The 144,179-nt window shown below is 43.7% G+C and overlaps 1 protein-coding gene and 1 long non-coding RNA gene across 2 annotated transcripts; one reads left to right on the top strand and one right to left on the bottom strand.

The window, feature by feature from the left end:
- Positions 1 to 6,590: 6,590 nt before the first annotated feature.
- On the bottom strand, positions 6,591 to 52,551 carry prrg4 (proline rich Gla (G-carboxyglutamic acid) 4 (transmembrane)). The gene is made up of 7 exons (XM_073049829.1): positions 52,437 to 52,551; positions 46,210 to 46,334; positions 32,111 to 32,274; positions 31,226 to 31,274; positions 28,478 to 28,601; positions 11,191 to 11,316; positions 6,591 to 9,388 (listed from the first exon to the last, which is right to left on the bottom strand). Exons 2-7 carry the CDS (start codon positions 46,331 to 46,333, stop codon positions 9,370 to 9,372), a joined length of 606 nt encoding a protein of 201 aa, XP_072905930.1. The 5' UTR covers position 46,334; positions 52,437 to 52,551; the 3' UTR covers positions 6,591 to 9,369.
- A 34-nt stretch (positions 52,552 to 52,585) lies between these two features.
- On the top strand, positions 52,586 to 93,801 carry LOC140729719 (uncharacterized). The gene is made up of 4 exons (XR_012099402.1): positions 52,586 to 53,103; positions 72,492 to 72,673; positions 75,455 to 75,588; positions 93,544 to 93,801. It is a non-coding gene; the product is annotated as an uncharacterized lncRNA (long non-coding RNA).
- Positions 93,802 to 144,179: the final 50,378 nt, after the last annotated feature.

Raw genomic sequence — 144,179 nt, forward strand, 5'->3', positions numbered from 1 at the left:
AAAACTGCCAAGCTTCTGGACGCTGCGACCTCACCTATGGCTCCAGCAAGCAGAAGCCCAATTCCACATTCGGCAGATAACCTCGGATGCCACATGTTACTACTACGTGGTGAGCTCCCTCGATTAGGAGACAGCCGCCCAGGTTGAGGAGTTCATACAGTCGCCCCCGGAGGACAGCAAATACACAGAATTCAAAGCCCTACTCATAAGGACTTTCGGACTCTCATGGCGCGAGCGAGCTGCCCGCTTACTGCACCTGGATGGTTTGGGGGACAGGCCACCGTCGACTTTGATGAACGAGATGCTGTCCCTGGCTGGAGGTCACAAGCCCTGCCTCATATTTGAGCAGGCGTTCCTGGAGCAGCTGCCCGAGGACATACGCCTGCTGCTGTCCGACGCGGATTTCAGCGACCCCCGGAAGGTGGCGGCCCAGGCGGACGTGCTGTGGAAAGCCAAGAAGGACAGTGGGGCATCCGTCGCACAGATCACCAGGCCACGTGCCCAACAGCAGACCAGACCAGGCCCGGCTGCAGAGCCCGCTAACCCCAGAGGCAGGGGTGAGGAGACCAACGAACAATGGTGCTTCTACCACCAGCGGTGGGGCGCAGAAGCCCGCTGCTGTAGCCCGCCCTGCAAGTTCCCAGGAAACATCAGGGCCAACCGCGGCTGATAGCTACGGCGGCTGGCCGGCCATCGGGATAGCCTCCTGTATGTCTGGGACAAGCAGTCGGGACGCTGCTTTTTGGTCGACACCGGAGCCGAGATCAGCGTCTTACCTCCGACGAGTTGCGACACCCGCAACAGAGAACCGGGTCCCACCCTGAGGGCTGCGAACGGCAGCACAGTAAGGACCATCGGCACCCGTACGGTGTGGCTACAGTTCGGCTCCAGCCAGTTCCCGTGGGACTTCACACTGGCCGCCGTAGCCCAACCGCTCCTGGGAGCGGATTTTTTGCGAGCTCACAGCCTACTGGTCGACCTGCCAAGGAAGAGACTGGTCCACGCCAAGACCTTTCAAACGTTTTCCCTGGGTGAAGCCCAGTTGCCAGCCCCACACCTAGACTCCATCACCCTGTCCGACAACGACTTCACCAGAGTCCTGGCGGATTTCCCATCAGTTCTGGCACCGCAGTTCACGGCGTACAGCACCACATCCCGACACAAGGACCACACCTCCACGCCCGTGCTCGAAAGCTTCACCCGGACAAGCTCCCACTGGCGAAGGAGGAGTTCAAGAGGATGGAGGAATTGGGGATCATACGGCGGTCCAACAGCCCATGGGCCTCCCCCCTGCACATGGTGCCCAAAGCAACAGGGGGCTGGAAACCATGCGGTGACTACCGCAGGCTGAACGAGGCTACAACGCCGGACCGCTACCCTGTGCCGCACATTCAGGACTTTGCAGCAAACCTGCATGGTGCACGGATCTTCTCCAAGGTAGACTTCGTCCGGGGCTACCATCAAATCCCGATGCATCTGGACGACGTCCCCAAAACGGCTCTCATCACCCCGTTCAGCCTTTTCGAGTTCCTCCGCATGCCGTTCGGCCTGAAGAATGCCGCACAGACGTTCCAACGGTTAATGGACGCGGTGGGACGTGACCTGGACTTCGCATTCATCTATTTGGATGACATCCTCATAGCCAGCAGCAGTCGTCAGGAGCATCTGTCCCACCTCTGTCAACTCTACACCCGACTGAGTGAATACGGTCTAACAATCAACCCGGCCAAATGCCAGTTTGGGCTCGACACCATCAACTTCCTGGGCCACAGGATTACTAAAGATGGGGCAACCCCTCTGCCCACCAAGGTAGACGCGGTCTGCCATTTCCCCTGACCCAACACAATCAAAGGCCTCCAGGAATTCGTAGGTATGGTGAATTTCTACCACCGCTTCCTCCCTTCAGCTGCCCGAATCATGTGCCCCCTGTTTGCCCTGATGTCGGGTAAGGGCAAGTACATTACCTGGGACGAGGAGTCCGCCGCCGCTTTCGTTAAAACCAAAGAAGCCTTGGCAAATGCCACGATGCTAGTGCACCCCAGAACGGACGTCCCTACCGCCCTCACAGTGGACGCATCCAACACGGCAGTCGGTGGGGTACTGGAGCAACTCATCGCGGGTCGCTGGCAACCCCTGGCGTTTTTCAGCAAACACCTACGACCACCCGAGCTCAAATACAGTGCTTTCGACCGGGAACTGTTGGCGCTATACCTGGCAATCCGGCATTTCAGGTACTTCTTAGAAGGTAGGCCCTTCACCGCGTTCACGGACCACAAACCTCTTACCTTTACGTTCACAAAGGTGTCCGATCCCTGGTCGTCCCGCCAGCAGCGCCATCTGTCCTACATCTCTGAATACACAACGGATGTCCGGCATATCTCGGGAAAGGACAATGTCGTGGCGGACGCCCTCTCCCACCCTAACATCCAAGCCCTGTCCCGGGGGTACTATGAAGCACTGACGGAGGCGCAGCAGGCAAGGAGATCCCTAGTTACAGAACCGCAGTCTCCGGTTTGCAGCTCCAGGACCTCCCCGTAGGCCCAGGTGAGAGGACCCTACTCTGTGACGTCGCCACCGGCCAGCCCCGTCCCGTCGTCCCGGCAAACTGGCGGCACCGCGTTTTTGACTCCATTCATAACTTAGTGCACCCCTCCATCAGGACAACTGTCCGGCTGGTAGCCAACCGGTTCGTTTGGCATGGACTCCGCAAGCAGGTCAGTGAATGGGCCAGAACGTGCATGCACTGCCAGACGGCCAAGGTGCAGCGACACACCAAGGCCCCGCCGCAGCAGTTCCACCCCATCCGCCAGCGTTTCAACCACATTCATGTGGATATCGTGGGCCCCCTGCCAGTGTCGCGAGGAGCCCGGCTCCTCCTCACTATCGTAGACCAGTTCACAAGATGGCCAGAGGCGATCCCGCTCACCGACACCACCTCCGAATCTTGCGCCCGAGCACTGATTGCAACCTGGGTATCTCGCTTTGGTGTACCGGCCCACATTACCTCTGACAGAGGCGCCCAGTTCACCTCCAGCCTGTGGTCAGCTATGGCCAGCCTTTTGGGGACACAGCTGCACCACACCACTGCCTACCACCCACAGTCGAACGGACTGGTGGAGCGTTTCCACCGTCACCTGAAGACGGCTCTCATGGTCCGCCTCAAAGGGCCTAACTGGGTGGATGAGCTTCCCTGGGTCCTGCTCGAAATCCGCATGGCGCCCAAAGAGGATCTGTACACCTCGTTGGCCGAGTTGGTGTACGGCGCACCCCTGGTTGTCCCAGGAGAGTACATACCAGCCCCAAGGGGGCAAGAGGAAGAACCCGCATCAGTCCTGGGCAGACTATGCTCGGTAACCTGGCCCGCATACCCACTTCGCAGCATGGGCAGCACCCGACCTGCGTACCCAAAGACCTGCTAAACTGTAAGTTCATTTTTGTACGACGGGGCAGACATCGGGCACTGCTACAGCGGCCCTACGAGGGGCCGTTTACGGTGATCAGAAATGACGGGTCCACATTCATGCTGGACATTGGGGGAAAGAGGAGGTTTTCACAGTGGACGGAATCAAACCGGCCCATGTGGACTTGGCGCAGTCGGTCGAGATTCAGGCACTGCGGCGCAGAGGCAGACCTCCCAAACAGAGTCTGACCCAGACTGTGGACATTGGGGGGTGTATCGCCGGTTCTGGGGGGGGTTATGTGGTGACCCACTTCCCAGCGCACTCGAACCGGCTCACAAAGTGGCACGCGCTGGCATTGAGGCCGGTCCCAAAGAGGGCGCCAAGCCTTCTTCACCAGCAAGGGGAAAAGCCCGTGCGCGGGACGGGACTGTGAATATGCGTTCCCTACAGCATTCCCGCCCGGGGAGGGCAGGAACAGGAAGGCTTTAAAGCGAGGCCGCGAAGTTTGAATAAACCTCTTTGCAACTGCAGCTCACCGACTGCGTGTCGTTATTTCAGCGCTGCGTGTAGCACACCGCTACAATATGTTAATAATTTAGATGATGGTTTTGATGGCTTTGTCGCAAATTTTGCAGATGATACGAAGATAGGTGGAGGGGCAGGTAGCTCTGAGGAAGTAGAGAGGCTACAGAAGGACTCAGACAGATTAGGAGAATGGACAAAGAAATGACAGGTGGATACAGTGAAGGGAAGCATATATTCATGCACTTTGGTAGAAGTGAAAGGGTTGACTATTTTCTAAATGGAGATAAAATACAAAAAGCAGAGGTGCAAAAGGACTTGGAGTCCTTGTGCAGGATTCTCTGAAGGTTAATTTGCAGGTTGAGTCAGTGGTGAGGAAGGCAAATACAATGTTAGCATTCATTTCAAGAGGACTTGAATATAAAAGCAAGGACGTAATTTTGAAACTTCATAAAGCACTGGTGAGGCCTCACTTGGAGTATTGTGAGCAGGTCTGGGCCCCTGATCTTAGAAAGGATGTGTGAAACTGGAGAGGGTTGAAAGGAGGTTCATTAAAATGATTCCAGGATTGAATGGGTTGTCATATAAAGAGCGTTTGATGGCTCTGGGTCTGGATTCACTAGAATTCAGAAGAGGGGTGACCTCATTGAAACCTATCGAATGATGAAAGGCTGTGATAGAGTGGATGTGGAGGGGATGTTTCCAGAGGACATAGCCTCAGAATAGAGGGGCATCCTTTCAGAGTGGAGATGAGGAGGAATTTCTTGATCTAGAGAGTGATGAATCAGTGGAACTCTTTGATGCAGGCAGCTGTGGAGACAAAGTATTTATGTATATTTAAGGCAGAGGTTGATAGATTTTTGATTGTTCAGGGCATGAAGGGATTACAGGAAGAAGGCAGGAGATTGGGGCCAAGAGGAAAATTGGATCCTATATCATACAGTCTTATGGTTTCTGGCATCTCCAAGCCTGAATACTTGAAACCACAGTGAGAAAAACTGTCCTGGATTGTCTTATTCCTCTTTTTTTTGCCAACTATCAGTGACAAAAATCACTGCTTTTTGAAGAGAAAACTGATGCTACTTGAAAACTGTTACTGTGCAGTGTATAACAGCCATTCAAACACGAGTCTTGATGTAGTTAGAAATTGTTTGGCAACTGTCTCCTGTCCCAATTGAGTGGCATAGTGTCCCAAACAAATGAAGGGAATCCTTGCTATTTTCCCGATTTGTACTTGTTCTTTAAGAGTTGGCCCAATTAAGCGGCTGTCCGATTAATCGATGGCCCGATTGACCAGAATCTACTGTATTTAGTAATGGGAGCCAAAGACAGTGTGGTCATTCTTCAGTATTATTAAGAGGAAGAAATTATGACTCATCCTTCAGAATGCCACCAAGCAAACACAAACAACAGTGTGAGGTGGTGGAGAGATTAAGGTTGGACTAAGAAAATGCACATTGGGTTAAAAATACAAGTGCACCTCAGGTAGTACAAAAAGTGCACTAACCAAGCACATTGCCAAAACTGCTCTAGCAATTTTTACAACATTTTGCTTTGTACATTCCCATTTTATTTCCTTACCTGCACATTTGGTCCCACTACGCAAGTACAATTACGAAGAAAGAATGGCATCTTCTTTAGAAGTTTGCAAATATTCAGCACAACATCTTAACCTTAGGCAACTGCTATAGTGTGTAGTGGAGAGTATACTGACTGGCTGCATCACATCCTGGTAAGGAAACACCAATGCCCTTGAACGGAAACTCCTATGAACAGTAACAGATACAGCATAGTCCATCATGGGTAAAGCCCTCCCAACCATTGAGAACATCTACATGACATGCTATCACGGGAAAGCAGCATCCATCATCAGGGACCCCCTCCTTCCAGAACATGGTCTCTTCTCAAAGCTGCCATTAGGTAGAAGGTACAGAAGCCTCAGGACTCACATCAACACATTCAAAAACAGTTATTACCCTTTTACCATCAGGTTCTTGAAACAAAGGGCTTATATACACACTGTACTGCTACTGCAAAGCCAACAAATTTCAAACAACAAGTCTTAGGTGGTGTGTGTATATATCACACACACACACACACACACACACACACACACACACACACACACACACACACACACACACACACACACACACACACACACACACACACACACACACACACACACACACACAATATATATAGCTGGGATATCCAAGACTTTTGCACAATACTGTAGTGATTTTTTATGTATTGCACTGTACTGCTGCAAAAAAAAATCATGGCCTATGTGAGTGATGATAAACCTGATTTTGGTATGGGTCTCTATTGTGGACTGAGAGTGGGAGAGGGAAAGGGGAAGGGAGAGGGGAGGGAGCAGGAAGCACTAGAGTGACATTCTGTACTGATCAATAAACCAATTGTTTGTAACCAAATGACCTTGCCTGGTGTCTCAGGGCTGGGTGTGTCTGCACCCATATAAACCCCCCCCCCCCCCAACCCTGGCACTCCTTCTCTGCCACCTATCCCACATCCCTCCCGCGGCACACCTGCCTCGCCATTCCCAACATCCTTTGCTCCTGCCAGTTTTACAAACTTGCTCTCCATTTGTAGAATTTCTACAGAATAATTGCATTTGTAAAAATTACAAGTACTGACTGCAGACCATTTTTTTGACAAAAATGGTTTTATTTAGAATCAAAACATTTTACAAATAGTTATCGACCTATTGGTGCAAATATATAAGCCATTGAATTAAACAGAAAGTGGAGACAGAGATTGCTCAAGCAGTCCATGTTTAGAATCTCAAATGTTGATTAATTGAAGGCAAAACTCTGGAAGCTGATTTCCTGAATAATAAAGCCAAACTCGTCAGAGATTATATGAAACAGAGGAACAAGAAACTGAAGCAAAATAGGAAAAATGTTTAATTTCTGTAAGGGGAACATTAATTTTTGTTAAAGGCAAGAGAAATTTGGAAAGTTCTGGTGTCAGCAGTTCCAGAGGGAGAGTGATTTGCCTCAAAATTTCTGAAGTCTTAAACAAAATCTAAATGTCAATTGCAATTGATGACAAACTCCAAAATAAACTTGGCAAATTCAGTAAAATAACATTATAATCATAGTTAAGTAAAGCCGTCTGTATTTCACAATAATTAAGGACTTACAGCACACAAAAAGCATGACTACACAGAGACTATGTATGTTATTCACAGTACGGTTTCATAACCCTATAGGGCATGAAAGAATTACCAGAATACCCTCCCTGGAATTTTGCACAGAGTAATTCATGTGTGAAAAGAAATGTAAGCAGGCCTAATTAGGGATGTGCGAGGTCTTCAAGTAAAATACTTCATCTCTTCCAGTCAGATATTGTGACCTGCACACCTTCAAGCTAATCTCCTTAAATGTAGGCACCCAAATCTTGAGGTAACTCACTAAAGTGATTTTATTTCCCTTCATGCTTTGTACGGGAAAATGATTTCCTGAGTCAACATTTTCAAGTTCAATTAGTCAGAACATTAGCAATTAATACTCAGAATACTAAAAGTGACAAGGCAGGTATTTTATGATCCAATTATCCCATTTACTGAAAGTGCTGTCCATCAAGGTACAGTTCCTCAAGTTCCATTCATATCATGAGCTTATCCAAGTGGTATTTTTCAGCAACAAGACTTTCTGAACAGTGCTAACAGATCGTACATTTGCAATGCCGTCTCATCAACTCAAATGAAACTTATAGTTGCAGTCTCTAAAATGTAATTAGGAGATGGAACTTTAAACTCTTGTTTGTATCACAAAAGTACAGAGAGTGACAGAAACACCAGCCTGACAGATGATATACATACTTGGAATGAGCCTGGAATGTTCCCGGTCTGAACTCAATTATGTGAATGGATGAATTTGATAAATAGTTTCCCAAAAGACCTACAGTACAGTTGAGTTGCTCTCATATTAAAATGGTACAGATTTCTTTAAAGAGGAAATAAAAGAAGTTGGTCTAATTCAGGGTTGATAAACCATCATCTGAACTTGCTCAAATTCAAATATGCTCCTGTCCATCAATGGTGGTAATAAGTGTTCTTGGATATGGAGGTCCAAATATTTGAAATGTACACCTTTCCCTCACTTCTAAAATTTATATGTGTTCCACAGCAAATGGAGCAATCCAAGCATAGAATACAATGTCAATTTAGTATTCTTATTGTGTAACTTAATTATCAAAAATTATTTTTCATGACTAGATCCTTCTCCATAATCCTTCATCAAAACCTGTGATTCATCTTGAATTGGTACATAAGGCAAAGCCCAGAGCAAAGGCGTTCTTTAGACCAAATATAACATTCTGACATTACAGGGACAAAAAATATTAAAACTATAACCAATCCATTTGGTGTCATAATACAGTATTGAATTCATGGGATAAAATCTCATTAAATTCATGGGATGAAATTTGGTATCATAATCTCATTGCATTCGTGGGATGAAATCTCATTAAATTCGTGGGATGAAATTTCATTGCATTCTTGGGATGAAATTTGGTATCATAATCTCATAGTATTCATGGGATGAAAGTAACAAGTTCTGGACACTGGCTAATATGATAGGGCAGTTTCCGATCGTGGTCAACAGCTAATGTTTCAGCTCAGTGCTGGCAGTGGATTTGCTTCAAATTCAGGCTGAAACACTGGAAAGACCATCTGAATTACAATGGAAACTGCAAGCTCAGAGCTGACTGGTATGAAGAATGCAGATCCGAGTTTTGATTATGGGAGCCACACTTGAAGACCCGCACTCAATGAAAGAGACAGTTAATAAAATGATCTATTAGGTAATTAGGCCTTGAAATTCCAGGGTCAGCACATTTTTTAGTGTGAAGCAGCTTCTGAAGACAGTATTTTTTGAGTCTGACAATGATTTGGCTGACTGAGCTGCTAGACTAACATGGAATAGTAGACGATTTTTGTGAGGAAAATATACTTATTATTGATGCAGGAGAAACATTACAGAAGACACATGCTTAAGTATTCAGCTGTACTTAATTCTAACCCAATATAAATATTTTCAATTTTCCAATCATCCCTGGAGCTGAAAATCCTGCAGCTTGGAAGAAATGAGACAAACTTCTGCCAAAAAAGACATTAGTTTGCAGATTTAAAGTCCGCATTAGTTAAAATGTTATTCCTTCATATAATAGAGTAAGAAAGTGTTTGAAAAAGGCTAAACTATGAAAATAAACCAACATTTCTGTATCATTTCTGGAGAATTTTACATCCACATAGTTACATACAAATATCACATATTCAAATACAAAGAGTAATTAATTTAATTTTTATAGTGCATATGTCTATATTAAAATACACTTAATATAAATGTTCACTATTAATGCCAATTTTTTAAAAAATCCATACTAATTTGTCCATTCATCTTCTGTAGCGATGGGATTTTCAGGAACCAGAAAATGACCTGTATAAACAATATATTTCAGGAAAAAAAGTTACTAAGAAATCTGTTATAAAATGAATAATCCTCACTGTGTGATGATGGACTAGTATCCTAACTCCTCCCTGTATCTCAGCTCCTGCAATTACATCCTACTAGAATGTGACTCCCAATTATATGATGCAATCTTCAATACTCCACTGAATAACAAAACTCACAGCCAAGTAACAATCATGCAGCCCATTAATCTGTGCCAGTATTTGAACTTCATATCATCCACCATATAGTATCTCATCCTCCCTTGTATTTATTTAACTTCTCCCCGAATGCATCTTTGCTTTTGACATCAACTGCTACTTGCGGTGCTGTGCTGTATATCTTAAGCATTTGTTAATAAAGAAATTGATCCTGAATTATGGTAGGCAATGCAAAGACGATTTACTAAATTGGTTCCTGGGGTGAAGGGGGTTGACATATCAAGGAAGACAGAACAGATGTGTATGCTCACTGGAATATAGAAAAAAATGTGAGGGAGTCCAGGACCAGGGCCCACAGCCTCGGAATAGGACATCCCTTTAGAACCGAGATGAGGAAGAATTTCTTTAGCCAGAGTGTGGTGAATCTGTGGAATTCATTGCCACACACAGCTGTGGATGCCAGGTCAAAGGGTATATTTAAAGCAGAGGTTGATAGGTTCTTGATTAGTCGAAGTGTCAAAGGTTATGGGGAGAAGGCAGGAGGATGGGGTTGAGAGAGATAATGAATCAACCATGATGGAATGGCAGAGCAGTCTTGATGGGCCAAATGGCCTTCTCTGCTCCTATGTCTTATGATCTCTTATAAAATTAGGGTGGATTTCATTGAAATATGATTTCAAGTGGGATGTTTCTCTTGGTTGTGATTTCAAGAATTAGGGGACTTGGTTTCAGGAAAAAGAGTCATCCAATTCAAGAAAGATGAGGAGGAACAACTTCTCTGAAGGTGAGTATCTTTGGAAATCTCTTATCAGAGAGACGTGGGGTGCAAATATTGAATGTATTAAAGAGATAGATTGCCAGACATTTAAACTGCAAGGGGGTCAAGGAGTACAGGGGAAGGATGGGGACAAAAGATTGAGGTTAAAATTGGACAAGCTCCGGTCCTACTGATTGGCAGAGAAGACTCGAGCAGCTGACTCCTGGTGCCTTGGCTTGAGGAACAGACAGAGTTTATTAGATCTTGGTTAATCTCCACAACAGAACCTCTGAGAGAGAGTAGCACTCCATCATTCCTGCACTGGAGTTCAGTCTGAAATGTTGGCCTCAAGACACTATCAGAAAGTGAATCTGGAACCTTGTGATTCAGAGGTGAGAATGCAACATATTCAATGAAACCTGAGCTTTATTTCCATCTCTCTACAAATTAAACCCAGTGCCTAGTTTGCTTATTTTATGGATCTGTAAGTTTCAAGTTATAATGACTTTTTCACACATCTGCATTAACCCAAAGCAATTTAAAGCCAATGAATTGTGAATTGTGAAGATTTTTCTGTGCAATGTTCAACATCTGCTAAACTAATGCAATAACCACTTAGTTCCTCTAAAAGACAGCAATTGTGCTACCTACTTGGGCGGTGAATCTGTGGAATTCATTGCCACAGACAGCTGTAGAGGCCAAGTCATTGGGTATATTTAAAGTGAACGTTGATAGGTTCTTGATTAGTGAAAGTGGCAAAGGTTTTAGGGAGAAGGAGTTTGAGAGGGATCGTAAATCAGCCATGATGGAATGGCAGAGCAGACTCAATGGGCTGAATGGCCTAATTCTGTTCCTATGTCTTAAGATCTTACCCTTGGTAGGGAGGAGGAGGAGCATCATGTTGTCCAGTTGCCATAAGTGCTTGCTCATAAGATGGCAGAAATGACTTTGTGGTCCCAGGAGTGGACACAAGATAAATTGTGTTTTCTTCAGTCCTCCTGATGAAATAAAGCCATTAACAAACGTAACTAAACATTTTCATTAGCCACAATTTTCGTAACAGTACAAAGTTAAACAGAATTGGTGGGCTAGGATAAACATACGGATCATTAGGCTCCATTAACTACAATGAAATAAATTTAAATTTAACAGCTTGGCTTAAATAAGTACCTGTGCAAATTACACTGCATACACGCAGAATTCTCATAAAACTACTGCAGTTGTATATAAAGTGGATCAGTTGATAAAACTCACTAAATATCTCCACTTTGTGGCAAATTATATATAGTGGTTTTTTTTCACAATTGTGTGGTTTCCCTACTTCAGTCAACCGACTGGAATCATGAGCGATTATTTTGCCTCTGTGTAGTAGTCCACTTTCACTACGGAACAACAAGAATATCCATGTTCAACTTCACGAACCTCCATGCTGGAAATTTAAATGATGAATTAAATGTAGAAAGAGGTGAAATCTACAACACTGCACTTCCAGTTGTCAAGACATTAGACTGTCTTACCATAAATGTGCATCTCACACTTTATGTCAATCTGTCAATTTTCAGGCCTTGCCACTCAGAAACTTGTGCTAATTATTATTTTGTGACTGTATGCGCTGGACTGTAACTACGAGAGGTGATTGACAAGTTCGTGGCCTAAGGTAAGAGTCAATTTTAGAAAACCTAGCACATTTATTTTTCAACATAGTCCCCTCCAACATTTACACACTTAGTCCAGCGGTCGTGGAGCATACGGATCCCTTCTTTGTAGAAGTGGTCCACAGCAGGGGTGATTGATAAGTTCATGGCCTAAAGTAGGAGATGAATTATTAACTTCAAACTTTCTGCATTATCACTCAAAGAAATGAACTGCACGTGCATGTAACGAGATCTGTATAACTCATCTCCTTCTACCTTAGGCTACAAACTTATCAATCACACCGATGAGTTATTAACTTCAAACTTTCTCCATAATCACTCAAAGAGTTGAACTGCATATGCATGTAACGAGAGCTGTATAACTCCTCACAGAGATATTGGCAAAAGTGATTAAGTTTTAAGCATTTATATTTTAGTCTAGGGGGAGGGAGCCTGAATGGAGGAAAGAGAATTACTTTAGAAGGGGATCCAGAGCATGGGACCCTGCCAGCAGAAAGCAAAGCAGCCAAACAGTAGAAAGGTTAAAATCAAGATAAGCCGATAGTGTTGTAAGCAGTTAGACAGGACCAGAGAGGGGTTTGCAGAGAAACATATACTGTAAATTATATAATTGATGCTTAATTGAGAGGCAAGGTAGGTTATTAAATACATCAGTAGTGGCAGCAGCAAGTGTTTAGAGTGGCAATTGAGAAGAACATTTTGTCTTAGATGGTGTCAAGCTTCCTAAGAATTATTGGAGAGTATTCCAATGTGCTGCCAACATTTACATTGATGATGCAGTGAGTTACTGGAGTCTTGAGTTACTCAATACAGGATACCAAACATCTGACCTTCCTTGCTCTTGAGGCTACTGTATTTACACAACTAGACCAGTTTCTGGCAATGATGGCTAAATAAGCAAACAATGGGGAACAGACAATGGAGAAATGAGCAGGGAGTTGGTCAGATTCAAGACTGTGTGGTGTGGATGCTTCTTATCATAAATCAGTGAGTGTCTGAATGTTATCTAGGATTTTCTTCACTTGAGCACAAAATGTTTCATTGTCATACAGTACAACCACAATGAAACATTAGAAGAACTGGAATGATTTTTAATTCTTTGGGGAAAACCTAGATTGTGAATGGAACTATGCAGACAAAAGCTCTTTTCTTCATGTTAGTCAAATTTTTAAAAGCAAGTTAACAGCAATAACTTTATTAGAATGGAACATCTAAAATATGAGAGCTTTTTCCAGATCAAAAAAGAAATTATTTTCTCCCAATGAAAATAATTCTTTCAATTTGCTATGAAATTTAAATTCTGGTCTTAACACACAGAACATGTACTGGGTGACCAGTTTATCAGGTACAGGGGTGGAACCTGGTGTGGTCTTCAGTTGTAGTACATCAAGGTTCGATGTGTTGTACATTCAGAGATGCTCTGTAACACGTGGTTATTTGAGTCACTGTCAGTTTGAACCACCCTACCATTCTCTGTATATATCTCCTTTGAACTTTGCCCCCCTCATCGTGAGTGCACATCCTCTGGCATTTCCACCCTGGGAAGAAAATTCCGACTATCCACTGTTTCTATGGATCTCATCATTTTATAAACTTCCATCAGGTGTTTTCTCAGCCTTTGATACTGCAGAGAAAGCCACCCAAGTTTTATCCAACCTCTCCTTATGGCTCATACAAAATAAATATGATTAAAGCTACAAATTCTTTATAAAGACATATGATGTTTTTTTCCCTCTGAAATCAATCTGTGGTGATTTATCTCAGCGAAGGTAGACAATTTCCTTCAACAACCTGGACATTAAATCCCACAGTCAGGCTTCCATCCAGTGAGTCTAATTGGAACTCTTCCATGCATATAACCTTTGTGTGGACGAGAGGGACTACAGTAGACTACAGAGTTGGCCACTGGGCAATGTTCCCTCTATTTCTTTCACAGCTGCTCACACCAACCATTGTTCTGAGCAGTAAATCTTTTTTACACAATCTGAAAATTGCATGGTACTTTAAATGTTTTTGTAATATGCATGCAAAATAATTTATTGAAATTTTTGAATGATTACTTACCAAAAAAAGTCAAATATAGTATTTTTCACATCAAATACAACACAAGTAGATGATGTCAGGCAGTCAAAACAACTTATAGGCACAATGGCAAAAGCAAAATGTTTTGACTAGATGGCATCGGTGTTCGGTGGACTGGTGGTTTATTTACAACGAACTATCGACTTCCATTCTGTGTTTATTGTTACAGTTCGTAACAGAGTTGCAACTTGAAATACTAACAATATAAATACATTGAAGGTCTATGTTTCAAAGTAAAGATAGTGGTACACTTATTATTTAGAAAAGATATAGATTATATTCATTAACACATACTTAATTAGCATAATTTCAAAATTATACACTAACATATAAAAGAACATTCGACCTGTGTGGCAAAAAGGTTACGTGCACGGAAGCACTGCAGTTACTGTGTGGCAATGTGTGGCTTAGAGGGAACAGTGCCGTTGAGGGGTGTTGCATAGAACTATTACTCATCACTCCAATATCCAGAGGCAGTCACAGCAGGTGATGAGAAAATAAATTATGATTCATATTCTCAATACCTCCCCCGAGTTGACTTTGAGCTATAAACATCAATACATCTGAATATCTGGCAGAGAAATTTGGCTCTGTCACTTAGTATGTTGGCAGTTCCAACCCATTTAGCATTGAAATGCAATTTTGCATACAAGCACCTCAGACAAAAAGTCCAATGACTTATTCAGTGACTTCTTTCAAGTTGAGTAAAAGTTGGGCTTTAAGTCAGCTGGAAGAGAGCTGCTCTTTATAAACCTGTTCATTATAAATTGGTGACATCGCACTGAAAAAATAAGCATTCCAGCAACTAAGTCAAAGTTCAGAACTTATTAATTTGTAGATGATCTGTTACTGATTCAATTGACATTTGCTTTGTAATAAATGGATTGTGCTCAGCTTTAAGATTTTCTGAGCAAAGGTTGGCTTTACTTGTGACATCAAAACACGATGAAATGTGTCATTTGCAAACAGCCCACAAGTGCTGCCACCCCTCTGGCACCAACTTCCCCAAAATTTACTAACCCTAATCCAAGCGTGCCCACAACTCATCAGCTCTAATCCAGGCGAACATCTTTGAAATGTGGGAGCAAACTGGAGCACCCTGAGGAAAACCCAGGCAATCATGGGGAGAACGTACAAACTCCTCACAGCCACCGGCGGGAACTGGACCCCTAACAGTGATTCCAGATGCCCTCATTTCTCCAACTAATTTTTAAAAGAGTGAAGCTGGTTTGAATAATTAAAATCTTTCCAGGAGGTGAAAAGGATTTTAGAGAGCTGAAGAGAAAGGTGGGTGTGCATGTGTAAAAGGAGCAAGCAGAATACAGAGAAAAGGGAGAATATTAACTCAGATGATGTAGATCTGTAGAGCAAAAAAATCCAATGAGCAGGAATCTTTACAGATTACTTATGGAGTTAGCAGTGGAGCAGAAATGGCAAACATTTCAAGAGGGCATGGATGAACTACAATTGTTTATCTTTTGTGCCAATTTAATGTGTAAAGGTCTGTCGCCACAGATGCTGCCTGACCTGCTGAGTATTCCCAGTATTTTCATCTTTTATTTCAGATTTTCAGCATCTGCACGTTAAAATTGGCACAAAATTAAAACGGGAAAGGTAGTTCAATCAACAATGTAAACTAGGGATAGTATTTGGATTATTATGCAGCTTGGCCTGCAAAGAAAAGTTAATTTGAGGAAGTGGAGACGCAAGTTATTGCAGTTGCTGGAATCTAAAGAAACACACAAGGTGCTGGACTCTGTGGGTCAGGCAGCATCTATGGAAGGAAGTAGACAGTTGGATTTTGGGTTGGGACCCTTCATCTGGAGCGAAAGGCAGAGGGAAGGTAGCCTGTATTAGGAGGTGGAGGGAAAGTTGCAATGGCTGGGTCTCAGGCATTGTCTGGCTCTGTGGCTCAGAAGGGGAGGGGGGAGAAGAGGAGTGTAGCAGTGATAGGTGATTCCATAATTAGAGGAGCAGAAAGCAGATACCGTGGATGTGAAGGAGACACCCAGATGGTACGTGACACCCGAGGATGTCTCAGATCAGGTCTATGGTATTCTAAAGGAGGCGGGTGAACAGCCAGAAGTCGTGGTACATATTGTGCCAACAACACAGGTACAAAAAGGGAGAGCAAATGAAAGGAGTTAGGCAGAAAGCTGAAAAGCAGGACCTCCAGGTTAGTAATCTTTGGACTACTACCTGTGCCACGTTCCAGTGAGAGTAAGAATAGGATGATTTGGCAGATGAATTGGTGCAGGGGGACAGGGTTTCAGATTTCAAAGTTCAAAGGTTCATTTGTTATCAAAATATACAACTTTGAAATTCATCTTCCCTGGGTAGCCATGAAACCAAGAAAGAAAAGAAAGGCAGCACGACCATCAACCCCCAAATCCCCCCTCCCTACACAAAAAACAAACAAAATGGAACAGGCACATCAACCCCCAAATCCCCCCTCCCTGCACAAAAAAACAAACAAAATGGAACAGGCACACCAACCCCCAAATCCCCCCTCCCTGCACAAAAAACAAAACGGAACAGCCACACCAACCCCCAAATCCCCCCTCCCAGCACAAAAAAGGATCACTGCAATCTCTTCAGGGGAAGGTATGATGTGTACAAAAAGGTCATGTTACTTCTGAACATGACCGAGGACCAATATCCTTGCAGGCAGGTTTGCTAGAGCTGTGCTGAAGGATTTAAACTAATTCGGCAAAGGGGATGGGAAACTGGAGACAGAGTGTTGAGGATGGGGTAGTTTTTTTAACGACTAGATGCACTGTGTAGCGAGACTGTGAGAAAGGACAGGCAGATAAGACAAAATTGCAATCAGTGGGATGAGTTAAAGTGTAATAGGAGGTCCAAAATCAAAAATGGTTAAGGATACAGGACTGAAGGTGTTACATCTGAAGGCACACAGTATCTGGAACAAGGTACAGTAGATGATCCTGTAGCACAGTTAGAACTTGGCAGGTATGACGTTGTGGGCATCCCTGAGTCATGGCTGAAAGAACATCATAACTGTGAGTTTAACATCTAAGGATACACATTGTATCAAAAGGGCAGGCAGGTAGGCAGAGGGGATGACTCTACTGGAAAAAAAAATGAAATCAGAAAGAAGTGACATAGGATCGAAAGATGTATAATCCTTGTGGGTAGAGTTAAGAAACTGCAAGGGTAAAAAGACCCTGGTGGAAGTTACTGTATCTACAACAGGCCTCTGAAGAGAAGCCAGGATGCAGACTACAAGATACAATGAGATACAGAAAAGGCATGCAAAAAGGGCAATATTGCAATAATCATGGGGGATTTCAATGTGCATACAGACTGGGAAAATCTGGTTGGTGCTGGATCCCAAGAGAGCAGCTTGTAGTTGAGCCCATTAGGGGAACTAAAATTCTAGATTGGGTGTTATGTAATGACAAATTGGATTAGGGAGCTTAAGGTAAAGGAACCCTTAGGAGACAGTGATTATCATATGATAGAGTTCACCCTGCAGTTTGAGAAGGAGAAGATAAAATCGGATGTATAAGTCTTATAGCAGAGTAGAAGGAATTAAAGAGGCATGATAGAAAGTCTGGCCAAAGTTAATTGGAAGGGAACACTAGCAGGGATGATGGCAGTTATGGCTGGCATTTCTTGGGAAAATTCAGAAGGCACAGGAAAGATACATTCCAGAGATAAAGAAGTATTCTAAAGGGAGGATGAGGCAACCGAGGCTGACAAGAGGGCCATTTCTGGTTGGCTGCCAATGACTATGATTATGCAGAAAGTTTGAAGTTAATAACTCATCAGGGGTGATTGAGAAGTTCATGGCCTAAGATAGAAGATGAGTTATTAACTTGAAACTTTCTGCATAATCACTCAAAGAGTTGAACTGCATGTGTATGTAACGAGAGCTGTATAACTCCTCTCCTTCTACCTTAGACCACAAACTTATCATTCACCCATCTGTGGACACTTTCTGGAGGTCCAAGATCTGTATGCTCCACGACCGCTGGACTTAATGTGTAAATGTAGGAGGGGATTATGTTGAAAAATAAATGTGCTAGGTTTTCTAAAATTGATTCCCTTTACCTTAGGCCATGAACTTATCAATCACCCCTTGTACAACCTGAAATTCTTGTTCCTTGCAGACATCCACAAAAACAGAATGGTGCCCCAATGAATGAGTGACAGTAAAAACGTTAGAACCCAAGAGCACCCCCTACTTCCCCCTCCCACACACAAGGAACAGCAAAGCATCAACCCTTCCCCACTTCCTTCAGCAAAAAGCATCAGCACCCTCCACCCACCAAGCAATAGCAAAGCCCCCAAGGAAGACCATGATCTACAGTACAAAAAACCTTGACCCGACAATTTGACATATCACAGGCTCTCTCGCTCCCTAATAAAGGAACAGCGAGGCGTCACACAGTGAGAGGGGAGACTAACAAGACAAAAAAAACACTCACGAGGAAATCTGCAGATGCTGGAAATTCAAGCAACACACACAAAATGCTGGTAGAACACAGCAGGTCAGGCAGCATCTATAGGGAGAAGCGCTGTCGACGTTTCAGGCCGAAGGGGTCCTGACGAAGGGTCTCGGCCCAAAATGTCGACAGCGCTTCTCCCTATAGATGCTGCCTGACTTGTTGCGTTCCACCAAAAAAAACACTCGCCAATTTACGATGTTAAAGTCTGCCACGTCGCTTTTTTTTAAACAAATTCTCTGACTCAAGAATCGGCAACAAACTCTCCCCCACTGAGGGTGGGGGGGAGAGAGAGACCTGAGTACAGAGGCCTCTGACAGCTGATCACGACTTCTCTTTCTTTGCAGTCCTGATGAAGGATGTCAGACCAAAACGTCAACTGTTTACTCTTTTCCATAGATGCTTTTATCTGCTGTGTGTGCGTGTCACTCTTCCAGTTTTCCTCGCTCCATTAGTACCGCCTAACCTGTTGGCCATGACCCACAGTCCTACTACTGGCCACACAAAGCACAAACAAAGCAACTTAATCACCACATAATTGCCTCTATTAACCCAAGTGAAGACCTGGTTTCATGCTGTCACAGATTTTCCTTTTGTTCTCTCACCCCTCCCCCTCTCTGCAACTTAAAACTAACTTTGTTTTCTCTTGCCCTGTTCTGACAATGGAACTGCCTGGACCTGCAGTCTTTAAACTGGTTTATTGTTGTCACACGTATGCAGGTGAAAAACATTTGCATGCCATCCATACAGACCCTTTCATCACATCAGCGCATTGAAGTCGTACAAGGGAGAATGCAAAGTATTACAGTTACCGAGAAAGTGTTGTGAAAGTAGGTGATAAGGTGCAAGGCTAGAGGTCCCAGTTTGAAACGTCAACTCTGCCTTATCTGCTGAGTATGTGTTACTCTGGATTTCCCCTCCAAGAGGACCACAACCTTGTCATGGTTTGGAGGTGTGCGTGCCTATGCTGGCTGGATTCAGGGCTTTTATACTTTGGCTCTCAGTAGAAAATCAGAATTTTCTACAGCTAAACTGTTCAGTGTTTCGAACCAGCCAACCAGAACACAACGACTCACCAATGTCCATTCAGACCCCGGAGGAGCAGATAAGCTGGCATTTTGAGGAGACAGGTCAAAGGGTAGAGGCCAGGTTTAAGAACCCTGACTGGTAAAACAAAACTGTTACGGAAACAGCAGTGAAGAATCCTTCTACATCTGTGTGCAGTGATATTCCTGAGTCTTCACCCGGGACTTGCATGACTGGCAGGAGTGAAAACCGAGAGGAAGCCACTGACACGATGAAGGAAGCCCTGAGCACTGTCGGAGATGGAGGACATTTATTGCTGCCCGAAACGCCAGTGGCATAACAGGTAGTAAGTACATACTCTAGATTTCCAGCAGCTGCAGAACCTCTTCTGGTGCCAGTAATCTCAGTATCTGGATAGTGAAGCATACATTTCCAACAGACCTCCTTTGAAGCTAGCCAATCAGAATCTTCTACTACTAAACTGTTCACAGTGTTTTGAACCAGCCAACTAGATCACAACATCTAACCAATATCCATTCGGACCCCGGAGGAGTAGATAAGCTGGCATTTTGAGGAGACAACACCCACAGATGTGCACTGATGGCTTCTTGATTGGGAGATGAAACATCTGCAAATATTTTTCAAGCTCGGCAATCAACCAAACTTCCAAATAGCCAACCCGAGCCACCGATATTCCGCAATATATCCAACAATCTACCTAAACTAGTAACACACAAGTATACTTCTTCTCGTCAGTACTGAGTACACCATTTAAACAATCACAGTCTAGGTTCGAAAAAGTATGTGAACCTCTGGGGCAATGCCTTTGTTAGTTGGAGTCAGGGGTTCCAATCAATGAGTTGAGATTGGAGGTGTGGAGTGTAGAGGTGCCCCGCCCTATAAAAAAGACTCTCAAAGTTAGATTACTTAGAGCCTGCTCTTCTCAAGAAAGCTCTATTTATGTGCACCATGCCTCATTCAAAACAACATTCAGAGGGCCTTAGAAGAAGAATTATAGAGATGCGTGAAGCTGGAAAAGGCTATAAAAGTATTTCTAAAGACCTGAGTGTTCATCAGTCCACAGTAAGAGAAATTATCTACAATTGGAGGAAATTCAGTATTGTTGCTACTCTCCCTAGGAGTGTGCATCCTGCAAAGATCACACCAAGAGCACTTAATGAAATACAGCCGCTGTCGTGCCTTCTTTGTAACAGCATGGACATGTTGGGCCCAGGATAGATCCTCACAGATGTTGACACTCAGGAACCACTTTCTCCTGAAATCCCCCCATCTTTTCAGACTTCACCATCACACAGCTCCATTGAGTCAAATGAGCTCCAGTCTGTTCAGTTTTACTGGCTAATTTCTGGTCAATAATGAGAAATGCTATTTATCTGTTTTTAAGCCTGAACCATGTTTGCTCAGTCAAAAAGATACGATGACAAAAGAAATGTCCTGTGACCAGTTTTTCTTTTCTGCAAGGTAGAGTCTGGGTGGTGATCTCATTGGAGAAGTATGCACGATGATGAATGAGAGGTAAAAGGCTGGAACAGTAAATTACTGTGCACAGAAAGCACCGGGGCAGAATGAGAGAACACAGGCCTTTCTCACAGTCAAAATCCTTTTAAACATCAGCAGGGAAATTGGCCAGAGAAACTTTGAACACCCAGCAATTTACAACTCCTGAATCTGTAAGTAATTGATCTGACGCGCTTCAGGTCTTGCAGCAATTTTTCTGCTCTTCTTTGCAAAAAAAAATCAGCTCTATCTGGATCAAATATCTAGGATCAAGTTGGTCAGTGCCCTTGAGAAGGTCCTAATAAGTCATTTTCTTGAACCACTGCACTCCTTCTGATAAACGTACTCCCTCAGAGCTTTTGAGGAGGGAGAGCCAAGATTTAGAAGAAGGGACAACAAAATATCCGTGATATATTTCCACGTCAGAATGGTGTGCACCTTGGAGAAGAATGGAACGTGTATTCCCACTAGGGGGTGGCAGGACGGAGATACGTTTCTACCAAAGGAGGAGTGAAACTAATGAATACCTTGCCACCACCGAGGTCTTATCACGAGGACAGTGAGCTGGGCGCTACACGCATTTTTGAATTGTTAACTTATTTGCGGTAATATTTTAGTTTATGTGCTGTGTTTTGTGGGTGCACTGTGGTCCGGAGGAAGGGTTTTTGTTTGGTTGGATATATGTGCAGTCAGATGACATGAACTTCCAGCACAAGATCCATATCCCTCCATTCCTTAGGTATTCTAATTTATGATACCTACTTCCGCCACTCTCCTCTGCAGCTTGTTTCCTGTATCTACCACTCTCTGCACAGAAAACCCACACCTCACGTCTCCTTCAATGTTTACCCCACTCATCTTAAACGCACACCCTCCAGTATTTGATTGTTGTTTGTGGGGAAGAAGTTCCTGACTGACTCATGATGTTATGTCTTCCTGCAGCTTCTGCGCTCCAGAGAAAACAACCCAAGTTTGTCCAAGGGAGAAGACAGTCCACGGAAAAGAGTAACACTTGGCGTTGCAGGCTGTGACTCTCCGTCAGGAGTTTCTTTACTCTTTTCCAGGCTGCCTGACCTGCTGAGTTCCTCCAGCGTTTTGTGTGTGTTGTTTCGGATTTACAGCATCTGCAGATTACCTTGTGTTTTGAACATCCTAGTAAGTCACTTCTGCACCCGATCCAAAGCCTCCACATCCCTCCTATAATGAAAGGAGCTGCACACAGTAATGCGAAGGGGACGGTATTCTTTTCTTCCTGAGTTTGACACGGTGATAAAGATCACGGGCTTAGATGTTGTCAGGGTGGTGCAGACCAGTGACGGCGGTGCATCTTGTCGATGGTACTGCTGCCATTGTGTGCCAGCGGCAGAAGCAATTGCAGTTTAAGGTGGTGAATTTGGTACCAGGGAGAAGAAACTGCAAATGCTGGAATCTAAAACAGAAATAGAAGTGCTGGAAGAACTCAGCCAGGAGGACAGCACCTGTGGAAAGGGAAACCAGTCACTATATCAAAATGATCAAACTCAGCCCTCCCCAGAGTTGGGGGGAAAGTAGAAGGATTATAGTTTTCAAGGACCAGCTTCTTCTCTTCTCCCACCTGATCTCTGAACAGTCCATGAACCCTTGGACACATTCATTAGCATTCATCAGGACCAGTACATTTTGGCCCAACCAACCGGCTGCCCCGATGAGACGAAATTTCATGGCAATAATTAAAAAGGTATAAATAAAAACTACTGTTTAACTGAGTAATAAGTTATGTACAATCTTTAAATGAAATGCAGAACAAATTAGAACACTACTGATACTACTACAGTATTATCAAAATGTGTATTAGTTCCTAATAGTTATCGACAGAGGAATTAATCCAGCATATGCTGCCATGATGGGTGTCGAGGGAGGGGCATCTCACTCACCTTTGGCCCCCACCGGGCACTCAGCGCTCACCTGAGGCTCCAAGTTGCTGCTGGCATGCGACAGCGGCCACGCCTCGGTACACTGCTTCAACAGGTGGGCTCAACCAGGTGAGGGCAGCCGGTAGGTCTCATACCCTGGTGAGATAGGGACGTACCCGTCCTAGTGTGTGCAGTCAGCTCTGGTGGACTGGCCGCATGAGGTTAACGATGAGCTCTGATGGCCAAGGAGGCAGTTCTGCAATGCTTTGTGGAGAGTGAAGGGCATGATGGGGCAGAGAAGTCATGGTCACCCACGGCAACTATGGTAGACCCCGGTCTGTGATGAATACTCTTACGACCAAACCTGGAATTCTAAGGTTGAGAGAGTGGAACTGTCCCGGTGTAATGGCTTTTCCACATTAAAAACTCACTGTACAGGTTTCACCGTCATCGTCAGAAATGACAAACAACCAACATCCTGCCGTATTCTTTTGACTGACTGTAAATGAACAAAATTAGCACAGATACCTAGTGCAGATAATGGACTGTCTTCACACAGTGCTTCCGCCAACTGCATCCTCCAAATCTTCATTTTCATTGCAACATTTAAGATGATTGTCGATGCCTTCAAATTCTTCATTGTTGTAGTGAAATAATTTCATTTTCACTCCCAGCCATTTCTGGCAATTCCAAGCTTGAATGCTTGAAACCACAGTCAGCAAAACAATTCTAAATTGTCTTACTGCTTATTTCTTGCCAACTACCAGTGACAAAAGTCACTGCTTTTTGAAGACAAACACACACAGTTAACACTATTTAAAAACGGTTTGCTCTAAGCATGGTGTAGTGTCTAACAGCCACACAAGTTCACACAACTGATGCTAGTTGGAAGCTGTTCAGCAAGTCTCATGTCCCAATTAAGTGCATAGTGTCCCAAATAATCATAGGGAATCCTGGCTATTTTCTTAATTAGTTTTTGTTCCTTTAGAATTGTCCACATAAACGGCCAACACACACAAAATGCTGGTGAAACGCAGCAGTTCAGGCAGCATCTATAGGAAGAAGCACAGTCAATGTTTCGGGCCGAAACCCTTCGTCAGGACTGAAAGAAAAGATAATAAGAGATTTGAAAGTAGGAAGGGGAGGGGGAGATCCAAAATGATAGAAGACAGGAGGGGGAGGGGTGAAGCTAAGAGCTGGAAAGGTGATTGGCAAAAGGGATACAGAGCTGGAGAAGGGAAAGGATCATAGGATGGGAGGCCTCGGGAGAAAGAAAGGGGGAGGGGAGCACCAGAGGGAGATGGAGAGCAGGCAAAGAGTGATTGTGAGAGGGGCAGAGAGAGAAAAAAAGGGGGGAATAAATAAGTAAATAAGGGATGGGGTAAGAAGGGGAGGAGGGGCATTAACAGAAGCTAGAGAAATCAATGTTCATGCCATCAGGTTGGAGGCTATCCAGATGGAATATAAGGTGTTGTTCCTCCAACCTGAGTGTGGCTTCATCTTGACAGTAGAGGAGGCCATGGATAGACATATCAGATTGGGAATGGGACGTGGAATTAAAATGTGTGGCCACTGGGAGATCCTGCTTTCTCTGGCGGACAGCACCACCTACGCTCAGGTTTCACGACATACGTCAGTGATTCTGAATACATAGTGAAAATCAAAACAAAGCTTGCAGATGGCAGAAATCTGAAATAAAATCTACCGTAGATTCCGGATTTTAAGCCGCTACTTTTTTCCCACATTTTGAACAGCTTTGAACTTTGCGGCCAATAATCCGATGCGGCTAATGCAAGGTTTTTTTCATGCCGCCTCGTAAACATTTTGCCTCGTAACAGTAGACCAATAAAATTGATGAGTAGTTCACAGAGGTCCAATGAAATTGTACGATAAATCAAGCGCACTTTCACAATTAAATTATTGTAAATCAGTCATTTGTACTCACCCTCATCAACATGGAAAACACTCGAAGCATTGTGCTACCTACCCTCTTAGTTTAAACTATATTTGTTTTCTGTACTACATCGCGGGATGCTATGACGACACACCCGGTTTCGCGGCGTCTTGTGGGAAAATGCCGTTTGCGATGAAACGGAAAGGAGGGGGTCGAGCGGCGGAGCGGCTTTGGATCCGAGCGAACTCTGCTTTTAAGTTAAAGGTATCAATAACTTTTCCTGGTAGGCTGCAGTATATATATTTTTTACCAGTCGTTAGGAGATATTGGAATATTGTTCAGTAAAGAAGTATACGCAACGTATATTTAAAAGTAGCCGCGTACGGGCACGGTTCGAAAAAAAGCATTTGCAATATGTATTTGTTTTTGTTACCATATGGATTTAATTAAAAGTTAAAAAAATCCTCACGTGTAATATCTTTCTGTGTAAATATCTCATATTACAACGTGGGACACCTGCGGCCGAAAATCCGGTGCGGCCTAAAATCCGGTGCGGCCTTTACATTTAAAAAAATGATTTTATTTCTAAAATTAGTGCCAGCGGCTAAAAATCAGGTGCGCTCTGTAGTCCGGAATCTACGGTAGATTCAGTTTGTTGACGTCCCAGTTTTTCTCAGATGCAACTGAAGTGCCATCTAGTGGACAAATGGGGTAAAGCAACACAAACCATTACTTATTTTCCCAGCAACACACACAAAATGCTGGTAGAACACAGCAGGCCAGGCAGCATCTATAGCGAGAAGCACTGTCGACATTTCGGGCCGAGACCCTTTTCCCCTTGTATTTTTCTTCAGTTATTCCCCCCCACCACTGAAGTTTTTTAAAAAATACTTCTGAAGTGGTTCACATTTGAACTGTTGAAACTGTTTTACTGATCAGTGTACTGTGCACTTTTGTCCTACCTGTTGGTATGTGAGTAGACCCTGGTGCTACCAGCTCACGCATCACTGTCAGTGCCCTGCCATGGCATAGCTGCTCTGTATCTTCAACACTGCCACCACCTGAGGTCTCTGCCCACCTCTACTTTAACCTCTTTGATCATCACTGGCAAAAGTACCTTCGACCCCCTCCCCCCAAGGTCGCAAGCTCAGGAAAATCCAACCCCCCCAGTTTCTTTCAATCTTCTTCTCCTTCAGGAAAGCTCGTGGAGTCATAGAGCACAGAAACAGGCACCTTAGCCCACCATGTCAATATCCCAGAATGCTTCTGACCCACAACTATCAAACAAAACGTGACACAGCATGGTAGCGTAGCCGTTAGCATAACGCTATTACAGTGTTAGCAACACAGGTTCAATTCCTGCTGCTGCCTGTAAAGAGACAGTACGTTCTCCCCGTGATCACGTGGGTTTCCTCTGGGTGCTCTGGTTTCCTCCCACAATCCAAAGATGTACGGTTAGTAGGTTAATTGTTCACACAGGTGTGTAGGACGGCACAGCAGTGTAGTGGTTAGCACAATGCTTTACAGACCTGGGTTCAATTCCTGCCGCCGTCTGTAAGCGGTCTGAATGTTCTTCTCATGATTGCGTGGGTTTCCTCCAGGTGCTCCGGTTTTCTCCCACAGTCCAAATTTAATTGGATTAGGCTAGGGTTAAATTGGCGGCTGCTGGCCAGCATGGCTCGAACGCTGGAAGGACCTACTCTGAGCTCTCAATCAATCAATCAAGGTCTTGTCAGGCCAGAATGGCCTGTTGCTGTGCTTAGCTGAAATTTTAAAATAAAAATCTGATATTGATCCATTTAATAGTCAAATCCCAAGGTATGAAACATTGGTTGGGCCACAGCTGGAGTTCTGGGTATTAATCATCAGTATTAATCCCACTTGGTGATTGAAATGCTTATTTGGATCCTTGTTAGATGTGAGTGGCTGCCTCCATCACTCATGTAAGAAATGCAAACCAGATCCCAACCACCCTCTGAGTGAAACAGGTTTTCCCCAGCAAATCTCTAAATCCTTTACCCTTTACCCCAAATCTATGCCCTCCCGGATCCGGACACCTCCTCTATGGAGAAGTGTTTGCTACGATCTGTGCCCCTCAATCAGATTCTCCTTCTGAATTAGAATTGGGTTTAATATCATGAAATTTGTTGTTAGGCGGCAGCAGTGCATTGCAATACATGATTATAAAAAGTATATATATATATTTAAAATGTTAAGTTAAATGAATAGTGCAAATAGAGGAAAAAAAGTTCATGGGTTCATTGTCCATTCAGAAATCTGCTGGTGGAGGGGAAGAAGCTGTTCCTGAATCGTTGAGTGTGTGTCTTCAGGCTCCTGTACCTCCTACCTGATGGAAGCAATGAGGAGAGGGCATGTTCTTAGTGATGGGGGTCCTTAATGATGGATGCTGCCTTTTTGAGGCATCAGTCCACCCTGGGTATTTAGGGGGGGGGGGGTCTGGAGCCCATGATGGAGCTGGCTGAACAACATTCCCTGCCTCAATGCAAACTTGTTCAGTCTCTCTCCCTAAATGAAACACTCCATTGCAGGCAACGTCTCCTCGACACCATCTCCCATTCTTTCTACCGTGTGCCGGACAGCAGTGTGCACAGAACTCCAGCTCCAATGTCTTACACTCGAGCTTTTGACCATCTCATTAAGAAGATCAGAATCAGATGTTTAGTTTTCTTTAAATTGAGAGATACGGCACAGTAACGTCCCTTCCAGCCCAATGAGACTGCACCACTCAATTACACCCATGTGACCAATTAACCCACTAACCTGTATGTCTTTGGAACGTGGGAGGAAACCAGGGCACCCGGAGGAAACCCAGGCAGCCATGTGGAAATCATTCAAGCTCCTTACAGTCAGCAGCAGGAATTGAACCTGGGCTGCTGACTCTGTAATAGCGTTACACTACTATGCCGCCCCACGTTCTGTTGCTCAGAAGCACTCTGGGATAATTAACTTGAAAAGATTATATAAACAAAAGTTACTGTTCTTGCCATTCAATGAAAAGCAGGTAAGAGACACTTTATCACCTTTGCTCTGCGTGGTTGGTCTTCTTGCCTCACTCTAGGCTGTAAGCCGCCACATTTACTTTCCATGTATTACCACTTCAGTTGGTAGAGAGTTCGATGTCCAGTTAGGAGCAAGCTGGACAACTGCACACCCTAGTGTGTAGAACAGGGGTGGCATCATAGAGCACCAGTGGCCAGAGATCAGGGATTAATTCCCACCACTGTCTGTAAGGAGTCTGTACTTTCTCCCCACGACCATGTGGGTTTCCTCCAGGTTCTCTGCTTTCCTCTCACATTCCAAAGCTGTACAGGTGGGGTAAGTGAGTTGTGGGCTGCCCAGTACACTCCTTGGACTATGTTGGTCGTTGATACAAAACAACGGGTCTCACAGTATGTTTCGATGTACAGTACATGTGACAAATAAAGCTAATCTTTCAGTTAATAATTTATGCATAATTCTTAACTCACATTTCAGATTCGATTCAAACTTCAAAGAGTAAATCCAAGCACGAATCCCAAGGTGATTCCAAGGTGAAACATGTTCTGAAATTTCCCAAAAGCTCTGCCAACATCCGTACACACCAAAGGCAATGATTAACTCACCGTGTCCTATTTCGACGTTTGGATCTGTGCTTGCAACAACACCACAGGATCAATCCCAATGCAATTAAACATAGCACAGTGCCAAAGAAAGCTGTCAGGATTGTCGTAACATCAGATGTAGTTCCTGAAGAGAGAAAGTGAAGAGAGATGATCAAAGTTACCCAGCAATTTTTGTTTTACTTTAGATTCCCAGCTCCTGCAGTTCTCTTCCGACTTTCAAATAAACTTCCAAAAGTATTCTGCCCTTAAAGTGATCTGTCTTTGATCAACATAGTTCCAAAATTGAAATTTTTCATTCTAACTTATTTAAACTCTTCCCTTATTGCCCCTTGTAACTTGCTCTAAGGTAAAACTGAATTGAATTGACTTTATTACTTACGTCCTTCATATTCATGAGGAGTAAAAATCTTTACATCATGTCTCCAGATAAATGTACAATCATAGGAATTTATAATAAATAGTACGTACAACAATATAACATAGACATACAGTTGTGTCAGCATGAATTAATCAGTCTGGAGGCCTGGTGGAAGAAGCTGTCCCGGAGCCTGTTGGTCCTGACTTTTACGCTGCGGTACCATTTCCCAGATGGCAGCAGCTGGAACAGTTTGTGGTTGGGGTGACTTGGGTCCCCAATGATCCTCCAGGCCCTTTTTACGCACCTGTCTCTGTAAATGTCCTGAATAGTGGGAAATTTACATCTACAGATGCGCTGGGCTGTCCGCACCACTCTCTAATGGAACTATCAAACTGCCGCACTTGCGATAAATAAAAGAAAAAAAAAAGAAAAGTTGTTTGGTCATTGAGTGGAATCCGGTTAAAAATCCTTCGGGTAGGCGCATTCAATCCCTTTCAAGTGGGGAAGCTGCACGTGTTCAAAGAAGAACAAGAACTCCGACTTAAAGTACCTATATGTCACCATAGACAACCTTGTGATTCATTTTCTTGCAGGCATTTACAGGAAAATAAAGAAATACAATAGAATTTATGCAAAACTATGCCAAACGAAGACTGGCAAATAGCCAATGTGCAAAGGACAAGGCAGGGCAGTGGTTGACGCAACGCTTTACTGCACCAGAGACACAACTTCAATTCCCGCGGCTGTCTGTAAGGCGTTTGTACGTTCTCCCCGTGACCGTGTGGGTTTCCTCCACGTGCTCCAGTTTCCTCCCACAGTCCAGTTGGTAGGTTAATTGATCATTATAAATTGCTCTGTGATTAGGCAAATAAGGTCTTGCTCCCAGAGCAGGTGAGTTTAAAATTACTGAACAAAGATCTGAGGTGAAAGTGATGAGAATCGGAGGGTAAGGAAGGTTCCCACATGAAGGCTGGTAGCTACATGGAATGAGTTACCAGAGGAAGCTTAAAGACATTTGGACCAGTACAGCGGGATGTAATGGTGGTGGGGTGGAGATACATCTCTACCAGAGGAAGTGTAAGGTGCTACTCCCTCTGCTGACCTAATCTATAATGCTTATTTATAATCTATAAATCTCTATAATGTTGCTCTTCAGTCACCTACGCTCCTGGGAAAGAGCCCCAGCCCACCTGATCTCTCTTTATAACTCAAGCCTCCAATCCCAGTAACATCCTTGTGAAACTTCTCTGTATCCTTTACAGCTTCCATCGGGAAGAAGGATCAGGAGCCTCAGGACTCACACCACCAGCTTCAGAAACAGCTGTTACCCCCTGACCATTGGGCTCCTGAACCTAAGGGATAACTTCACTCAAATTCGCTTGCCCCATCATTGAAATGTTTGCACAACCAATGGACTCACTTTCGAGGACTCTTCATCTTGTGTTCTCGGTATCAGTGGAATGACGGGCTGGATTGCCGGGAACCTTACCATCAATCTGCGGGACACGTCACTCACGGTCTTAGACTATATACGTGTTTGTTTTTTTATGTGACTGTTCTTTCTGCTCGCTATTTTGAATACACTGTGTATGTTTAGCACTATCCATATATGGTTGAATGATAACTAAACTTGATTTGATTGATTTGTTTCTTGTTTATTTTTTATTATTATTTCTTATTTTGTATTTGCACAGTTTGTTGTCTTCTGCAGTCTGGTTGAATGCCCTGTTTGGGCAGTCTCATTAATTCTGTTATGGTTGCCATTCTATAGATTTATTGAGTATGCCCACAAGAAAATGAATCTCGGGGTTGTATATGATGACATATATGTTTGCAGTAATAAATTTACTGTGAACTTTAATGAAATCTTTCCTAGAGCTAGGTGACCAGAACTGAGCACGATACTGCAAATGAGAAGATCTGCAGATGCTGGAAATCCAACGCAACACACACGACATGCTGGAGGCCAAGGAATACGCAATCGATATTTTGGGGCGAGACCCTTCATCAGGACTCAAGATATTCCAAATGTAGTTTCAGCAATGCCTTATACAGTTTTAACATAACGTCCTTACTCTTGTACTAAAATCATGAAACTCCCTATCCAACAAAGCTGTATCTTTCACATGAATCACTTTTGAAAACCAAGGTGTCTGTGAGGTGACTTCCCAAAGGTAATACATGCCAGTGATGCCCTGGAGTTGAATGGCCTAACAAACGATAAACATTGGTAATAACAAATACACAAAAAAATCTGCAGATGCTGGAAGTCCAGAGCAACCAACACACACACACGCACACACACGCACACACACGCAGACCAGCAGACCAGGCATTCCTCCAGCATTTTGTGTGTGTTGACCATTAGCAATAATACAAGTATTTCTTACCTGACTTAGCGTAAGGGCCATTTGTTGAGTATGCTTTCCAAAAGTTAAGCTAAAATTAAAAAAAAAAGAGATAAAACTATTTCCTTTCCCTAGGTAATAAGACATATAATTTCAAATTACAACTTAAATCAATCTTCAAACCTAGAAGCATCGGAATTTGCATCATTTTAAACAACCATACATAAAGATTAAGGAAGTTCAGATATAATATACATTCATTTTTGAGTTAGAATGATCAATAATCAGGAGCTTTGGATGTGGAGAAGATGCTTCCTATAAGGAGAGGCTAGGACCAGAGGGCACAGCCTCAGAATACAAGGGTGGCCCTTCAGAACAGAGATGGGGAGGATTTTTTTTAGTCAGAGGGTGGTGAATCTGAAATTCATTGCCACGGATGGCTGTAGAAGCCAAGCTATTGGGCATATTTAAAGCGGAGGATGATAGGTTGTTGATAGGGTGTCAAAGGTTACGGGGAGAAGGCAGGAGAATGATGATGAGAGGGGTAGTACATCAGTCATGATTGGATGGTGGAGCAGGCACATTGGGCCAAATGGCGTAATTCTGCTCCGATGTCTTATGGTTGTAAGGTCTTTGAAGAAAGCTCTCATCTTCAGTCAGTGGAGATACATTAAGGACAAGACTCTATCTGAAAGTGAGAGGTAGATTGCTGATGTTTCTGTATAGGTTCTCTTCCTGAGACACAATCAGAGCATCAGGGAACAGACAGCAACATGCACTGTCTGATATGAGAGAGACTAAATTTCACTATGTTAACAATTTTTAAAATAAATTTTGAAAGTAGTATCAGTTATTAAACACCATTCCTTTTTTGAATTGCATGGATTATCAGTGTCATTCAAGTATAGTAAGAAAGAAAAACTCAACTGTTTTCTTGTCATCTTCAAAAACCTCTCGCGCCTCTTCAAAGTTACATATTTCTTCGTTACACTCTCTCTCAAGATTTCCTTTGGTGAATATCTCAAAGTCCCACTGATTGTATAGGAGACGCCGTCCCAGAAAACTGAGGGCCACATCTCCCTTTATTAAAGCTGTAAGCCGTGAACAAGTACACAAATATAAACACAACAAGCAAATAAACAACAATTAGTCAGCTCCATCACGGGCACTAGCCTCTGTAGTATCCATAACACCTTCAAGGAGTGGTTCCTCAAAAAGGTGGGGGTCCTTAAAAATCATTAAGAGGATGCCCTCTTCTCATTGTTACCATCAGGGAGGAGGTACCGAAGCCTGAAGACACACACTCAATGATTCAGGAAGAGCTTCCCCTTCGCCATCCAATTTTTGAATGGACATTGAACACATGAACACAACCTCACTACTTTTTAATTTGTTTTTGCACCACTTACTTAATTTAGCTATTTAATATACATATATATATTAAATATATGTAATTCTGTTTTTTCTCTCTGTTATCATGTGTTACATTGTACTGCTGCTGCAAAATTAACAAATTTCATGACATATGCTGATGATATTAAACCTGATTCTGACACTATCTTATAAACTGACTGTAGATGACAGTGTTTGGCTGACTCTATCCATGGAGTATTTAATTAGGAGACCAATCCATTGGCATCCTCAAACCAAACCGTGGCTGCTCTTCCAACTATACACATCCTCTTTTGGGAATCCATTCTAACCTCAATAATTATAACCATATAACCTCAATAATTATCTCACATGTATCATAAACACACAAAATTCTGCAGATGCTGGAAATCCAGAGCAACACACACAAAATGCTGGAGGAACTTAGAGGTCAGGTAGCATCTATGGAGAGTAATAAACAGTCAACATTTTGCCCCAAAACATCTATTTCTCTAACTTCTGGTAATTTGTCTGCCCTCTCCCTTTTCTCTTTTCCCATTCCGACCCCCCCTCTTACACTTCTCTCTTCTCCTCACCTGCTCATCACCTCCCTCTGGTGCCCCTCCTCCTTCCGTCTCTATGGTTAACTCTTCTCTCTTATCAGATTCCCTCTGCTAAAGCCCTCTTTCACCTATCCCTTCCCAGCCTCTCACCACACCGCCTTCTCTCCCACTCACCTACTTCCCCCTCTCCTGGTTCACCTTCTAACTTGCCCTCCTCCCCTTGCCCCCAAACTTCTTATTCTGGCTTCTTCCCCGCACCCCCCCCCCCACCCCGCTTTCCAGTCCTGATGAGTGTTGTGGACTGAAACATCGGCTGTTTATTCCCCTCCACAGATGCTGCCTGATGATTTCCTCCAGCATTTTCTGTCTGTTACTCCCAAGTGTTTCAATCATCACTGCCAGAGCACACTCACTGGTCGTTCCAGCATTTAATGCTCATGTCCCTAGAAAAAAGATTAGTGAAATTACCCATTTAAAACTAAAAAAAGGATTTAAAAATCAAAGCAAAAAATTTAAAACTTGAAGTTAAAATTAAATTTAAAACTAAATTAAAATTAAAAAGATTGAAGTAAAAGATTTGAAAATAAGATTAGTGAAATTACCCGTTTACAAAAGATTATTGCAATTACCCATTTAAAGTTTATAAAAATTAAAAATTAATGTTGAATTAAAAGTTAGTTAAACTGAAAGAAAATAAAATTGAATTTAAAATTAAAATTAAAAAGATTAAAGTAAAAAAATTCAAAAATAAGATTAGTGAAGTTACCTATTTACAAAAGATTGTTGAAACTACCCATTTAAAGTTTAAAGAAATTAAGAAATTAAAGTTAAAAAACTAAAAGTTAAAATTAAAAAGATTAAAGATTACTTAAAGATCTGAAAATAAGATTAGTGAAGTTACCCATTTACAAAAAGATTAGTGAAATTACCCATTTAAAGTTTTAAAGATAATGGAGGAACTGAAAACGTTGATGAAAGTAAATCGTTCAGGTTGATTAGAAAACAGAATACAAACTAACATTAGTAGTTTGGACCAGAATTTATGGGCAGGAAACAGTTACCCTTCACTTGTATATTGCTGATCATCAAAGGCTGAGTTTCAGTGGGAACTGCCACTTCCCACTGAAAGTGGCTCATCTTAATTATCCTTTGTCATTGAACCCATAATGGGATTGTGTTACAGAGTTCAATAATAAATATCTAAATATGTAGTTCCAAAATAAAAACAAAGGATGCTGAAAGAGAAGTTATGGTTTAGAACAGGGTTTCCCAACCTTTTTTTTAATGCCACTAACGGGTTCATGGAGCCCAGTTTGGGAAGCCTTGGTTTGAGTTATAAGGACAAGTTTAATTTGGAGGTTCAGCATTCAGCTTTTCATTGAGGGGAAAGTTGGTATTCAAAGGGCTGAGGGAAGACGTAAAGACACTTTTCATCTACAAGGCTCAGAAAAAGAATTAGAATTAGATTTATTATCAGTGACTTATACGACGTGGAATGTTGTTTTGCAGCAGCAGCACAGTGCAGAGACATAGAACTTACAAAAATAGATATACAGCACAAAAATAATAATGTGGCTCAGAAATCTGGGGACAGAGGGGAAGAAGCCGTTTCTGAATCACTGAGTGTGGCTACCTCCTCCATGATGATAGTCGTGAAAAGAGGGCATCTCCTGGGTGGTGAGGGTCCCTACTGATAGATGTGTTGGCAGATGCCCCCGATGGTGGGGGACTTTGCGTCTGTGATGTTTAGCCTGCTGTGGGAGCAGCACGGTGATGTATCTAGTAGAGTTCAGCTCCTTCTACTCAGTTCAGCAATCCTGACACTGGGTGCTGTCTGCGAGGAGGGTGCGAGCTCCTGCGACTCTGTGGGTGCTCCAGTTTCCAGCCACATCCCAAAAATGTGAGAGTCAGTAGATTAACTAGCCACTATAAGTCGCTTGTTGTACACTGGTAAGTGGTAAGATCTGAGGGGAGTTGATGAGTTTATTGGAGGGAATAAATCCAGTATTAGTGTAGGCTCTGGTAGATGGCCAGCACGGAGTCAGTGGGCTGAAAGGACTGTGGCAATGCTGTATCTCTCTCTATGACTCTTGCATTTCAGAAGGGATAAGAGACTGACACATACTGAGAGACAGGAACCGATACACTAATGGTTTATTGTGGTTCCCAGAAATGCCTTTAAGTGTCAGTAGGGATGCGGTTCAAACCTGATTTTAGACTCATACAGGCCCTTCAGCCCAAATGGTCCATGCTAACCAAGAAATCCATCTAAGCCAATCCCACTTGCCTCACATACCTTAAACCAGGGGTTCCCAACCGTTTTTATGCTTTGGACCCCTGCCATTAACTAAGGAATCAGTAGACCCCAAGTTGGAAACATTTGCTCTAAACATTTCCTGTCTATTTTGTATGTCAAAACAAGATGATCTGAGTCCATTCTCTCAACTGAAACTCCCACCAACTCTCCAAAGATTTAGATTACAGTCTCATTGCCCTCTATGTTACAGCACCATGATCAGTAAGCTTCAAGCAAACTTCATAGCGCTCTTGTCTCGCAGTCCAAAGGCTGTTGATTCAAATCCCATTCCCGTGACTTAAGCACATCATTAGAGTTACGTGGTAAATAATTAAAATTACTGCACTAAATTCCAAGGACATGTGTTCAAATCCATTATGTACTGTGCCTTCATTGATTCTGCACCAAAGATACTATTGGCCTCTGGAAAGTGACTGATGCCACAAGACACTGGAGCAGAATTAGACCATTCAGCCCATCGAGTCTGTGCTGCCATTCCATCATGACTGATTTACTATCCCTCTCAACCCCATTCACCTGTCTTTTCCCCAGAACCTTTGATACCCTGACTATCTACCTCCACTTTAGATATACCCAATGACTTGGCCTCCACAGCTGTCTGTGGCAATGAATTCCACAGATTCACCACCCTCTGGATAAAGAAATTCCTCTCATCTCTGCTGTAAAGGGAAGTACTTGAATTCTGAGACTGTGCCCTCTGGTCCCAGACTGCCCCGTTACAGGAAACATCCTTTCCACATCCGCTCTATCTCGGCCTAAGTCAAAGTCATATCGGTTAGAAGGTTAATTGGTCATTGCAAATTGTCCCATGTGTTAAATCGGGAGTTACTGGGGGTGCAGCTGAAAGGAGTGGAGGGGTCTGTTCTGCCCTGCATCTCTAAATAAATAAAATAAATAGGAACATGTGGTCTAGACACATTTCAGCAAGCTTTGATGATTTATTTTTGTTTCCTAATCCTTTTTAGCAAAAATATTGCCTCTCCTCAACCCCCAGTGTGATTTGCAGGAGTGTTCTGGCCAAAATGTGTCCCTCGATCAGCATCATCAAACCAACATTTCTCATCACCATTAGTGATACTTTGCTGCCTGTGTGCCTGCTGACTTCTATATTTTCCAAAGTTCATCAGTTATAGGGTCATAGGTTTAACAGTTACAATTCATTTACAGTAATTCATTAGCTGTAAAATATATTGCCAGATTTCATGAGGCTGTGAAAAGCACCATTTCACTACAAATCTACTTTTCCCTTCCAGTGCCATGGAAACTGAATGGCTTTGCAAAATATTGACCTGGAAATAGTGGCCTAGATCTCTTAGATTGTCTATCGTTAATGTTTATGAACTTTTTATTTATCTATGTATTTCTTTATCGTGATACAGCACAGAGTGATCCTTCTGCCCTTCAAAACACCAACCAGAAACCCCGATTTAATCCGAGCCTAATCACAGGACAATTTACAATGACCAATTAACCTACCAACCGGTATGTCTTTGGACTGTGGGAGGAAACCGGAGCACCCGGAGGAAACCCACGCGGTCATGGGGAAAACGTACAAACTCTTTCCAGGTGACAAACACCTTATAATTTCTTTATTAACATGGAAATTAAGATTACCACACAAGTCTGCAATACCTATTTAGTACTTTGATAATCATAAAACACACCTATTCTCTGTGGAAAAATTCTTTGGAATCAGATCACAGCCGAAACAAAACCTAATGAAAGATGAAAGATCCAGTCCTGATTAGAATAGATTCAACTTTATTGTCATTGTGCCGAGTACAGATACAAAGCCAATGAAATGCATTTAACATCTAACCAGAAATGCAAGGAATAGTGTTATTTACAAAATAACTGTGAATAAAAGGCGCTACAGCACACAAATATAAAAGTACTGAGACAGTACAATATGGGTGCAATACTGCTTAGCGCTGTGATGTGAGGTTCAGCTGGGTCACAGCCTCAGGGAAGAAGCTCTTCCTCTGCCTGCTGGTGTGGAAGCGGAGGCTCCTGTAGTGCCTACCGGATGGGAGGAGAGTAAAAAGTCCATGGTTAGGGTGAGATGCATCCTTGATAATGTTTTTCATCCTGCCCAGGCAGTGTTTATGGTAGATGCTCTCAATGGTGGGCAATTGGGTGCCGATAATCCACTGGGCAGTTTACACCACACGCTGGAGAGCTTTGCGGTCCAATACGGGGCAATTGCCATACCACACTGAGATGCAGTTGGTGAGTATGCTCCCAATGGTACAGCGGTAAAAGTCCATCAGTATCCTGGGACAGAGGCGAGCTTTCTTGATGCTCCGCAGGAAATAAAAGTGCCATTGCGCCCTTTTGATCAGGATGGAGGAGTTCAGGGACCAGGTGAGATCCTCGGACATGTGGACACCAAGGAATTTGAAACTTGATACATGTTTCACTACAGCTCCATTGATATAGATGGGGACATGAGTGTGGCTCCTAGCATGCCTGAAGTCCACAATGATCTCCTTGGTCTTCGGGACAAGGGTCTTGTCCCGAAACATCAAATATTTGTTCATTTCCATAGATGCTGCCTGACCTGTTGAGTTCCTCCACCATTTTGTGTGTTGCTCTAGATTTCCAACATCTGCAATATCTCTTGTGTTTAGATTCTGCAGACACTGGAAATCTAGAGCAACACAAAATGGTGGAAGAGCAAACACGAGGAAATCTGCAGATGCTGGAAATTCAAACAACACACACAAAATGCTGGTGGAACACAGCAGGCCAGGCAGCATCTATAGGGAGAAGCGCTGTCGACGTTTCGGGCCGAGACCCTTTGTCAGGACTAACTGAAAGGAGAGATAGTAAGAGATTTGAAAGTAGTGGGGGGAGGGGAAAATGCGAAATGATAGAAGACCAGAGGGGGTGGGATGAAGCTAAGAGCTGGAAAGGTGATTGGCGAAAGTGATACAGAGCTGGAGAAGGGAAAGGATCATGGGACGGGAGGCCTCGGGAGAAAGAAAGGGGGAGGGGGGAGCACCAGAAGGAGATGGAGAACAGGCAGAGTGATGGGCAGAGAGAGAGAACAAAACAAACAACTAAATATGTCAGGGATGGGGTAAGAAGGGGAGGAGGGGCATTAATGGAAGTTAGAGAAGTCAATGTTCATGCCATCAGGTTGGAGGCTACCCTGCCGGTATATAAGGTGTTGTTCCTCCAACCTGAGTTTGGATTCATTTTGACAATAGAGGAGGCCATGGATAGACATATCAGAATGAGAATGGGACGTGGAATTAAAATGTGTGGCCACTGGGAGATCCTGCTTTCTCTGGTGGACCAAGCGTAGGTGTTCAGCGAAACGGTCTCCCAGTCTGCGTCAGGTCTCACCAATATATAAAAGGCCACACCGGGAGCACCGGACGCAGTATACCACACCAGCCGACTCACAGGTGAAGTGTCGCCTCACCTGGAAGGACTGTCTGGGGCCCTGAATGGTGGTGAGGGAGGAAGTGTAAGGGCAGGTGTAGCACTTGTTTCGCTTACAAAGGTAAGTGTCAGGAAGGAGATTGGTGGGAAGGGATGGGGGGGGGGAAGAGTGGACAAGGGAGTCGCGTAGAGATCCCTGTGGAAAGCAGAAAGGGGGGGGGGAGGGAAAGATGTACTTGGTAATGGGATCCCGTTGGAGGTGGTGGAAGTTACAGAGAATTATACGTTGGACCTGGAGGCTGGTGGTGTAGTAGGTGAGGACAAGGGGAACCCTATCCCGAGTGGGGTGGTGGGCGGATGGGGTGAGGACAGATGTGCGGGAAATGGGAGAAATGAGCTTGACAGCAGAGTTGATGGTGGAAGAAGGGAAGCCCCTTTGTTTAAAAAAGGGAGACATCTCCTTCGTCCTGGAATGAAAAGCCTCATCCTGAGAGCAGATGCGGCGGAGACAGAGGAATTGTGAGAAGGGGATAGCCTTTTTGCAAGAGACAGGGTGGGAAGAGGAATAGAATTGTGAGAAGGGGAATGGAAGGGGAATTGTAAGAAATAGTGGAGGAACTCAGCATGTCAGGCAACATCTATGGAGATGAATAATTCATTTATATAGATGCTGCCTGACCTATGAAGTTCTTCTGGTATGTTGTGTGGTTTGCTCAGAATGAAACAGAGTGACTACAAAAAAAACCTTGAAAGCAAACTAGGCCTCAGACAAGTGTGAGGGGTGCACTTTGGAAGGACAAACCAGGATTTACACAGAGCTCTGAGCTGTGCTGTGGAACAACAGGACCTGGGAATACAGATCCATAATTCCTTGAAAGTGGCATCGGAGGTAGACAGGGTCAGAAACAGAGTTTTTGGCATATTGGCCTTCATAATCAGGACACGAGAGGTGTTGGGATGATATGTTGAAGTTGTATAAGATATTGATGAGGCTGAACTTGAGTATTATGTTCATTTCTGGTTACCCACCTACAAGAAAGATATCAGGAAGCTTTAAAAAAAAAAATCCAGGGAAATTTTACAAGGATGTTGCCGGAACTTGAGGACCTGAATTATCTGTAAAGGTTGAATAGGCTAGGACTTTATAACCTAGAATGTAGGAAAATGAGGAGAGATCTTATAGAACTATACAAAACTATGAGGGATATAGATAGGGTGAGACTAGAACTAGAGGTAATTGATTTAGGGTAAAAGATGAAATGTTCAAGGGGATTCTGAGGGGGAACTTCTTCACTCAGAGGGTGGTTCGAGTGTTGCACGTGCTGCCAGCGAAAGTGGCAGATGTAGGATCAATTGTAGCATTTAAGGGAAACTGGATAGGTACATGGTTGAGATGGCTAAGGGGGCCTTTGATCCAGGAGCAGGTAGATGAAAGTGGACAGAAGATCAGGTTGGCATGGTCTAGATGGGCTGAATGGCGTGTTTCTGTGCTGTATTACTCTATGCCTGTATTGTAGGACTTGAATTATGAGTAGTAGAGCTTTAGGGAGTACAATGCAACAGAGGGGCTTGTGAGCAAAGTTCACTGACAACACATCCCAGGTAGACGGGGTGAGGAAGTCCTGACGCATGCTGGCCTTCATCAGTCAGGCTCTGAGTGTAGAAGTTGAGACACTATGTCACAGTTGTACAAGTTATCAATAAAGCCTCACTTGGAAAATTGTGTACAGCATTGGTCACCATTATAGCACAGATGTGGTTAAACTGGATAGAATGAGACAAGATTTATGAGGACATTGGCAGGACTAAGGGGTCTGAGTTACAGGGAGAAGTTGGCCCAGTTACATCTTTATTACATAGGATGTAGAAGAATAAGGGGTGACCTCACAGAAATGTTTAAAAGGAGGATGGCAACAGTCTTTCCCCCAGGGCCCAGGGTAGGGAGACTAAAACGAGATAGGTTAGAGGAGAAAGTTTCGAAAGGAATCCAAGGGGCAACTTTCATGCAGAGGGAGATGAGTTGCCAGGAGAAGAATGGTTGAGGGAGGTACAATAGAATTTCTGAAGCACTTGGAGAGCTACCTGGAGGGAGGTGGGGCAAACACAGGAAATTGGGGCCATCAAGGGGTCAGCAAGCACCCGTTGGGCTGAAGGGCTTGAATCCATGCTGTTTTTCTCTATCACTTCATGATTTTACTATTTACAGTGAGAGAGAATCATTTACTGGGGACAAGAGAGGAAATGGTCTGTTTAGCAATTTCATCAGACCCATTATTTAGATTGCGTAAAAAGTAATACTTGAAAAATGTACCTTGGCTGAAACGCTCTGTGCTCTCACCTCCTGGCTCTGGACCCCAGTTACACCAACTGCACCATGAAAGAGGGTGCAGAGTTCAATGTAAAGCTGTGGAATTTGGTTTATTTTGTTGGAACTGTCTGTACTGTTAATATTCCACAGAGAAGTTGCTCATATGAATATTTACATTCACAATTAGTCAATTAGTTCCCAACATGAAAGTACTCGCACTCAAGAATGACCCACATATTGAAGTTTCAAAGGAAACATTGATGTGTGTCATTCCACTTCCTCCCACTCCTCCCTACGACATTCTGGTGTACCAGCGCAAACATGCATCAGGAGCAGATACTTGGCTGAATTTTCTTCATTGTCCAGAACACCTACAGGAAAAGTCACTCCCGTAACTCAAGGCCAAAAGTCTGGTCACAGGCAGACAACTGGATCAAACTCACAATCAATTCATGTAGGTTAAAATACACAAAATCACACCAAAAGCTAAAAGAACAACTTCATTTACACAGCACAAGCTGCCGATGTGGGAAAAATCAAAAAGGGGTTGGGGAGGCCTCACTTGGAATATTGTGAACAGTTTTGGGCACCCTATCCAAGAAAGGGTGTACGGAAACTGGAGAGGGCTCAGTGGAGGTTCACAAAAATTATTCCGGAATTGAAAGGCTTGTCATATGAAGAGTGTTTGATGGCTGGACACTCTGGAATTCAGAAGAATGAAGGGTGACCTCATTGAAACCTATCAAATGGCGAAAGAACACGCATAAAATGCTGGTGGAACACAGCAGGCCAGGCAGCATCTATAAGGAGAAGCACTGTCTTGAAAGACCTTGATAGAGTGGATGTGGAGAGGATGCTTCCCATGGTGGGAGAGCCTAAGATCAAAGGACACAGCCTCAGAATAAAGGGACATCCTTTTAGAACGAAGATGAGGAGGAATTGCTTTAGCCAGAGAGTGGTGAATCTGTGGAATTCATTGCCGCAGGCAACTGTGGAGGCCAAGTCATTGGGTAAACTTAAGGCAGAGGTTGATAGATCCTTGATTAGTCAGATCATGAAGGGATAAAGGGAGAAGGTACAGGCTGAGAGGAAAATTGGATCAGCCAAAATGGCCTAATTCTGTTACTATATCTTATGGTCAGATTAGTGCAAAGGAGAATCAATAGTGTGGGCTTGATGAGCTAAAGAACTTATTGCGCAAACACAAGAAATTCTGCAGACGCTGGAAATTTACACACACACACACACACACACACACACACACACACACACACACACACACACACACACACACACACACACACACACACACACACACACACACACACACACACACACACACACACACACACACACACACACACAGTGCTGAAGGAACTCAGCAGGTCCGGCAGCATCTATGGAAAGGAATGATGAGTCAACATTTCGGGCCGAGACCCTTCATCAGAACAAGGAAAGGAAGCCAGAATAAGGTGGGGGGAGGAGGAGAAGGAATACAAGCTGGCAGGTGATAGGAGAAACCAGGTTGGTGGGGGGGGGGGGTGAGGGGAGATAGGTGGTGAGGGAGCGGGTTGATGCAAGAAGCTGGGAACTGATTGGTGGAAGAGATAAAAGGCTAAAGAAGAAGGAATCTGATAGGCGAGGACAGTGGAAAATGGAAAGGGGAGGAGCCAGCAGGTGAGGAGAAGAATAGAGTTGAGAGAAGAGGAGAGCTAGAATGAGGAATATGATACTTGGCCTCAGGATATTCTAATCTGGATAATAAGATCAGTCAGAATTTAAAGACGGGGGAATTTAACAAGCGATATGTAGCCAGCAACTATTCTCCCTTTTACCAAGAGTTAAGGTGAGTCACCAGAAGACCAGATGGTAGCTAATTTTGTTTCTATATTCAAAAAAGGCAGTCGAGATAAGCCAAGAAACTCCAGGCCAGTGATTCCTACATCAATAGTTGGGAAATTATTGGAGAGAAAATGCTTAGGAAAGGACTTGTGACCATTTGGAAATCCAGGGCCTGTTTAGTGTGAGTCAGCAAGGTTTTGAGCTTGGGAAATCATTCCTCACGGATCTGGTTCTTTAGAATATAGAAGACAGGAGAGGCAGCCCTGCTCATGATACCAGTGCTGACCGTGATGCCAAGTTAAATTAAACTTTAATCCATAATCCACATTCTTACATCCCCCTCACGTTGGCGTGTCTGACCACCCTCCCCTTGGCAGTGTGTTCCAGGTACCGACCACTCTCTGTACAAAGAATGCAGCCCACACACATCTCCTTTAAACTCGCCCCCCCCTCACATTAAAGTGACGCCTCCAATATTTGACATTGCTTCTCTGGGAAATGGGTGGCGGGGTGGAAATACATCTCACCAAGTTGGCAGAGGTAATTTAAGTTTAAGGGAAACTGTAACAACTTCTTTACTGGCAACAAAACTCAGGACATAAAGAGCAGTAAAAACATTTACAGTGTCATGCCAGACCAACTCATAACCCAACTCAATTATGCATATGTTTCCACCCATTACCTTACACAACCACTGATGTCAGACAAACAATCTCTGAAGAGTATTGATAATGGCTGGGGTCACCTGTCTTGGCAATTTTTTCTACAGAAGTGGGATGCCATTACCTTCTTCTGGGCAGTGTCTTTACAAGACGTGTGTTCCTAGCCATTATAAATACTCTTCAGAGATTGTCTGCCGGGCATCAGATGTCGCATAGCCAAGACTAGTGATATGACCAACCACCACCTGCTCCTTTGGCTTCACATGACCCTGAATGGGAGGCTAATCAAGTGCTACACCTTGCCCAAGGGTGACATGCAGGCTAGCGGAGGGAAAGAGCGCCTTACACCTCCTTTGATAGAGACGCATCTCCAGCCCGCCATCCAACCTCCTCTCACAACTTCACCTAAATGTGAATACAGGTGGCAATGTTCATAAGTTGGCATGTGACACCAAATTTGGTGGTATAGAGGACAATGAAGGAGGCTGCCTAGGGTTACAATAGGATATACACTCAGTGGCCACATTATTAAGTGCCTCCAGTACCAAATAAAGTGGCCACTGGATGTATGTTCGTGGTCTTATCATGATAGAATTCATCCTGCAATTTGAGAGGGAGACATATCAGTATTACAGTAGGGTAAAAGGGAATTACAGAAGCATGAGAGAGGAGCTGGCCAAAGTTGATTGAAAGGGGACACTAGCAGGGATGACGGCATAACCGCAATGGCTAGAGTTTCTGGGAACTATTCAGAAAACACAGGGTAGATACATCTCAAAGATGAACAAGTACTCTAAAGGGAGGATTATGTGACCGTGTGGCTAACAAGGGAAGTCAAAGACAGCATAAAAGCAAAAGGGAGGGCATATAATACAGCAAAAATTAGAGGGAAGTTAGAGGACTGGGAAGCTTTAAAAAAAAACAACAGAAGGCAACTAAAAAAAGCCATAAGGAGAGAAAAGATTAAATATGAAGGTAAGCCATCCAATATCATAAAAGAGGACATCAAAAGTTTTTTCAGATATATAAAGAGTAAAAGAGAGATGGGAGTGGATATTGGACCACTGGGAAATGACACTGGAGAGGTAGTGATGGCAGACAAAGAAATGGCAGACAAACTTATTAAGTAGTTTGCATCAGTCTCCACTGTGGAAGACACCAGCAGTATGCCAGAAATTTGACAGTGCCAGGGGGCAGAAGAGAGTGTAGTTGCTATTACTAGGGAGAAGGTGCTGGCACCAGAGGGCTTCAACCAGCTTCAGAACAGAGGGATGTTCATTTAGAACAGAGATAAGGAGGAATTTCTTTAGCCAGAGGGTGGTCAATCTGTGGAATTCATTGCCACAGGTGGCTGTGGAGGCCAAATTGTTGGTTATATTTAAAGTGGGGGTTGATAGGTTTTTGATTAGACAGGGTGTGAAGGGTTACAGAGATAAGGTTGAGAGGGATAATAAAACAGCCATGTTGGAATGGTGGAGCAGACTCAATGGGCTGAATGGCCTAATTCTGCTCCTATATCTTATGCTGCTGTAGCCCATCTACTTCAAGGGTCTCTCATTAACAAGGCAGTTTCACCCACAGAACTGCCACTCACTGGATGTCTTTTTCTTTCTCGCACCATTTTGTAAACTCCAGAGACCGTTGTACATGAAAATCCCAGGAGATCAGCAGTTTCTGAGAAACTCAAACCACCCTGTCTGGCACCAACAATTATGCCATGGTCAGTCACTTAGATCACATTTCTTCCCCATTTTGATGTTTGTTCTGAACCTCTTAACCATGCTTTTATGCACTGAGTTGCTGCCACATGATTGACTGATCAGATATTTGCATTAATGAGCAGGTGTACTTAATATAAAGTGGCCACTGAATGTAGATCAATTGGGAAAGCTGGCAAGAGATGGCAGATGGAGTTTAAGTCAATTAAGTGATGCTTTTTGGGAAGTTAAACTGGGTTCAACATACACAGTGAATGATAGGGCCCTGGGGTGTGTTGTTGAGCAGAAAGACCTTGGAACGTGGAAAGTGGAAACACACGTAGACAGGGTGGGGTAGAGACCCATGGCATGTCTGCCTTTGTCGGCTGGAGCACACTGATGTTCAGACAGTAGTGTGGTGGTTTGGCAGAAAGGATTAGTTTAGTTAGGTGTTTATTTTTGACTTTTGATTTGTAGAGATACAGCGTGGAAAAAGCCCTTTCGGCTCAGTGACCCACCAATTTAACACTGGCTTAATCGTGGGGCAATTGACAACGACCAATTAATGTAGTAACCAGTATGTCTTTGGACGGTGGGAGGAAACCAGAGCACCAGGAGGAAACCCCATGCCCACATACAATCTCCTGACAGACGGCATTGGAATTGAACTCTGAACTTTGACGTCCCAAGCGCTAACCGCTAGCTACCATAGTGCCACAATACTTTAATTACTAAACTTTTTGCACCAACATAACACGACAGGTCAAAGGTCCTGTCCCTGTTCTGTACTGTTCTATGTAACACGAGCTTGACTATAGGAGTAGGGGGCAGGGTTGATCATTACAATTACATTAAACTTGTATTAAAGGAACTTGCCTTTTCTCTCTGTGTGTGGAGTGTGATCAGTTTGTCTTGCCGATGTGTCGGTACACTCTGATAGTGCATGAAACAGGAAAGGCAGCTGGCTGGTAAACACAAGCAGATACAACTTGGCTGTCATCCTGCAAAGAGAGAATTTCATTAATACCAAGGGAATTGTCTCAAAACTTTATAGACAAGGTGGGGTATCAAAAACCAGAGGCCGCAGATTGAAGGAGAGGAGGGAATTTGAGGAGAACGTGTTTTTTATACACAGAGTGGTTGGCATCTAGAACTCCCTGCCAGGGGAAGTGCTAGGATCAGATGCAAAGACCACGTTTAACATCAACACAAGAGATTCTGCAGATGATGGGCTTCGAGAACAACGCATACAAATTGCTGGGGGAACTCAGCGGGTCAGGCAGCATCTATGGAGATGAATAAACAGTCAGCATTTCAGGCTGAGAATCTTTCATTAGGACTAGAAGGAAGCGGGCAGAAGGCAGAATAAGGGGGGGGGGAGGGGGAGGAGTACAAGCCAGCAGGTGATGGGTGAGACCAGGTGAGGGGGAAGGTGACAAGTGGATGACATAAAGGGCTGAAGAAGGAGGAATCTGATAGGAGAGGAGAGTGGACCATGGGACAGAGGGAAAGAGGAAGGGCACCAGAGGGAGGAGGTGAGCAGGTGAAGAGAAGGGGTGAGCGGAGCCGGAATGGGGAATGGAAAAAGAGAGAAGAGAGAAGTTACCGGAAGTTAGAGTAATCAATGTTTAATACAAGAGATTCTGCAGAAACTGGAAATCCAGAACACACACACAAAATGCCAGGGGAAGGATGGATGTGGAAGCCATAGAAAGGGTGCAGAGGAGATTTACAAGGATGTTGCCTGGATTGGGGAGCATGCCTTATGAGAATAGGTTGAGTGAACTTGGCCTTTTCTTCTTGGAGCGACAGAGGATGAGAGGTGACATGATAGAGGTGTATAAGATGATGAGAGGCATTGATCATGTGGATAGTCAGAGGCTTTTTCCCAGGGCTGAAATGGTTGCCACAAGAGGACACAGGTTTAAGGTGCTGGGAAGTAGGTACAGAGGAGATGTCAGGGGTAAGTCTTTTACTCAGAGAGTGGTGAGTGCATGGAATGGGCTGCCAGCAACGATGGTGGACGCGGATATGATAAGGTCTTTTAAGAGACTTTTGGATAGGTACATGGAGCTTAGAAAAATAGAGGGCTATAGGTAAGCCTAGTAATTTCTAAGGTAGGGACATGTTTGGCACAACTTTGTGGGCTGAAGGGCCTGTATCGTGCTGTAGGTTTTCTATGTTTCTATGGAACTCAGCAGGTCAGACAGCTCGAATGGACGTTTATAAACAGTTGACATTTTGGGCCGAGACCTTTCTTCAGGACTGGAAAGGAAGGGGGGAGATGCCAGAATAAGCTGGTGGTGGGTGGGGAAGGATGGCAAGCTAGAAGGTGATAAGTGAAGCCAGGTGGGTGGGGAATGGGGGGACGAAGTAAGAAGCTGGGAGGTGACAGGCTGGAGAAAGCGGAATCTAATAGGAGAGGAGAGTGGACCGTGGGAAAAAGGGAAGGAGGAGGGGCACTAGAGGGAGGTGATGGGCAGGTGAGCAGAAGAGCTCAGAGGCCAGAGAGGGAAATTCAAGAAGTGGGTATCAGAAGGAGAAAAAATTCCTGGAAGATGGAGAAATCGTTGGTCACGTCATCAGATTGACAGCTACCTAGATGGAATATAAGGTGTTGCTCCTCCTACTGTAGAGAGGCCTCATCGTGGCGAAAGAGGAGGCCGTACACTGACATGTTGGAATGGGAATGGGGATAGGAATTAATGTTTATAATTCCTTTAATAAAAAAAATCAATGTTTATGTTGTAGGTTGGAGGCTACGCAGATGGAGTATGAGGTGTGTAGGTGAGAGGTAGAATCTGAGACAATGGTGGGAATGTGAGGGGGCTAAAACAGCAAGAGTGAAGGGTTGATTTGAAACGAGTGTCTGGTGGCTGTTGTGGACGGTGACTTTAGGGGCATGTTTCCATGACACTTCTAGTATAAGCATCATGGGCTGAAGGGCCTGCACTGTGCAATATCACTTCCAGACAGTCGTTCCCCTTTGCATCCTCCCTGCCAATGAGCCAGCTGTTAATCCAAGTTATTGCCATCCCTCAGACCTCCAACCTGCTTGTCCTGTTGACCAAGCTGTCAGGTTGGAGCCTTGTCAAAGGCCTGGCTGAAATCTAATCAATTTCCTCTTCTGTGGCTCTAGGAGTATCTACCTTACAAGTGGATGTCGATAAGATGATAAGACATCAGAGCAGAATCTGGCAATTCGGTCCAGAGTCATCAACCTCTCAATCCCATTCTCCTGCCTTCTCCCCATAACCTTTGATGTTCTGACTAATCAGGAACCTATAAATATCCACTTTAAATAAATCCAGTGACTTGGCCTCCACATCCGTCTGAGGCAATAAATTCCACAGATTCACCACCCTCTGCCTAAAGAAATTCCTTCTCACCTCTGTTCTAAGGGGTCATCCTTCTTTCCTGAGGCTGTGCCCTCTGGTCCTAGACTCCCCCACTATAGGAAACATTCTCTGCACATATACTCTATCAAGGCCTTTCAATATTCAATAGATTTCAGTGAAATTCCCCCCTCATTCTTCAACTCCAGCAGAGCCGTCAAATGCTCCTTATACATAAATTCTTTCATTCCCACAGTCATTCTCATGAACCTCCTATGGACCCTGTCTCCAATGCCAGCACATCTTTTCTTCAATAAGGGGACAGAAACTGCTCACAATACTCCAAGTGTGGTCTGACCAGTGCCTTATGAAGCCTCAGCATTACAATCTTGCTTTTCTGGTGCTTTTGAGAACTACGGGTTGATTAAAGCAATATCCTTGCATAAACTATTCTATAAAAGCCACAATCATCAACGGGGAAAATGTGTTTAAAACTGAATGGACTTTGCAAAATATTAATTGTGCAATGGATTATGTAACTTTGCTGTTATGTAACAGGATCTCTTACAACAAACCGTTTCTGGTACTGACTCTCTCTGGAGCCTCTTTGATACTGTAGTACAATCCTTCTGGTAGGACAATACCAACTTGTTAAGCATTTAAGACTATTTTTGTTTTGTAATATTTGGCAACACATCCAGATGTTGGCTTCACAATTCAAACTGTGTTCTCCAGTGTCCCATCTACAGTTATCCCTTCTCCCACAACACAGTGCTGGTGTGGGATCTTGTGGTCCAGAAGCTGTTTACTGAGTTGCCCACAATAATGACTCCATTTCAAAAATATTTAATTGGCTGTAAGGCTGCTTTAGCTGACCCACAGTTCTTGAAAGCACCAGAAAAACTAATTATTTAATTGTATCCATATTTGTTCACCCACAGGATGTGACTATCTCAAGAGGTTTTTTTAAAGTTCAAAGAAAATTTATTATCAAAGTACATATAAATTACCGTACACAACCCTGAGATTCATTTCTTGTGGGTAACTCAATAAGTCCGTAATAGACTCAAAGAAAGACCAACCTGGGTGTTCAACCAGTGTGCAAATGACAACAAACTGTGCAAATACAAGTAGAAAAATATAATTAATTAATTAATAAGTAAGTAAGTACTAAATATTGAATCCTTGAAAGTGAGTCCATAGGTTATGGGAACAGTTCAGTGATGGGGCAAGTGAAGTTATACCACTGATTCAAGACCCTGATGATTGAGGAGTAGTAACTGTTCCAGAACCTGGTGGTGTTGGTCCTGGTTCCTCTGTACCTTCTTCCTGATGGCAGTAGCAAAAAGAGAGCACGGCCTGGGTGGTGGGTGTTGGGGAGAGCAGGGCCTGGGTGGTGGGGGTCCCTGATGATGGATCCTGCTTTCCTCTCATCTTGTATTTTCTTGGTTGGATTTAAAGCTCCGGAGAAAAGAGCTAACATTAAAACCAACGACACTTCAGAATGCCTCATGATATGCCAGTGAACTGAAAATGTTAACCTCTCTCTCTCTCCCCAAGGAAAATCTGAAACCAATGATATCTATTGACCAATAACATCGATGTTTTGGGCCAAGACTTTTCATGAAGGCGATGCTGCCTGGCCTGCAGAGTTCCTCCATCATTTTGGGTATATTACACCTACAAGAACCCCCTCAAGATAAAACCAGAAACATTTGTTTTTTTTAAAAAGCTGTATTTCATTTTCTTTGCTGATGGTACTAAGCAGGGAAGGCAGGTTTTGAAGCGGAAGGAATATTACCACAGATATACAGGTGTGAATATTTGGTGGAACCTGGCATGTCGAATATCAGCTGGACATAAAGAGTAAAAACACAGAGACCTTATAAGTGTTGTTGTACAGGGAGAACTTGGGGTAGACGTGCATAGTTTCCTGAAAATGTAAACACTGGTCTTGATAGAGTAGATGTCGAGAGAATGGACTGGGGGGGGTGGGAGGTCCCGAGTTCGAAAGCTCCCCTGCACACTTTCATCTGTGCTGGGTTAAGAGCTGGTGAAACTCAGCTGGCAGAAGGCAATGCCTCGTATGCAATTTCCCACTACGTCAAGAGCGGAGTGGGAGGAAGTCGTCCACTAACTGGAAAAATTCCGGATGTGACGTACCTTTCCTTTTACCCTCAATCTAACCATTCACTCCGACAGAGTTCTATATTTGTCTGTCATCCCTGCGTCTATCTAAGAATTTCTTAAATGCCTGCCTCTACGACCACCCTGGCTGGGCGTTCCACGCACCCACCACTCTCTGTGTAAGAAACGTACCTCTGATATCTCCCCTCTATTTTCCTCCAACCACCTTAAAACTATGTCCCTGGTATTAGCCATTTCCACCCTGGGGATAGTCCCTGCCTGTCCACTGGATCTATGCCTCTCATCATCTTGTACATCTCTATCAAGTTTTCACACAGAGTGCAGAATATTCGGGATGAGCTGCCACAGAGGCAGAAACAATTACCACCTTTGAACAGGAATGAAGATGGATATGGGCACACGGAATCAGCGTCATCAGTCATCACAATCCACAGAGGCAAGGTTGGCCAAAAGGGTCAATTTTTGTTCTGTGTGTTTAGAGAGACACAAGAGCCTGCAGGTGCTGGAACGTGAAACAACCATCTGCTGTACCTCTCCAACCTCCAAGGACGACAACCTCGTCACAGGGTTTGGAGGACTGCATGCCTCAATCACCCAGAGAGCTGTGCTGGCTGGAGTCAGGACCCTCTTGGTAGGGTCACCCATGCCAAGAAGGTCAAAGGGTAGAGGCCAGACTAAGAGTGATCCAGCAATCGTCCAGGTTCAGGGCTAACCACCCTGACTGCTAAACCAAAATTGTTACAGAGACAGCGATGAAGAATCCTTCTGCATCTGAGTGCAACGGTATTCCTGGGTCTCCACCCGGAACTGCCATGACTGACAGTGATGAAAACCGAGAGGAAGCTAGTGATACAACGAACACCCCCAGAAACAGAGGACTTTCATGGATGCCCTTAATGCCAGCGGCATAACAGGCCAAAAAGAGAGTGTACCTTTCTAATATTCTATTAAAACATTGAAACTTAACACTGTAGAACATATCTGAATGCTGAAGGGGAGCGTCTGGCAATACTGTAACAATGTAACTCCATATCAAAAGTAAAAATGCAATTAAATCAAACAACAACACACACAAAATGCTGGTGGAACACAGCAGGCCAAGCAGCATCTACAGGGAGAAGCGCTGTCGACGTTTCGGGCTGAGACCCTTCGTCAGGACATTAAGAAGTTTAAATCAAATAGTTTCACTTTGTATCCAACCTATTGTAGAAACACCCATAAGAATTGACTTCCCAAACCTTCAGAGCCCGACACTGAGAATTTCACTGAATGTGAAACCGAAACGTTTGGTTTATTTAGTCCAATAGTTCCGAACGCCCCAATACAGACTTCGAAGATGCTAAATAATTGCTGGATTGTGCCTTCTACTTGGAAGCCGGCTCTTATAGGAAGGGGTACAGTGGGCATCTACCTTTGGACGGAGTTCCTTCCCTTCAACAACGGATCAAATCCAGACAGAGCGGAACGGCCCAAGTCCACAGGTGAGACTGTCCGTGCCGTTGTTTGCCGCTGTGTTGGCTGCCGATCATGAAGCGCGACACTTCCGTAGCAAGCGGGGGTACTTTCACCGCCGGGAGGGAGGGTTTCCGCTGCGAAAGGGGGGGTCCCGTTTCTACCAACCTGGCGAAGAGTGCGGCGCTAGGATCGCTCGTCTCCGGTGGGCAGAGAGATAGGCGGAGTGAATGGGCGGAGCGACCCGGGTCGACGACGAGGAAGGTGGGAGGGGAGAAGGAGAGAGAGACGGGGAGCGTGATGATGCAGGGATTGGAGAGACGGAGTAACAGGGCATAAGAGATAGGAATACAGATTGGTATCAGGGAGTGGGTATTAAGTATCTGGAGGAGTAGGGGTTGCAGACATCCCACCCTGCAAAAAACTCATTTCAGGGAGGTAGCACCATCAATTTGCGGGAGACTCCCGGGAGAGGTGGGATGTCTGCAACAGAGTAGCTCCTTGGCAGCTAGCCAGCTAGTTTAAATAGCGTTAGCTATGCTAATGAACGAATGACACCTGTTAAACTCACCTCGACAGTCATTTAACCCTCCATGGGCAATAGAAAAGTCACTGTTGCAAACAGTGCAGCGAGCAACACTGTGATTATTTTTTACCCCTATTAGGCAGGGGTACACTTTAGTGTAGTCTGGGGTGAAGTACGTTTCATATTTTTTTTTGAACACTCTGCCATGGTGTTTTTTTCTTCTCTCTTTTTCCGGGATATTGTATATCATTTGCGGGCGTCAGGGAGCCGCTATCAATACGCGGGAGACTCCCGGAACTTGCGGGAGAGGTAGGTGTCTGGGGTTGGGGAGGGTCAAGAATGGGGGTGGGAGAGAGGGGGAACATGGAGGGGGTGGTGAGTGGGGGAGGGGAGGGGTTTGCGGAGGGTCGAGAATGGGGGTGAGGGTGGAGGGGTGAGGAAGTGGGAAGGGGTGACGGAGAGAGGGTTGGGGAGTGGGTGGGGGCAAGGATGGGTACAGGGGAGGAGAGGGGGTAGGAGTGGGGAGGGGAGAGTGGAGGAGGAGAGGAGAGGGTCAGAGGGGGGAGGGGAGAAGAGGAGGAAGGGAGGGGAGGAGCAACTACCTTGTTTATGCAACAAACCGCCAAGATTGTTTGATGTCATTTCCAGCACAGGTGTGAAAGAGAACAAAATAATTACTATGGATCTGGTGCAGCACAAAAAAAACACAAGATAAAGGACACAATAACCTAAATCAAACACAACAGATATAAGTACATAAGATAGCTTATATACCTAGATTGACTGTTCATAAAGTGACACTTGGTGTGTCTGTACAGAAGGTTTATTTTCTGAGAGGAAATGATAAAGTAGTGGTGGTTGGGGGTGTGGAGGGGTGAGTTGGGGGTGTGGAGGGGTGGGTCGGTGGTTGGGGGTGTTGATCAGCCTTACTTCTTGGGGAAAGTAACTGTGTTTGAGTCTGGGGGTCCTGGCGTGGATGCTATGTAGCCTCCTCCCTGATGGGAGTGGGACAGACAGTCCATGAGCAGGGTGAGTGGGATCCTTCATGATGTTACTGGCTCTTTTTCAGCACCTTTCTGTGTATATCCTTGATGGTGGGTAGGCTGGTGCCAGTGATGCGTTGGGCAGTTTTGACTAACCGTTGTAGAGCCTTATTGTGTGCCGCAGTGCAGTTTCTCTTCTGCGCACCTGTATAGGGATAGCTTTGTTCTATATACGCACCACCATCTGTGTGAATAAGTTCCCTCTCTGTCTCCTATGAAATCTTTCCCCACTAATCTTCCCTCTGGTTTTTGATTCCACAACCATGAGTAAAAGACTGTGAGCATTTACTCTGTCCAAAGATTTTATACACCTCTCTTGTCAGTTCCCTACACTCCACAGAATAAAGTCCCTATATATAACAGAGGCCCTTGAAACTTGGTAATATCCTGTTAAATATTTTCTGCATTCTTTCAAGCTTAGTGTAAGGAAAGCTTTGGGTGATGGGGTAAAAGAGGAAAGCGAGGGGATATCTGCATGGGGAAAGCAGAAAGGGTGTGTTAAAGGGAGAGGGGAGGGAATAGGGACTGGGAACAGGTTAGGAGCTAGAAAGGGAGGTTGGCAGAAGGTAAGGAATGGAGCTTGAAGAGAATTAGAACTTGGTATTTGTTTGATTTTTGTGAGCTCCATCATGGGCACATGCCTCCCCACCATTGAGGACATCTTGAAAAGGTGGCACCCATCATTAAAGACCCTTAACATCCCTTATCTCATTATTACCAACATTTTTTTTATTTTTATTTTTTAATTTTTTTTTATTATTAGTTTTTCAAAACATTTTACAAATTAAAAACCCCAAATCCCAATGAGGAACATTAATACAGTGCAAAATTAAGCATACAATGACAATATGCTACAAAGGAAGAGAATTTAACAAAAAAGCACCTAAATTAAAGACAAGTAAGCTTAGTATCCTCCCCAAGTCCCCCAACACAAGAAAAAACAACAACAACTCCAGACCAACCACAACACAATATAGAGAGTGTAAATCAGGACAGTCAAACTCCCAGACTGTGAATACACTTAGCAACAGAGGATAATAATGCCTACTACCAGAAAAAAAAAGGGAGCTGAAAGCAAGGGACCGAAAAGAGAAAAAAAAACCCTAGTCAAGAGGAAGGTTATGAAAGTACTCGATAAAAGGTCCCCAGACCTTATGGAACTTTAGATCCGAATTAAGAACTGAATAATGAATTTTTTCGAGGTCCAAGCAGGCCATAATGTCGTTAAGCCATTGTGCATGAGTGGGCGGGGCAACATCTCTCCATCTAAGGAGGATCAGGCGTCTAGCCAGGAGAGAGGCAAAGGATAATATTCAGCATTTGGTCGGATCCAGACATAAATCTGTCTCGCCCCAAAAACCGAACAGAGCAATTAAGGGGTTTGGTTCTAGGTGCTGATTCAGAATACACGATAGCGTAGTGAAGACATCTTTCCAGAATTTCTCCAAGCTAGGACAGAACCAGTACATATGGATGAGAGAGACCACACCCCTCTTGCATTTATCACAGAGCGGACTAATGCTAGGGTAGAATCGAGATAGTTTAGATTTAGACATATGGGCTCTATGAACAATCTTAAACTGTAAGAGGCAATGGCGAGCACAAAGAGAGGTTGAGTTAACCGATTTGAGAACTGAGTCCCAGCTCTCATCGGATAAGGAGATATTTAAATCCTGCTCCCAGGCCATTTTAATTTTATCCACAGGGGCCCGTCGTAAGGCTGCTAGTTTATCTCGGATAATTGATATTAAACCTTTACCTAGTGGATTAATGGAAAGAAATAGGTCCATAGCATTTTTTGCAGGCATTTCAGGAAAGTTAGGAATTAAAGGAGCAATAAAGTGTCTGATTTGGAGATATCTGAAAAAATGAGCGTTGGGCAGATTGAACTTAACAGAGAGCTGCTGAAAGGAAGCGAAGCGATTATCAATGAAAAGATCTTCAAAATGTCTAATGCCCTTCCTATACCAAACATGGAATGCTGAATCGTATGTAGTAGGTAAAAAAAGGTGATTATGTGCGACAGGGCTGGAAACGGAAAACCCCTGGAAACCATAGCATTTCCTGAACTGAGCCCATATACGCAAAGTGTGTCTAACAAGAGGATTAGCTATTGATCTGGGCAGACTACTAGGGAGTGCAGAGCCAAGAAGTGCAGAGATAGATAATTCTTTAGTGGAGCTCAACTCCATTGCCACCCAATTAGGGCACTCAGGTTGGCCGTGGAAGAAAGACCAAAAGGTAGCACAGCGTATATTAGCTGCCCAATAATATAAACGAAAGTTAGGTAAAGCCATGCCACCCTCTTTTTTTAGATTTTTGGAGATGGATTTTATTAATTCTAGAGCGCTTATTCTTCCACAGATATGACAAAATAATAGTCTAAGGAATCAAAAAAAGATTTAGGAATAAAAATTGGGATAGATTGAAATAAATATAAAAATTTGGGGAGAACATACGTTTTAACAACATTAATACGACCTACCAAAGACATAGATAGAGGTGACCATTGTACCAGACTCTGTTTTATAGTATATGAAAGATTGGCAAAGTTTTCACGAAAGAGATCTTTAAACTTCCTTGTGACTGTAATTCCAAGATAAGTAAATTGATTATGGACTACTTTAAAAGGGAGATCACGAAATGTTAGTTCTTGTGCTTCTTTATTAATTGGGAAAAGTTCACTCTTATGTAAATTAAGTTTATAGCCAGAGACCTGGCTAAACTGGTCAAGAAGTGAAAACATTAGAGGTAAGGATGTAGATGGATTTGAGAGAAAGAGTAATAAGTCATCAGCATAGAGAGAAACTTTATGCTCAACACCTCCTCTCCAAATCCCGGTCAATTCAGGACAGTTTCGAAATGCTATCGCCAGAGGTTCTATAGCCAAATCAAAGAGAAAGGGACAAGGGGCATCCCTGATGGGTGCCACGTTTGAGATTAAATACTTGGGATTTCTGAAAATTAGTTAAAACAGAAGCAGTAGGACACAGGTACAGCAATTGGATCCAAGAGATGAAACTTTGACCGAGGTCAAATTTTTCTAAGACTGCAAAAAGGTAGTTCCACTTGTTGGGCTTGAAATTCTGCCCTGTGTTCGTTTAGGAAGAGAGACAACCAACACCGGAATATTACAAAACTTGGCTTTAATGGTGAATCGTAACTGGCACAGCGAATACACGGAGTCGCTGGAGAAGGCGCGTTCTCCCCTCCCCTTACATTCTACGCTTATTTATACCCCTTTTCCACATTCCAACCCCTTGCTACACATATTTGGTAAGGCCGAACTTTGTGGTACAAATTAGGTAATGTCGGGCACTTGTGTCCTCCTTATTGGCCCGATGCCATTCACTCACGAGTTACCTGTTTCTTTTGTTTACTGAATCGCGTGACACTAGCAGTTTCGGTGTAGCGGAATCCCCAGTTTCGCTTCCCCCCTCCCTTGTATTCCTGTCTCCTAATATCACGTGAGCCACTCCTGACCTGTAGTGGCAGTCTCGAATTAACCCTAACATTAACCCTAACACTCCCTCCCTTGGCTTCCCTGAGACCACATCCCTTACAAGCTTTTCCGCGGCTGCCGGGATCAGGCAGGGAGGTGAGCGTCCCCCGGCACTCTTTGGCGTGTCCTCCCTATTTGCTTATCCTGATTTGTCCGACCTAGGGTCACAAAATATGGGTAGGGGTTCCCTAAACATCAGCAATTTTTACAAGTAGCACGCAACATTTCAGAAAACTTATTCAAGAACAAATTCACAATCCCCCCCTTGCCATGGTCCATTCCAGTCCGTGTCCTCCCATAGCGCGTCCGCTTTCCGGGAGGGCCGTGTCCTCCCCTTCCACCGGGAACAAGGGTGCCTGGTACGCCGGTGGAGGTCCATTCTTTCCAGTCAAGGCTCGATCTATAGTCCGGATGACTAGGGTCCTGATACAGGGTATGCAACAACAACCACACGTGATAAAGATAGCAATTGAAATAGACAGTCCTAGAGCCGACTGTCCCAGGAACGCTCCCCACTTACCAGAGGTCTTATTTAGCCAGTAGAAAATGATGCCAGTTATTGTCCCCCTCCCTTCTTACCTTTTAATGCCCTGTTGGAGACCTCGGTGACAGGGTATGGACCATGCCACCGTTTTCCGTTCCAGGTGAGCTTCCCCGGGCCTCGGAGGAACACTTCCACTCCTACCTTGATGGTGTCCGACCCCTGCGGCTGCTCACTGTTAGATTATTGAACTCGCACAGTTATCAATTTTACCATATTTCTAAAAACTCTCATATACTCTGTTACTCAACACACAAATGTCTGAGTTTTGGTAACTCGAAATTGAAGTGCTCCATGGCTCCCTAGTACACAGAGAGGATCAAATGTGGGATGGTCGCCTTTCAAAACCTGACCTTCGCGTGGGAGATTTCTCCTCTTAACAACCAGTCTAAGGTAGGCGCCGTCAGTATCCCTGTGTACTACGGTGTACCGCGACACTTTTCTCTTCTCCTCCTCACTCCTGAGACTTTTATGCCCTTCGTGGGCGGCGGGTACCCTCACTCAGAAGACTTTGCACCGGCGGAGGATCCTTCTAAAAACAGATAAGAAGAGTTAGTACTTACCAGTCACGATTCTGCACTGGGAATGATCTCTCCCAGGGTAATTTGGGGTTGGTGAGGATCCGTCAGCAGACAAGATCTAACTCGGTGATTTAACTATCTAGTGGAAGTCTTCGATATAACAGGCACTTCCTGACCTTAGTCGAGGTTGCGGCCGCAAGTTGTCTGCTGTTGGACCCGCCAGCCTGTGTTGTCTCTCCCTCCCCACGTCGGGGTCACCAAATGTTGGGCTTGAAATTCTGCCCTGTGTTCGTTTAGGAAGAGAGACAACCGACACTGGAATATTACAAAACTTGGCTTTAATGGTGAATCATAACTGGCACAGCGAATACACGGAGTCGCTGGAGAAGGCGCGTTCTCCCCTCCCCTTACATTCTACGCTTATTTATACCCCTTTTCCCCATTCCAACCCCTCGCTACACATATTTGGTAAGGCCGAACTTTGTGGTACAAATTAGGTAATGTCGGGCACTTGTGTCCTCCTTATTGGCCCGATGCCATTCACTCACGAGTTACCTGTTTCTTTTGTTTACTGAATCGCGTGACACTAGCAGTTTTGGTGTAGTGGAATCCCCAGTTTTGCTTCCCCCCTCCCTTGCATTCCTGTCTCCTAATATCACGTGAGCCACTCCTGACCTGTAGTGGCAGTCTCGAATTAACCCTAACATTAACCCTAACACACTCTATACGATCAAATGCTTTCTCCGCATCGAGGGAAATAACACATTCAGGAGTCCCAGTTGGAGGTGAGTATAAAATATTAAATAAACGCCGAATGTTAAAAAAAGGGAGACGGTTTTTAATAAAGCCTGTTTGGTCATCAGAGATAATGGAGGGAATAACGGTTTCTAATCTATGAGCCAACACTTTAGCTAAGATCTTTACATCAACATTGAGCAGAGAGATCGGCCTGTACGAGGAACACTCTGTTGGGTCTTTGCCCTTTTTTGATAGAAGAATAATAGATGCCTCATTGAAAGAGGGTGGCAATTTGCCGTAATTAAACGAGTCAGATAATACTGAAAGTAACTGAGGAGAAAGAAGTGAAGAGAATGATTTATAAAATTCTACAGAGAACCCATCAGGTCCAGGAGATTTCCCTGAGGACAGTGCAGAAATTGCAAAAGATATTTCTTCTGATGATATAGGCGCATTGAGTTTGGCTTTAAAATCAGATGAAAGTGAAGGGATATTCAGATTCTGTAAAAATTGATGAACAGAGATATTGTCATTCAAAGATTCAGAGGAATAAAGCCGAGAATAAAAATTTTTAAATGCGTCATTAATTTCTAAATGATCCGATGTAAAGTCTCCGTTCTCCTTCCGGATCTTTGTAATATGTTGTTTGGCTTTGGAACGCCTCAGCTGATTGGCTAGGAATTTACCAGACTTATCCCCATGAATGTAAAAGCGACTCTTGCTTTCGAGAAGTTGGCGTTCGACAGGTTGAGTAGACAGAAGGTTAAATTTAGTTTGGAGTTCAACGCGCTTCTTGTATAATTCAGGGTTCTTAGTTTGAGTATATATTTGATCCAATTCTTTAATCTGGTTAATGAGGGCTAATCGATCTGCACAGGATCTTCTGTTGAGATTTGCTGTGTAAGAGATTATTTGACCCCTCAGATATGCTTTCATGGCATCCCAGACAATCTGGGATGGCACTTCAGGTGATGTATTAGTGTTAAAATAAAAGGTTATCTGATCCTTAATAAATTTTTAAAAATCATCATCCGGTAATAAAGTTGAATCAAACTGCCAGTGTTTATTCCTCTGAGGGAGACCAGGAAAGTTCAGAGAGAGAGTAATTGGGGCATGGTCAGAAATCAGTATACTCTGATAGTCACAAGAGTGGGCAAATGGAATAAGTTGGTTATCGAGTAAGAAATAGTCAATTCTAGTGAAGGTATGGTGAACATGTGAGAAAAAAGAATAATCTCTCTCAGTAGGATGAAGGAAACGCCATATATCAGAGATACCAAAATTAGAGAGAAACGATTGGATAGCTAAGGCAGATTTAGTAGGTGATCTGGTAACAGAGGACGATCGATCCAGATTAGGATCCAACCAACAGTTGAAGTCACCACCCAGTATAAGAGAGTATGAGTTTCAGTCTGGTAGTGAGGAAAAAAACAGTTCAAAAAAGTTAACATCATCAAAGTTGGGGGCATACAGGTTTGCTAGTGCAACTTTAGTGTTATATAGTTTACCAGAAACAATAATAAAACGGCCATTTGTATCAGATATTTTATTATGGAGTTCAAAAGGAATATTTGAGTTAATAAGAATGGAGACTCCTCTAGCTTTAGCGGCAAAGGATGAATGAAAATGCTGAGCCACCCACTTTGACAGAAGCCGGGAGTTATCAAAACAACGAATATGAGTTTCTTGAAGGAAAGCAATGTCAGCTTTGAGTTGTTTGATATGTGAGAATACCTTCCTCCTCTTAACAGGGTGATTCAATCCCTTTACATTCCAGCTCACGAATTTAAGTGCACTAGCCATTATCAATTACTAATGCATAAAAGGCAGCAGACATATAAAAAGTTAAGCAGTATAATAGCAGTCTGGGAGCAGAGATGTAAACATAGATTCGTAAAATCAAAACATATACATGTCCTGAGCAATAAAGAGAGACAATAAATACAGTGAGTGATGTTGGAACTGGAAAAAACACCCCTCCCACACAACCCAAAACTAGACGGCTACCAAAACAAGTAGCTAGCTCTACCAAAAAAATTAACCCAAATACAACTTCCAGATCTGTGTCATTAACAGCAGTTCCATATAAATACTATAGCAAATAGTAACTAGTTTATGCACTAGAAAACATAACTACAGATTAGAACATCTTCTGCTGAAATATAAACCTTAATACAGAGAAAATCGGAAGAAAACCAAAACTAACCTACCCGCAAAAAATTATAGAAGAATAAAGTAAGAGAAAGGAGGAAAAAAAGGGGGAGGAAGGGGAAACTTATAAATTCAAGAAGAGTATTTATCAACCATTTACAGAGAGGAGAGAAAAAAATTCAGAGATTAGAAAAAAGGGTGAAGAAAAGAAAAAAATAAAATAAATAAATATTAAAAAAAGGAAAAATAAATCAGCAATTAAACTGTGAACCAACAAACAGGGAGGCCTTCACTAAAGACTTCAAACCTCCAAAACAAGTTAGAGTCAGTTGTAGAACTCTGTAGATAAAGTTATAGAAGAATAAAATAGATTACACAAGTACTATTTAAACGTCCATAGGGAAACATTAAGCACAGAATGTCTATTTAAAAAAGACACACCAAATTCAGGGAGAGATTGTCAACAGCCCTTAGAGTTTCAATGAATAATGTCTGAGTGATTCAAGTAAAGTCTGAGTCCAGAAAAAGTAATTTTACTACGAGAAGTACTTATCCACCATTTTAGGAGGTCCGATCGGGTTCCGAAGATGACTGGATAGCCGGAAGACTTGCCACAAATGCTTCAGCTTCCTTCACTGACTTAAACCACTTGTATTTTCCAGTATTAAGCTTGATTCGTAGATCAGCAGGAGTGCGAAGAGAGGGTTTAAAACCACGATCAAAAAGCACTTTCATTGCGCCTTTAAACTCAGCGCGCATCTTTAAGGTCTGGGGTGCAAAATCTTCCACAAAGCGAATGATTGTATCCTGGAAAGTAAAATAACCTCTGCGACGTGCCTCCACAATCAGACTGTGTTTTACCTGGTATTGATGGAAACACAAGATTACTGGTCGTGGACGGGATCCCAGAATTCCGGGGGGAACGTAGACTCTGTGTGCCCGTTCGAGCTCAGGTGGGTTCGGAAGCAAATCTTTCCTGAATATCTCACAGAGAAACTCGGCGAAAAACTTCACGGTTGATCCCTGTTTGGTGGCCTCTGGTAATCCAAGAATTCTCAGATTGCAGCGTCTGCTGCGATTTTCGAGATCCACTATTTTGGAAAGGAGTTTGTTACATTTTTCCTCTAAGCTGGAACAGAGAGTCTCCAAGTATCGAACACGACTTTCTAAATCTTCAGAAGTCGAATCGATGCGAGATAAGTGTTCAGCATGTTTGTCCACTCTATCGTTGATCCGATCCAGTTTGGCTTCCAACTGTTTGAAAGCCGTTTTGAATTCCTTTAAAATTCCGTCCCGGAGTTGTTCGAGCGCAGCCAGGGTCTCAGCCGAGAGAGCCGTACCTTCCTTTCTCCCGGATTTAGAACTCTTGCTAGACATTGTAAGTTAGATGTGTTCACAGGCAAGTAAGAGATACCGAAAAAGTTCCTAACTAAGGTTTATAAAATGGAGACATTTAGAGCAAAGATAGCGAAAGTAACGGAACAAAAGTTCGGAGCAGCTAAGCAATCGCCATCTTACCGGAAGTCCCCATTATTACCCACATTTGATATTTTAGGACAACTTCTTCCCCTCTGCCATCAAATTTCTGATTAGATGATGACCCGTGGATGCCACCTTGCTTCTTTGGCTCTGTTTTTGCATCTCTCTCTGGAGAGATACATATACACAGGTAGGGATATAGATATAGTACATCTATCTATATTGCAGTAACTCAATGCATGCAAAGCATGCAGATGTGGTCAAGAGGTTCAGTTGTTGTTCAGACCAAACATCAGAATGGGGGAGAAATGTGACCTAAGCGACTTTGTTGGTGCCAGGTGGGGGGGGGGTGTGCAAGGGGGTTTGAGTCTCTCAGAAACTGCTGATCTCTATAAGACCATAAGATATAGGAGCAGAATTAGGAGTCTACTCCACCATTTTATCATAGGTGATCCAATTTTCCTCTCAGCCCCAATCTCCTGCCTTCTCCACAATCTCTTCATGCCCTGACCAGTCAAGAATCTATTAATCTCTGCCTTAAATATACACAAAGATAGCTTTTACAGCTACCTGTGGCAAAGAATTACACAGATTTACCACCCTCTGGCTGAAGAAATTCCTCCTCATCTCCCTTCTAAAAGGATGCCCCTCTATTCTGAGGCTGTGTCCTCTAGCCTTAGACTCTCCCACCATAGGAAACATCCTCTCCACATTCCCCCTATTGAGGCTTTTCACCATTTGATAGATTTCAATGAGGTCACCCCTCATTCTCTGATTTCTAATGAATACAGGCTCAGAGCCATCAAACATTCATCACGTGACAAGCCATTCAATCATTTTCGTGAACTTCCTTTGAATTCTCTCCAGCTTCAGCACATCCCTTCTAAGATAAGAGGCCCAAACCTGCTCACAATACTCCGAGTGAGGCCTCACCAGTGCTTTATAAAGTCTCAACATTACATCCTTGCTTTTATATTCTAGTCCTCTTGAAATGAATGCTAACGTTGCATTTACCTTCCTCACCACAGACTCAACCTGCAAACTAACCTTTAAGGAATCCTACACAAGGACTCCCAAGTCCCTTTGCACCTCAGTTTTTTGTATTTTCTCTGCATTTAGAAAATAGTCATCCCTTTCATTTCTTCTACCAAAGTTCATGACCATACACTTCCCAACACTGTATTCCATCTGCCATTTCTTTACCCATTCTCCTAATCTGAGTCCTTCTGTAGCCTCTCTGCTTCCTCAAATCTACCTGCCCCCCTCCTATCTTTGTATCATCTGAAAATGTTGCAACAAAGCTATCAATTCCATCATCTAAATCATTGATATATAAAGTAAAATGAATTAGTCCCAACGCAGACCCCTGTAGAACACCACATCACTGGCAGCCAACTGGAAAAGGCTCCCTTTATTCCCACTCTTTGCCTGCTGCCAGTCAGCCACTGCTTTATCCATGCTAGAATCTTTCCTGTAATACCATTGGCTCGTAGCTTGTTAAGCAGTCTCATGTGGCACCTTGTCAAAGGCTTTCTGAAAATCCAAGTACTCAACGTCAACCGATTCTCCTTTGTCTATCCTGCTTGTTATTTCTTCAAGGAATTCCAACAGATCTGTCAGGCAATATTTTCCCTTGAGGAAACCATGCTGACTACGACCTATTTTATCATTTGCCTCCAATTTCCCTGAGATCACATCCTTAATAATTGACTCCAACATCTTCCCAACCACTGAAGTTTCTTTTGACCAACTGGCCTATAGTTTCCTTTCTTCTGCCTCCCTCCCTTCTTGAAGGGTGGAGTGACTGTTGGAATTTTCTGGTCTTCTGGAACCATTCCAGAATCTAGTAATTCTTGAAAGATCACTACTTGTGCCTCCATGATCTCGTCAGCCACCACTGTTAGAACTCCGGGGTATACACCATTTGGTCCAGGTGACTTATCCACCTTCAGACCTTTCAGTTTCCCAGGAACCTTCTGTCTAATTATGGTAACTTCACACACTTCCATCATACTACTAGTGTCTCCTGGGATTTTCATACACAACGGTCTCTAGAGTTTACAGAGAATGGTGCGAAAAAAAAAAATTAAGTCAGTGGCAGTTCTGTGGGCAAAAATGAGAGGGGTCAGAGGAGAATGGCCAGAGTGGTTCAAGCTGACAGGAAGGTACAGGAACTCAAATAACCACACATTACGACCATGGTGAGCAAAAGAGTATTTGAGAACACATAACACGTCAAACCTTGCAGTGGATGGGCTACAGCAGCAGAAGACTACATCATGTTCCATTCCTGTACCTAATGAAGTGTCCTTTTTTATTATATTTTATGGTATCTTTGCATTGTACCCCTGCCACTACACAACAAATTTCATGACATGTATCAATGATAATAAAACTGATTATGATTCCTTGTCCTTTGACACCAATAAATATTTGCGATTTCCTTACCTGGACAGTGTTTACTGTTCTGTTTGTTTGAGCTGTTCCCTTTCTATCTCATTGAACTTTGTCATTTACAAGTGCATCATATTTTCCTCTCTATTTGTTGTACTTTTTGCATTTTCACATTGGAATACATAAATACTACTAATCACATTTGCCTGTAATTGACCTCTAAATATTCCTCTCAATGTATCTGTCTGTTTGCCTTTTGAATGGTGTAATTTTACCTGCCCTTACCACTTCCTCTGGCAGCTCGTTCCATATACTCACCGCCCTCTGTGTGGAAAAACCTGGCCCTCAGATCCCTCTTAAATCTCAACCCTGAACCAACCCAATTTTCTCAATCTACCTGCAAACTGTAATCCTGCATGACCTTTTACATTGTTTTTCTATCTCCCATTGTATTTTGTACCCCACATCCTGCTACTGCTGGGAGTCAATGCTGTATATAACTTCTATCAGGGTCTTTTTACCCTTGCAGTTTCTTAACTCTGCCCACAATGATCCTACATTTTCAGATCCCATGTCACCTCTTGGTTTCATTTTTTACCACCAGAGCCACCTCAGTCCCTCTGCCTCCCTGCCTGCCCTTTCAATACAATGTGTATCTTGGATGTTAAGTTCCCAACTATGATTTTTTTCAGCCACGTCCCAATGATGCCCACAACATCATGCCAATCTGTAACTGCGCCACAAGATCATCTTCCTTATTCTGTATACTGTGTGCATTCAAATATTACACCATCAGTCCTATTTACGTCACCCTTTTTGATTTTGTCCCCCTTTTACACTTCAACTCATCCCACTAACTGCAATTTTGTCCTATCATCTGCCTGTCCATCCTCACAGTCTCACTACACACTGCCTCTGCTCGTATACCAACTTAGCCCTATCACTCCGGTTCCCATCTCCCTGCCAAATTAGTATAAACCAGGGGTTCCCAACCTTTTTTAAGCCATTAACCGAGGGGTCCATGGACCCCAGGTTGGAAACCCTCCCTAACTATCTCTGAGGGGGACCAATTTCTTTGCGAGCATGTTTGCTGGAACTGTTGGGGAGGGTTTAAACTAATTTGGCAGGGGGTTGGGAACCGGGGTAATAGGGCTGAGAATGGGGCAGTTGGTATACGAGTTGATGTATTCTGTAGTGAGACTGTCAGGAAGGGCAGGCACAGGATAGGGCAAAATTGCAGTCAGTTCCTGCAATCACCTTAAAATGATGCCACCTTGTACTAGCCGTTACAGCCCTGTGAAGTAGTCTCTGGCTGCCCACTCTGAAAATACCTCTTACCTCTATCAATTCACTGCTCATCCACGCTTCGTTCCCTAGCTTGCTCAATGTGTGCGAATAGGAGGATGCTTGCTGGAGCTTTTACATGTCCTGTTTTAACCACTAGATGGCAGGACAATATTCAAAATTTTCTGATTGCCATTCTTTGGGATGCAGAGAGGATATTTCCATAGTGGGTGAGTTGACGGCACAGCCTCAGAATACAGTGTCCCTTTAGAACGGAGATGAGGAAGGTTGTGAACTCATTGCCACAGATAATTGTGGAGGCCAAGTTATCAGGTATATTTAAAGTGGAGGTTGATAGGTTCTTGATTATTAAGGATGTCAAAGGTTACGAGGACTATACAGGAGAATGTGGTTTAGAGGGATAATAAATCAGCCATGATGGAATGGTGGAGTACACTCAATAGGTCAAATGGCATAATTCTGCTCCTATGTCTTATGGTCATAAGGACTTTGAAGAAAGCTCTCATCTTCAGACAGTGGAGATTGGTTAAGGACAGGACTTTATCTGAAAGTGAGGAGTTAGATTGCTGATGATTCTGTATGGATTATCTTCCTAATACATAGTACATCCGGGAACAGATAGCAACATGCACTGTCTCATAACAGCAGCTGATATGAGGCAGACTATATTTAACAATTTTTTAAACAAATTTTGAGTATTGTTACGAATGTGCCACAACTCTGAGGGGCTGAAGGGTACAAAGTCGCCCCCTCCTTCTTGAGAATCGCAAGATCGCAATTAATTCGGGTCTTGGACCCAGGAAATGAGAGAGAATCCTCAAGGTTTTGGAATGTGTCCTGGCCCCTCAGCAAGACAAAGCCACGGATAACGGCCATTGTCTCTTGGAGACGGAATTGTGTATTGAGTACTGTACTATTCATTGAAGCCCTCAGGGGATGACCAGAGTGGGCTGGTTGAGGGATTGCATCATCCCAACCTGATTGACATCTGAGACCCCGTGACTAAGGATAAAAGAGGGTCTGGGGAACAACCCCTTCAGACACACCAGGAGAAATGTATGAGACCGGTGGGGGCTTGTGTGTGTGTCCATCCTTGCCTGGATGACAAGTCCTCCACGGAACGGCCTCGCTAAAGGACGAATACGGATCAAGATCAGATCAAGGAAAGCCGGCAAGTTTCTTTTCTCAAAATCTCTCTCTCTCCAACAATTGCAAACCCAGCGGTCCCCAAAGGCTGCAGCCTGCATGAACTGAGTGACTTTTATATTTCCATCGGACAATACATTATCCCCTGGACAACGATAGAGCTTATTTCTCATTGATTATTATTATACCCGTACTTTCAGATTTAGTATTGACGACGTATATTATCTGTATGTTTGCATTGATATTATTTTTGTGTCTTTTTACTTACTAATGGTGCAACTCAAACTACCTGCGTCTCAATATCACCAAGACCAAGGAGATGGTGGTGGACTTTAGGAGATCTAGGCCTCATATGGAGCCAGTGATCATTAATGGAGAATGTGTGGAGCAGGTTAAGACCTACAAGTATCTGGGAGTACAGTTAGACGAGAAGCTAGACTGGACTGCCAACACAGATGCCTTGTGCAGGAAGGCACAGAGTCGAATGTACTTCCTAAGAAGGTTGGCGTCATTCAATGTCTGTAGTGAGATGCTGAAGATGTTCTATAGGTCAGTTGTGGAGAGCGCCCTCTTCTTTGTGGTGGCGTGTTGGGGAGGAAGCATTAAGAAGAGGGACACCTCACGTCTTAATAAGCTGGTAAGGAAGGCGGGCTCTGTCGTGGGCAAAGTACTGGAGAGTTTAACATCGGTAGCTGAGCAAAGGGCGCTGAGTAGGCTACGGTCAATTATGGATAACTCTGAACATCCTCTACATAGCACCATCCAGAGACAGAGAAGCAGTTTCAGCGACAGGTTACTATCGATGCAATGCTCCTCAGACAGGATGAAGAGGTCAATACTCCCCAATGCCATTAGGCTTTACAATTCTACCGCCAGGACTTAAGAACTTTTTAAAGCTATTATTAATGCTTTTTGAGATGGTGATTTAGATGCATATCATATTTTTTTTACTGAGTTAAGTATTGTATGTAATTAGTTTTGCTACAACAAGTGTATGGGACATTGGAAAAAAGTTGAATTTCCCCATGGGGATGAATAAAGTAACTATCTATCTATCTATCTATCTATCTATCTCTAAATACTGTTAAAAATAGCATCAGACTTCAACGGACCTCTCCATCTTTGCTGGTAAGTGACCCAGTTATGGGGTTCGTAACAGTATAACATTGGTTATTTAATGCTATTCCTTTTTAGAATGTGCATGGATTATCAGTGTCATATAAATATAGCAAGACTGAAAAACTCACCTTCAAAAACCTTACGCACCTCTTCAAAGTTATTTCTATTGTCTTCTGGTTGGCTGCCAGTGACTAGTGGTGTTCCGCAGGGGTCAATGTTGGGACCACTTCTTTTCATGCTGTATATCAATGATTTAGATGATGGAATAGATGGCTTTGTTGCCAAGTTTGCAGATGATACAAACACTGGTGGAGGGGCAGGTAGTGTTGAGGAATCAGGTAGGATGCAGAAGGACTTAGACAGATTAAAAGAATGGGCAAGAAAGTGGCAAATGAAAAACAATGTTGGAAAAGCATTGTCATGCATTTTGGTAGTAGAAATAAATGTGCAGCCTATTTTTTAAATGGGGAGAAAATCCAGAAATCTGAGATGCAGAGGGACTTGGGAGTCCTTGTACAGAACAACCTGAAGGTTAACTTGCAGGTTGAGTCAGCGGTGAGGAAGGCAAATGCAATGTTAGCATTCATTTCAAAAGGTCTAGAATACAAGAACAAGGATGTGATCCTGAGGTTTTATAAGGCACCAGTGAGGCCTCACCTTGAGTATTGTGAACAGTTTTGTGCTCCTCATCTTAGAAAAGATGTGCTGGCATTGGAGAGGGTCCAGAGGAGGTTCACAAGGATGATTCCGGGAATGAAAGGGTTATCATACAAGGAACGTTTGATGGCTCTGGGTCTGTACTCGCTGGAATTCAGAAAGATGAGGGGGGGATCTCATTGAAACCTTTCGAATGTTGAAAGTCCTTTACAGAGTAGATATGGAAAGGATGTTTCCCATGGTGGGGAGTCGAGGACAAGAGGGCACAGCCTCAGGATAGAGGGGTGCCCTTTCAAAACAGAGATGTGGAGAAATTTCTTTAGCCTAAGGGTGGTCAATTTGTGGAATTTGTCGCCACATGCAACTGTGGAGGCCAGGTTGTTGGGCGTCTTTAAGTCAGAGATTGATAGGTTCTTGATTGGGCTTGGAAAGATTACATATCAAAGGTTTCGGGGAGAACGCTGGGAACTGAGGTTGAAGAGGAGACGAAGAAAAAGGATTAGCCATGATTGAATGGCAGAACAGATTCGATGGGCCAGATGGCCTAATTCTGCTCCTATATCTTATGGTCTTAAAGGATGTGGCCCTTGTACAGATCAGCAATTGTATGAAAATGGGAGCCCGGACAGCAACCGTGCGCTCTGTGGATCAGAGGGTCTGTTTCTGTGCTGACAATACCAGACTGTAGTCTAAGATAAAGCAATTTCTATTTCATGCGAGTTCCATCAAAGCACATTTTCCTTGTGCCTTTCAAAATCCAGCCCTTGTGAGAGGTGGAAACGGGTCCGGCCGGCCAACAGGTGAAGCTGTATAGGCCAATCCCCTGTACAATGGATCACAGAAGTGTTGATGAACTTCAACCATACCATCGTCTTTAGATGGTGGAAATGGGGAGGACGTCAATGGCCTATGCTACACTGGGAGCTTAGGGTCCAAGAAGAAGAGAGGACGTATCCTTTGCACATTCAGAAGCTCTCATGAGAATTATTTATGATCCTAGCGATATTGTTTTGACAAGCAGAGGGGGTTTGAAACAAATTTATTAAAAAATAAGTGAAAGAAACATGCATGGTAGTGTAGCGGTTTGTGTAGCACTATTACAGCGGCAATACCTCGGGTTCAATTTCAGCCGGTGACTGTAGGGGGTTTGTACATTCTCCCCATAACTGTGTGGGTTTCCTCCCACATTCCAAAGATGTACAGGTTAATTGGTCACTTCAGTGACATTGGGAGGTGCAGGCTCCTTCGGCTGCAAGGGCCTGTTACTGTGCTTTATCTCTGAGTAAAAATAAAATATAAAATAAAAGTGACTGACAGTGACACCAATGTCCTGTGAATACTTAAAGAAAGGTATCTGGTGTTGGCAAACCCATAACTGATTGTGCTGTAACATTGCTTGTTCAAACTCTCTGAGATCTGTTATTATGTAGTGACAAAGAACCAAGGTCTCAAAGAGGTCACAACCTTGTCGTGGGGTTAGGAGGCTTGCGAGCCTCAATGACCCTGAGAGCTATGTTGGCTGGAGTCAGGGCTTTATGCTCTGGCGCTTGGTAGGGTCACCCATGCAGAACAGGTCAAAGGGCAGAGGTCCTCCAGGTTCGGGGGTTCAGCTCAGGGCTAACAACCCTGACTGGTAAAACAGAATTGTTACGGAAACAGCAACGAAGAATCCTTTTACATCAATATTCCTGTACGAATATTGTCAGGAGTATGACAATATTCCTGAGTCTCCATCTATATCTTGTGTGACTGACAGCAGTGAAAACCAGGAGAAAGCTACTGACAAGATGAAGGATGCCCTGAACACCACCAGAGATGGAGGACCTTCATTGCTGCCCAAAACACCAGTGGTGTAACGGGCAGTAAGCAAGTAAGTAAAGAGCCAAGACTACAAGACAGATATTCCTTATAGGATTTAGAATAAATGGATCTTATGACAAGCTGGTGGTTTCAGAGTCACATTAAACAAAAGAGATTCTGTAGACGTTGGAAATCCAGAGCAACATGCACTAAATGCTGGAGGAACTTAGCAGGTCAGGCAGCATCTATGGAGAGAAATGAGCAGTCAACATTTTGGACAGAGTTACAATGCTTTACAGTACGGGTGACCCAGGTTCAATTCCTGCCACTACCAGTAAGAAGTTTGTACGTTCTCCCTGTGACTGCATGGGTTTCCTCTGGGAGCTCCGGTTTCCTCCCACAATCCAATGGCATACCAGTTGGTAAATTAATTGGTGATTATAAACATGTCGGCTACCCCGCAGAGTGTTATACAGCCAGCTACGTCATGGTCGACGCTCAGCTGGAAGGCTGAAGAAGCGCTATAAGGATCAGATGAAGAATGCTTTAAGGAAGTGCAAGATCAGACCCGAGGACCTGGAGGATGTTGCTGCTGACCGTAACACTTGGAGACAGCTGTGTAGGGACGGGATTCGTATTCTGGAGATGGAAAGAACAACCAGAAGACAGCAGAAGAGAGCCAGGAGAAATGCAGCCATGGTTGCCATCACTACCACCACCGCTACCACATATACATGTCCCACCTGCAATAGAGCTTGTGGGTCCAGGATAGGACTGTATAGTCATCAAAGATCTCACCGTTAAAGGAGTGGACATCATCATCGGATTCCGATGGACAACCGAAGAAGAGGAAGTAAACTGTTCTGTGATTGGGCTCAGATTAAATTAGGGGATTGCTGGGTGGCATGGCTCGAAGGGCTGGAAGGGCCTTTTCGGCACTGTATCTCAATAAATACATTGAATAAAATAGTGAAGACTATAGCATTTGTTATGCATAAATCTAAAATAATAGCAGAGAAAAGTGGGAGATAGGGCTGACAACTCAAATCATTGACTGTTTAGATGCAGGCTGACTTGTTCAGCATTTCATTATATTTTGGAGCCAGCTCATTGCAAATCATCAATTGCACATTCAGAACAGCAGGTGGCGGTAGTGGCCTTGCTTCTGTACTTGCGTTGGGTGCACTTGGTCAGGAACAGGATGACGAATGGCTGGGTCATTGAAGCCTCCTGAGTAGTTGTGATAGCCGGTGCTTCACGGTATATTTAACATGTACCAAATCATCTGATCTGTCCAATAGAGCTATAAATCCAGGAAAGAAAACAGGCCAAACACGAGGAAATCTGCAGATGCTGGAAATTCAAACAACAACACACACAAAATGCTGGTGGAACACAGCAGGCCAGGCAGCATCTATAGGGAGAAGCGCCGTCGACGTTTCGGGCCCAGACCCTTCGTCAGGACTAACCGAAAGGAAAGATAGTAAGAGATTTGAAAGTAGTGGGGGGAGGGGGAAATGCGAAATGATAGGAGAAGACCGGAGGGGGTGGAAAGGTGATTGGTGAAAGTGATACAGAGCTGGAGAAGGCGAAAACAGGCCAGTTTGTGTAAAACAAATCTCAGAATTGTTAATAAGAGAAAATCTGCAGATGCTGGAAATCTAGGTAACACACACAAAATACTGGAGGAACTCAGCAGGCCAGGCAGCAACTATGAACCATTACCCTTCAGCAGGACTGGAGAAAAAATGATGTGGAGTAGAGATAAAAGGTGGGGGGGGGGGGGGGGAGAGAGAATCGATCAGTTTTATTGTCACCGGCATGTGTCATGAAATTTGTTACCTTAGCAGCAGCGTTTCAATGCATAAGAAAAAGAAAAAATATAATAATGATAATGAATAAATAAGTAAATCAATTACAGTATACATATATTGAATAGATTAAAAATCGTGCAAAAACAGAAACAATATATATTAAAAAAGTGAAGTCGTGTTCAATGTCCATTTAGGAATCAGATGGCAGAGAGGAAGAAGTGGTTCTTGAATCGCTGAGTGTGTGCCTTCAGGCTTCTGTATCTCCTACCTGATGGTAACTGTGAGAAAAGGGCATGCCCTGGGCGCTGGAGGTCCTTAATAATAGATGCTGCCTTTCTGAGACACCGCTCCTTGAAGATGTCCAGGGTACTGTGTAGGCTAGTACCCAAGATGGAGCTGACTAGATTTACTATCCTCTGCAGCTCCTTTTGGTTCTGTGCGTAGCCCCCCCCCCATACCAGACAATGATGCAGCCTATCAGAATGCTCTCCATGGTATATCCACCCTCAGACCATTAAGCTTCCTGAGCACCTTCTCAGTCATAATTTTCACTGCACGTACTTCACTTCCCTGGCACTCCTGAATGTCTGGTATACTGCAGATGTCTTCCACTGTGAAGACTGATGCAAAATACACATTCCATTCCTCTGCCATCTCTGCAATATCTCCAGCGTCATTTTCTATTGGTCCTGTATCTACTCTCTTTTACCCTTTATATACTTAAAAAAGCTTTTAGTATCTTCTTTGATATTAGTTGCTTCTTTTCATAATTCATCTTTTCCTTCCTAATGACCTCAGTTTCCTTCTGCAAGTTTTTAAAAGCTTCCCACTAGCTTTGGCTTTCTTGTATGCCCTCTCTTTTGCTTTTACTTTGGCTCTGACTTCACTTGTCAGCCACGGTTTCCTCCTTCCATTCAAAAATTTCTTCTTATTGTGTCTTGCACTTCCCTCATTTTTCGCAGAAACTCCAGCCATTGCTGCTCTGTTGTCCTTCCTGCCAGTGTCCCTTTCCAGTCAACCTTGGCCAGTTTCCCTCTCACCATTGTAATTTCCTTTATTCTACTGAAATACCGTCACATTGGAATTTAGCTTCTCCTTCCAAATTTCAAAGTGAGCTCGATCATATTGTGATCACTGTACCCTAAGGGTTCCTTAACCTTAAGCTCTCTTATCACCTCCGGATCATTACACAACATCCAATCCAGCACAGCTGATCCCTAGTGGGCTCAACAACAAGCTGTTCTAAAAAGCCATCCCTTAGACATTCTACAAATTCTCTCTCGAGGTCCAGTACTGGCCTGGTTTTCCCGATCTACTTTCATGTTAAAATCCCCAACGATTATCATGACATTGCCCTTCTGACACGCCTTTTCTGTCTCCTGCTGTGATTTGTCATCCACATCCTGGCTGAGAGGACCGGACACAGTATATGACTCCAACAGACCTACAGGTGATGTGTCGCCTTACCTGGAAGGACTGTCTGGGGCCCTGAATAGTAGTGAAGGAGGAGGTGTAGGGGCAGGTGTAGCACTTGCAATGGTAACCAGGATATGTGCCAGGAGGGAGATCAGTGGGGAGGGATGAACAGACAAGAGAGTGGCATAGGGAGTAATCTCTGTGGAAAGCAAAAAGTGGGGGGAGGGAAAGATGTGCTTGGTGGTGGGATCCTGTTGAAGATGGCAGAAGTTGCGGAGAATTATGTGCTGGATGCGGAAGCTGGTGGGGTGGTAGGAGAGGACATTGTTCCTGTGTCTCCTTGAGAACAATCCGAGGAGGCTTTGTCTGGGAGACCGTGGCAGCCCTCGATTACTTTTTGTGCCTGCCTTAGCAGAAAGCTTAGTCGATGACACGGTAGCATAATGCATTACTCTGTACAGCGCCACCAATCAGAGTTCAATTCCCATCGCTGACCCGAAAGGAGTTTGTACCTCTTCCCTGTGAGTTTTTCCGGGTGCTCCGGCTTCCTCCCACATTCCAGAGATTTATCTACAGGTTAGGGTCAGTAAACAGTGGGCATGCTATGTTGGTGGCAACACTTGCCCCAGTACATCCTCGGACCGTGTCAGTCATTGGCACAAACGACACATTTTTCATTTTCAAATCTTTTTATTATTATTATTCTTATTATTCAAAAATACTACAAATACATCAAAGTAACAACACTTACAATGTCTCAAAAAAGAAATTATCTTAAGGATTGAAAATTTTTGTGGATATAAAAAAACCCTACTAAGCAAGAAAAGTGAGGGGGAAAAAAAGAAACCCATTGGAGGTACAACCCCAGAGGCGTGCATCATACACAAAGCTTCTAAAGATAAACATCAAACCACCAACAAGAAAAAAACATATATCAAAAAAAATGTACATTTAGATCTTGGAAGAAACGACACATTTTTACTGAGTTTCAATGTACATGTGACAAATAATTTTTTTTTCTTATCTTTTGCAAGGGGTGACCTCCGCCCAGCCAGAAATGGAATCATCTGTTACGGCGTTTTTCTGTGCCGAGCTGATAGCCACGATTGCTAGCAGGAAGGAGCACCCCCGGCATCTAACCTGAACTGCTTCCTTCCACAGTAAACTAGTGAGCTCTGATTCTTGACCTTATTTAGTTGGATCAAACTACTAAACTAAACGCAATTATTTCTTCCATCATTTTATGAACTACATTCAAGTCTAAACCCCCTTGTCTATGCTGCCCTAGGCTGTTCCTTCCTTCATTCGGAAAGTTATCTATTGTGGGTTAACAACTTCTGTGATAAACACTCTGAATTATCAGATTATCATCATTTGCAGAATTTAAAAATACATTATTTTTACATCTAACTGCCCCCACTCTGAGATTCCAGCCAATACTCTTAAATTTGTTGTTATTCTTCCTTCTACTGCTGCCAGGCACAAGATGCTGGATCAAAGATTCCCAACCTTTTTAATGGCATGGACCCCTACCATTAACTGAGGGGTCCCTGGACCCCAGGTTGGGAACCCCTGTGCTGGAGGAACTCAGCAAGTCAGGTAGCATCTATGTAGGGAAACAGGTACTGCAGGTGAAGGCACTTCATCTAGAGTAAAACAGGGGAGGCAGCCAGTATAAATGGTGGTGCGAAGAGGTGGAGCAAGAATTGACAGACAGACATACTTTATTGATCCCAAGGGAAATTGAGTTTTGTTACAGCCGCACCAACCAAGAATAGTGAAGAAATATAGCAATATAAAACCACAAATAATTAAATAATAATAAGTTAATCATGCCAAGTGGAAATTAGTCCAGGACCAACCTATTGGCTCAGGGTGTCTGACACTCCGAGGGAGGAGTTGTAAAGTTTGATGGCCACAGGTAGGAATAGATAGATAGATAGATAGATACTTTATTCATCCCCATGGGGAAATTCAACATTTTTTCCAATGTCCCGTACACTTGTTGTAGCAAAACTAATTACATACAATACTTAACTCAGTAAAAATATGATATGCATCTAAATCACTCTCTCAAAAAGCATTAATAATAGCTTTTAAAAAGTTCCTATGACTTCCTATGACGCTCAGTGTTACATCTCGGTGGAGATTGTCAGATGATGGATGGATCCAGGTGAAGATGGAGGAGTCGGGAGTGGAAATAGCAACAGAGGTTGGGAGGTGACAAAGAGCTGAGCTGATGGAATCTGATAGGAGAAGAAGATGGAGTGCAAAATTAAGGGAGGTAGGTGGGAGGAGCTGAGGGGAGCAGTGGGGGGGGGAGAAGTGTGTGGATGATGGATAGACGGAGTGGGTGGAGTGTCTTGTGTCCCCCTTCAAACAGTGCACATAGGGTCTCAAAACAATTATTTGCTGGCATTTGCCATTGGGATGCGCTGTTTCATTCACTTATAGAAGTTAGCATTGTGCTATTACAGCACGGACGACCTGGGTTCGGTTCCTGCTGCCGTCTGTAAGGAGCTTGTGCATTTTTCCCCAGACTGCCTGGGTTTCCTCCCACATTCCAGAGACATACGGCGTTAGTAGGTTTATTGGACACATTGGGTGGCGCTGGCTCATAGGGCTGAAAGGGTTTGTTACCCAGCTGTATCTCTAAATACATAAAAAAAAAGACATATATCTGAATATTATTCCAATTTTTGTTCAAGCTAAGTCTAACGGATTTTTACATGCCCTCCGTCCCAGTGAAGGCCAGTGGCAGGAAGACCCCAGTCTGGGGCCTTCCCCACAGAATCCTTGAACTAACGACACCGAACATCGGTACATCGCCCTACCCCCCGGTCATGAACTTGGTCTGTGCCAACGGCATTTGGTTCTGGGCAACTCCTTCCAATGGAATCCATCAAGTTTCATTTAGAGGGATTCTTTCAGCAAATTGACAATCTTCCAGCCGTAGGTGATACTTATCTTAGTGTGCGTGCCTGGAAGCAACATGCAGAGTACAGAGTTCAATGTGAAATCCTGACAAAGAACAATGCATCTTTTCTAGGTCTCCTTTGTAAGTAAACATAGTTTCATCCACAATACAGGAGTGTAGTGTGTGATGACCCTGTGATAGTCCAGTCAGATCCACAGAGCATTTGTCCTGTTGAATATATCTTTCAAATACTGTATTTTAACCCAGCTCCACCACTATCTTCTCCGTGTGGCCACTTGGGTTTCCTCCCAAATTCCAAAGATGTATGAGATAGTAGGTTAATTGGTCACATGGGTGTAATTGGGTGGTGCTCGCTCATTGGGCTGGAAGGACCTGTTAACGTGGTGTAGCCTTACAAAAATACTGTCAGCTCATCCCATATGCCCACTACCCACTGTTTGGAAAAACTTGCCTCTCAGATCACTTTTTAAATCTTTCCTCCAACCTCCAGGTCCAACATATAATTCTCAGTAACTTCCGCCACCTCCAACGGGATCCCACTACCAAGCACATCTTTCTCTCCACCCCCCTTTCTGCTTTCCACAGGGATCGCTCCCTACACGACTCCCTTGTCCACTCGTCCCCACCATCCCTTCCCACCGATCTCCTTCCTGGCACTTATCCTTGTAAGCGGAACAAGTGCTACACCTGCCCTTACACTTCCTCCCTCACCACCATTCAGGGCCCCAGACAGTCCTTCCAGGTGAGGTGACACTTCACCTGTGAGTCGGCTGGTGTGGTATACTGCGTCCGGTGCTCCCGGTGTGGCCTTTTATATATTGGTGAGACCCGATGCAGACTGGGAGACCGTTTCGCTGAATGGTCCGCCAGAGAAAGCAGGATCTCCCAGTGGCCACACATTTTAATTCCACGTCCCATTCCCATTCTGATATGTCTATCCATGGCCTCCTCTACTGTCAAGATGAAGCCACACTCAAGTTGGAGGAACAACACCTTGTATATTGGCTGGGTAGCCTCCAACCTGATGGCATGAACATTGACTTCTCTAACTTCCGTTAATGCCCCTCCTCCCCTTCTTACCCCATCCCTGACATATTTAGTTGTTTGTTTTTTTCTCTCTCTCTCTCTCTGCCCATCACTCTGCCTGTTCTCCATCTCCCTCTGGTGCTCCCCTCCCCCTTTCTTTCTCCCGAGGCCTCCCGTCCCATGATCCTTTCCCTTCTCCAGCTCTGTATCCCTTTCGCCAATCACCTTTCCAGCTCTTAGCTTCATCCCACCCCCTCTGGTCTTCTCCTATCATTTCGCATTTCCCCCTCCCCTCACTACTTTCAAACCTCTTACTATCTCTCCTTTCAGTTAGTCCTGACGAAGGGTCTCGGCCCGAAACGTCGACAGCGCTTCTTTCTATAGATGCTGCCTGGCCTGCTGTGTTCCACCAGCATTTTGTATGTGTTGTTTAAATCTTTCCTGTCTAGTTTTACACTCCCCTGCTGAGGGGGAAAAAATCAGAGAGTCAGTGACCATCTATCTTAACTAGGCACTCACAATTTTATAAACCTCTATAGCCTCGTAAAGTCAGAGTAACACAGTACAGAAAAAGATCGATAGGCCCAACTCACCCATAACAATCAAGATGTCCACATAAGCTCGTAGCATTTGTCTGTGTTTGGCCTCTCATCTCATAGGCTTCTTTTTAAACTTTTATTGTTATGTATCGTGATACAGCACAGTGTAGGTCCTTCAGGGTCTTCGAGCCTGACCAACCAGCGTTCCCTGGATTTAATCCTAGTCTAATTACAGGACGATTTACTCTGACCAATTAAGCTGCGTGCTTGGACTGTGAGAGGAAACCCATGCAGTAACAGGGAGAACGTACGGAACTCCTGACGAGCAGTGGTGGGAATTGAACCCCGGTCGCTGGAACTGTAAAGCAGTGTGCTAGCCACTACGCTACTCTAAACACATACCTAACCAAATGTCTTTTCAGCATTATAAGTGTATGCTTCTCAACAGCTTCTTGTAGAGTTACAGAACACTGCAGCTCAGAAACAGGCGTTCTGGCCCATTTAGTCCATGCCGAACTATTAATCTGCCTAGTGCCATCAACCCGCACCCGGACCATAGACCTCCATACCCCTCCCATCCATGTACCAAATCAAACTTCTCTTAAATGCTGAAATCGAACTCACATCCACCACTTCCACAAGCAGCTCGTTCCATGCTCTCACCCCCCTGAGTGACTTTCCCCCCTCATAGAACCATAGAACATTACAGCACAGAAACAGGCCTTTTGGCCCTTCTTGGCTGTGCCGAACCATTTTTCTGCCTAGTCCCACTGACCTGCAGCTGGGCCATATCCCTCCATACACCTCTCATCCATGTACCTGTCTGAGTTTTTCTTAAATGTTAAAAGTGAGCCCGCATTTACCACTTCATCTGGCAGCTCATTCCACACTCCCACCACTCTGTGTGTGAAGAAGCCCCCCCTAATGTTCCCTTTAAGCTTTTCCCCCTTCACCCTTAACCCATGGCCTCAGTGGAAAAAGCCTGCTTGCATTCACTCTATCTATACCCATCATAATTTTATACACCTCTATCAAATCACCCCTCATTCTCCTACGCTCCAGGGAATAAAGTCCTAACCTATTCAACCTTTCTCTGTAACTCAGTTTCTCAGGTTCCAGCAACATCCTTGTAAACCTTCTCTGCACTCTTCCAACCTTATTAATATCCTTCCTGTAATTTGGTGACCAAAACTGCACACAATACTCCAAATTCAGTCTCACCAATGTCTTATACAACCTCACCATTACATTCCAACTCTTATACTCAATACTTTGATTTATAAAGGCCAATGTACTGAAAGCTCTCTTTACAACCCTATCTACTTGTGATGCCACTTTTAGAGAATTATGTATCTGTACTCCCAGATCCCTCTGTTCTACTGCACTCCTCAGTGTCCTACCATTTACTTTGTATGTTCTACCTTGGTTTGATCTTCCAAAGTGCAATACCTAACACATGTCCACATTAAACTCCATCTGCCATTTTTCAGCCCATTCCTCCAACTGGTCCAAATCCCTCTGCAAGCTTTGAAAACCTTCCTCACTGTCCACTACACCTCCAATCTTTGTATCATCAGCAAATTTGCTGATCCAGTTTGCCACATTATCATCCAGATCATTGATATAGATGACAAATAACAATGGACCCAGCACTGATCCCTGTGGCACACCACTAGTCACAGGCCTCCACTCAGAGTAGCAATCCTCCACTACCACTCTCTGGCTTCTTCCATTGAGCCAATGTCTAATCCAATTTACTACCTCTCCATGTATACCTAGCGATTGAATCTTCCTAACTAACCTCCCATGCGGGACCTTGTCAAAGGCCTTACTGAAGTCCATGTATACAACATCCACTGCCTTCCCTTCATCCACTTTCCTGGTAACTTCCTCGAAAAACTCTAATAGATTGGTTAAACATGACCTACCATGCACAAAGCCATGCTGACTGTTTCTAATAAGTCCCTGTCTATCCAAATACTTGTAGATCCTACCTCTTAGTATTCCTTCCCATAATTTACCTACTACCGATGTCAAACTTACCGGCCTATAATTTCCCGGTTTACTTTTTGAGCCTTTTTTAAACAATGGAACTCCATGAGCTATCCTCCAATCCTCTGGCACCTGACCCATGGATATTGACATTTTAAATATTTCTGCCAGGGCCCCTGCAATTTCAACACTAGTCTCCCTCAAGGTCCGAGGGAATACCCTGTCAGGTCCTGGGGATTTATCTACTCTCATGTTCCCCTTAAATATTACTCTTTTCACCCTTAACCCATGACCTCTAATTCTAGTCTCACCCAACCTCAGTGGAAGATGCCTGCTTGTATTTACCCTATCTGTAATAATTTTGTATTCAATTCATCATTTAGTATACCTCTATCAAATCTCCCCTCCATTCTCCTACACTTCAGGGAATAAAGTCCTAACCTATTCAACCTTTCCCTATAACTCAGGTCCTCAAGTCCCAGCAACATCCTTGTAATGAGTACCAGCTTCTGGCTGCTTGTTCTACATACCCTGCTCCCTCTGGTATAAAGTTGCCCCGCAAGTGTCTTAAATTTTTTCCCTTTGCAACAGAAATCCATGCCCACTTTAGACTCCTTTATCCTGGGAAAAATACTGTAACTATCTTGATCCAAAACATCCCCTCCATAGATGCTGCCTGACTTGATGAGTTCCTCCAGCACTTTGTGTGCATTGCTCAAGACTTCTAGCACCTGCAGAATCTCTTTTGTTTATTCAGATTCAGTTTATTGTCATTTAGAAACCACAAATGCAATGCAGTTACAAAATGAGACAACGTTCCTCCAGAATGATATCACAAAAGCATATGACAAAACAGACTACACTAGAAAATCCACATAACGTTTGGCAATCCCCAATCCAGAGTCCGGAGCGTATTAATATCGCGCTACCGTCTTAGCGCGTTCCCCGGAAAGGAGCTCCAAATCCACCAGACAAACAAGACCAAAAACTAAAGCTACAAGACCTGCACAAAACCACATAGTTACAACATATAGTTACAACAGTGCAAACAATAGCATAATGATAAAAAACAGATCATGGGCACAGTAAAAATAGTCCAAAGATGTTAAAGGACTCTGTTCAAAAGAAACCACCACACAGTTTCCACAAGTCCCCAGGGTCCCGACAGACTCGCCATTCCACGTCGGTGGCAGAAGGGAATACCCCCGCTATGGACTTCCACGGCGCCGCCCGACTCAGCCTCGCAGACGCAGCCCACACCGAAAGCCACCTGAGTCCGTCGAACCTCCGAGCCGACGACCATCCCCTCCGGCACAGCTTCTCCGAGCACCATCCTCTGCCGAGCGTATTAAGACAGCCCCACCAACGGCCATCGGCAACCCGACCCTGAGGACTGGGGGCCTGTTCTTCCCAGCAGAGTCCCGGACCTCACAGCAGCAGCAACAACTTATGACTCACTTTCTGCAAAAGGTTTAGTATTGATTTGATGTTCCAGGGTTTCTTATAAAGCATATTTAAATGTACTCGAAGTGCAACAGTTTTCAAATACCTTTGAACATCAGAAACGTTTTTAAAAAATACTGAAATTATACATTTGAGACGGTGCTGATTAAACAGTGATGACTTGCTGGCAGCAAACAAAACTCCTAACTACTTCATTAATCACACTTTTTGTCAAAAACAATCACTGCAATCAATAGCCTGTAACTTCCCTTTTGGAGTTGAGCTCCTTGAACGATTTAAGCGCTGGGACAGACTGGGAAGTTCGAGTATGGGCTGTAACGAGTTGGGGGGTCTTGGGGGCTCAGGAGTGTATTGAAGCAGCAGGGGCCATGATCTGAGAGCGAGGAACACGATTTTTGACCGATTTAAGCGCTGGGTCAGATTGAAAAGGTCAGGGTGTCGGAGCTGGAGATGAGGGAAGGGTTCACAACTCTGCAAGGTTTACTAGCTCCTGCGCTGAACTGAGGCTGTGGCCTGCAACTAACGAGCTCCTGGGTTGTCTGTGACTGGCTTTGCCGCTGTGGACTCACTTTCCTGAACTTCAGATCTGAATGTTATTTACTTACTTTTTATTGTTTGCACAATTTGGATTTTTTTTTTGGTGCACATTGGGTGCTCGATGGCCTTTTTTAATGGATTCGATTGGGTTTCTTTGTTTTGTGGCTGCCTGTAAGGAAACAGATCTTGATAATAAATGTACTTTGAACTTCAGTAACTGGAAAGAATCTGACTCCAGCTTTGATTGTACCTGGGGCAGGGCTTTCACAAAGCCCGGTCCCAGTCTGGATATAGGGCTAGGATTTGGATTCAGCCAGACAGGGCATCTGGATCTGGCATGCTTTTTCAGCTGGTGGGTGTAGTCCAGCACAAGGAGGTTGTATTTGTAGAGAATACAACCGAACAAGTCACTACACATTTCCTATCTACTGTACCTTTCTCATATTAGATTACCTCCCCACCGTTACCAGCCCTACTTTTACTGGTTATTTTATTCTGACAGAAGTACATAAAATTGTGGGAAGTAGAGATTGGGTGAGTAGCCTTTATCCTGGGGGTAAAAATGTCAACTATTACACGGTGTAGCTTTAAGGTAATGGGGAAAGTTTAAAGCAGATTTAAGTGCTTTTCTACGCAGAAGATAATAGGACACCCACTTCAGGGGAACTGCACTCGTGAGCTGAGTCTGCTATCTGAGAGGATCTTTGATTTTGAATATCGATAGATCTTCCAGATGTATTAAAATAAAGCTGCTTACTGAAATGCCTCTGCCCCTGACTGTGGATTTCAGCTGTAAAAGTCCTGAACGGGAATATTTGATGATCCCCAACAAAGCTGTATGTAAACAGTCACCACTTAATGGTGCCATCTTGCTATTGCCCAGGGCCACTCTGGATCCTTGACTTCCTCATCGGGAGACATAGTCTGTGCCGATCGGAAATAACAGCTCCTCCTCACTGACAATCAATGCTGGCGCACCTCAAGAATGCGTGCTCAGCCCATTGCTCTGCTCTCTCTACGCCCACAATTGGGTGCCTTAGCACACCTCAATCACCATCTACAACTTTGCTGTCAACACAACTACTGTTGGCAGAATTTCAGATGGTGATGAGGAGGTGTACAGGAGTGAGACAGATCAGCTGGTTGAGTGGTGTCGCAGCAACAACCTTGCACTCCATGTCAGTAAGACCAAGGAATTGATCATGAACTCCAGGAAGGAGAAGTCAAAAGAACAGGCACTAGTCCTCATCGAGGGATCAGAAGTGGAAAGGGTAAGCAGTTTCAAGTTTTTGGGTGTCAACATCTCCAAAACTCTATCCTGATGCAATTACAAAGAAGGCATGACAGTGCTACATTTCCTTAGGAGTTTGAGGAGAATTGGTATGTCACCAAATACACTAGCAAATTTCCACAGATTTCTAATTTCTACTGTGGAGAGCATTCTTCCTGTAGTTTCTCCATGTGGGTGAACTGTTGGTTTTTGTGCAAGGGAGGGGTTGAGGGAAATTTGGGGATGCGAGTTTTTGTTTTCTTTTCTTTTCAAGTGGGGGGATTACAAGTAGAGGGCAAGAGGGGGGGGAGTGATGTCTTTCAATTACTTCTCTGGTTTTCTGTATTTTGTGGCTATCTGGAGAAGACAAATCTCAGAGTTGTATTCTGCATATGTGCTTTGATAATAAACTGAACCTTTGAACCTTTATTCTAACTGGTTGCATCACCGTCCGGTACGGAGGGGCCACGGCACAGGATCGGAAAAAGCTGCAGAAAGTTGTAAACTCAGCCAGCTCCATCATGGGCACTAGCCTCCCCAGCATCCAGGACTCCTTCAAAAGGCAATGCCTCAAAAAGGTGGCATCCATCATTTAAAGCCCCCATCACCCAGGACATGCCCTCTTCACATTGCTACCATCAAGGAGGGGGTACAGGGGCCTGAGGACACACACTCAGCATTTCAGGAACAGCTTCTTCCCCTCTGCAATCTGATTTCTGAATGGACAATGAACCAATGAATCCTACCTCAGTAATTTCCCCTCTCTTTTTGCACTACTTATTTAATTTTTTATATATATACTTATTGAAATGGATAGTTTTCATTGCACTGTACCACTGCTGCAGAACAACAAATTTCACAACACATGCCGGTGATATTAAAACTGGTTCTGCTTCCGTTTCTCCGCGTGCCTGGAACACACTGCCATGGGAGAAGGCAGAAGATAAAAATCAGCTTTATTTGTCCCGTGGAAACATGAAGTGAAATGTGCCGCTTTGCGACATTGCGCATTTAGACGGAGGCGGAACGTAAAGATTTTTACGCCTCGTGTATGTGAAGGATGTAAGAAATAAAGTCAATTCAATTCAGAAACCAGTACAGTCGAAGGAAGTGCTGGGGACACCATGCTTCTGGCTCCATCACAGCATGCTCTCAACTCTCCAACCCTAATCTGAATGTCTTTGGAATGAGGAAGGAGACTGCAGCACCAGGAGAAAACCATAGTGGAGAGAACATCCTATCTCCTCATAGAGTCCAGTGAGTATTGGACCTTGATCAGTGATTGCTGGCATAGTAAAGTGATTGTACTAAATGCCTGCGCTGCCATGTTACATCAATGTGATAGCAATGTTTAAGAGGCATTTAGATTGACACATGAATAGGCAGGGAAGTGAGGAAGGTAGACATGCGGTTTAAATAGACACCATGGTCAACACGAACATTATGGGCCGAAGGGAACCCACACATACCTTGGCGAGGATGTACAATCTCCTTACAGAGATTCCCAGGATTGAAATTGGAACTCTGGCGCCCCAGGCTGTGATAGTGTCGCATTAACCACTTCACTACTGCACCCCACCAGCCGTCTGAACAACCGGCTTTACCCCTACAATGCCAATGTAAAATTTGCTGGAAAACCCCTCTCCATGTCAGTACAAGCACCAAATATTTCACTCACAATTGCTGACGTAAGATTAGTTAGGAACAGTAATAACTCATCATCTTCACTGGTGTAAGACTAATTATGCTAGGTTACCAACATTAATAATTATCAAAGGGAGGTTTACAGTAATATCTATTTATCTGGTATTTATCACACACAAGATGACTAAATTTCAGATTTCTGATTTAGATTTATTTATCACATGTACAGTATATCAAAACCAGGGAGCCACGTTAGTGTAGCTGTTGGCACAACATTATTACAGCTAGGTGTGTCCAAGTTCAGAGTTCAATTCCAGTGCCCACTAAAAGGAGTTTGTACATTCTCCCCATGAACCACGTGGGTTTCCTCCCTTAGCCCACTGACATACCAGTTAGTAGGTTAAATGGTTATTGTAAATTCTCCTAAGACTAGTGTTAAATAGGTGTGTTGTTGGGCAATGGGGGCTTGCTGAGCCAGAGTCCACGCTGTATATCTAAATAAAATACATTTTAAAAAAGTGAAATATGTCATTTGCATTAACATCCAACACACACATGGACATAGTCCTTTAACCGCTGAACAGACAGTATTCTTCAACTTGAATTCTCTGGTGGACTTGTGGTTTCACAGACTCTGGGCTCAACTTCCCCAGCGGATGTTCAGACATGTACTTCTCACTTTGCAAAACTTTCAAGGTAAATGTATTTATAGAAACTTTATTCAGCGATTCACATGGTGCCATTATCTGGTAATACAGTAGTAGAACATTTGTTTTTACAGTTGCACGGAGCAACCACTGTTCTGAGCAGAAAATTTTTACATGGCCTGAAAACTATGCAGCATTTAAAATGTTTTTTTTTTGCAATAAGCATGCTATGAATATTTAGAATGAAAATTGAATATTCAAATACTTTTGATTTTATTTGTTAATTGAAGGGTATAATCAAGTCAAGTCAAGTACTTTTATTGTCATTTCGCCCATAACTGCTGGTGTAGTACATAGTAAAAAAGAGACGTTTTTCAGAACCATTGTGTTACATGACACATTTCAAAAACTAGACTGACCTACGTAAAAAACAAGAGAGAAAAAAAAACACACAACAACTACACTAGACTACAGACCTACCCAGGACTGCATAAAGTGCACAAAACAGTGCAGGCATTACAATAAATAATAAACAAGACAATAGGGCAGTAAGGTGTCAGTCCACACTCTGGATATTGAGGAGTCTGATGGCTTGGGGGAAGAAACTGTTACATAGTCTGGTCGTGAGAGCCCGAATGCTTTGGTGCCTTTTCCCAGACGGCAGGAGGGAGAAGAGATTGTATGAGGTGTCCTTCATAATGCTGTTTGCTTTGCGGATGCAGCGTGTAGTGTAATGAAACACAGTACAAGAAAAAAACTTTATTGTTTTGTACATTTTTTCTAGCTGAATCCAATCCCAGCTTCACAGCAACAAAGGCTATGTGCGTGGGAGCATTTCAGTTATTGCGTAGCCGTGCACCCTCACAGCTTAGAGCAAACAGTGGTTGTAGGGTGGTTGTCTTATTTTGTTGTGAATAACAGCTACATCTTTTCTAAGATAGTGATGTTGCTCACATAAGCACCATCTTTGAACTAACTTGGTATTTATAAACAGCATGGAGTCTAGAAAGTTTTCTACACATTGAAGTGGATATTTTTGAAGTCAAAGTAATTAGAAAATGGTGAAAATTTCATTAAATATATAATATGGAATTTTAAATAGAATACTTAGTTCTTGATAACACTGTTAAAATCAATAGGATCACGTAATTCAGGAGAGATACAATGGATTCCAGCTAATGGTCAATCAGTTAGTCAGGGCAGCCGCTTATTTGGAACAACTCTTAAAAAACAAAAACCGGGTGGGAAAATAGCCAGATTCCCTTCATGTATGTGGGTTCGTGAACTCTGTTTTTTTAAAAACTTTTTTTATTGTGTTTTCAAATAGTTACAGAATAAAAGTGTGTGAAAAAGAAAATATATGTTTCCCATCCCCCCTCCCCTTAACCCCTCCCCCCTAACATCCCTATAGAAAAAAAGAAGAAAGAAAGAAAGAAAAAAAAAGGAATGCCTGGATATTGGAAGATCCCCACATGCTCCATGGAGTTCGTAATAACTTTAGAATATATATTTATTTCTTTCCCCAAGTAACCAATTATTTCATCTTCGGAGCACCTATATATTTAATCCTATCTTTTGTAAATAAGGGTGCCAAATTTTCAAAAATGTTTCATATTTATCTCTTAAACTATAAGTAATTTTTTCAAGTGGAATACAGCCATAAATTTCTTTCTTCCAACGATCTATACTTAAATATGTATCCGATTTCCAAGTAACTGCAATAGCTTTTTTGGCTACTGCCAATGCAATTTTTATAAATTCTTTCTGATATTTATTCAATTTGGATATCGGTTTTATCCCTTCAATATCACCTAGTAAAAGTAATATTGGATTGTGTGGAAGTTGTATTCCAATAATTTGTTCCAATAAAACTCTTAAATTTGTCCAAAAAGGTTGAATTTTAGAACAAGACCAAGTAGAATGTAAAAAAGTACCAATTTCTTGGTTACATCGGAAACACTGATCAGATCAATTTGGGTTTAATTTATTTATTTTTTGTGGTGTAATATATAATTGATGTAAAAAATTGTATTGCACTAATCTTAATCGGACGTTTATTGTATTTGTCATACTCTCAAGACATAGTCTTGACCAATTTTTTTCTTCAATTTTAATATTCAAATCACTTTCCCATTTTTGTCTTGACTTATGGACTCCTTGTTTAATTGCCTGTTTTTGAATCAAATTATACATACAAGAGATAAATTTTTTAATCTTTCCTTTTTGAATTAAAGTTTCTATTTCATTGGATTTCGGTAATAACATTGTTTGACTTAATTTTTCTCTTAAATAAGCCCTTAGTTGAAAGTAACAAAAAAGAGTGTTGTTTGATACTTTATATTTATTCTTTAATTGATCGAATGACATTAATATATCTCCTTCAAAACAATCTCCTATATATCTAATCCCTTTTTGAAACCAGTTATATAAAAGTTGATTATCCATTGTAAAAGGAATAAGTCTATTTTGAATTAAAGATCTCTTTGCTAATAAGGATTTCTTTGTCTCATCGTCAACATTTATCTTATTCCATAAGTCAATCAAATGTTTTAATATAGGAGATTCTTTCTTTTCCCGTATCCATTTAGATTCCCATTTATATATAAAATCTTCTGGTGTGTTTTCTCCTATTTTATCTAGTTCTATTCTAATCCATGCCGGTTTACCTTTCTCAAAAAAAGATGCAATAAATCTAAGTTGATTTGCTTTATAATAATTCTTAAAATTTGGAAGTTGTAACCCTCCTAGCTCAAATTTCCATGTCAATTTTTCCAACGATATTCTTGACATCTTGCCTTTCCAAAGAAACTTCCTCATATTTATTTAGCTCTTGAAAAAACTTCTGGGGTAATTGTATTGGTAATGATTGAAATAAGTATTGCAATCTAGGGAATATATTCATTTTTATGGTATTTACTCTACCTACTAATTTTATTGGTAATACCATCCATTTATCAAGATCTTCTTGAATCTTTTTCAATAGTGGTAAATAATTTAATTTGTATAAGTTCTTTATGTCATTATCAACTCTTATACCTAAATATTTTATACCATTTGCTGGCCATCTAAATTGGGTTATTAATCGACATTGATTATAATCTCCTTTAGTAAGAGGTAAAATTTCACTTTTATCCCAATTTATTTTATAACCTGATATTTTCCCATATTCTTCTAATCTATAGGATAATTTACACAATGAGTGCAATGGGTTTGTTAGATAAAGCAGAACATCATCAGCAAATAAGTTAATCTTGTATTCTTCCTGATTAACTCTGAAACCCTTAATATCTGGGTCCATTCTAATCAATTCAGCTAATGGCTCTATCGCCAACACAAATAAAGCAGGTGATAATGGACAACCTTGCCTAGTTGACCTTGTTAACTGAAATGGTGTTGAAATTTGACCATTTGTCACTACTTTAGCTTTGGGATTAGTATTTAAGGTTTTAATCCATTTTATAAAAGATACTCCTAATCCATATTTTTCCAATACCTTAAATAAAAAATCCCATTCCAATCTATCAAATGCTTTTTCTGCATCTAAAGCAACTGCCACACTCATTTCCTCCCTCTTCTGCGCTAAATGAATTATACTACATAAGCGAGTTACATTATCTGCCAATTGTCTATTTTTAATAAATCCTGTTTGATCCATATGTACTAATTTTGGTAAGCATTTAGATAATTAGATAAGATTTTTGCTATTATTTTATAATCAGTGTTTAATAAAGAAATAGGTCTATATGATGTTGGCTTTAAAAGATCTCTATCTTTTTTTGGCAATACTATTAAAATAGCTGTCGAAAAAGATTCTGGAAGTTTATGCGTTCTTTCCGTTTGGTGTATTAACTCCATAAAAGGAGGAATTAATAAATCTTTAAACTTTTTATAGAATTCAGGCGGAAAACCATCTTCTCCTGGAGATTTATTACTTTGAAATGATCCTAGGGCTTCTTTGACCTCTTTCAATGTAAAAGGCATATCTAATCCCTTCTGTTCTTCCGTATTTAATTTTGGAAGAGTTATTTGTGATAAAAACCTTTCTATCTTGACATTGTCATTTTGTGATTCTAATTTATACAACTCAGAATAAAAATTCTTAAAAGCTTCATTAATTTCTAAAGGTTTATAAGTAATTTTATTTACTCTTGTTCGAATTGCATTTGTTTTAGAAGTCTGGTCTGTTTTTAACTGCCATGCAAGAACCTTATGTGATCTTTCACCTAGTTCATAATATCTTTGTTTAGTTCTCATAATTGCTTTTTCTGTTTGATATGTTTGGAGTGTATTATATTGTAACTTCTTGTTAATAAGTTGTCTTCGTTTTTCTTCTGTCATATTTCTTTGGGATTCTTTTTCTAATTTTGTAATCTCTTTTTCCAATTGATCTATTTCTATCATATATTCCTTCTTAATTTTAGAAGTATAACTTATTATCTGACCTCTCAAATATGCCTTCATTGCTTCCCACACTATAAATTTATCATCAATTGAATGTGAATTTATATCTAAAAAGAACTGAATCTGTTTTTTCATAAAATCACAAAAATCTTGACGTTTTAATAATATTGAATTAAATCTCCACCTATAAATTGATTCCTCTGGTTCATGAACTCTGTGAGTTCATTAGGACATGTTGGACAGTTTCTAACCAGCATCAGTCGCATGCGCTCGTGTGGCCATTAGACATTACACCCTGCTTAGATCCAATGATTTTAAACAGCGTCAGTTGCGTGTGTTTGTGTTCAAAATGCAGTGACCTTTGTCGCTTTAAAGAGCAAACATGAGGAAATCTGCAGATGTTGGAAATTCAAACAACACACACAAAGTGCTGGTGGAACACAGCAGGCCAGGCAGCATCTATAGGGAGAAGCGCTGTCGACGTTTCGGGCCGAGACCCTTCATCAGGACTAACTGAAAGGAAAGATAGTAAGAGATTTGAAAGTAGTGGGGGAAGGGGGAAATGTGAAACGATAGGAGAAGACCGGAGGGGGTGGGATGAAGCTAAGAGCTGGAAAGGTGATTGGCGAAAGTGATACAGAGCTGGAGAAGAGAAAGGATCATGGGACGGGAGGCCTTGGGAGAAAGAAAGGGGGAGGGGGGAGCACCAAGAGGGAGATGGAGAACAGGCAGAGTGATGCGCAGAGAGAGAGAAAAAAAACAAACAACTAAATATGTCAGGGATGGGGTAAGAAGGGGAGGAGGGGCATTAATAGAAGTTAGAGAAATCAATGTTCATGCCATCAGGTTGGAGGCTACCCAGCCGGTATATAAGGTGTTGTTCCTCCAACCTGAGTGTGGATTAATTTTGACAGTAGAGGAGGCCATGGATAGACATATCAGAATGGGAATGGGACGTGGAATTAAAATGTGTGGCCACTGGGAGATCCTGCTTTCTCTGGCGGACCATTCAGCGAAACGGTCTCCCAGTCTGCATCGGGTCTCACCAATATATAAAAGGCTACACTGGGAGCACCGGACGCAGTATACCACACCAGCCGACTCACAGGTGAAGTGTCGCCTCACCTGGAAGGACTGTCTGGGGCCCTGAATGGTGGTGAGGGAGGAAGTGTAAGGGCAGGTGTAGCACTTGTTCCGCTTACAAGGATAAGTGCCAGGAGGGAGATCGGTGGGAAGGGATGGTGGGGACGAGTGGACAAGGGAGTCACGTAGGGAGCAATCCCTGCAAAAAGCAGAAAGGGGGGGGGGAGGGAAAAATGTGCTCGGTAGTGGAATCCCATTGGAGGTGGTGGAAGTTACGGAGAATTATACGTTGGACCTGGAGGCTGGTGGGGTGGTAGGTAAAGACAAGGGGAACCCCTCTCGAGTGGGGTGGCGGGTGGATGGGGTGAGGGCAGATGTGCGGGAAATGGGAGAGATGCGTTTGAGAGCAGAGTTGATAGTGGACGAAGGGAAGCCCCTTTGTTTAAAAAAGGAAGACATCTCCTTCGTCCTGGAATGAAAAGCCTCATCCTGAGAGCAGATGTGGTGGAGACGGAGGAATTGTAAGAAGGGGATAGCGTTTTTGCAAGAGACAGGGTGGGAAGAGGAATAGTCCAGGTAGCTGTGAGAGTCTGTAGGCTTATAGTAGATATCAGTAGATAGGCCGTCTCCAGAGATGGAGACAGAAATATCAAGAAAGGGGAGGGAGGTGTTGGAAATGGACCAGGTAAATTTGAGGGCAGGGTGAAAGTTGGAGGCAAAGTTAATGATGCTATCCCCTTCTCACAATTCCTCCGTCTCCGCCGCATCTGCTCTCAGGATGAGGCTTTTCATTCCAGGACGAAGGAGATGTCTTCCTTTTTTAAACAAAGGGGCTTCCCTTCTTCCACCATCAACTCTGCTCTCAAATGCATCTTACCCCATCCTGACATATTTAGTTGTTTGTTTTTTTCTCTCTCTCTCTGCCATCACCCTGCCTGTTCTCCATCTCCCTCTGGTGCTTCCCCCGCCCCCTTTCTTTCTCCCGAGGCCTCCCGTCCCATGATCCTTTCCCTTCTCCAGCTCTGTATCACTTTCGCCAATCACCTTTCCAGCTCTTAGCTTCATCCCACCCCCTCCGGTCTTCTCCTATCACTTTTGCAATTCCCCCTCCCCCCACTACTTTCAAATCTCTTACTATCTTTCCATTCAGTTAGTCCTGACGAAGGGTCTCGGCCCGAAACATTGACAGTGCTTCCCCTTATAGATGCTGCCTGGCCTGCTGTGTTCCACCAGCACTTTGTGTGACTTTCGTCACAGCTGGTTGCCGAGAAATAAGCAGTAAGATAATCCAGAACTGTTTTGCTGACTGCAGCTTGAAGCATTCAGGCTTGGCGATGCCAGAAATAGCTGGATATGAAAAAGAAACAATTTCTCAACTTCAACAAGTTAGGAACTTCCCCATATTGCTCATTTTGCCTCCACGGAGCCGTTGGCTCTTTTATTTATGTAGTATGGGAATGTCCAGGGGTTTTTGGTTTGCGGGGGAAGGTTATCAGTGCTCTCACAGAACTAACGGGGGTACAATTACCAATGGACCCTGCTGTACATCTTCTAAATGATGACTCACACCTTTCCCTTACAGAAAAAACACGCAAAATCTGGCTGGCAGGCCTGACTGCAGCTAAGAAGATTGTAGTCCAGCGTTGGAAACCTCCCCATGATATTTCAAGTACTGACTGGCTTCAGAGCTTTTTTGGACATTTCTTACCTGGAATTATCATCAGCAAAAGTAAATGATGCACGACCAAACCCAATCTTAATGTGGACAAATTTGAGCTCTAACTTAAAGATCTTCTGTTAAAATAGGAATGCTCTGTCTGTGTATGCACTACTATTCAGTTTGTTGGGAGAGGGGAGAGGGGTGGGGATGAGGGGTGGGGGGGTGGCTGGGTTAAACAGTCAAAAGGTAATCGGCATCTGGTTGTCTTGAATGTAATTTGTTGGTGTTGCAATAAAAAAGTGATTAAAAAAACAAGTTAGGAACTTTGAACAAGTTCGAATTTGAAGGCATTGATAATCATCTTGAATGATACAATAAAAATGAAGATTTGGAGATGCAATTGTCAAAAGCATTGAATGAAGGCAGTCCATTATCTGCACCAGGTGCATCTATTCATTTACAGACAATCTAAAGAACATGGCAGTGTGCGCTGGATGAATTCCTCTGTCAATAACTACTAGGAACTAATATACAGGTTTATAGTACCATAGTGGTCTTGGTAATGTTCTAATGTGTTGTCTTTCATTTAAATACATAATTTGTTACTCAGTTACACAGTAGTTCGTCTTTTTTTTAAATAGCTTTTTAACTATTTCCATGGAACTTCAACTAACTGGGGCAGCTGCTTAATTGGGCCAAATGTGTCCTGATGTGTCCCAATTAACTGGAATCCAGCGAAACATTACTTTTGTGCTGCTGCTTGGAACACATAAGCAATGGGTGGCTTGGTATAATTCAAATAGTGAAATGCCTGACTTTTAAGATTCAGCCTTCAACCAAAATCACTGAAAACAAATTATCTACATAAACACAAGGGATTCAGCAGATGCTGGAAATCTGAGCAACACACATAAAATGCTGGAGGAACTCAGCAGGTCAGGCAGCATCTATTGAAATTGATAAGGAGTTGTTGTTTTGGGCAAACACCCTTCATCAGGACTGGAAAGGAAGGGGGAAGAAGTCGCTGTGTACGTACATCTACTGATGCCTCTGGACACATCTTCAGTGATGTTCCTGGAATCATCGGGTGTTTCGGGTCTTTCAGCATCATACACCCTCCTCCAGGAGACCCAGCCGGGACTGATCAGACCCCAGCTTGTGTCCAGATGGCTAGCTACTTCTGACTCCATTACTCCCCTCTTTTGAGCCACAGCCATCGAGGCCTTCACTGCCGCATCGGTGGTACTGCGGATGGCTCTCCTCTTCCTCTCTCCCTCGATGCCCAAATTGCTGTAGGCTCTGGCTAAGTAACGGGCTGCGAATTCCCTACACCCAACCTCCGCTGGGAGACACCTCGCCCTCCATCCAGCCTGCTGACCAGTCCTGCGTACTTCGATAGCTTCCTTTCAAAGGCCTCTTCCAAGTGATCTTCCCATGGGACTGTCAGCTCCAGCATCACCACCTGCTTGGTAGACTCAGACACAAGGACAATGTCTGGTCGCAGGGTGGTGGCTGCGATATGGCTGGGGAACTTCAGCTGCCGTTCATGGTCCACCAACAGCTGCCGTTCCCTTGCAGAGGTCAGGATACCTGCCGATATTCTTTTGGCGGGTATTGAAGAAGATGGTCAGGAGAGGGAAAGGAGTGGAAGCTGGCAGATGATCTGTGAGACCAGGTGAGGTATGACTGATACCCCTGTTCAAAGTTAAAGTAACTTTATTATCAAAGTATATGTATGTCACCATATACTATCTTGAGATTCATTTTTTCTACAGGAAAATAAAGAAATGCAATAGAATTTATGAAATACTATAAATAACAAAGGCTAACAAACAACCAATGTGCAAAAGACAAATCATGCAAGTAATAGAAAGTAAATAAATAATACCAAGAACATGAGTGAAAGAGTTCTTGAAAGTGAGTCCAAAGGTTGTGGAGTCAGTTCAGTGTTGGGGTGAGTGAACTTATCTATGCCGGTTCAGGAGCCTGATGGTTGAAGGGTGATAACTGTGCCTCAAGCTGGTGGTTAAAGGGTAATCCTCTTTAAAAAGAATGGAACTTAAACAGCACACAAAATGGAGGAACTCAGATGATCAGGCAGCATCTATTGTTTCCTGTGAGTTCCTCCAGCATTTTATGTGTGTTACTTGGTTTTCCAACACCTGCAGATTTTCTCGTTTGTGACTGGCAACCTAAATGTTCCCTTTGTCCTATCCCTCACTCCCTACCCTCTCTACAGCTTTAAACCAACTTGTTTTCTCTTTCCCACTACTGACAAGAGCTTTCAATTGCAAACGGTAACTGTGTTTCTCTTTCCACAGACACCTTGTCACTTGGGAATGTTTCCGGCTTTTGTTTCATTGACTTGCCTGGGTGGGTCTGATATTTTGTGGTGAATGATTCATCTTCTGACTACACAAACAATAGGCATATAATGGAATATTCTTTATTAGACTGGATTATAAGAGCTCCCAAAACAAAATTTATAGAAGCGATCTCATTAAAACATACTGTACAACATTCAAACAAAGCTTGATGGGGGTTACAGCCCAGAAACAGAATCATGTTTATTATTATGACATGTCATAACATTTGTTTTGCAGCAGCAGTACAGTGCAATGTATTAAAAATATAAATTACAAATATATACATAGTTAAATATTATATATATATAAAATCAGAATCAGGTTTAATATCACTGGCATACATCATGAAATGTGTTAGTCTTTGCAGCAGCAGTAAAATGCAATACATAACAACAGAAAAAATGTGAATTACTGTAAATATATATATATATGTAAAATAGTTAAATTAAATAAGTAGTGCAAAAATAAAAATAAAATAAAGTAGTGAGGTAATGTTCACGGGTTCAATGTCCATTCAGAAATTGGATGGCAGTGGGGAAGAAGCTGTTCCTAAATTGTTGAGTGTGTGCCTTCAGGCTCCTGTATCTCCTTCCTGATGGTAGCAATGAGAACAAAGCATGACCTGGGAGATGGGGGTCCTTAATGATGGACACCGCCTCTTTGATGCATCATTCCTTGAAGATGTCCTGGACACTACGGGGGCTAGTGCCCATGATGGAGCTGAAGCTTACAACTTTCTGCAGCTTATATCGATCCTGTGCGGTAGCCCCTCGCCCCCTTACCAGATGGTGATGCAGCCCGTCAGAATGCTGTCCGCGGTACATCTGTGGAAATTTGCGAGTGTCTTTGGTGATGTACCAAAACTTTGTGTCGTAAGGTGTAAGCGACCATGGTCTTCCATCTGAGTTTAATCTGATCATTGCCTGTGGGGAAGACCCCCTCCACCCTGTTCTTATTCTTTTCTCTATCCATGACCATGATTGTTCTCGGCAATTTTTTCCACAGAAGTGGTTTGCCATTGCCTTCTTCTGGGCAGTGTCTTTACAAGACGGGTGACCCCAGCCATTAGCAGAGGTTGTCTGCCTGGTGTCAGCGATCGCATAACCAGGATCTGTGATATGCAGCAGCTGCTCATACAACCACCCATCTCCTGCTCCCACAGCTTCACGTGACCCTGATCGGGGGATAGGCAGATGCTACATCTTGCCCAAGGGTGACCTGCAGGCTAGCTGGGGGGGGTGGGGTGGGGCGGGTGTGTGTGTGAGAGAGAACAAAAATAGTGAGGTAGTGTTCATCGACTGTTTATTCTTCTTTCCAGATGTTGCCTCACCAGCTGAGTTCCTCCAGTATTTTGTATGTGTTCCTCTGGATTTCCAGCATTTGCAGAGTATCGTGTTTATATTTTCATATTAATTTATGATATTCTTTGCAGTTTTTCTTAATTTGTGCCCAGTTTTCTGACGTCTGAATTCCGAACTCTGAACCCCCCCCACCCCCCAGCAATAATAGTGTTGCTCCCCCCCCCCCCCCCCCCCGGAATGAGTGGTTTTCTCCGGGTGCTCCGGTTTCCTCTCACAGTTCAAAGACATACCGGTTGGTAGGTTAATTGTCCTGTGATTGGTGATTGTCCGTTGTTTCTGACGATGTGCAGGAGAGTTTTTAAAAACCACTCTCTCAGCCTCGGAGGTCCAGGCACAGTGGTACGAGCCAGTGTGACAAGTTTTCTCCGTTGCAGTGGATGACCACGGCGTCATGCCCTTCACTCCCCACGGAGCACTGCAGGGCCGCCTTCCATCCACACGGTCCACTGGCCCTTCACTCCCCACGGAGCACTGCAGGGCCGCCTTCCATCCACACGGTCCACTGGAGCTGACTTTGCATACCCTTTCTCACCAGAGTACGAGGCCTGCTGGCTACCCTCACCTGGTTTAGCCCGCCTGCTGACGCGGTATACCAGCGTGTACCCACTGTCACATGCAAACAGCTACTTGGAGCCACAGGTGGGATCTGAGTGTCCGATAAGGTAAGCTGCCCCGGAACGAACACAAGCTCCCTCACCAGAGGTGCCACTCCTCCCTGGACGCCCCAAAATCCTGAGATTAGGTTAGGGTGAAATCAGGGGTTGTTGGGAGTTGCTGGGGTGGGGGGGGGGGGGTGAGCAGCTCAAAGGGCAGGAAGGGTTTTCTCCAATTTGTGTCTCTAAGTAAATAAATAAAATCTAGGGACTAGATTTTCATTGAGATTATCAAAATCAGGTTTATTATTACTGTCTTATTTGTTAATTTGCAGCAGTATTACAATGCAAAGACATAAACATTATTATCTTATTAATCCTACCTTGCATTTTTAGCCAGCTCCCCGTTGGCTGTAACAGTATGAACTGCACATATGTGCTTCTTTCCCGGTCACTTTCAGTACTGATTAGTTTGCTATAGGTGGGAATTCCTTAAGTGCTAAGAGCCCTGGCTCCATAGCATACTGAAGTGACAGAGCCTGGGTCTGAGATCGAGGAATGACCTGTTGTTTGGCCATTTTAAGTGCCGGGCCAGATTGAAAACTTCAGGGCGTCGGGGTCAAAGGTGAGAGGTGGGGTGATTCGGCTCACTGTTCTGCAACATTTACTCAGCTCCATGCTAAACTGAGGTGTGGCTTTGTGTCTGGACAGACTCTCTTCCATAAAATTCGGTTTTGCATGCTATTTGCTTACTCCTATCGTTTGCATGTTTGTGTTTTTTCTGTCTTTACATTGGGTGTTTGAAGGTCCTCCTTTCTTTAATGGGTTCTTTTGGGTTTCTTTGTTTTGTGGCTGCCTTAAAGAGACAGATCTCAAGGTTGTATGATGCCCTGTATAGATAGCTTCACAAGGATGTTTATAGGCCTGGATGGTATTATCCCCCCGAAGTTTAAGGCGGCTGAGGGATGAACTTGGAGAGGATTACAAAATCAGATATAAGGTGGATTGTCACAGCCTATTTCTCTGGACAGGAAAATCTACAACTATAAGACAAAGAACTAAAGGTGAGAGCACAAAGCTTTAAGGGGGAGTGGAGGGATGACTTTTCCCACACAGACAGTGGTCGGTACATTATATGGAATGAGCTGCCAGTGGAAGTGGTACAGGCATGTACAAAGTACACAGGTACATGAATTGGAAATGATTGGAGGGATAGTAGCCAAATACAAGGAAATGGGACCAGCTGAGTGGAATGGATGAACTGAGATGAAGAGCCTGTTTCCATGTTGTATAAAGCCAGGACTCTAAAATACCCAAGATTATTATTATTGGCATTCATAGCAAAAGGATTTGAGTACAGGAGCAGGGAGGTTCTACTGCAGTTGTACAAGGCCTTGGTGAGACCGCACCTAGAATATTGTGTGCAGTTTTGGTTCCCTAATCTGAGGAAAGACATTCTTGCCATAGAAGGAGTACAAAGAAGGTTCACCAGATTGATTCCTGGGATGGCAGGACTTTCATATGAAGAAAGACTGGATTGACTAGGCTTATACTCACTGGAATTTAGAAGATTGAGTGGGGATCTTATTGAAATGTATAAAATTCTAAAGGGATTGGACAGGCTAGATGCAGGAAGATTGTTTCCGATGTTGGGGAAGTCCAGAACGAAGGGGTCACAGTTTAAAGATAAAGGGGAAGCCTTTTAGGACCGAGATGAGGAAAAACTTCTTCACACAGAGAGTGGTGAATCTGTGGAATTCTCTGCCACAGGAAACAGTTGAGGCCGGTTCATTGGCTATATTTAAGAGGAAGTTAGATATGGCCCTTGTGGCTACAGGGATCAGGGGGTATGGAGAGAAAGCAGGTACAGGGTTCTGAGTTGGATGATCAGCCATGATCATACTGAATGGCGGTGCAGGCTCGAAGGGCCGAATGGCCTACTCCTGCACCTATTTTCTATGTTTCTATCCTCTAAGACCAGCTCTGTCCTACCTTGAAGTTACAACTATGTGGTTTTACACTTTCAGAAGTGATTTCTTTCTCCTATTTCTCAACCACATTAAAGCCAATCCTACACCCTGGTTTCCTTGGATTCCATCTCTTTTGTTCTACAGGTACATTCCTACACCTTCTCTTGGCTTCCTATCCTTCCCTCTCTTCTTGCTATTCCCATCGGGCAGGAGATCCAGGAATCTTGGGTCCACGCCATCAGGTTCAGAAGCAGTTGTTGCCCTACAACGATCGGGCTCCTGGACCAGCCTCGATGACTTCACTTGCCTCAGCGCCAAACTGACTCCACAACCTCTGGACTCACTTTTGGGGACCTTGCAGCTCATAATCTAAGTATTATTTGTTTACTTTTTATTATTTGCACAATTTGTCCTCTTTTGCGCAGTGGATGTTTGTGAGTCCTTGTTACATGTGTTTTTTCATGGATTCTGTTGTATTTATTTATCTTCCTGTGGGTTCCTGCAGAAAATTAATCTCAAGTTCTGTATGTAGCATATACATAACAAATATATTGATTATAAATTTTACTTTGAACTGTGAAATGTTCAAACTAAAGAAAACCATGGAACCTGTTCAAAGAAAAGTATCACTCATCCCCACACAAAAAACCATGCAAACTGGTAGCAAAAAAAAAAAGAGGAAGCAGGCATAATTCAGTTCAGCTCAATGTTCAACGTTCACTGGCTGTCCCAATTCAAAGTGGCTCAAAGTAGCAATAGAAAATGGAGCAACCAGAAACCAAAACAACACATCATAGCATGAACTACAGTCCAACCCACAAACTGCAGCACCATCCTCTGACATTGTGAGGGAGAGAGACTATTTAAATACTGGGACCTTCCTTCGGGAGCAGTGAGGGAGAGAGGGAGGGAGGGCGAAAGGGGAAGGGGTGGGAGGGACCATCACACGCAGACACCTTCCTCCAGCAGCAGTGAGCGAGAGGCTGGTAGACGGAGTTGAACACTCACTCGCCTCAATGTTTTCGATCCTCCTCGATGCTTTAACCGGCAAGATTGGTGAGAAATGGAGTCGATCACGGGCTTGCATCCCATCTTCAGGTTTCTTGGCTTCTATGGCGCTTGCCTCCCATAACCCTCTCAGAAATAGCAAAGCACCATAATCGCTCAATCGGCCCGAAAACACGCCATCAAACTGTAGCCGGCCCCAGCAGTAGCAGAAGCACATTTGAAAGGAAAAGGAAACCTAAAATTAGTATCTTTGTGGGCCATCTGGAGGAAGTTGCCCTTTTTAGCGATGTTTGCTGGCACCATCTTCATCTGGAAACATAGAAACATAATGTTTTCTTCAATATTAGGTCCCAAAATATATCATTCTGCAACCAAGCCTTGGGATGGACATAAGATTATGTTTAATTCTATTTGTGCCCTCAATTTGCTTTGAAAGCTACAAACATTTGGTTTTGTTTTTTTATTACAGCTGGTGTAATTATCTAGTGATTTAAGTTTTTTCCACTCTAGCCTTGACTACACCCTAAAAGAGGGGATCCCACTATTAACGGGTGGGGGGGGGGGGGTCTGTGAACCTCAGGATGGGAAACACTGCTCTCTGACACCTTTGCAAATGTGAATCTGAATTCATTGTTCTGTCAACAGGGCAAACTGTCCGGGGCCCTGAGGCAGCAAAGCAGCCCCAAACCACAATGCTCCTTCCACCAAGCTTCACAGTTGGGATGATGCTTTGGTGTTGCTGTGCTGTGCCCTTTTCTCCCCCCAAACATAGCAATGTGCAATTCTACAAAAGTTCAAATTTGTCTTACTTCTCCACAGAACAATGTCCCAAAAGCATTGTAGATGAACATCCAGGTGTTTTTTTTTGTGTGTAGCAACGTTTTTCTTTTTGGAGAGCAGTGGTTTCTTCCATGATGTCCTTCCATGAACACCGTTCTTGTTCAGTGTTTTCTTACAGTGGACACATGAGCAGTGAATTTAGCAAGTTCGAGAGACTTCTGCAGGCCTTTTGCTGTTACCCTTGGGTTCTTTTTCATCTCCTTCAGCATTGCATGCTGTGTTCTTGGTGTGATCTTTGCAGGGTCCTGATTTCCTCCATTTGTAGACAATTTCTCTTGCTGTGGACTGGTGAACACTCAGGTCTTTAGAAATGCTTTTTTTTCCCTTTTCAAATCTTTTTATTATTATTATTATTATTATTATTCAAAAATAACACAGGTACATCAAAGTAACAACACCTACAATGCCTCAAAAAAAGAAATTATCTTAAAGATTGAAAATTTTTGTGAATAAAAAAACCCTACTGAGCAAGAAAAGTGAGAAAAAAAAAGAAACCCATTGGGGATACAACCCCGGAGCCATGCGTCATACAGAAAGCTTCTAAAAATAAACATCAAACTGCCAACAAGAAAGAAAGATATATCAAAAAAAATTACACTTAGATCGTGGAGGAAATCTATCAGCTAACTGAAATGATAATAACGAGCAAATGAGCCCCATCTCTTCTCAAAATCAAATAAAGGTTCAAAGGTTCGACTTCTAATTTTCTCCACTCTAAGACACAGCATCACCTGAGAGAACCATTGTGACAAAGTAGGAGCTGATATATCCTTCCATTTCAACAAGATGGCCCTCCTAGCTATCAATGTAACAAACGCAATAACATGTTGGTCAGACACAGAAATACCATGGATATTTTGAGGAATTATTCCAAAAAGCAGTCAATTTATTAGGTTGTAAGTTGATTCTGAGTGCTTTAGAATTCGTCGAAAAGACTGACTTCCAAAACTGTTTTAATATAGAACATGACCAGAACATATGTGTCAGTGTAGCTATCTCAGTTTTACATCTATCACAATACTTGTCAACATTGGGAAATATTTTAGAAAGTCTCTCCTTCATCAAATGGTAACGATGTACAATTTTAAACTGTATCAATGAATAACTAGCACAGATCGAAGAGTTAACCAGCTTCAGAATCCGCGTCCAATCCTCCCATATAAAAGTCAAATTGAGTTCCTTCTCCCAATCCTGTTTAAAGTTAAGGACGCTTTTCCCATTGTAATAATAAATTATAAATTCTTCCAACAGAATCTTTCATCGAAGGGCTCATATTCATAATAGTATCTAACAAGTCAGCCTCCAATATGTAAGGAAAATTACTTAAATATTTTTGTAAAAAATGTCTAACTTGAAGGTATTGTAAAAAGTATGAATATGAGAGAGAATATTTATCGACTAATTGTTCAAAAGATATCAATCTGCCTTCTTTAAATAAATCCAAAAAAGAATTAATACCTTTATTTTTCCAAAGTAAAAAAATTGGATCACTCTAGGAAGGTTTAAAAAAGTAATTACGATAAATTATACTACAAAGTTTAAATATTTTATAATTTAAAAAAATCGTGGAACTGGAGCCAAATTTGTAAAGAGTGCTTAACCACAGGATATAGGTTTAAATTAGCAACTTTAGCTAATTGTATAGGTAGAGCAACTCCTAATAACAAAGTTAAATAAAACTGTTTCACAGCTCTCAGTTCCAGGTCTACCCAAATTGGCCGATCATTCCTATCACTCCAATATAACCAAAAGGACATATATCACAAATTAACAGCCCAATAATACATTCTTAGATGAGGCAAAGTGAGCCCTCCATCTTTTTCAACTTTTGTAAATGACACTTACTAATTCTTGGTCTTTTATTATCCCAAATAAAAGATAAAATAATAGAATCAATCCGATCAAAAAACTTCTTAATCAAAAAAACAGGAATATTCTGAAATAAATATAAAATTTTTTGGTAAAATCGTCATTTTAACTACATGAATTTGACCAACAAGTGAAAATGTAAGTGGGCTCCATCTACTAAATGAGTACTTCATAGAGTCCACTAAAGGAGGAAAATTGGCCTTATAAAGATCCTTATATTTTTTTAGTAATTATGACACCTAAATAGCTAAAAGAATCTGTAACTTTAAAAGGAATATTATCATGTATAGAGACAGATTCATTTAAAGGAAGTGATTTACTTTCACTAAAATTTATTTTATATCCTGAAAAATCTTGAAATTTGTCAAATAATTTTAGCAAAGCAGGAATAGATTCTTCAGGCTTAGATATATATACCAATAAATCATCAGCGTAAAGAGAGATCTTGTGCATGGTCTCATTCACAAAAATCCCATGAATATTTTTGGCTTCACGAAGAACAATAGCAAGGGGTTCTAATATTAAACTAAATAACAAAGGACTTAATGGACAACCTTGTCGTGTCCCCCATGATAGCTGAAAAAAAGATCTACAGTTATTAGTGACAACAGTAGCAATAGGAGCTTTATATATCATTTTAATCCAATTATTAAAATTAATACCAAAACCAAGTTTTTCTAAAACATTAAATAAATATTTCCATTCGACTCGATCAAATGCTTTTCCAGCATCCAAAAGATACAATGCATTTAGAAATGCTTTTATATCCTTTTCCAGCTTCATGCATTTCTACAGTTCTTCTAAGGTCCTCTGATCATTGTTTTGATATAGGCATGGTGCACATAAGCAGATCTTCCTTGAGAAGAGCAAGCTCTGTCGGTAACCCGACTTTGAGAGTCTTTTTATAGGGCAGGGCACCTCTAGGAACCACACCTCCAATCTCATCTCATTGATTGGAATACCTGACACCAATTAGCTTTTGTAGAAGGCATTACCCTCTCAATGCAAGCCCCTTGCCACATTTGCTTATTCACCATAACTCGGAAGCCACAGCTAAGACTTACAAGAATATGACTTTTAAACTAGATTACTAGCTGATGGCCTCCTCTTGTGCCAAGATGAGGCCACCATCAGGGTGGAGGAGCAACATCTTGTATTCCGCCTGGTTACCCTCCATCCTGGTGGTATGAGTATTGCTTTCACTTTCCAGTGCACAAAATACCCCCCTCATTCCCCATGCTGACCCATCTCATCTGCTTATTACATGGGTCCCCTTCTCCTTCCCTTTCTCCTCTTATCCGCTCTCCTCTCCTAACAGATTTCTTCTTCTCCAGCCCTTGGCCTTTCCCAGCCAACTCACCTCAGCTATCATCTACCAGTCAATCTCTTTCTCCTCCCCCGCGCTTCCCACTCAGTCCTGAAGAAGGGTCTAGGCCTGAAATGTCGACTGTTTACTCTTTCCCATTAATGCTGCCTGGCCTGCTGAGTTCCTCCAGCATTTTGTGTGTATTGGTTTAGATCAATTAGCATTTTTAAAATTAAATAAAATCACCCAAGTCTTGTATGTTTTAAATGTATTTTAATAAAATATTCATATTGAAATATTTTAGCAATAATGACAGATTTTTGAATATAAAATTACATTATACCACAATTTTAAAAAATAAACCATTTGGTACCATCAAAACCAAACCAATAGTCAGTCCAAAAATGGCTGGTTCAATAGGATGATTACGACTTATGCAATTTATTATCTGGAAGATACCAATAACTACACCAATGAAAATGCCTGGCATTAGATTTAACCATCTTGAAGTTTCTGAAAAGCCGCCTGCTTTGCTCGATTCCTCTTCGTTTCTTTTAATCATTAAATTATCACATTTCGAGAAGTCATCATTCAGTCCAAACACAGAACTGCCAAGCTTCCTTAGCACGGTTGAGATTACACAGCAGAGTTTATGACTCAGGAAACTGAAGAAGAAACTGATGGGAACAGAAACGATGATAAATCCAGCCCACCAGCACAGCCACCAACCGTACCAAAACCCCAGCCAGTGGCCGTAAGAGGCTCTGCCTTTCTTTGTGGTTGCCTGAGATGACTGCTGATCAGTTATTAACAAAGAAACAGTCTTGGTGTGCATTGCTTCCTCACTCTGCATTCAGCCCTTCATCTGCACAAAATTAACAAAACAAAAAGCACTCATAAACCTTTCTACGAAGAGTTGCTGCATATCCCTTTAAAATTGGAATCCTCTGACAATAGAGGCAAACACCATGAGAATCTTTCAAAAGTTGTATGAAGTACCATAGTAAACAGGTCAAACATTCGTTAAATCAATTGTTGCACCATTACTAGAGATCACAAGTCAGATGCCCCAGAATCAGAGTAATTCCATTTTTTGTTTCCTTAGGCATTCAGAGACAATTTCAGAAGAATATTGCTTAGTGCTATGAGCCAGGCTATCCTCACAGATTGACATTAAGAATCAAGTATGCACACCCGTCTGGGTAGCTTTGTCCCGATGGTATGAACATTGATTTCTTGAACCTCTGGTAATTTCCCCGTTCCTTCCTTCACTGATTTGTAACAGGATAACATCCTCACAAACAGGTTTCGCACCTCAATCTCGCACGGCTGGTGGGGCCAGAGACTGTCTTCCCTAGATTTACGCAGCTGACAGAACCTGGGGGTTACACTTTGAACTTCCAACATCTGCAGATTTTCTTCATCAACCCCCTTCATCTTCAATTGACTTCAACTCCAAAATCCCAATGACCATTTTTGTAGGAAGTTCTTTCTAGTCTTGTTCATATGGGCCAATACTCATTTGCAATTCACCAACCAAATCAAATAGAAACATAGAAAATTGGTGCAGGAGTAGGCCATTCGGTCCTTCGAGCCTGCACCGCCATTCAGTATGATCATGGCTGATCATCCAACTCAAAACCCTGTACCTGCTTTCTCTCCATACCCCCTGATCCCTTTAGCCACAAGGGCCAAATCTAACTTCCTCTTAAGTATAGCCAATGAACCAGCCTCAACTGTTTCCTGTGGCAGAGAATTCCACAGATTCAGCACTCTCTGTGTGAAGAAGTTTTTCCTCATCTCGGTCCTAAAAGGCTTCCCCTTTTCCTTAAACTGTGACCCCTCATTCTGGACTTCCCCAACATCGGAAACAATCTTCCTGCATCTAGCCTGTGCAATCCCTTTAGAATTTTATATGTTTCAATAAGATCCCCCCTCAATCTTCTAAATTCCAGTGAGTATAAGCCTAGTCAATCCAGTTTTCCTTCATAAGAAAGTCCTGCCATCCCAGGAATCAATCTGGTGAACGTTCTCTGTACTCCCTCTATGGCAAGAATGTCTTTCCTCAGATTAGGGAACCAAAACTGCACACAATACTCTAGGTGCGGTCTCACCAAGGCCTTGTACAACTGCAGTAGAACCTCCCTGCTCCTGTACTCAAATCCTTTTGCTATGAATGCCAACATACCATTTGCCTTTTTCACTGCCTGCTGTACCTGCATGCCCACCTTCAATGACTGGTGTACAATGACACCCAGGTCTCGTTGCATCTCCCCTTTTCCTAATCGGCCACCGTTCAGATAATAATCTGTTTTACTGTTCTTGCAACCAAAGTGGATAACCTCACATTTATCCACATTAAATTGCATCTGCCATGAATTTGCCCACTCACCTAACCTATCCAAGTCACCCTGCATCCTCTTAGCATCCTCCTCACAGCTAACACCGCCGCCCAGCTTCGTGTCATCCGCAAACTTGGAGATGCTGCATTTAATTCCCTCGTCTAAATCATTAATATATATTGTAAACAACTGGGGTCCCAGCACTGAGCCTTGCGGTACCCCACTAGTCACTTCCTGCCATTCTGAAAAAGTCCCGTTTACTCCCACTCTTTGCTTCCTGTCTGCCAACCAATTCTCTATCCACATCAATACCATACCCCCAATACCCTGTGCTTTAAGTTTGCACGCTAATCACCTGTGTGGGACCTTGTCAAAAGCCTTTTGAAAATCTAAATATACCACATACACTGGCTCTCCCCTATCCACTCTACTAGTTACATCTTCAAAAAATTCTATAAGATTCGTCAGACATGATTTTCCTTTCACAAATCCATGCTGACTTTGTCCGATGATTTCACCTCTTTCCAAATGTGCTGTTATCACATCTTTGATAACCAACTCTAGCATTTTCCCCACTACCGATGTCAGACCCACCGGTCTATAATTCCCCAGTTTTTCTCTCCCTCCTTTTTTAAAAAGTGGGGTTACATTAGCCACCCTCCAATCCTCAGGAACTAATCCAGAATCTAAGGAGTTTTGAAAAATTATCACTAATGCATCCACTATTTCTTGGGCTACTTCCTTAAGCAGTCTGGGATGCAGACCATCTGGCCCTGGGGATTTATCTGCCTTTAATCCCTTCAATTTACCTAACACCACTTCCCTACTAACATGTATTTCCCTCAGTTCCTCCATCTCACTAGACCCTCGGTCCCTTACTATTTCCGGAAGATTATTTATGTCCTCCTTAGTGAAGACAGAACCAAAGTAGTTATTCAATTCGTCTGCCATGTCTTTGTTCCCTACGATCAATTCACCTGTTTCTGACTGTAAAGGACCTACATTTGTCTTGACCAATCTTTTTCTTTTCACGTATCTATAAAAGCTTTTACAGTCAGTTTTTATGTTTCCTGCCAGCTTTCTCTCATAATCTTTTTTCCCTTTCTTATTTAAGCCCTTTGTCCTCCTCTGCTGGTCTCTGAATTTCTCCCAGTCCTCAGGTGTGCTGCTTTTTTTTGCTAATTTATATGTTTCTTCTTTGGACTTGATACTATCCCTAATTTCCCTTGTCAGCCACAGGTGCACTACCTTCCCTGGTTTATTCTTTTGCCAAACTGGGATGAACAATTGTTGTAGTTCATCCATGCGATCTTTAAATGCTTGCCACTGCATATCCACCATCAACCGTTTAAGTATCATTTGCCAGTCTATCTTAGCTAATTCACGTCTCATACCTTCAAAGTTACCCTTCTTTAAGTTCAGAACCTTTGTTTCTGAATTAACTATGTCACTCTCCATCTTAATGAAGAATTCCACCATATTATGGTCACCAAGGGGCCTCGCACAACAAGGTTGCCAACTAACTCTTCCTCATTGCTCAATACCCAGTCTAGAATGGCCTGCTCTCTAGTTGGTTCCTCGACATGTTGGTTCAGAAAACCATCCCGCATACATTCCAAGAAATTATCTTCCTCAGCACCCTTACCAATTTGGTTCACCCAATCTATATGTAGATTGAAGTCACCCATTGTAACTACTGTTCCTTTATTGCACGCATTTCTAATTTCCTGTTTAATGCCATCCCCAACCTCACTACTACTGTTAGGTGGCCTGTACACAACTCTCACCAGCGTTTTCCGCCCCTTAGTGTTATGCAGCTCTACCCATATCGATTCCACATCCTGCAGGCTAATGTCCTTCCTTTCTAACCAGCATTAATCTCCTCTCTAACCAGCAATGCTACCCCACCTCCTTTTCTTTCCTGTCTATCCCTCCTGAATATTGAATATCCCTGGATGTTGAGCTCCCATCCTTGGTCACCCTGGAGCCAAGTCTCTGTGATCCCAACTATATCATATTCATTAATAACTATCTGCACATTCAATTCATCCACCTTGTTACAAATGCTCCTCGCATTGACACACAAAGCCTTCAGGCTTGTTTTTACAACACTCTTAGCCCTTATACAATTACGTTGAAAAGTGGCCCTTTCTGATTTTTGCCCTGGATTTGCCTGCCTGCCACTTTTACTTTTCACCTTACTACGTTTTGCTTCTACCCTCATTTTACACCCCTCTGTCTCTCTGCACTTGTTCCCATCCCCCTGCCACATTAGTTTAAAGCCTCCTGAACAGCAGTAGCAAACGCTCCCCCTAGGACATTGGTTCCAGTCCAGCCCAGGTGCAGACCGTCCTGTTTATACCGGTCCCACCTCCCCCAGAACTGGTTCCAATGCCCCAGAAATTTGAACCCCTCCCCCTTGCACCATTTTTCAAGCCACGTATTCATCTGAAATATCCTCCTATTTTAATAGTTTTCAACTACACATTCATAATCCTACAAACTGATCAAAACATCCCATGATCTTCGAATTTCCAGGAAAATGTAGTTTGTACAATCTCCTTTGCAATGTAACTGGTGTTCAGGAAACTATAAAGCACACATACTGTACAACCACCCATTATTTGTTTCTGAAAATTTGTTTCTCAGAACCCCATTATTGGCTGTGGCTAACTTGGTTAAGAGTGTAATTGCTGTATGTCAATATATAGCAATAAAGTCCAACATTACAATATTAAATCTGTGAAACACTAGAACAGCAAAGTGACGTACAATTGAAGCAGCTTCCCATTTCCAGAGGAAAGTAATCTATCTAAAATGGTGGGGGTGGGGAGCAATATAACGATTTTGTGGAGGAATTTGGATGGGTGTTCCAAAAAGCCAGATCAGCAGGGATGAGAATGCTGGTTAATTTGGTAAATTGACAACCGCTTTATTAGTATTACCACCACATGTACCAAAAGTACACGGAATGCAGAACAGTACAGCACAGTACAGGCCCCCTGGCCACGATGTTGTCCCCACCTTTTAACCTACTGTAAGATCAATCTAACCCTTCTCTCCTACATAACCCCTCCATTCTTCTATACGCCTATTAAGAGTTTCTTAAATGGCTCTAATGTATCTGCCTTCAGTACCAGCCCGGGCAGCGTGCTCCACGAACCCACCATGCACGGAGGCAGGTTTTTGTTCCGTTTGCATCGCCGCCCTCGGAGCGCCGGGTTGCGTGCAGACGCCAAAAGCACTGCATCTCTGTGACTCAGGCGCGCCCCGGAGAGCCAGCCATCGAATCCTCCACCCACACCGTTTAAGCCAAGGGAAAGGGGGAGGAATCCCTGAAGTGAAAGACACATAGCGGCGGTTTCCCTTCACTCCGCCGCCTCACGTGGGTCCGCGTCCCGCTGCCCTCCCGCCCGGTCAAGCCGCTCTCCCGCCCCTGCTGCCCACCTGCCTCCGCCTGCGTCCCCTCCGTCCCCTCCGTCCCCTCCGTCCCGGTCAAGCCGCTCTCCCGCCCCTGCTGCCCACCTGCCTCCGCCTGCGTCCCCTCCGTCCCCTCCGTCCCGGTCAAGCCGCTCTCCCGCCCCTGCTGCCCACCTGCCTCCGCCTGCGTCCCCTCCGTCCCCTCCGTCCCGGTCAAGCCGCTCTCCCGCCCCTGCTGCCCACCTGCCTCCGCCTGCGTCCCCTCCGTCCCCTCCGTCCCGGTCAAGCTGGGGTGCGCAGGTGCGGCGAGATTGATCCAACAAAACTCGGCCCGCGAATGTGAAAATAAAACCGAAACTCGCAGCTGTCGGGACAGCGACGCCGTTGGCAACATTAAAGAGTATCGGGTCGGAGACCTGACGACACAAGAGGAAAGAGTGATTATAGGATCACGTCAATGCATTGCAATCGCGTGAAGCTCTCTGACAGGTTTTACCAGGACACTGTCAGAAATTTTGTTTTACATTGCATCCACATAGATTATTTAATCACATCGGGGCATCGAGGTCGTGCAAGGCCATTAGACTGGTTTTATTATTGTGACGTGTACGGGGTAAGGAACACCATTCATACATTTCCAAGTGTCGATGCACTGAGGTCGCATAAGGCTCCTGGACAAGTTCATTATTTTCACCTGTATTGAGAAACAGTGACAAGCTTGTCTGGAGATTGGGAGCAAATCGTCTTATAGACTGGGGGAAGGGGGCAAATCACCCTCTAGACTGTGGAAGAGGGATGTAAAATCTCCCTTAGGGCAGCGTGGGGGCAATCATATCTTAAAAGTATAAATATTTGCTGTAAACCATTCAAGATTCAAGATTGTTTAACATCATTTCCAGTACACAAGTGTAAATTTAACAAAATAATTGTTACTCTGGATCTGGTGCAGCACAAAAAAGACACAGAAGATGAAGAACATAATAGTAATAAAAATTACACACAATGAATTCATAACTTAGATACATTGATTGATTGTATGTTCATGAAATGATGCCAGGCTGTACACAAGGTGACTGATGGGAAATAATACAGTTGTGGAGGTGTTGATCAGCCTGACTACTTGGGGAAGGTAGTTGTTTTTGGGCCTGGTGGTCTTGGTGTGGATGCTACACAGCCTCCTCCCTGATGGGAGTGGGACAGACAGTCCATGAGCAGGGTGAGTGGGATCCTTCATAATGTCACTGGTCCTTTTTCAGCACCTTTCTGTGTATATTTCTTAGAAACATAGAAACATAGAAAACCTACAGCACAATACAGGCCCTTCAGCCCACAAAGTTGAGCCAAACACGTCCCTACCTTAGAAATTACTAGGCTTACCTATAGCCCTCTATTTTACTAAGCTCCATGTACCTATCTAGAAGCCTCTTAAAAGACCCTATCATATCCGCCTCCACCACCGTTGCCGGCAGCCCATTCCACGCACTCACCACTCTCTGAGTAAAAAACTTACCCCTGATATCTTCTCTGTACCTACTCCCCAGCACCTTAAACCTGTTTCCTCTTGTGACAGCCATTTCAGCCCTGGGAAAAAGCCTCTGACTATCCACATGATCAATGCCTCTCGTCATCTTGTGCACCTCTATCAGGTCACCTCTCATCCTCCGTCGCTCCAAGGAGAAAAGGCTGAGTTCACTTAACCTATTCTCATAAGACATGCGCCCCAATCCGGGCAACATCCTTGTAAATCTCCTCTGCACCCTTTCTATGGCTTCCACATCCTTCCTGTAGTGAGGCGACCAGAACTGAGCACAGTACTCGCTTCCACATCCTTCCTGTCTTTCATTGATGGCAGATAGACTGGTGCAAGTGTTCTTTTCTATGACTCTAAGCTCAGTACCATCTGAGACAAGGCAGCCTGAGTGATAAGAGGCCCTTGCACCATCATAAACATTTATTCTCTCTACCAAATTCAGTATCGAGTTTATTGTCGTATGCGCAAGTCCGTGTGGGCACAGGTGCAATGAAAAACTTACTTGCAGCAGCATCACAGGCACAGAGCAGCAGATGAGCAGCATTCACAAAAAAACATCAGCTGTACACAGTTTTTACGAGAAAGAACATAACTACAAGATTACGATTACAACAAAAAAATCCAAGCCTATTTTTAAAAAATGTGATCAAAGTAGTCAGGGTTGCTAAGCTGTAGTGATTTAGGGTTGTGTTAGTTACATAAGGACAAAAGCAACCAGGAGCAGGAGTAGACCAGCTGGTATTGGAGTATAAAAGTATAAACTTTAACTATGAAGTCAGTTATTTGCTATGCATGTACTCAATTTAGTAGAATGAAATCTTAGGAATGTAGAGGTAGCTAAAGAGCTAAAGAAATGTAGATTAGAACATTGCTCAGTTCTAAGTTCTCAAGTGCTTAGCCTTTGTTGTATATAAACTGCGGTTGAGATCATCGACACCTTTCAGATCATTGTCAGGGATTTCAATCAGGCTTGTTTGAAGAGTTAACATGAACATAGCACACCTGCAGCACAAGGAGTCCCAACACACTCAACCATTCTTATACTAAGATTAGTTTCATGCCTAGACCACATTTTGGGAAATCTGATGAGCAACTGCTGTTATCCTTCTAACGGCCTGCAGAGGCTAATGAGTAAAATTCCGGAGATAAGGACAACAAGGAAGGCAGAGGAGCAGCTACAGGAGTGAGTTGAGATGGAGGACAGGGCCGTGTCCAAGGACTCATTAAGGGACTGGGCAAATACGCCATGGTTGCCACGGAGTTTCTAAAAACAGCCATAAATAGATGTGTCCCACAAAATCATTCGGAATCTTCCCACCCAGAAGCCCTGGATGAACCAAGATGTCTGCAATCTGTTGAGGGCTAAGTCAGTGACATTTAGGTTTGGCGAGCAAGTAAAATACAAGAGGTCCAGATACTACTTCTGGAAAGCCATCTCACATGTGAAGAGACAAGTCTGGTCCAAACTTGAGTTGCTGAAGGATGCTCGACAGCTGTGGCAGGGCTTGAATGCTATCACCTCCTACAAAGTGAGATCAAGCGACATAGGTGACAACACGATTTCGCTCCCAGATGAGCTCAATGCCTTCTGTGCTCACTTTGACCGTCAAAGCACAGAGGCACCTTCATGAACTCACACAGCCCCCGATGACCCCGGGATTTCAGCCTCTGAGGTCGACATGAAAGCATCCTTTAAGAGGGTGAACCTATGGGAAATATCTGGCTCAGATGGGGTAGCTGGCTAAGTACTTGTGCGGATCAACAGTGTTCATTGATTCTTTAACCTCTCTCTTTGGCAGTCTGAGGTACCCACCTGCTTCAAGCAGGCTTCAATTATACCGGTGCCTGGGAAGAACCGGGTAACCTGCCTCAATGACTATCGTCCAGTAGCACTTACATCCACTGTAATACAGTGCTTTGAGAGGTTGATGATGAAACGTATCAATTCCTGCCTGAGAGGTGACTTGGATCTGCTCCAATTTGCCCACCGGCACAGCAGATCAACAGCAGATAGTAGTTCATTGGCTCTTCACTCAACCCTGGAACACCTGGACAGCAAAGATGTCAGAATGCTCTTTACCGACTACAGCTCGGCATTCAATACGATCATCCCCTCAAAACTAATCAATAAGCTCCAACACCTAGGCCTCAATACTCCCTTGTGCAAGAGGATTCTTGTTTTCTTCACTTGCAAAACACAGTTCAGATTGGTAGCAACATCTCCTCCACAATCTCCGTAAGCACAGATGCGCCGCAAGGCTGTGTGCTTAGCCTCCGCTCTACTCATTTGATACTTATGACTGTGCGGCCAAGCACAGCTCCAATTCCGTTTTTAAATTTACTGACGACACCACTGTCACTGGCTGAATCAAAGGTGATGATGAATCAGAATAAAAGAGAAAATCTGGCTGAGCGGTGCCACAACAACAACCTCTCACTCAATGTCAGGAGGACCAAGGAGCTGATTATTGAGTACCGGAGGAGGAAAATGGAAATCTATGAGCCAATGCTCATTGAAGGATTAGAGGTGGAGAGGATAGCAACTTTAAATTCTCTGGTGTTATCATTTCAGATGTTCATCCTGGATCCAGCACGTAAGTGCCATAACAAAGAAAGCACGGTAAATGCCTCTACTTTCTTAGAAGTTTGTGAATATTCGGCATGTCATGTAAAACTTTGACAAACCTCTATAGATTTATGGTGGAGAGTATATTGACTTGTTCTATCACAGCCAGGTATGGAAACACCAATGCCTTTAAACAGAAAAGCCCACAAAAAGTAGTGGATGCAGCTCAGTCCATCACAGGTAAAGCCCTCCCCACCTATGAACTCATCTACATGTAATACTACAACAGGAAAGCAGCTTCCATTATCAAGGATCCCCACCATCTAGGCTATGTTCTCTTTTTGCTGTAGCCATCAGGAAAGAGGTACAGAAGCCTCAGGACCCACACTACCAGGTTCAGAGAGGGGATCATTTCACTTAACCTAACACTGAACTGTTCCCATAACCTATGAACTAACTTTCAAGTACTCTTTACTTCACGTTCTCAATATTTATTGCTTGCTTGCTTATTTATCTATCTATTTATTGTATTTACCGTGGAAGTCCACAAGAAAACAAATGCCAGGGTTGTATATGTTGAGGTTTTAATTATAATCTGAACTTCAATGTTTCCCTCCGAAGTGGACGACTTTGCATTTACCAACTCTGTACTCCATATGCCAGACCTTTGCCAACTCACTTAACTGATCTACTGTATATATCTCTCCGCATTCTCTGCACAATTTGCTTTTCTGTTCAATCTAGTCTCATCAGCAAACTTAGATACACTCCTCCTCCAAATTGTGAACAGTTGCAGACCCAGTACCAACCTTAATGGCACTTCACTCAATGCCAACCAAAGAAACACCCATTTATCCCAACTTTCTGCCTTCTACTGGTTAACCAATCCTCTATGCATTACCCCTAACTCCCAAGCATTTTAGTCTTATGGTTAAGTCTTTTATACAGCACTTTATTTGCCCGTTATGCTCTAACTGTTGCACTCATTATATCCTTGAAGAGCTCCAGTTAGTTTGTCAAACAGGACTGCCTTTCATGAATTCATGCTGTGCCTGCCTGGCAGAATCATTTCTATCTAAATGTCTTGCTCTTTCTTCCTTATTATAACTTCAACCATCTTCTGGAGTACAGACATTGAGTTAACCAGCCTATAGTTACCTGCCTTCTGCCTCCATCTTTTTTTAAAAGTGGTGTGACATTTGCTGTCTTCTATTTTCTGATTCTATTGTATTTCTTTGTTTTACTGTGAATGTCTGCAAGAAAACAAATCTCATGGCAGTATAGGGTGACGTATATGTACTGAGATTAAATAAATTTACTTTGGGCTTTGAAATTTAATATTGTAATGACATATCTTGAATCCCGAAGCTGAGTGCCAGGTGGCTGTTGTGCAGTGTTTTGGTGGATAAACAAAGGACTTTGAAAGGAAGACACAAGCCTTGAAACAGCATAAGAATGCAGGACCATTCTGAGTGTGACTCGGAGAACAAAATAGAGGCACAAGTCCAGGACTTGTGCCTCAATGGGTAGTGTACTGTGTAAATGGTAAGTACATGTACCTCGTTATTTAGTGTGCAACAAAGTACTGAAAAAATACTTTCCGTTAGTTCTCTGCTGTGATTTATTCAGAGGTTGAACTGGCAAACAAAATGGCACAATACCAGTCACAATGAGAGTTACAGGTTTCCTTCTCAGAGGGACAATACTGTGGTATTCTTTAAAGCCAAACTGGCATAATGATGCACCATCAATAACTCTCGGAGACGGGAGGCGAATGATAGGCTTTTATTAGCAGCAAACGTGACCACGACATCTTGGAGACTGAGGGAGGAGCCGTGCCTCCAATCGCCTTTATACAGGGGTCTGTGGGAGGAGCCACAGGAGCAGTCAGCAGAGGGGCGTGTCCAGGTAGGTATACATATAGTTTACCACACATAAATAGAATTCTTGGGAAAGCATTTTTTTTGCCTCCAGTTAAGTGCTACAGTGACAAGAGACTGCAGGTGCTGGACTCTGGAGCAGAACACCAACTGCTGAAGGAACGCAACGGGCCGAGCAGCATCTGTGGAAGGAGGTGGACAGCTGACATTTCAGGTGGAGCCCCTTCATCTCCATTGGATATCATGACAGTCTGTGATTGATACTTAATGTGCTAATCTCTGTGTGAGCCAGCAGCAGAATCTTCAAAGGATTGTGAGTTTATGACCTCCAAAAGTTTAAGCATAAAAATTGTAATAATCTGTTATCATAATATGGGATGGGAACTGAGCTAATGCTCTTTAATTTTTCTCCTCTTGACTCCCCCTGCTGGTTAACAATTGGTTACAACAACTCAGACACAGGCAATCATAATTAATTATACAGTACTAATTTCTCTTAGATTAAACTTCCATTCAAAAAAATTAACAGGTTGCGACAATTTAGCAATTCAGAATGTAGCAGTTACTAACTCCTGAAATGGACTGTTTAATCCCAGAAGAGATTTAATAGATTATGCTACCCAGTTATTGAACTTGTTGCTAACTAACAAACACAGTAAGATACTGTGTATCTAATTTATTGATCAAATGTCACCAGGGCATTAAATTGTTGTATGGGGTATCTTCGGTTGGAAGCAGTGGAGGCCGTTGAGGCCAGGTGGACAGATTAGCACGTGGAACAGGTACCACTGCAGAGCAGGAACATGGTCTTCTATGATTCTCCTTTGGTTTGGAAGAACACTAGCTGGGACATCGGTAAAAGATACTCTATGTGAATATGTCATGTCTTTTCTACCCTGCCCCTCTAGGTCAAAGGTTACTTCTGCTCGATGACCTGCCCCGAAATCCACAGGTGTTGATAAGGTCCTTCATGGTACAAGAACCTTGTACGATTCTGACTTCGTGAGTTGCTGTGGATGTCTGAAATCATCATGTTGTAAAGGGTACAACTTCCAACCAGACTGGTTATCTGGGTCATGAGCTCTATTACCTAAGACAATAAAACCATAAAATATAGGAGCACAATTAGGCCATTTTGCCTATCAAGTCTCCTCCGCCACTCATTCATGGCTGATTTATTTTCCCTGTCGACCCCATTTTCCTGGCTTCTCCCTATAAGCTTTGATGCCCTTACTAATCAAGAACATATCAACCTCCACTTTAAATATACCCAAGTACTTGGGCCTCCACAGCCATCTGTGGCTATGAATTCTGCAGATTCACCACCATCTGGCTAAAAAAAACAATTCGTCCTCATCTCTGCTCTAAAGAGGTCCTTGTATTCTGAGGCTGTGCCCTGCCCTATTGGAATCATCCTCTCCACATCCGCTCTATCTAGAGCTTTCAACATTCATTAGGTGTCAATAAGATCCCCCCCCCCCCCCATTCTTCAAAACTCCAGTGAGTACAGGCTGAGAGTCATCAAATGGTCCTCATATTTAATTATATCTCACAATGAGCTCACATGCTGCAAAGGGGTTGCTGGGCAGTGCAGCTTGAAGGACTAAAGGGCTTATTTTCCATGCTGTATCTCAATAAAGCAACCCGGATTCCGTCCTGTAAGGAGTTTGTATGCTCTCTCCATGACAGTGTGGGTTTCCTCTTAGGGCTCCAGTTTCCTCCCACAGTCCAAAGACGTACCAGTTGGTAGGTAAATTGGTCATTGTAAATTGAAATAGGCTAGGGTTAAATCGGGGGGATTGTTGGGTGACTTGGCTTGAAGGGCCTGTTCCGTGCTGTATCTCAATGAAAAAAAATAGATAAACAAAATCAGCAAGTTTCACCAACAATGTCACTGATAATAAACCTGACTCTGATTTTGATTATGTTTGATGCTTGGAAAAGGTAGAGGACAAATTGGACTTGAATAAGATCTGTAGAGTGTGAGGCTGTGTTTTAAAACATGCTGGCAGATGTCACTCCCTCAACTGCATTCCATTATGTAGATATCAACCGAGGCAGATTTTGGGCTGAAGGAATGGATTAAGAATCCTGTTATTTACAAGCATTCTCAAAGATTTCTACAGACCTCAAGCTGTAGGGTGATATGGTTGGACAAAGTATGGAAAGAGCCTATTTTATTTCAACCTTAAGTTCATGTACAACAAACTCTGAGTTATTGTCTGAGTGGGACTCTTGATAATCCATAAAATGCAAACAGATGTTTTTGCAATCCTGTCAGTAGTGCTCAGATACTGAAATTTCACTGTAAAGCCACTGTGATCTTTATTATAATTAGGAGATTGAGCCTATTACCCTGTCTGCATGTATTTTTTTGTAGGCCTTCTGTCGCCCCCTGCTGCTTAACAGTAGGTATGCCGGCACTACAGTCACCTGGAAGGACTGAATTGTTACAATCACAATCAGGTTTATTATCACTGACCTATGTCATGAAGTTTATTGTTTGGCGGCAGCAGTATTGTGTAATACATAAAAACACTAAAAATTGCAAAGGTTCTGAACTTAAAGGGTAACTTTGAAGGTATGAGACGTGAATTAGCTGAGATAGACTGGCAAATGATACTTAAAGGGTTGATGGTGGATATGCAGTGGCAAGCATTTAAAGATCACATGGATGAACTACAACAATTGTTCATCCCAGTTTGGCAAAAGAATAAACCAGGGAAGGTAGTGCACCCGTGGCTGACAAGGGAAATTAGGGATAGTATCAAGTCCAAAGAAGAAACATATAAATTAGCAAAAAAAAGCGGCACACCTGAGGACTGGGAGAAATTCAGAGACCAGCAGAGGAGGACAAAGGGCTTAAATAGGAAAGGGAAAAAAGATTATGAGAGAAAGCTGGCAGGGAACATAAAAACTGACTGTAAAAGCTTTTATAGATACGTGAAAAGAAAAAGATTGGTCAAGACAAATGTAGGTCCTTTACAGTCAGAAACAGGTGAATTGATCATAGGGAACAAAGACACGGCAGACCAATTGAATAACTACTTTGGTTCTGTCTTCACTAAGGAGGACATAAATAATCTTCCGGAAATAGTAAGGGACCGAGGGTCTAGTGAGATGGAAGAACTGAGGGAAATACATGTTAGTAGAGAAGTGGTGTTAGGTAAATTGAAGGGATTAAAGGCAGATAAATCCCCAGGGCCAGATGGTCTGCATCCCAGAGTGCTTAAGGAAGTAGCCCAAGAAATAGTGGATGCATTAGTGATAATTTTTCAAAACTCCTTAGATTCTGGATTAGTTCCTGAGGATTGAAGGGTGGCTAATGTAACCCCACTTTTTAAAAAAGGAGGGAGAGAGAAACCGGGGAATTATAGACCGGTTAGTCTGACATCAGTGGTGGGGAAAATGCTAGAGTCGGTTATCAAAGATGTGATAACAGCACATTTGGAAAGAGGTGAAATCATCGGACAAAGTCAGCATGGATTTGTGAAAGGAAAATCATGTCTGACGATTCTTATAGAATTTTTTGAAGATGTAACTAGTAGAGTGGATAGGGGAGAGCCAGTGGATGTGGTATATTTAGATTTTCAAAAGGCTTTTGACAAGGTCCCACACAGGAGATTAGTGTGCAAACTTAAGGCACACAGTATTCGGGGTATGGTATTGATGTGGATAGAGAATTGGTTGGCAGACAGGAAGCAAAGAGTGGGAGTAAACTGGACCTTTTCAGAATGGCAGGCAGTAACTAGTGGGCTACTGCAAGGCTCAGTGCTGGGACCCCAGTTGTTTACAATATATATTAATGAGTTAGACGAGGGAATTAAATGCAGCATCTCCAAGTTTGCGGATGACACGAAGCTGGGCGGTAGTGTTAGCTGTGAGGAGGATGATAAGAGGATGCAGGGTGACTTGGATAGGTTAGGTGAGTGGGCAAATTCATGGCAGATGCAATTTAATGTGGATAAATGTGAGGTTATCCACTTTGGTTGCAAGAACAGGAAAACAGATTATTATCTGAACGGTGGCCGATTAGGAAAAGGGGAGATGCAACGAGACCTGGGTGTCATTGTACACCAGTCATTGAAGGTGGGCATGCAGGTACAGCAGGCAGTGAAAAAGGCAAATGGTATGTTGGCATTCATAGCAAAAGGATTTGAGTACAGGAGCAGGGAGGTTCTACTGCAGTTGTACAAGGCCTTGGTGAGACCGCACCTAGAGTATTGTGTGCAGTTTTGGTTCCCTAATCTGAGGAAAGACATTCTTGCCATAGAGGGAGTACAGAGAAGGTACACTAGATTTATTCCTGGGATGGCAGGACTTTCATATGAAGAAAGACTGGATTGACTAGGCTTATAGTCACTGGAATTTAGAAGATTGAGGGGAGATCTTATTGAAACGTATAAAATTCTGAAGGGATTGGACAGACTAGATGCAGGAAGATTGTTTCCGATGTTGGGGAAGTCCAGAACGCGGGGTCACAGTTTAAGGATAAAGGGGAAGCCTTTTAGGACCGAGATGAGGAAAAACGTCTTCACACAGAGAGTGGTGAATCTGTGGAATTCTCTGCCACAGGAAACAGTTGAGGCCGGTTCATTGGCTATATTTAAGAGGAAGTTAGATATGGCCCTTGTGGATAAAGGGATCAGGGGGTATGGAGAGAAAACAGGTACAGGGTTCTGAGTTGGATGATCAGCCATAATCATACTGAATGGCAGTGCAGGCTCAAAGGGCAGAATGGCCTACTCCTGCACCTATTTTCTATAAGAAATGTATATTAAAAATTACAATTAAATAAGTAGTGCAAAGGACAATAAAAATTGTGGGGTAGAATTCATTGTTTGGTTCTATTGTCCGTTCAGAAATCTGACGTGGAGGGGAAGAAGCTGTTTCTAAACATTGAGTGTGTGTCATCAGTCTTCTTTACCTCCTCCTTGATGGTAGCCAGGAGAAAAGGGCACGTCTTTGGTGATGGTGGTCCTTAATGAAGGGCGTAACCTTTTTGACGCTTCACCTTTTTTTAAGATGGCCTCAGTGCTAGTGAGGTTAGTGTCTGTGTTGGAGCTGGCTGAGTTTGCAACCCTCTGCAGCCTTTTCTGATCCTGTGCAGCGACCCCTTGTTCCATTCAGCAATACCTCAACATACCTCAAAGATATTAGGTTATTATTTCATGGAAGCACGTACAAAATGCTGGAGAAACTCAGCAGGTCAGGCAGCATCTATGGAGGGGAATAGACAGTTGACATTTCAGGCAGATACCTTTCTTCATGACTGAGAAAGAAGTGGGAAGATGCCAGAATAAAAAGATAGGGGGAGGGGATGAAAGCTAGTTGGAAGGTGACAGGTGAAGCCAGGGAAAGGTCAAGGGCTGGAGAAGAAGGAATCTGATAGGAGAGGAGAGTGGACCATAGGAGAAAGGGGACTCAGGGAGAAGTAATAGGCAGGTGAGAAGAGGTAAAGGCCAGAGCAGGGAACAGAGGAAGGTGGGGGGAGGTGTTTGCAGGAAGGAGAAATCGATATCCATCAGGATGCACAGATGGAATAGAAGGTGCTGCTGTTCCACCCTAAAGGTGGCCTCATCTTGGCAGATGAGACGGCCATGGATGCTCATTGAATTTAGGGGTCAGGGGGTCAAGGGGTCGGGGTGGGTGGGTGGTGGGGGGTCAGGGGTCAAGGGTTAGGGTTCAGGGTCAAGGGGTCAACCGGTCGGGGTCAAGGGGTCGCAGGGTCAGGGTCAAGGGTCAGCTTTCAGTCATCTACAATGATCTTGTGGCATCATTTTATCAAAACTGGAGGATTTACCTCTCAGTCAACATCTGGAGAATGATAATTTGGGCATTACCAAATAAAATTTATTACGAGATACTGTGGTTTCCATTCTACTTTCAGAATGTCCCAGATCACCATACTGCTAATTAAGAATTTGTAAGCACAAGCAATTCTGTAGATGCTTGAAATCTTGAGAAGCAATATTTCCAAGATGCTGGCAGAACTCAGCAAGTCAGGCAGCATTCACTGGAGAGGAATAAACATCTGATATTTCGGACTGTGAAGGGTCCCAGCTTGAAAAGTCAGGCTGTTTATTCCTCTCCCTGGATGCTGCCTGACTTGCTAAGGTCCACCAGCATTTTGTGTGTGGTAATTAAGAATTTGGAAATGTAGTTATAGTCGCATTACATTAAACTTTTATGTTATGGCAGTCAGAATGTGCATAGTAAATTCTTGCAATGATGGCCTAATCTGTCTTAATTATGGTGATAGGGAATTAAATATTAACTAAGGGATCATTTCCCCTTTTCTTTGAAAGAATGCCATTGAATCTTTTACAGTGCCAATCATATCTTTCTTTTAATGTGGAACTTCTTAATATCAGATTCAAAAGAAGGCATATCCAACAATATAACACTCTTGCAATAAGCACTGTTGTTTTGTTCACCAGAGATTCAATAGAACCATAGTCATCTGCCTCAGAGATGCATCAGTTACCAACACAACTACAGCTGTCAAATTGGTAAGGCTTGAACACAAAATATTCTGCAGATACTGGAAATCCAGAGCAACAGATATCAAATGCTGGAGGAATTCACAAGTCAGGCAGCATCTTTGGAGAGAAATAAAGAGGTCAACATTTCAGACCAAGATTCTTCGTCAGGACTGGAAAGAGAGGGGAAGGAGTACAAGCTGGTTGGTGATAGGTGAAGGGGAAGGTGGGTGGGTGTGGGAGAGGAGATGAAATAAGAAGCTGGGAGGGGATAGGTGGAAGAGGTAAAGGGCTTAAGAAGAAGGAATCTGATAGGAGTGGAGAGTGGACCAGGGGAAAATGGGAAGAAGGAGGGGAACTGGAGAATGGTGATGGACAGGTGAGAAGAGAAGGGGTGAGAGGGGGGCCAGAATGAGAAATGTATAAAAAAGGGGAAAATTACCAGGTTTGAATAATCACTGTTCATGCCATCAGGTAGGAGATTACCCAGACAGAATATGAGGTGCTGTTCCTCCAACCTGACTGTGGCCTCATTGTGGTACTAGAGGAGGCCACGTCAGAATGGTAAGGCTACTGTTTGTCTTGACTGCACTTTTAACTCTGCCTGTGAAGCACTTTGGGACTTAACTGAGGTTGTAAATGGTCTATAAAAATACAGGTGTATCTTTATTGTTAACACAAGAAAATTAACAACCAAGGGGTGAGTGATGCACGTTTGTCTGTTATTAGTGGGCTGCCAGAAAACATCACAATCGGGATATATTGCAGGAACGGAACCAATAAAGCTGCATATGATGTCTTGTAGTCCCATGATAGGAAATATATTTCTCTCAAATACCGTGACAATAATGGGCTTGCTGTTCTCTCTACTGGCCATGCAGGAAATTGAATGACATTTACTGAAAAGAGACATAAAACAAAGAATGGCAGGTGGAAACAGGGAGCAGAGACAAGAATGTAGCTGATTTTAACAGATGTGAATCTGCTGGACATGAATGCTTTTGGAACTAATTTTGCACAATTGAAACGGAATCTCTTTCATTTTACTGTTTCCACTGCAAAACCTTACCTTGCTCATGGCTTTCCTTACTTTCAGTGTAAAAAGTAGATACATTTTTTCTGATCATCACAAAAAAAAAAATTCAGCTCTTAATTCTACATCACCCCAGTGACTACTGAAAATGTCACAACAAATATTAGGCATATTTTTTCTATCAGCTGCAGCTCAGTTTTTAATACTTTCAGTTAGAAGATTGTGAGTTCATGTGTGTTCAGAAGATATATTTCAGCTGCACTGTTGGTGCTGCCTTTTAGGTAACTTGTTTTTATTGTCAGTAGATGTAATGTCTCCCACGGCATTATTTTGAAGAAGAACAGGGGAATTACTGTCCAGGGTAATCCCGCAGCTAATACTTGTAAAGTGAGCTCGAGCTACTCCCACCTTTTTGTTGAATATGTGGAAAAGCGCCCGTTCCAAACTTACTCTGACACCCCTTCCTAACACTCTGCTACAAAAAAACCTCATCAATCCTTTGATATAAACCTCAATCCCGTCCTCAAATTCACTTGGTCTGTTTCTGATACCTCTCCCCCTTTCTGGATCACTCTGTCAGATAAACAATCCACTGATGTTTACAATAAACCCACTGACTCCACAACTACCTGGACTAAAACTTCTCCCACCTTGCCACTTGTAAGATGCCATGCCTTTGTCTCAGTTTCTGCTGCATTATTCTCAAGGTGAGTCTTTCTGTTCCAGGAGATATCGAGTGTCTTCCTTTTTCAGAAAATGTGGTTTCCCATTCATCATGGTTGGTGGGACCCTCAGCTGTTCCTCCATTTTATGTACTTCTTCTCTCAACAGTTTGCATTACACTATCATCGTGCCAGCAACTTTGGCTCAATTCAATTCATCATGACTGCAGTACTTCTACTATTTCTTAATGTTTCTCGATTGTACATATGATTTTTTTTAATGTTCTATCGCTGAGCAGCAGTGAACCATCCGATTGGCCTATCAGAGTTCTCTTTGGGAACTAGTTGACTTGATCAGCATTTCTGATCCGGCTATTGTTCACGATCGCACTTAATTTAAAAAAAATGTAATAAATTCTGCCGCAATCTGTAAGGAGTTTGTACTTTCTCGCCTTGATTGTGTGGGTTTCGTTTGGGTGCTGTGGTTTCTTCTCTCATTACAAAGGCGTAGAGGTTAGTTTGTTCATTGGTCAAGTGGCTGTAATTAGGCTGGAAGGGCCTGTTACTGTGCTGTAACCTGACCCGGATTAGGCTGTACCTTCCAAATATCCGGACCTGACTTGCACTACCTTACTTTCCCTTTTCTATTTTCTAATTATTATTTATAATTTAAATTTTTATTGTATTTGCTTCGATTTGTACTTCAGGGAGCGCGAAGCGCGGAATCAAATATCGCTGTGATGATTGTACGCTCTATATCAATTGTTTGGTGACAACAAAGTATCTCTAAATATATATAAAAAACCCCCACCTACCCAGAACCAGTGACAATTCAATTCCCGCCATTGTCTGTAAGGAGTTTCTTCGTTCTCCCTGTGACCTCGTGGGTTTCCTCCAGGTGCTCCAGTTTCCTCCCACAGTCCAAAGACGTACCAGCTGGTAGGTTACTTAGTCATTGTAAATTGTCCCGTGATTAGACTAGAGTTAATCGGGTTGTTGGGTGGCATGTTTCAAAGGGTTGGAACCCTCTGGCTGTACCATGATAAATAAATAAAATGACAGAGATACAGCTCCTTTGGTCCTTAACCACACCCGCCGCCACGTCATTCTTCATGATTTCCACCAGCTGCTCTGCAATCCCATCCCGAGTCAAATCTTCCCTGCTCTCTGCAGGGGCCACTCTCACCTTGTCTCCCTGGTTCCGTCATTCCTCCTCACCTAACCCTCCCCATTCCTTGGCACTTTCCCCTGTGACGAAAGGAGGTGCAATGTTTGTCCCTACACCTCTTCCCTCACCACCATTCACGGACTTAAGCCGTGAGGCAGAGATTCACGTGCACTTTCTCCAACCTTATCTATTATATTCAATATTTGCAGCATATGGCCTCTTCCACACCAAGGAGACCAGGCACAGGTGAGGTGATCACTTCATCAAGCACCTGTGCTCCATCCACCACTGCTGATTCTTAGTTGAAAGCATTTGAATTCCCTTTCTCTTTTCCCACACCGATTTGTCTGACCTCAGCCGCCTCCTGCTAGAGCAAAGTCCGATGCAAACCAAAACAACAGTACCTCATATTCCACCCGGCTAGTCTACAACTCAATGGTATGAATTTTCCAATTTCAGCCAGTTCACACTCTTGCTCTCTCCTCATCCACCCAGGTTCTTGCACCTCCACTTCTTTTCAACCCTCTCCCACCAGGCTCCATCTACTCATCACCCACACACTTTATACCCACTGGGCCTCCTACCCCTGCTCCCTCTGGTTCCTTTTATCCTCCATCCCTCCCTTAACTGGTTCCATTTATCCCTTCCAGTCACCCTTCAGCCCCACATGGCTCCATTTGCCCATCTTTCCCCTCCTCGCCTAGTACCATTTATTGCCTCTCAGCTCCTGCTTTACCCTTCCCCTCACTTCCACTTCACCAGTCCCAATGCGGGGTCTCAGCCTGAACCATGGACTTTCCCTCTGCCTTCAGAAAACACTGCTTGACCCAGTGAGTTCCTCCAGCAGTTTGTCTGAGCAAAAATATCTGCCCACTTTCATATTTCCAGTTGTTGACTTGACCTTGTGGACATCAATGACGTGTTTCCTAAATCTGAACATGGACTAGATGGCAAGATTATTTCATTGAATAGAAAGCAATCTGACGTGTCCTGAGGTTGTGAGTTAACTACATCTTTCTTTCTTTTGCAATAATAATAACGGATTTTATCCAAATTGATAAGTCTTCCTTCCGGCCCTCTTTTCCTCTGACTGCCATCTATTTCTTTTAGCTCAGTTCCGTATTGGTATTGGAATTGGTTTATTATTGTCACGTGTACCAAGATACAGTGAAAAGCCTGTCTCGCATACTGTTCATACAGATCAGATCATTACACAGTGCATTGAGGTAGAACAAGGTAAAACAATAACAGTGCAGAATAAAGTATAAATACCTTAACCATTGTGACAGGGCCCATAACCATTCTGAAGTTATTTTACTAATTCCCCCTTTCTCCTTTATGTTTACATCTTCTTAGCTCTTCTTTGCAACTAGGACTATCATCAATGTAAATATATAATGAAAGAATGATGAGATTATATAGGCAGCTCCCATTATAAATATGTATATTAGAATTTATATGTGTTTGTATACAGTATGCACTATGCATACAGTGTATATAATCATCTTCGTCATTATGTGCTCTGTCTCTTTGACATGGGCGATCATGGTCTCTCCATGACTATGGTTGTTCTTGGAAAATTTTTCTACACCAGTGGTTTGCCATTGCCTTCTTCAGAGCAGTGTATTTACAAGAGGGGTGACCCCAGCCATTATCAATACTCTTCAGAGATTGTCTGCCTGGCGTCAGTGGCCGCATAACCAGGACTTGTGATATGCATCAGCTGCTCATACGACCTGCAGGCTGGCGGAGGGAGGGAGCGCCTTACACCTCCTTTGGTGGAGGAGATAAAATTACATTAGTACCTTGGGTAAATTATCTCATTCACTCTAACCATTCTCACATTGTGATGATACTTGGTTTCTTTTTCCTGTGAAAACATCTTGGGAGAATAACAGGTACAAATGCTAATAGCAATTGCATTTCGTTTTTTACACCTCTGTATATCTGAAATTGAATTCGAAGTTGTCCAACAGAAGAAAGCTTAATATCATACCACAAAATTCTATAAGAACTTAAGTTTGATGGTAGAATAAGAATTTGGAATTTAATCTTTTATTTAAAAGGGATATTTTAGTTCTGCTAAGTTCCATTACAACACTTTAAGAATATTTCAGATAGCAGCAGGAGTAGTCCATCTGGTCCATGAGCCTGCTCCATCATTCATTAAGATCGTGGCTGATCTGGCCATGGACTCAACTGCAATAACCTCTAGTTCTTCTGCTATGCAAAAATCTTTCTAACAGTGGGTCGATAACTCCCACTTTTAGATGGAGCAGCATGGTATCACAGTGGTGAACATAACACTTTACAGTACAGGGTTCGATTCCCACTGCTGCCTGTAAGGAGTTTCTACGTTCTGCCCTTGACCACGTAGCTTTCCTCCAGGTGCCCTGGTTTCCTCCCACAGTCCAAAGACATACCGGTTGGTGGGTTAATTGGTCATTGTAAATTGTCCCATGATTAGGCGAGGGTTAAATTGGGGGATTGCTGGCCAGTGCGGTTCAAAGGGCCAGAAAGCCCTATTTCACGGTGTATCTCAATAAATAAGTTGCACAGCAAGGGAATTAAGGTTCACCTGGCAGAGAATACTTCTGAACTGTGATCGCTGCAGTCTGCAGCCTGTAGTTTCCCTTCTCAGGATATTCTTTGGAACTGAATAAACAATTTGGTGCTTTTGCGATCACCTGGGATAACCAGACTCTTGTGAGAGTACAGCTTGGGCGACCATCACTGGGTGCAGATGCTGTGTTGAAGCCTGATGATGGAAGATGAACCCATGGTCGACTCCATTACTTCGCATCAAAGCGTTGAGCAAGATTAAAATGGTTGGTGATGAAACCGGACAACAAACAGGTGTTCAGTGCCGTCTGCCTGCTTTTGATTGGTCTCTCTCTCTTCTCACTCCTACCGTCGGGTGTTAGGTGTAGGAGTCTTGGGTTTCATAGTGGCAGGTTCAGGAGCCGTCGTTGCCCTACAGTCATTGTGCTCTTGGACAGGTTTCACTCGCCGTAGCACCGAACAGGCTCCGCAGCTGTAGATTCACTTTCAGGGACTCTGTAGTTCATGTTCCATTTGTTTTTGTTAACCTTTTTCTTAATATTTGAGTGATTTGATCAAGGCCTCAAGGCTGAGGGTGAAAGATGAATCGGTAGTCAGCTCGTTACTTTGCAACGTTTACTTGCTTCAGTGCTGAACTGACCCTGTGGCTGTGGCCTGAAATCACTGGCACTCACCTCAGTGCTGAACTGACCCTGTGGCTATGGCCTGCAATCATTGGCACTCACCTCAGTGCTGAACTGACCCTGTGGCTATGGCCTGCAATCACTGGCACTCACCTCAGTGCTGAACTGACCCTGTGGCTATGGCCTGCAATCACTGGCACTCACCTCAGTGCTGAACTGACCCTGTGGCTGTGGCTATGGCCTGCAGCCATCAGACTCCTTGACTGGCTTTACTTGCCTCAGTGCTGAACTGACCCTGTGGCTATGGCCTGCAATCACTGGCACTCACCTCAGTGCTGAACTGACCCTGTGGCTGTGGCCTGCAATCATTGGCACTCACCTCAGTGCTGAACTGACCCTATGGCTATGGCCTGCAATCACTGGCACTCACCTCAGTGCTGAACTGACCCTGTGGCTGTGGCCTGCAATTATTGGCACTCACCTCAGTGCTGAACTGACCCTGTGGCTATGGCCTGCAATCACTGGCACTCACCTCAGTGCTGAACTGACCCTTTGGCTATGGCCTGCAATCACTGGCACTCACCTCAGTGCTGAACTGACCCTGTGGCTGTGGCCTGCAATCATTGGCACTCACCTCAGTGCTGAACTGACCCTATGGCTATGGCCTGCAATCACTGGCACTCACCTCAGTGCTGAACTGACCCTGTGGCTGTGGCCTGCAATCATTGGCACTCACCTCAGTGCTGAACTGACCCTGTGGCTATGGCCTGCAATCATTGGCACTCACCTCAGTGCTGAACTGACCCTGTGGCTATGGCCTGCAATCACTGGCACTCACAGTGCTGAACTGACCCTGTGGCTATGGCCTGCAATCACTGGCACTCACCTCAGTGCTGAACTGACCCTGTGGCTATGGCCTGCAATCACTGGCACTCACCTCAGTGCTGAACTGACCCTGTGGCTATGGCCTGCAATCACTGGCACTCACCTCAGTGCTGAACTGACCCTGTGGCTGTGGCCAGCAATCACTGGCACTCACCTCAGTGCTGAACTGACCCTGTGGCTGTGGCCTGCAATCACTGGCACTCACCTCAGTGCTGAACTGACCCTTTGGCTATGGCCTGCAATCACTGGCACTCACCTCAGTGCTGAACTGACCCTGTGGCTGTGGCCTGCAATCATTGGCACTCACCTCAGTGCTGAACTGACCCTATGGCTATGGCCTGCAATCACTGGCACTCACCTCAGTGCTGAACTGACCCTGTGGCTGTGGCCTGCAATCATTGGCACTCACCTCAGTGCTGAACTGACCCTGTGGCTATGGCCTGCAATCATTGGCACTCACCTCAGTGCTGAACTGACCCTGTGGCTATGGCCTGCAATCACTGGCACTCACAGTGCTGAACTGACCCTGTGGCTATGGCCTGCAATCACTGGCACTCACCTCAGTGCTGAACTGACCCTGTGGCTATGGCCTGCAATCACTGGCACTCACCTCAGTGCTGAACTGACCCTGTGGCTATGGCCTGCAATCACTGGCACTCACCTCAGTGCTGAACTGACCCTGTGGCTGTGGCCAGCAATCACTGGCACTCACCTCAGTGCTGAACTGACCCTGTGGCTGTGGCCTGCAATCACTGGCACTCACCTCAGTGCTGAACTGACCCTGTGGCTGTGGCCAGCAATCACTGGCACTCACCTCAGTGCTGAACTGACCCTGTGGCTGTGGCCTGCAATCACTGGCACTCACCTCAGTGCTGAACTGACCCTGTGGCTGTGGCCTGCAATCACTGGCACTCACCTCAGTGCTGAACTGACCCTGTGGCTATGGCCTGCAATCACTGGCACTCACCTCAGTGCTGAACTGACCCTTTGGCTATGGCCTGCAATCACTGGCACTCACCTCAGTGCTGAACTGACCCTGTGGCTGTGGCCTGCAATCATTGGCACTCACCTCAGTGCTGAACTGACCCTATGGCTATGGCCTGCAATCACTGGCACTCACCTCAGTGCTGAACTGACCCTGTGGCTGTGGCCTGCAATTATTGGCACTCACCTCAGTGCTGAACTGACCCTGTGGCTATGGCCTGCAATCACTGGCACTCACCTCAGTGCTGAACTGACCCTTTGGCTATGGCCTGCAATCACTGGCACTCACCTCAGTGCTGAACTGACCCTGTGGCTGTGGCCTGCAATCATTGGCACTCACCTCAGTGCTGAACTGACCCTATGGCTATGGCCTGCAATCACTGGCACTCACCTCAGTGCTGAACTGACCCTGTGGCTGTGGCCTGCAATCATTGGCACTCACCTCAGTGCTGAACTGACCCTGTGGCTATGGCCTGCAATCATTGGCACTCACCTCAGTGCTGAACTGACCCTGTGGCTATGGCCTGCAATCACTGGCACTCACAGTGCTGAACTGACCCTGTGGCTATGGCCTGCAATCACTGGCACTCACCTCAGTGCTGAACTGACCCTGTGGCTATGGCCTGCAATCACTGGCACTCACCTCAGTGCTGAACTGACCCTGTGGCTATGGCCTGCAATCACTGGCACTCACCTCAGTGCTGAACTGACCCTGTGGCTGTGGCCAGCAATCACTGGCACTCACCTCAGTGCTGAACTGACCCTGTGGCTGTGGCCTGCAATCACTGGCACTCACCTCAGTGCTGAACTGACCCTGTGGCTGTGGCCTGCAATCACTGGCACTCACCTCAGTGCTGAACTGACCCTGTGGCTATGGCCTGCAATCACTGGCACTCACCTCAGTGCTGAACTGACCCTGTGGCTATGGCCTGCAATCACTGGCACTCACCTCAGTGCTGAACTGACCCTTTGGCTATGGCCTGCAATCACTGGCACTCACCTCAGTGCTGAACTGACCCTGTGGCTGTGGCCTGCAATCATTGGCACTCACCTCAGTGCTGAACTGACCCTATGGCTATGGCCTGCAATCACTGGCACTCACCTCAGTGCTGAACTGACCCTGTGGCTGTGGCCTGCAATTATTGGCACTCACCTCAGTGCTGAACTGACCCTGTGGCTATGGCCTGCAATCATTGGCACTCACCTCAGTGCTGAACTGATCCTGTGGCTATGGCCTGCAATCATTGGCACTCACCTCAGTGCTGAACTGACCCTGTGGCTATGGCCTGCAATCACTGGCACTCACCTCAGTGCTGAACTGACCCTGTGGCTATGGCCTGCAATCACTGGCACTCACCTCAGTGCTGAACTGACCCTGTGGCTATGGCCTGCAATCACTGGCACTCACCTCAGTGCTGAACTGACCCTGTGGCTATGGCCTGCAATCATTGGCACTCACCTCAGTGCTGAACTGATCCTGTGGCTATGGCCTGCAATCACTGGCACTCACCTCAGTGCTGAACTGACCCTGTGGCTATGGCCTGCAATCACTGGCACTCACCTCAGTGCTGAACTGACCCTGTGGCTATGGCCTGCAATCACTGGCACTCACCTCAGTGCTGAAATGACCCTGTGGCTATGGCCTGCAATCACTGGCACTCACCTCAGTGCTGAACTGACCCTGTGGCTATGGCCTGCAATCACTGGCACTCACCTCAGTGCTGAACTGACCCTGTGGCTATGGCCTGCAATCACTGGCACTCACCTCAGTGCTGAACTGACCCTGTGGCTGTGGCTATGGCCTGCAGCCATCAGACTCCTTGACTGGCTTTACTTGCCTCAGTGCTGAACTGACCCTGTGGCTATGGCCTGCAATCACTGGCACTCACCTCAGTGCTGAACTGACCCTGTGGCTATGGCCTGCAATCACTGGCACTCACCTCAGTGCTGAACTGACCCTGTGGCTATGGCCTGCAAACATTGGCACTCACCTCAGTGCTGAACTGACCCTGTGGCTGTGGCCTGCAATCACTGGCACTCACCTCAGTGCTGAACTGACCCTGTGGCTATGGCCTGCAATCACTGGCACTCACCTCAGTGCTGAACTGACCCTGTGGCTATGGCCTGCAAACATTGGCACTCACCTCAGTGCTGAACTGACCCTGTGGCTATGGCCTGCAATCACTGGCACTCACCTCAGTGCTGAACTGACCCTGTGGCTGTGGCTATGGCCTGCAGCCATCAGACTCCTTGACTGGCTTCACTTGCCTCAGTGCTGAACTGACCCTGTGGCTATGGCCTGCAATCATTGGCACTCACCTTGGTGCTGAACTGACCCTGTGGCTATGGCCTGCAATCATTGGCACTCACCTCAGTGCTGAACTGACTCTGTGGCTGTGGCCTGCAGCCATCGGACTCCTTGACTGGCTTCACTTGCCTCAGTGCTGAACTGCCTCCATGGCTGGGGACTCACTTTCAAGGACTCTGCAGTTAACGTTCTGTGTGCTGTTTACTTTTACTGTTGTTTGTATGAGTTTAATCCAAGCCAACAATCCGAAAATGAAGGACTCTGAGATTGCAGTGTTCAAGTCTCTGGAGTGGTTGTTGATGAGATGCAAGTCCTTGATGAAGATGGCTTGGACCCCAATGGAGTATTTGAGGCTGGGATCGAGACACCATCTCAAACGGGATTGAGAAATTGAGCACAAAACAAATGCTAGGTAAAATCCCCGTTCGGCTTACAATTGAGCACTGAACCTGCACCAGCAGGTGAGATGGAGGGCTGAATGAAGCCCATGGTAGGAGCTTCCTTTATATTCTCCATTGCACTTCTCTCTGGGCCTGAGGGTACGTACAAAAGGCCCTGTGGGGGACAGGTACCGGGCAGCAGATCTGTGGCACAGTTGTAGGGTTGGTGTGGTGAAACAGTCGAGGCTTTTCCCTTGCTGAAGATCTCCTCCAAGTTCTTGTAAACAGAAGGGAGTTTGACTGGTTCAGGTGTTGCTGGCTCCTCTGGAACTCCCTTCAAGGATGACTTCTGAGATTTATTTGGTGACAAGCTTCAGAATCCTCTCTCTGAGCTCACCAATTTCATCCGTGGAAACAGTGGCCAAATCAGAGTCAGACTCCCCGTCTGTATTCACAGGCAACAGCAGTGAGGCATGAGGGGGTTCTTGTATCTCTGGGAATAGGCTTCAAGAATTGGTGTAATGGAGTCTTTCCCATCCTTGAGACCTGGCAGCTGGTTTCCTTCAGCTTAGCAGCAAGTCCCCCAGAATGCTCGGGATTCTCCGTGGTTTTCTTCTGACCTAGAAATTCCCTCTTTCTAGTTCCTGTGGGATTCTGACTGGACTGTGTCGGATCTCGCGCTGTCCTGTTGGCCACAACTGGCTTGTCCACTCTTTTGGACTGGACTAGGCTTCAGAAGGTCCCAGGTTCCCTTGCACTGAAGTCTGCCTGGTCATAGGTCATCAGTCTGGGTGTCGGAACACCATGCTGTAAACAAAGCCTCTGACAATGTCTGGACCAAGTAATAATTCTCCCCTCTCTCCAGTCCACAGATGGGTTATGCTGAGACAGCCAAGGCTACCAAAGGATAAGGTGTATGAGTGGAGAGTCAATATTGTAGAAACTAATGTCTTCCACGTGATCCCTTATCCTCATCTGCAATTCCACGGTCTTGCTGAATCTGCTCGGAACCTAGTGTTCGGCTGTCCAAGAAAGCTGTGGGCGAGGACTGGCTCAACTCTTGCAGTGGTATGTCGAACCGACAGGTGGTTTCTAAGTCCAGAAAATTACCCGCTTCCTCCGAGTTCACAAAAGCCTTTTCCTGCCTCAGGTTCTTACCTCAGGTGAACTCCGCCTTCAGCACAAAACCAGAATCCGTGGGGTTGGGTGCAGTGGCTGCTACTGTCACAGTCCTCCCAACACTGGGATGACCCAAGTGCTGAAGTTTCAGACATTCATCCCGCAGGTGACCTGCTTTCCCAGAGTAAAAGCAGCGACACTGACTCCAACACCGGGACCTCTCATCAGCAGAGAGTCTAGTGCAACTGGCCTGCCTGGGTTCGACTGGATCTTGAGCAGGTGATGGGCTGGTCATGGCCTGAGGTTGGGGAGTGGAACTGCGCTGTGTAGGGGTCAGGTTCAGACTGGCTCCCTTTGACCTCCTGAAGTGGTCCCACTCTCGCTGTCAATTATTGAGATGTCTGGACTGATCAATGAGAACCTCTGCTGGCTCTCCCAAGGTGAGGGCATCCTTCAGTTCAACTCAGAGTCTGTGGCGGTATAGCATGGCCAAGACCTCCCTGTTCCAACCACTCTCCTGGGCCAAGGTCCGAAATTCGATCGCATAGTCGGGCGCTGACCATGCCCCCATTGAATCTTCATCAGGCGATCTGACGTTCAGTTGGCTCCAACGGGATGATGAAACATCTTGCTCATGGTGGCCTCCGAATCCGCGTGGAGCTCTGACTTTCGTTCCCAATGTGCAGTGGTCCAGGCCAGGGCTCTTCCTGTCAGGAGAGATAATGAAGGCCACTCGTCCGCACTCTGAGGGAACTGGGATGGCTGAAGTTCATATTAACAAGCATTGAATGAGGAAGCTGGCACATTTAGGAGCATCTCATAACAGCTTCTTTTGTCAGAGGTGAGAGTAGTGAAGACTTAAGCAGACAGCACAAGGACATGAGATCCCCATAACCATGGTTATGGAGACTCAATCCCAAAAGAGACTATCAAACATAGATGCAGAATTAGGCCATTCAGCCCATCAAGTTTGTTCTGCCATTCTATCATCGCTGATTTATTTTTCCTCTCAACCCCATTCTCCTGACTTCTCCCCATAACCCTTGACACCCTTACTAATCAAGAACCTATCAACTTCCTCTTTAAATATGCCCAGTTACTGCCTCCACAGCCATCTGTGGCAATGAATTTCACAGACTCACCACTCTCTGGCTAAAAAAGTTCCTCCTCTTCTCTGTTCTAAAGGGATATCCTTCTACTCTGAGGCTGTGCCATCTGGTCCTTGAATCTCCCATTATAGGAAACATTCTTTGCACATCCAATCTTTTTAGGTCTTTCAATATTCATAATACATGATGTCCTGATACTAAATATTTTAGAGATTTCCCTTCATTCTTCTGAACTCCAGCTCGTACAAGCCCAGAGCCATCAAATACTTCCCACACATTAACCCTTTCATTGCCAGGATAATTCTCGGGAATCTCTTCTGGACCCTCTCCAATGCCAGCACACGCTTTCTTAGATATGCTCACAATCCTCCCAATGCAGTCTGACCAATGCTGTATAAAGCTTCAGCAAAAATCCTTGCTCTTATATTTTAGTCCTCTCAAAATGGATGCTGACATTGCATTTGTCTTCCTTACATAAGGGCATATTAAAAATTTTAAACTGAACACAAGAAATAGTTCTATCAAATCAATGGCCATCGGGAATTGGATTTCATTTGAATACCTGTCAGAAATTACTTACGCTGCATACGTTGTTACCCAGAAGCTCAAGTGCGGTGACCAGTATTTTAAAAACAGCACAGGTCTGAAGGCTAGCAACTGACAGTAAGATCATATATCGTTGCACTGTATTTCCATCAGAATGTATTGATTATGATGTAATCAATCTAACCTACCTGGTCTATTATTAAAACAATAATCAAATGATTCAAATCATAAGTGCTATCATGATTCCAGAGGCTGCATGCATATTTGTATATTTTCAAATGTTTTTGATAATTAGTGGGGTTCCTTAAATCAACCAATGAGTTGAGGGACAGTTCCAAGGAAGCAGGAGTGAATACTGGCAATAAACTCCATGTAAAAAAAGATAATTATCCTTTTCAAGACACACACACACACAATGCTGGAGGAACTGAGAAGGTCAGGCAGCATCTATGGAAATGAATAGATAGACAACGTTTCTGGTCAAGATCCTTCTTCAGGACTGAGATGGAAGAGGGAAGACGCCAGAATAAAAAGATGGGGGAGGGGAAGGAGGATAGCTGGAAGATGATAGGTGATAGATGGGTGGGATAGGTCAAAGGCTGGAGAAGAAAGACTCCATAGGAGAGGAGAGTGGACTGTAGCAGACAGGGAACACGGGAGGAAGTAATAGGCAGGTGAGAAGAAGTAAAAGGTCAGAGTGAGGAATAGAGGAAGGGTGGAGGTATCATCCTTTTGCCCTTTGCCATCCAGCTATTTGGGTGACTCAACAATAAATTGGGTTTTTAATGAATAAGGGCAAGGACTCTATCAGTTTGTCTGCAATAGACAAAGACATGAGATGACTTAAACCCCGGAATGAGATCTTTAGAAAACAATAAGAAAACAAATTATATTGTACAGGTATAACAAGATTTTATTGTAAGTAATTTCCAAGTTTTTTTGTATGAAATAAAACATTATCAGGTCTTCACTGGTTGTTGGAGCCATTATGTGTGTACAGCCAATTACTTGGCCAAACTTTTACTTTTCTTCTGCCACTTACCAACCTATAAAACTGTCTTTGAGTACTTCCACAGGAAGAAAGGATTTTGCAGTAATCAATGAACTTTTTGTAGGTGCTGTTAAATTCCAGAGTAACTTCTCAGAAAACTTTATAGCATTAAACTTTACACATGATTTCCGCTGCAGAGCGACAGATTCCATATTACAATCAAAATGAATAACTTTAACTGGAGAGAGTCTGGAAAATAAAGACAGAAAATGGTAGTTTTGAAAGAGATGGGTGAAAACATTTTTTTATCAATTCAACATAAGTCCTTGTAATGCAGGAGGCCATTGTAAATGCATCAAATCAATGTCAGTTCACAGAGCAATCACATTCTCCCTGTACTCCAATCAACTCCTTCATGTGCAATTACTCACCTGCAAACAAGCGCAATTTACAGTGGCAAATTAAACCACAAATCCAAAAATCTATAGGCTGAGGAAAGACACTATAGCACCTGTGAGAAACCCATGCAGACTCAGATTCCGTTTCCTTTATCTATCACATGTATATCGAAACTTACAGTGAAATACATTATTAGCATTAATAACAAAGTGAGCTACGGATGTGCTGGGAGCAGATCCCAAGTGTCGCCACATATTCTACCACCAACATAATGTGCCCACAATGTTCAGCATCAGCAAAACAGGACTCCTTCCTCCCTCCCACCCAGCCAGACACCTACTCACATGCACAGACAGGCCACCTCTGGGCCTTTAGCCTCCATTAGGCTCAGGGACTTGCAGACATCAGTCCTCCAACTTCCCCAGGGTGTCAGCCATCGGGTCTTGGCTTCCACCCTCGTCACAGGGAGTGGTCAGCTGGTGGCGTAGTGGCATCAGCACCAGACTTCAGAGCGAAGGCTCCTGAGTTCGAATCCAGCCGGCTCCCTTGCACACTTTCCATCTGTACTGAGTTGAGGGCCTTGTAAAGACAAGAAAGCCTGCTAAAAAAAAGTCACAATAGACAATAGATGCAGGAGTTGGCCATTCAGCCCTTCTAGCCAGCACCGCCATTCACTGTGATCATGGCTGATCATACACAATCAGTACCCTGTTCCTGCCCTCTCAATGTCACAATGGCATCCTGATGACTCCACCCAGAGTTAAGGGCTTTCTTCTTCTTTTTCATTACAGGGAATACAGGTGGTGAAGATTGAACAGTGAGGTGGTAACTACAGCTGTCACAACATACAGCTGATGTCATGATGTGGGTGTCACTTGCATTGTCTGCCCATCCTGAACTATCCCTGAGAAGGGACTGGTGAGCCAGCTCCCTGAACCATCCCAGTCATATTTGAAGATTCATCCACAATGTTCCTGATTGAATTTCAGGATTTAGACCCAGCTATGATAAAGGATATTAAATGGTGCTCTTCCCATGTGTCTGCTGCCCTTATCCTTCTTAATGGCAGGATTCATGGATGTTGGAGAAATTGTCAGATTACACCAGGCAACAGATGCCTTCATACAGGCAGAGGCAGAAGGGCAAGACTACACAGATAAAGATAATAAAGGGTGGTCGCAGGAAGCAGAGAGCAGTTCTGGGATTGCTTCAAGTTCAATGAATGGCCGCGTTCAAAGGCTCATCAGAGGATTTGAACGAATATGCCACAGCTGTCACAGACTTTATAAAAGGAGGACTGCTGAAGGGTCTTGGCCCAAAACGAAAACTGTTTACTCTTTTCCATAGATGCTGCCTGGCCTGCTGAGTTCCTCCAGCATTGTGGGGGAGTGTTCACTGATATCTTTAAACTCCCATTTTGGCAGTCTGAGGTACTCACCTGCTTTAAGCAGAATTCAATCATACCAGTGTCTAAGAACAACGCCTCAGTGGCTATCGCCCAGCAGCACTTACATCCTCTGTGATACAGTGCTTTGGTGATGAAACATATTGACTCCTGCCTGAGGAGTGTTTTGGATCCACTGTCACAACAGGTCAAGAGCAGATACAATTTCACTGGCTCTTCACTCAACCCTGGAACAGCTGGACAGTGAAGGTGCATACATCAGGATGCTCTCCATTGACTACAGCTAGCATTCAATGCTTTCATCCCCTCAAAACTAAAAAATAAACTCTAAGACCTAGGCCTGAATACCAACTCGAGCAACTGGATCTTAGAGTTCCTTATCTGCACACCCCAGTCAGATTGATAGACAACAACGTATCCTCCATGATCTCCATCAGCACAGGTGCATCACAAGGCTGTGTGCTTAGCTGCCAGCTCTACTCACTTTACACTTACGACTGTGAGGCTAAGCACAGCTCCAATGCCATATTTAAGTTTGTTGACAACACCACTATTCTTGGCCGAGACAAAGGTGGAGATGAATCAGCGTATAGGAGGGAGATTAGAAGTCTGGCTAAGTGGTGCCACAGCCTCTCACTCAATGTCAGTAAGATGTAAGACGACTGCAGGAGGAGGAAACCAGAGGTCCATGAGCCAGTCCTCATCAGGGGATCAGAGGTGGAGAGGGTCAGCAACTTAAAATCCTTTGGTGTTATAATCTCAGAGAATGTGTCCTGGGTCCAGCAAATAAGTACCATTACAAAGGAAGCACGGTAACATTTCTACTAGTTTGTGAAGATTCTGCAAGACATCTGAAACTTTGACAATCTACAGATGTGTGGTGGAGAGTATATTGACTGGTTGCATCACAGCCTGGAATGGAAACTCCAATGCCCTTGAATGGAAAAGCCTACAGAAGGTAGCCCAGCCCTTTACAGGTAAAGCTCTTCCCACAAGTGAGGGCATCTACATGGAGTGCTGTTGCAGGAAAGCTGCTTCCATCATCAAAGACCCTTATCATTCAGGCTATGCTCTCTCTCACTGTTGCCATCAGGAAGGAGGTACAGGAGGCTCAGGACCCACAGCACCAGATTCAGGAACAGTTATTACCCCCTCAACCACTAGGCTCTTGAACAGAGGGGATAACTTCACTCACCCCAACACTGAACTGTTACCAGTCTATGGACTCACTTTCAATGACTCTTAATCTAATGTTCTAGCTTTTATTATTATTATTTCTTTGTATTTACTGTGAATGCCCACAAGAAGTAAACCTCAAGGTTGTACAGTATATGGTGATATACTTTGAATCTTTGAACTACAACCTTTAAAAGTTCGAGAAATAAAATGTTGGTGATAAAAATCTGAAATAAACATTCGATATATTAAAACAAAACGCATCCTGACCTATTGAATGTTTCCATGATATTTTCTTTATTTTCCTTACTCTCTCCAGTTAAAGATTTGTTTACTTTGATTGTAACTGTGGATTTATTTATAAATGTGAATTTATAGACGTTAAACTTTGAAGGATTATAGAGTTGTACATCACGCATCAGGTCCTTCAGCTGTATTGGTCTATGCCGACCATGATTCCCTATTAATCTAATCCTACTTGGCCCATATCACTTTCAACTTTTCCCATACAGATAGCCATCTAGGTACCTTTTAAATGTTACAGGCATACCTGCCTCAACCGTTTCCTCTGGCAGCTCATTCCATGCACATGCAGCCCCTTGGGTGAAAAGTGGTGCTGCTCAGGTTCCTGCTAAATCTTTCCCCTCCTCTCGTTCTTCATTCTCCAACAGAGTTAACGACTGTGCGTATCAACCCTACGCAGCGAGATCATCATAAAACTTGATTTGCTAAATCAATCTCTTAGAGAACTCCATCTCCAGTCTCCAAAGAAAGGTCTCGGCCCAAAACGTCAACTGTGTAGGCTTTTCTATAGAAGCTACTCAACCTTCTGAGTTCCTCCAGCGTTTTGTGTGTTGTTGCTGTGTATTTCCAGCATCTGCAAACTCTCCCGAGTTTGCGATCTCTGGTCTTCATCGCACTTCTCCGTGCTAGTTGCATCATCAAACGGGTGTTTTAGATAGGACTGAGCAACAGACATAAAATGCAAAAGGAATTTAACAAGTCAGGCAATATCTCTAGAGGGAAATAAATCATGGACTTTTGGGTCAAGACCGTCCAGTATGGTGTCCACGTTATCCCGACATGCACAGCTCCCGAGAAAGCCCTCTATTACCCAGCGCAGCGCAAAGGCTCGTGGGACGGTTTGCGCTGTTACCCGCCAGTCGAGCACGAGGGGTGCCGATGGCGAAGGCAGGTAGGTGCGCGGTTACTGAAATATGTGGATGGTATTCTTTAGTGGGTAGGAGTCTCCTCAATTCAGCAACTCTTCGCGCCTCAGACACCCACTTCATGACCTCCCAATCAAACGACACTTGCCGGCTCTACCCCTAGTTTCCACAATATTGTGAACCGTAACCGTACTCGGAGAGAGAGAGAGAGGGAGAGAGAGAGAGGGAGGGAGAGCGAGGGAGGGAGGGAGAGAGAGAGAGAAAAAAAAAAACACCTTTCATCAATTATCAAAAATATGTCGGATACAGTGTGAAAAATCTGCTTGAGTTGTTGATTCGTGATGAAATCTCTCGGAATATGCTCAACCATAGCGAGCTCGAGCTCTCTCTTCGCACATGCCCCTCCACATTGCCCCTTCCTCAACCTATTCTATAGAATCAATTCCATATTCCCCACATCATTCAACCACAACTCCACACTCAATTCCTACTCCAACCCATACCATTCCACCACACCTAGTCCATTTTACACCCTCAACTTATTATACCACAACCCCATTCCCAATTCCCACCCCATCCCAGTCCACCATACCTCATCCCATTCTACCACGTCTTCACTCCCAATTCCTATCCCAAACCCATTCCACCTCAACCCAATCATCATCTACCACCCAACCCATTCCATTCCGTCCCTATCTCCCACCCCTATACTCACCCTCACGCCCACCCTCACTCAATTCCTCAGCCCTACTACCTCTTATCCTGCTGCAAACCAATTCCACCTCTGTCCCATCCCAGCCTGTTGCAGCCCAGCATTATCAACCCCTCGCTTCCACTCAATTCCAGCCCAGCCCATCTCATGTTCCTAACCCATTCATCTGCAGCCCCATCTCCTGCCTTCATCTTACTTCAATCCAAACCATCTGCCCTCATCTTGTTGCTGCCCAACTCCTACGCACATTACATTCCACCCTTCCCCATCTCCCACACAACCCATTATGCCCCAACCCTTCTCCTAACCTGTTCTAACCCAGTACCATCTACTCACACCAATCCCAACCACTTGGCCTTTTCTCCTTGGAGCAAAGGAGGATGAGAGGTGATCTGATAGAGGTGTACAAGATGATGAGAGGCACTGATCGTGTGGATAGTCAGAGGCTTTTTTCCAGGGCTGAAATGGTTGCCACAAGAGGATGCAGGTTTAAGGTGCTGGGGTACAGAGGAGATGTCAGGAGTAAGTTTTTTACACAGAGAGTGGTGAGTGAGTGGAATGGGCTGCCAGCAACGGTGGTGGAGGCGGATACGATAGGGTCTTTTAAGAGACTTTTGGATAGGTACATGGAGCTTAGTAAAATAGAGGGCTTTAGGTAAGCCTAGTAATTTCTAAGGTAGGGATGTGTTTGACACAACTTTGTGGGCCAAAGGGCCTGTATCGTGCTGTAGGTTTTCTATGTTCTGTGTTTTCTACATCTCCACCGCTCATCCCATTCTACTCCACCCATCATCAACTACTTGTTGACCCTGAACTAAATCTGGAGATATTGGTACTATAGGGATTGAATGGCCAAGCAAAATCCTGGATACTAAAATACTTAAATTGAAATTATAGCCTTTTTTTGCTGAAGTTTTGATTTATATCTCTTTCTGACATCTGTAACACTCCCTTGTTAAAATACATAAATATCTTCTTTCTGTAGAATGACATTTGTGCTTGTTGTGGGCTCTACATTTTGTCCTGGGTATTGGCATATTTTTTGGTTCTTGATTCTGCCTAGCTGCTCTGCTCTTTACTTCCATGACACCTTGTAGCAGGTTTTACTTTCTAGTCACTCTAGTTGTTAACAATTGCAATGCAATCCATATCTGTCACCTTATGTTAGGTGATAATAGCTTTTGTATGCAAGTATTTTAACAAGAGAGCTTTGAAGCTATGCTTCTACAGTATTAGGAATCAGTTAAGCAGTTTTAAATAAATTGTCACCCTTGTCTTTGTTTCACTCCATAATCTTGTACTTCCTTATTTCTGTCATCTGTAGTATTTCCCCTGTCCACTTTCAATTGCCAGCAAAGTGTTGGATGGTGTTAATAGCCTGTTCATCAATATTCATTTGGGGGTTTACCTGGATCAGTTAGCTCTATATCTCATCTCACAGCAACAGTCATACACCACAGAAATGGCCCTAGCCCACTGAACTGGCAGGCAAAATGTGCAAATTCCATTCATCATCATCGGGGGCAGGACTGAACCTGGGTTGCTGGCTTTGAAGGAGCAACTCTGTTGGCTGCGGTATTGTGCCAACATTAGTCCAAAGATGAACCAAAAGCTCAATTCCGGAAGTTAGTTGAGAGTGATTGCCCTTATTATCAAGACTGGATATGATTGAGCGAGGTCCAAATAAAGCTGAAATCAATGGACATTAAGGGGAAAATGCTCATTTGCACAATGGGATGTTCTTCAGGCTCAACCACCTTGAACTCTTCATCAATGACCTTCCTTCCATTCAA

Source organism: Hemitrygon akajei, chromosome 6 (assembly GCF_048418815.1).
Source record: "Hemitrygon akajei chromosome 6, sHemAka1.3, whole genome shotgun sequence".
In the NCBI taxonomy this organism is placed as follows: domain Eukaryota; kingdom Metazoa; phylum Chordata; class Chondrichthyes; order Myliobatiformes; family Dasyatidae; genus Hemitrygon; species Hemitrygon akajei.

Bases quoted from the DNA above. Each gene is read 5' to 3' on its own strand.
- prrg4 (XM_073049829.1), bottom strand. From the start codon at position 46,333: ATGACAGCCAAGTTGTATCTGCTTGTGTTTACCAGCCAGCTGCCTTTC. The intron at 28,602-31,225 runs GTAAGAAATACT...TTCTCTCTTCAG, and splicing joins TGGCCCTTACGCTAAGTCAG to GAACTACATCTGATGTTACG. The intron at 11,317-28,477 runs GTGAGTTAATCA...TTATTTCATCAG, and splicing joins AAACGTCGAAATAGGACACG to GAGGACTGAAGAAAACACAA.